Source organism: Acipenser ruthenus, chromosome 5 (genome assembly GCF_902713425.1).
Source record: "Acipenser ruthenus chromosome 5, fAciRut3.2 maternal haplotype, whole genome shotgun sequence".
Lineage (NCBI taxonomy): Eukaryota > Metazoa > Chordata > Actinopteri > Acipenseriformes > Acipenseridae > Acipenser > Acipenser ruthenus.
In genome coordinates, this window is record NC_081193.1 from 13,800,768 (window position 1) to 13,910,977 (window position 110,210).

Sequence of the window (110,210 nt, forward strand, 5' to 3'; positions counted from 1 at the left end):
CTACAGGTTTTCTAACTTGCTTGGAAAGACAGTGTGTTGAACTATAAGGTTGCGCTGTCCTCAGCTAGATCAGCCTATTACTCAGCCCTTATAGAAACAAATAAGCCTTTGTTAAGTACTCGATTACCAGCATGCAGCGATGATTTTATGAATCATTGTAACAGGAAAATTAGTGATGTAAGAAATCAGATTTCAGATAGTGCAACCAGCTTAGAGCATTCATCCTCTAACATTCAAAATATTACTTCCTCAGGTCCTGCTGCCCCAGACTAGTCTTGTGTAGCCTTTTCTCTGATTAACCAGTCAGATTTAACCAACTTGGTTATTAAGACAAAATCTACTACCTGTGTTTCAGATCCTGTTCTCACAAAATGACTTAAAGAAGAATTATCTATGATTGATACTACCATTTTAAGCATTATTAACAATTCCCTCTCGTGGTTTTGTTCCAACTTCGTTTAATGTTGCTGGGGTACAACCCCTGCTAAAAAACCTACTTTAGACCTAAACAATCTCAACAACTATAGCCAATCTCCCCTTCTTATCTAAAGTCTTGGAGAGGTTAGTAGTGAACCAGCTTAACTCATTTCTTGCTGTATATGGTGTTTATGATAAATTTCAGTCAGGTTTTCGCCCAGGTCATAGTACTGAAACTGCCCTTGTAAGATGATGTGCTGCTATCTTCAGATATGGGCCTCCCCTCAGTTCTTATTCTTTTAGATTTAAGTGCAGCATTTGTGTGACAGGCTGACCGGGGTAAGGAGACTCAGAGTCAGGATGTGCAGGGGAAATAAAAGACTTTTAATTAAACAAAATACACAAAACAAAAGGCACGATGGCCAACCAAAAAGACATTAGCCCAGGCACATTCCACACATTCCTCACACAAACTCACTCATTAAACAATACAAAAACCACAAAACCACCACAAAATAGGCTGTACCCCATCACACACCTCCCCTCCTTGTGCGCAGCACAACATGGCCTAAATGGCCACCTCCCCCCTTAAAGTCCCAAAATTGTCTCTTCTGGTGCTGGGGATAGTCCGGCAGCCCCGGGCCATAACAGTGGACCCTCGGGAAGCGACGGCGGCAGCGGACCCTTGGGAGGCGACGGCGGCAGCGGACCCTCGGGAGGCAAACTCGGAAGGGGAGCCCCTGGCCATGAAGGCGGCAGCGGGAGCTCCACTTCTCCCTTGTACTTTGTAACTGGTGACTCCCCAGGCGATGCGGAGCTCCAGGCAACCCCAGGCAAAGCAGGACCCTTAGCGACCCCAGGCGAAGCAGGACCTTCGGCGACCCCAGGCGAAGCAGGACCCTCGGCGACCCTAGTAGAAACAAAAGCGGAGCAACAGGCAACCCCAGGCGATGCGGAGCAGGCAATCCCAGGCGATCCAGACGTGGTATCCCTGAGCGGAGTGGCTGTAGCATCCCTGGGCGGTGCGAGGCAGGCATCCTTGGGCGGTGCGAGGCAGGCATCCTTGGGTGGTGCGAGGCAGGCATCCTTGGGCGTGGCCAACAGTGCAGGAACCTCTGGCCAGGGTGGCAGCGGCCAGAGTTCCTCTTCCCTGTTGGCTACAGGAGGTAGACCCCGCTCCAGCTCCTCTGATGGCGGAGGCGGGAACAGCAGCTCGTCTCCCTCTGGTGGCGGAGGCAGGAACAGCAGCTCGTCTCCCACTGGTGGCGGAGGCGGGAACAGCAGCTCGTCTCCCTCTGGTGGCGGAGGCGGGAACAGCTCCTGTTGCTCTGTTCCTAGCGGTGGTGGAGACAGAGACAGCTCCTGCTGCTCTGCTCCTAGCGGTGGTGGAGACAGAGGCAGCTCCTGCTGCTCTGCTCCTGGCGGTGGTGGAGACAGAGGCAGCTCCTGCTGCTCTGCTCCTGGCAGTGGTGGAGACAGAGGCAGCTCCTGCTGCTCTGCCCCTAGCGGTGGTGGAGACAGAGGCAGCTCCTGCTGCTCTGCCCCTAACGGTGGTGGAGACAGAGGCAACTCCTGCTGCTCTGCTCCTAGCGGTGGTGGTGTCGGAGACAGAGGCAGCTCCTGCTGCTCTGCTCCTGGCGGTGGAGGTGTTGGAGACAGAGGCAGCTCCTGCTGCTCTGCTCCTGGCAGTGGAGGTGGCGGAAAGGCTGCCGACTCCTTCGGCAGTGGTGATGGGGCTGATGCTGGCCACTCAGAGGGAGGCTGTGGCGGTGCTGGCTCCCTCTGTTGTGGCGGCTGGGCTGGTGTGCGCCGTGCTCCCTTCAGCAGCATAAATGGAGGATGCTGGGGGACACCAGCATCCTGCCCTTCTCCACCCCAGAAAAATTCAGGGGGTTGAGCCTGTAACTCCTCCCCTTCTGGTCCTGGAGACGGCAGTAATGGCTCCTCCCCCTCTAGCTCTCGGGACGGCAGCAGCAGGTGAACCAGCAGGCATGCTCCCTCTGCTGGTGGCGGCAATGGAGGAAGATACAGCAGGTAATCTTCCCCTGCTGGTGGAGGTGGCACCGACTCCTCCCTCTCGGGCCGTGGACGCTCCGACTCCTTCCTCTCAGGCCATGGACGCACCGACTCCTCCCTCTCGGGCCATGGACGCACCGACTCCTCCCTCGGGCTGTGGACGCACCGACTCCTCCCTCTCGGGCTGTGGACATTCAGGCTCTTCCCACTCGGGCTGTGGACATTCAGGCTCTTCCCACTCGGGCTGTGGACGTTCGGGCTCCTCCCACTCGGGCTGTGGACGTTCGGGCTCCTCCCACTCGGGCTGTGGACGTTCAGGCTCCTCCCACTCGGGCTGTGGACGTTTGGGCTCCTCATAGTACCGGAAGGGACAGGCAGTAAACTGATGTTGCTGGTTACAGAGGGGGCACAACAGTGGTGACCTACAGCTCCTCGGGTACCTGGCCCTGATGTACTCCTCCTCCTCCCTGTCCCTCGCTTCCCGGTCCTTCTTCCACCTCATCCTCTTTTCCTTTTTTCCCTTTTTTTTTTAAACAAAACAAACAAAAAAATCCTGCACTCCTGCTCCAAGTCTCCAGAGGCGCTATCCCACTTCTCTGACACCAAATGTGACAGGCTGACTGGGGTAAGGAGACTCAGAGTCAGGATGTGCAGGGAAAATAAAAGACTTTTAATTAAACATACAAAACAAAAGGCACGATGGCCAACCAAAAAGACAAACACAAAAACAGGCTTCAAACACAAACTATCCAAAAAGAACCACTCACTCTCTCACACAACTCTTCTCACTCTCACAAACACTCACCAACTAACATACCCAACCACTCCCTTTTATACAGGTGCCTGGGCTAATTGGGCAATTCACATCTCATTAGCCCATGCACATTCCACACATTCCTCACACAAACTCACTCACTAAACAATACAAAAACCACAAAACCACCACAAAATAGGCTGCACCCCATCACAGTTTGACACTTTTGATCATTTGATTCTGATTGAACGTCTTGAGAACCTCATAGGACTGTCTGGAAGTGTTCTGTCTTGGTTTAAATCTCTCAAATAGGTCAAAATATGTTAAAATTGGGGATGACTCCTTCTATCTGAAATCACATGTGGTGTCCCGCTGGGCTCCATTCTAGGACCGATTTTGTTTTCTTTATATATGCTACCCTTGGGCAATATTGTTCGCAGACATGTTGTTAACTTTCACTTCTATGCCGATGACACTCAACTATACCTATCACTGAAACCAGGCCATAAATATTCTGACTACATGCCTCACTGACATTAAGCTATGGATGTCAAAAAACTTCCTATTGTTAAACTCAGATAAAACAGAGGTAATGTTGCTAGGTTAAAAAAAAACAATTAAGTAAGATCAACCTTTGTGCATCTACTGGAAACATCTTTCCCTTTGCTCTGAAGGCTGAAATGAGAAACTTGGGTGTACTTTTTGACCCAGTTCTTTCTTTTGAACCTCATATTAGGAGAGTAACTAAAGTGTCTTTCTTTCATCTGAGAAATATTGCCAAAATGAGACGTTCTCTTTCACTACAAGATGCAGAGACTGATGCATGCCTTTGTAACATCTAGAATTGATTATTGTAATTGTCTATTCTCCGGCATTTCAAGTCAAGTTTTATCCTGTTTGCAACTTGTACAAAATGCTGCTGCCAGGAGTTTAACTAAAACAAGAAAGTATGACCATATTACACCGGTATTGGCAGCCCTACATTGGCTTCGGGCTGATTTGAAGCTTCTGCTCATAACCTACACAGCCTTACATGATCTGGTTCCCTCTTGCCTGAATGGTCTTCTAATTCCACATGTTCCTAGGCAGCCTCTCCGATCCCAGGATGCCGGGCTGCTCACTATTCACAAAATTCTAAAAACTAGTATTGGTGGCAGAGCTTTCAGTTACAGGGCCCCTAAATTATGGAACGATTTGCCCATTTCTGTAAAGGAAGCACCAACAGTTGCAGCTTTTAAAATAAGACTGAAGACACATTTTTATAATCTTTATCTTAAAATAATTGTTTTCTTTTATCGTCTATGGTTTTATTGTTTCACTGATCTTGTTTTTATTTACTTCTGTTTAATCTATTTATTTATGCATTTACTCTCCTGCTCATGTATTTTCATTTACTGTGATTACTGTATTTCCTGCTTGTATTTACTGTTTTAGCCATGTAAAGCACTTTGAGGCTTTTGTGAAAGGCGTTATATTAAATAAAGGATGATTGATTGGTATTTCTGATGATGGCATATGGTATTTGGGTTAGCACCAAAAACCTGATAAAGTTCATGCCATTCATGTTATGATCCAGATTTATTAAAAGGTGGAAAAATCTTTCCTGCAAGGGTTTCTACAATAACTTTTTGATCCTCCCTTTGGACGGAGCTGTGTTCTCCTTTATTACCCCTGCTGATGGCAGCCCCTGGGTAGTGCCATTCTATGAATATCCTACAGTTCATAGAGAAGGGTTGATCTCACCTGCTTGAGTTAAAGCCAGGCTACACTTCCGGTCTTACTCTGGCTTTGGCAATCCAAGCAAGTAAGCTAGTGTATGTGCTGCAAGATGAGTCACTCTTCCTGTAATTTGCTGTATGTGATTTATCATTAATAAATGATTTGCATGTGGTTGTCCTGTATCTGTTTGATTGTATTTTGAAAGCATGCATGGTGTAATGTTACAGTACAGGCATGTGTCCAGCAAAGGTACCTGGTGCTTTTTGGACAACTCACATTTCAACACACATTTCAACACTGTCAGAGCCAATGCTGCATAGTTTCCGAGAACCAACCCCCAAAATGTGTCTTTAGACCTAGTTGTAAAACAAAATGGGTATTGACTTAGATGCCCCGGCACCTTACCCACAGCCTCTTTGGAAACAAGCATGCATTATCAAACCCACTGTACTGTTGAAAATATTTCTCCACTTCAGTGTATACCTACGTGTACATGTGTCTCACTTGATATAAAAATTAAACATGGGGGGAGGTTTCTGTAAAGTGCATCTTCAAGATCTGGCCCTTAGATACTGTGCTTGTCTTGCAGTACATTAATTCACTAAGTTTCACAGCAGCCTAAGCTGTCTCCCTGCTCATTTCCACAGTCTACACATGAAAATGTGTTGTTTTTACTGTACAATAATTGTAAAAAATTGCAGCAGAAAAAAGCGTAAATTAAGTTCATATATTTAATGTTAAGTACACACAATAATCACACAATTGGACAGTACAAGGTAGCTGCCATTAAAAGAAGGATGCAGGGAATGGGGGAAATTTAAAAATGCAGGAAAATAAATAGAATAATCTGCACAAAAAAGGTCAGCTAAATATCCAATTAAAGAACAGTAAGGTAGACTGTTTTACAAAAGATTATATTTACAGTGTAGCAATTCCCCTTGCTCCAAAAATGAATTATGTCAGCCATTAAAAACCTTTTGTTGACTTGGAGCAAGCAGCTCATATAATTTTTGAAAATGCCAGTACATTTTTTGTATTATAAAAAAAAAAAAAAAAAAAAAAAAAAGTTTTTTTTTTCAGTTTGTATTTTAGCTTACACTGACTTTTCAGAGCACAATTCCAAAAGAAAAGCCAGATTTCCTAGTCTTCTGAGTATTCAAACAGCCCTCTTTCTGTCAGCTATGATTAAGTGTCTCTCCCCGAGGTATATTTACATTAAATGTGAGTCAGCAGTTTCTTGATGCACTGTTGCCATGAAAGGAGGAAATCAAGTGCCATGCATTTCTGAAACAGGTTATTAATCACACCCTTTAATTTGGTGTAACCCCCACCCCCGCCCGCCACTGCTAAAGCCTCAGTACTTACTTATGTCCGCAGAAGGTGTGGAAAAGTAAATAGGCTTTTTTGTTTGCCTCATGAATGTAATTCACTGCAAAATGTGGCTGAATTGTATAATTGGTTTCCTGGGTTCTAAGATGTATTAGGCATCACAAAGCAATAGTTATATGTAGTTCATTTGGTGCAGCACAGTGGAAATACTGGACCTAGCTGTGTGAGTTTTATTATGTTATAAACACACGTCAGTGATCTGGGTTTTAATATAATTAAAATAGTCTGGGGCCTCAACTTAAATCCTTAGTGGGAAACAGTCCAGATTGAAAAAATGCCACCTTACAATTCAGCATAATTTGGCACAACTTTCAGTCTAGGCTGGGGAATAGTGCAGGGCGGAATGGCTGTTCAGGTCAGGATTCAGGTGCACTTGCAGAGTTTTGTGGAGAAATCTCCTACAATGTATCTTTCTCTAGCCCTGTCTCTCAATCAGTAAATTAACAAGCTCCAAAACAAACAAATAACATATAATAAATTAGTCTGTAAAAAGAAAATTGCAGATTGTTAGACAAGTATCTAAATAAAAGTCCTCATCTCAGCTGTCTGTTCTAAATGATTATTATTATTTATTTCTTAGCTGACGCCCTTATCCAGGGTGACTTACAATTGTTACAAGACATCACATTATTTTTTACATACAATTCCCCATTTATACAGTTGGGTTTTTACTGGAGCAATCTAGGTAAAGTACCTTGCTCAAGGGTACAGCAGCAGTGTCCCCACCGGGGTTTGAACTGACGACCCTCAAGAGTCCAGAGCCCTAACCACTACTCCACACTGCTGCCCATGGAATCAGACCATTCTAAGCGCAGAATGCTTAGATGAAAGTTAATGTTGGGCAATATAATTATCTGCAGCTGCTCTGACCAAATACTGGGCTCACTCTGCATTGTCAACAGTCAAAAGCTGTCTACATCCTGCTTTCATGGCAGAGTTGGTAGGCAAGTCACAGAAGCCAAATTCAGATGTAAAAGTGTGCAGATAAACCAAATGCTTAGCCAAAAACAAAAGGAAATGCACTCTGAATGATTGCACTGAAGACAATGTAATTATATAGCTTAAGTAATTTATTTTTTAAATTCTATATTTTTAAATTGCATTACATTTCATAGCCGTTGTACACACCCACACACACACAAGCTTTTTCATTTGGTCCACTCATATTCTTTGCCAGATAAAAGTAACATTCAGCTATTATCTAAATTGTAACCAAGTACGATAATCGCAAGGGATCCAGAACTAATTTTCTCATGGTCGTTTTAAATGCACATCAGGTCCCATGGGAAACATACAGCTAACCATTACCCATCCCAAATCACTGCTTTATCTGTGATAATGGCATTATGTCCAGCCGCAGGATGCACTTCATTCCGTTATGTGGGTTTTTACTCCATTTGTTAGTATTGATGTAGCAATTACATAAACCAGCCTCAAAACAATGTATCAATAAACGCTGTGCAAACAGTGCTATTGAAGCATGGAGAAAGCTACAAAGTGCACCAAACCGTTGTTAAGTGTGTAGAATTCCAGGGTTAATATTTTCAACACTGGGACAAACTCTCCATCTTCACTCGGATCACATATAGTGTCACAGCGTGAAGAAACATTCTGAAAGAAAGACATTAAAAATTAAGCAAGTTATTACAAAAATATTTCCCATATAATCAAACTGCAACTCCAAAATACAAAGGGGGGTTGAGCAGTACCTATCAATATACGGATACAGTTCCAACACTAACATTCTCAAACGAGACAATCCAACCGACTAACTTTAAATGTTTTGGGCAGCATTGACAAAAAGGACTGCTATCACAGCTGAATCAAGAAGGTGGTAATGTAAAGAACACACTCACACTTATTTGCGGACCCTCAAGCAGTATAAATATGGAATTTCTAAATGGCCCCAAAAGCACATCTATGTATATGAATGGTGATGAAGGAAACAGATACATCACAATATATAAATTGATATGCCTACTGTACAGAAAACTTTCAGACAGGCTCATCCGTATAGTTGCTAATGAAAGTTCCAACCCCCTGCATTTTGGGACTGTAGTTTGTCAGTTCAGCACCAGTGCATCACCGTCTTTGTTTTCTGTCGCCAAGCCTGTGTTCGGCTTGGTTTAAGCACATGCTTATGTTTCAGATCAGCCATTCACAAAGCTTGTATAAGGGATAGTTGGTTTGCAATGTGTGTGTTTGTGAGAGACCGAGAGAGAGAATCAGACTGGCACTTGGTAAAAAAAGGTAAACATGGGTTCATTTATAAATTTACAGTACGTTTTATGTATAAGAATTCATTATTAATATTAACCAACACACACTATTTTATTAAGAAGGCTTTTACTACAATATGTGATCAGACGTAACTATGATAAACAATCCTACACTACACAGCAGCAACACAAGTTTATATACTGAAACAAACAGACCATTTTGTATGCTTTTAATATTGTTCCCCAACAAATGTGTATGTTGCTCACTATATGTGTTTCAGCTATACATTACCAAAAACTTTGTTTTCCTGCATCCTATAAGCAGCTGTCACAGACGGTTCTGGCATGTCCCTTTTGTGCTGCAAGTCATTAGATCCTTTTGCATGGAAGGCCTCGGTTGCAAGGATGTGCGGTTCTTTGATGGACCCAGATTCAGTTAAAATGTGTTTGCCCACAGACGATGGGAATGAGAATGTAGAGATGGGAGCCCAGCTAACAAGATTTAAGTTTTTGCAGGTATTATTAAAGACCGTCACTGCTACTGGTAACAGGACGATCTTTGGGATTCAAATTGAACAGTTGTGAAACTGCAACAAATATTGTAATGACTGTAATGTGTTTTAAAGACTATAAAACCAGCAGAAAATATTATTAGCAGATCTGTGTAAGGCCTGTTGTGGTGTTCGCAGAGCCACTTCGAGCTGAGCCAGGAGGAGAATTTGAATCTTGCTGGGAACAAGCTGACTTATTAGATATGGATTGGATGCTATAGAATGAAATACATTGCTAATAGTAATGTTGTAGGTTCCTGTATTTTTTATTCTTTTGAATAAGTCTGTGTAAAGTCTGAAAAAGAGAGCTCCTGGTATCAAAAGGTCAGGCCGACCTGCTGAAAGTTCCAAACCTGTTGTAGACAAATTGTTAAAACACATTTGGAGATAATGTTCATTTAATTTAATCAATTTAAGAATTAGTTCAGTTTCTGTTTCCAACTAAACAAAAAGTCTTTAAGACATTATAATATCAATTAAACCAAAGAATATAAATGTTTAGTTTATATAAAGGTTTTACTGCAAATACAAAAACAGAGGAACTGTTAGGTTTGAATATAAGACAATAAAGTGTAAACTGTATTTAATAATTTTAGTACACAGCAGACTTACTAAAAATAATTAAATTAATAGCCTCGCCTCTACCTGCTTGCAGCAGAACGGTGCTAGACCTGGAGTTATTTTTGGCAGTCAAAGCGAGATTTACTTGTCGTCAGCAGTTTTGAATCCAAGGCCTTTCTATAATGCGCAAAATTAACTCTCTTTATTAGATAATAGAAATTAATGAAACCTTGGCAGCTAAAGCAAGCATTTCATTTAAATTAGAAAAGTTGTCTACAGTATCAGTTCTTATCAGGCAGGTAGTGACTTTAATTGGGATAATGTTTGAGAGCCAAAAAATGATTTAATATTGTGAATTTTGAGAAGTGCTTACAGTGGAGTTTCACATTAATTAAAACTCCAGTCTTGGCAATTAAACAGGGTGTCTGAAAACCTGCTTGTGCAGGCACATTTTAGAAACAGAGGTCAGGCTTAGTCCAAGAATGGCACAGTTAAATAAGGCTATTATATTTAACATGTTCATTATAGCTTAAATTTAAATGGAAATAACTGAACTGAACACTGTGTATGCCTAGTACTTTTATACAAGGGCTTATGATAAACCCCTACAGTCTTTGTTCAATAAATTGTTAACACACACACCTGTATATGAAAGTAAACTAATCTGAAAAGGTGAAATATATATGTTATATATAAAACAGCATCTTTTTAATACACACATAGACTTGTATTGTATTGTAGCAAGGATCCTGTGAACTTTGGTTCAACTGAGTTTTTAGAGAAAGGAGGGGTTGAAAAAGAGAACTACGAGATCATGTTCCAATATTTTTGGAAAGAAGTTATATCCAATTAATTTTGAAGGTTATGTAACTCCAATTAGTTTTAAAAAGAGTTCTTGATCCTTCTAGAATATACCATTAACTCAAAAGATAAGAACTGTCAAAGCAGATTGATGATCAGATTTAATTGGGACTCCTGATGTATTCAACAGAGGGAAAATCCTACATAAGCCCAGAGCAAGACCCCATTCGATACCATTGATCTTGATCTTGCAAGCTGACATTGTCCATGCTCTAAGGGTGTCTGAAACTGATTGCTGTTTGATCGAATTCAGAAGTCTCTGCCTTTTGAAGACAGTTCTTATTTTTCATATATCCTACACACTTCCATATACTGGAAGGTAAGCATATATTTGAATCCATATCTCTTATATTGGATGCATTGCTATGAGGTATAGAAATGATGTGTTAGAACATAGCAGTGGGTGTTTTAGCTTTTTGCATGGCTGGCCTAAGGGCTAAGCATATAATTAACCATATCTGTATTACTATATTGAAGTACTAATGCTGTTAAACTTGTAAAAGCACTGGATCCCCCAGATTGCTTATTACTTGGGATTTACAGTGGTCCACGCAACCAAACAATCAATTTTTTAAAGCATTTAATAAACCGAAAAGAGCACTAACTACCTCTGCTCTGTTTCGTTAAAACTTCAAATTAAAGGAGTGTGTGATTTTCTTGATTATTAAAAAAAAAAAAAGTTGTCTGGACATACAGCATGCCCAGTGCACCAACAAAACCACTTACAGGAGTTTAGAACACCTCTGTCCTCCTTAAATGTCTCCCCTGAGTTTAAGAGTGTGCTCAGAGCATACACACATTATTATATATATATATATATATATATATATATATATATATATATATATATATATATATATAAAGAGTACGTGCAATTCTGACACAGCCTACAACAGTTTTACATTGTCATCAGTGGAAAGTTTTTTTTTTAAAACCATAAAAACATTTGCTTCTGTCATCTTGTTCAATGTGCTCTTTTTACCTAAACTACATGATCATTTCAAACAGTTCAAAGGCTAAAAGGTATGAACGAAGGCCAGAAAGACCGCCCCAATTGCTTTTGTAAACCTCCTCTTACCGGAGACTATTTCATTCAGATTATCCAGCTCTTCAATGACTCGCAGTGAAAGCACCTCTTGTAGAATGTCATGCCGCTGCTGCTCCTGCGCTATCCCCATTCTTTCCAGCTTGCTGTCTGTCAGTCTCAGAAGAGCACGGCCTGCGAGTTACATGGTTTTCAAACATTAATTCCCTGAACATGTTGTGATGCTACTTTACTGACACTAACTACAGCGGACACATTGGAAGACCTGATAAAAACGACATTAAAAATAGCTAAAAAAATGTTTTTAGAAACACACACAAAAAATCAACATTGAACCCAACAGAGAATGTTATGAGAGATTACCTGATATAGCATGATTCACAATTGCAAGCAGAAAGGAAGTCTGACAACAAGGGAACTGCAGCCTCGCCCAACTGTGCACCTTTTGCACTGTCCAGAGGGAGACTCTCTTTTTGCAGTCCACACTGGTTACTGTGGGCTGGAGCTTGTTCTTCATGTAAGAAGGATACTTGCATTAGCTTTTTAAATATATACATTCCCCATTGTACAAAAACACACTCGGCACAAACATATCCCATTTTAATGTTTTGAAATTTCCAGTAGAAATAAATCTCTATAAATGACCATTTGTGTTGCAAATGTCTTACAGTTTGTTATTCTGAAACAAAAAGCTGAAGAGAAATACAAACTTCTAATGTATTCGGTATATGGAATTGAACACTACCTTTCACACTTGAGCATAATCACTGCGAAAACAGGTTCGATTTTTGGATGAAAAACGCAGCGATCACCACCCTGTCCTGCTAAATTTGGATATAATCTGAAGGCAATATGGATCGAGTGCCAGCTGCCGTATGGTTATTGCTTAGAAGAAGAAAGATCTACGCAAACGTGTATGTATGTGTATAGCATATCCTACAAATTCTGTTGTATTTATTTACGTAGTTATGAAATTCAAGGTTATCATGTCATATAGCTATAGTTTAAAACAAAATTAGAAGTACAGATAGGACTACCAAACGCAATCATTTCGATGCATTTTGATGTGTTTATTTATTTATTTCTCACAGATACCTTGTTACCGGCGACTCCTTCACAACCATAGCATACAGCTATAGGATGGGTATCTCAAGTGTGTGGAACGTATGTAATGGGCCTCGGTATCTCATGGCATGCACTTTCTAGAAGCTACAACCGGACATTTAACAAAAACCTGTAGTCAAAGACAGTGTGTTTATTTTAACATACCAGTAATGCTTAGTTTCCAATTTCCTCATATTTTCCCATCATTTCCGTTTGTATTCTTTATCGAGATATTTCTTGTGCTGCTTACCATAAAGAACAAGATATTCTGCACTGCTATAATCAGACGTTCCAATATCTTACCTTTGATATTTGACGCGCAAGTCTGAATACAAAAATAGCAGCAAAACCTCAGGCATAAAAAACACAGCGAATAAAACGTTTTAGTGTGAATAGCCCTTAACAGTACAATACGTAAGGGATAAACAACTCAGCGTTCAAGCAGCAAACAAATTCACAGCTTCAAGTGCCGTCAGGCACAAGAACTGTGGATTCGTTGCTGATTTAATATCGAGTTGTTTATGCCGCTTAAAGCATTTTTGCAAATTGATTACTTGTTAGCTAATAAGAGTCAATTATCTCGCATCATATCGGACAATTGATTATTTGCACATGTTTCTAGTTTACATTGGTTGTAGCATGATTTAGTGAGCAAAACTGAAAGCTAGAGAAGTTGGTAGTATGTGTTCGTCCCCCTCTGAATCTGATATACCATTAACGCAGGAAGCATTTTACAGTGGCAGTAGAAGCAGTGAAGATGGGAATTTTAAAAATGTTACTGGTTCTGAAGATGAAAACGATACTAATGATGGAAAAATGAAAGCATTAGCAAAAGTGTTGGAGAAAAGTAGAGGTTATTTCAAAAGAACAGGATGAGGTTTTGTAAACAGGAAGAGGTTTTGTGAACAAGAGGAATTCTTGAATCGATCACTGTGACAGGATAGTGTCACAGCCTGAGATATTACCGACAGGAAAGACCCCCAGAGACAGAAAGCTGCAGTTCAACTAAACAAACAAACACACACACACACACGCACAAGAACAAATCAACTGGCACGAAAATAAAAGATTAAAACAAATAGGGCTGCAACGAAGGGTGCGTTTTGACCTTTGACGGTTCGGAACACATTACTGAACAAGGTTCAAACCTTCGATGGTACTCATTTGCATAATTTACTAGTGACGTCACCTTAAATACTTGTTTATATTTGATTGAAAATCCTATTCTACAGGTAATCCATATAAATGGAATAACACATTCACATGTAGTTTAAAAATACGTTATATAGAACAGTAAGCATGTTTTTATAATTTAAATAAAAATACAAGTTGTTTATTTACACATAATTGATGCTGCTTGTGATATATACAGTAAGACTGCATTGCAGCAGCACCTACTGCAGCGGACTTAGGCAAAACAAAGCTTTATTTAACAGTCACCATTCCAAGCAGGTTATCCGTCACATTTTACTACTACTACTATTACTACTACTACTACTAATAATAATAATATGAACTTAGCTTGTCAAGTGAGCCCAGAGATTGGTTATACCTCCATGATATGAGTAGCTTGCACAGTTTGTATTCAAAATGTTTTTTGGTTGTCTGGCCATTTAACAAAAAAATCCAAAACAGCAGAACAGAGGTTTGGAGACATTTCTTTCAATACAGCTTACGCTATACAATGCTTTGCTGTCGAGATGGTGAATGTTCTACCATAGCACTTCTCTTACACTGTCTTGTACACTAGGTACTCAGTACATATTTTCCTGAAGCAATACAGCCATTAGAGGTACGCACCCACTGCTTTGGATACTGTACCCTGCTCCATGCACGGCAGCGGCGCCATGTAGAGTTGCTATACGTATAACGGTAGCGGATTTTAATAACTTTTGTTTACGTAATATGCATTAGTGTAAGACAGCGTGAGAAGTGATTTTTAAAACCCAGAAAGTAATGACTAAAGCTAAGGTTTACAATTTTAGAAAAGCAAACTATGAAGGTATGAAAAAGAGACTAACAGAAGTAGATTGGAGTAAAATAGAGAAAACATCCACGGAAAAAGGGTGGCTGTTTTTTTAAAAATGTAGTACTAGAGGCGCAAAACAATTACATCCCAAAAGTACACAAATCTAAATCTAAAACAAAAACGGCCAAAATTGTTTAATAGATACTCAGCGAAAAAAGGCACTTTACAGAGCGTTTAAAAGGGACCAAAAACAAAGTACACAGAAAGAATACTTGGAACTGCAAACACAAATCAAAAAGGAAGTTGGAAAGGCCAAGAGTGAGATAGAAATGAACATTGCTAAGGGGGCTAAAACCAATTCCAAAATGTTTTTCCAATATTATAACAGCAAGAGAACATTCAAAGAGGAGGTTAAATGTCTAGGATACAAAATGGCAAAATCATAGACGAAGAAAAAAAAAATAGCAAATATATTAAATGACTACTTTTCACAAGTTTTTACAAAGGAGGATACGGACAACATGTCGACCTGTTCCTATCCAGTTTTAAATAACTTTAGCATAACAGAGGCAGAAGTGTTAAAGGGACTAGGAGCCCTTAAAATAAACAAATCCACTGGGCTGGATGAGATCCTCCCAATAGTACTCAAAGAAATGAACAAAGTTATTTACAAACCGCTAACCAAGATCATGCAACAGTCTCTTGACACAGGGGTTGTACCGACAGACTGGCGAATTGCAAACGTAATACCGATCCACAAAAACCGACAAAACCGAACCGGGTAACTACAGACCAATAAGCCAGACTTCTGTTATATATAAACTTATGGAAACTATAATAAGATCCAAAATGGAAAATTACCGACATGGTAACAGTATCCTGGGAGACAGTCAGCATGGTTTTAGTAAAGGGAGATCGTGTCTAACTAACCTACTTGATTTTTTTGAGGATGCAACATCGACAATGGATAATTGCAAAGCATATGACATGGTTTATTTAGATTTCCAGAAAGCTTTTGACAAAGTCCCGCATAAAAGATTAATTCCAGGGTTCATACACTTTATCAACATCAAAATTCCACACTTTTTCCATACTTTTTCTACACTTCCATTTGTTTTTCCCAGACTTGTGTTTTAGTTAGTTTCTACTAGTTTTTCAATAGTTATCCACATAGGTGGGCAGCTGCAGAGCATTAAAGCTTTTTGATCCAGAGCAGAAGTTGCTCCTGGTTTTCTAAAAGTATTTGTTAGAATCTGGAGGTGCTTATCTAGCAAGAGACAATGCAGGTATGCAAAAGAGAAGTACAATCTAAGAAATGTCCACTATTTGAGAACTACGTTGCAAAATAATATAAAGTTGTATACTGCAAGTATACTTATGCCAAAATAGGATAGTATTATGTGACCAATAGGATACTAAAACCAGACAATTTTGGCATAAGTATACTTGCAGTATATTACTTTTTTGAAAGGGATGAGATTGGATTCTGAGCCAAACTTCTTTATACCATCTGTTAAATGTTGAACATTATAGGAGGCAAAAAAAACCAAAAATGAAATAACAAATGTGCACGCATTATATATTAAAATGTGCAAGTGTCGTATATTAAAAAAAACAAGTCAAATACTAAATACACTACACCCTCGTTATAACAACCCTGTTTGGGTCCAAAGCCTTTTGTTCGCTATAGTAAAAGGACAATCCAAAATGAACAATATAAACTGCTGGAGTAAGTTAAGGAAGTCACCTTGGATAAAGGCATTAGCTAAATTATTAATAATATTAGTACCGTTTTTCTTCTTTGATTTTCTTTATTATTACAGTACTTGTCACTACTACCACTAAATAATAATAATAGCAATGAGATTGTGAATAAGAGTTGAATTACAAGTACAGTACCTATTTGTGGCTGCATCCAGTATTCTGGCTATATCCTATTTGTTTCAGTTTTGTTTCATTTGCAAAAGTTAATTTAAATCTATTTAAATTAAAAAAAACAAAAAAAAACAAACAAACATCAATGTTGCTTTGCAGTGCCGGTTGCATAGAGCTGTACAAGCCAACATCAGCAGCAGTTTGATTTTTTTAAATCAGTATTTAATCGTATAATGAAGGCCATATAGTGAGGATGTAAATAGTACACTCAGCTGACGGTTTGGACCCGAGACTGTTGCTGCACTCAGTATTGTAAGTTACAAGCAAGCACCATACATTTAAAATAAAAATTACCAGTACATTTTATTAATCACATTAAATAAATGAAAAAAGCGACGTTAACATGCTACGTTTGTACAAATCATAGGGGCTACAGAAAGCGTGTTTTTTTTTTTTTTTTTTTTTTTTTTTAAATCTGAGTCGGTGATAATAACTATCGTATTCGATTTTTTTTCCTGGGTTGGGAAATAACGGTAATGATTTAATAAAGGTAAACAACAAGATAACAAAATGTGAATCTCGGTGAGCACAGTACAGGAGCTTGTAATTCCAGTCCGTAACTTCGTTTAAAAAAACACAGCCTTGGCTGTCGTAGAGTCAATTTTACCCTTCGTTTCATTGGAGCAGACATAGTCATGTGACATATACCAGTGCGCTGACTGGATAGGATTGCTTTTGAGTTGTGATGACGTTGTCAGGGGTGTCACACGGGGCAATCCTCGCGGGATTTGGTCGCAATCAATATAGTTGCTACTAGTAAATTGCTTAGACAGTTACCGCTAAAGCTGCTGACCGCTTTAGAGATCAATTATTATTAATAATAAAAGTAATCGCGGAATCATTTTCATTCTCCCGTGATGCTAGTAAAATTCCAGACTTTTTCAAGACTTTCATAACGGAGACATGGTTTGTCAAGCATTTTCAAGCCCTGGAAATCAGTTTTGCATTTTTCCATACTTTTTCCAGACTTCCAAACTAGCGTACAACCCTGTAATTCTCAAACTGAACGGAGTAAGGATTCAAGGAAATGCATTAGGGAGTGGTTAACATGTAGAAAACAGAAAGTACTGATTAGAGGAGAAACCTCAAAATGGAGCGAGGTAACCAGTGGTGTACCACAAGGATAGGTCCTCTGCTATTTCTAATCTACATTAATGATTTAGATTCTGGTATAGTAAGCAAACTTGTTAAATTTGCAGACGACACAAAAATAAGAGAAGTGGCAAACACTGTTGCAGCAGCAAAGGTCATTCAAAATGATCTAGACAGCATTCCGAACTGGGCAGACACATGATAAATGACGTTTAATAGAGAAAAGTGTAAGGTACTGCACGCAGGCAATAAAAATGTGCATTATAAATATCATATGGGAGATACTGAAATTGAAAAAGGAATTATGAAAAAACCTAAAGGCCAACAAGATGCCCGGATATATTGTGAAATATATTTGAATTTAAATCAAGGGAAGTAATGTCAAAACCTTACAATGCATTAGTAAGACCTCATCTAGAACATTGTGTTCCGTTCTGGTCACCTCGTTACAAAAAAAAGGATATTGCTGCTCTAGAAAGAGTGCAAAGAGGAGCGACCAGAATTAACCCGGGTTTAAAAGGCATGTCGTATGCAGACAGGCTAAAAGAATTTAATCTATTCAGTCTTGAACAAAGAAGACTATGCAGTGATCTGATTCAAGCATTCAAAAGATATTGACAATGTCGACCCAGGGGACTTTTTGGACCTGAAAAAAGAAACAAGGACCAGGGGTCACAAATGGAGATTAGATAAAGGGGCATTCAGAACAGAAAATAGGAGGCACTTTTTATACAGAGAATTGTGGGAGTCTGGAACCAACTCCCCAGTTATGTTGTTGAAGCTGACACCCTGGGATCCTTCAAGAAGCTGCTTGATGATATTCTGGGATCAATAAGCTACTAACAACCAAACGAGCAAGATGAGCCAAATGGCCTCCTCTCATTTGTAAACTTTATGTTCTTATTATACAAAGCAAAAGATTGAATTTTGCATGCGAGTGACATTTAATGTGTGATTTACAGTATTCACACATTGTCAAAACAGTTTCTGTAACAGGAGAAAAAAAAAAAACAGTGCATGAATGGCGTCTGATGAACCTTTGAAGGTTTAAAACAATCTTCGAATCCCTGGCTAGCAAACGAACCTTGAGACACTGCCCTAAAAACAAAACAAGGTGGGCATTTGTCTTCACTACAAAGTTTCGAAAAAAGTACAAAAATCGCAGCACAAACATTCACCCACCCCAGAGGTTACTTCTAAAGACCTCAGCAAAAGGGCAACTGGAAGGCATACTTAATATTTCACACTATCTCAGAATTAAGAAAAAAAGACTGCAACTTGCAACATTTGCTCATCGGTGCTTTCCTTTCATGGCAGTACTACAAGTTTATCATATAATTTTAGTCGCAACGTATCTCTTTCAAACCGTATCAGAAAATGAACAGCTGTATTGTACTTTTTCTTCAGCAAACTAAAATAAAATAGCACTCACTAAATTACATTACTCCTCAGCTAACCTAAATAAAATAGCACTCAGTAAGGTACCTTTGTAGTCTCAAACTTGACAGTATACCAAAAACAGATATGTTAAATACTGTATTCAGGCAGAAGTGTGGCGTAGTGGTTAGGGCTCTGGTCTCTTGACTGGAGGGTTGTGTGTTCAATCCCAGGTGGGGGACACTGCTGCTGTACCCTTGAGCAAGGTACTTTACCTAGATTGCTCCAGTAAAAACCCAACTGTATAAATGGGTAATTGTATGTAAAAATAATGCGATATCGTGTAACAATTGTAAGTCACCTTGGATAAGGGTGTCTGCTAAGAACTAAATAATAATAATTCTAGGCTGTAGTGCAACTGGTAATTTACAGTACTATAAACACTCTATGTATTGTTAATCCTTTTCTTTTAGACATGGCATTTGGCTGAAGGAAACACAAACAGGCAGTACAGCTCAAAAGAAAATATCAGATTACATCACTAACAGTGAATCATATCACTAGCAAACAGGTTGATTAATCTATCAACAGAAAATGTCAAGATTAAAACCCCTAATTTTATTTTGATAGATAGATAGATAGATAGATAGATAGATAGATAGATAGATAGATAGATAGACACACACGAAGAGTATGAGAGCTGCTTTGCAATGTGATCTGAATTATTTATTTTTTGGCAGCATTTAGTTTTTTCTGTTAACTTCAGAGCTAGCATGTCTTCTAAAAGGTCAAACTTGAGAGTAATTATTACATTTTTAGCACTGTGACCAGATTCTAAATGTGTTTCCTGACAGCTTTCTTCACAAGAACATTCATGTTAACAACTCAGACACAAATAATTTTACAGAAGGCATCAGACACAGTTGCTGGGTCAGATACTAAGGATTTATATTGTAACTTCATTGCAGGGACTTCACAGATTCTATTGCTTACGGTTTCCCTTTAAGATATACACGTGACATTTTGACATTATGTACAGAGATATGGCTAATGATCGGACGTTCTTGGTTTGCTAGTGAAGCTTACTGACCTGTGACATGTGCTCACTTGTGTGCTGCATCCGTTAAAGAATCACTGTCTTCTTACCTACTGAAAACAAAATTAGAAAGCAGTCAGTAAATAATGTACTGAAACTGCACCTTTTACACTGTGAACATCTGCATTTTATATACAGGTTGGGCAGAATACTAGGGTAACAGCATTCTATATTGTATAACATGATTTTTAAAATGCCTAGAATAGAGAGAGCAATCTCATTGGCTAACAAGTGTTCCAACCTGTGCAAATAGGTCACAATTTTATATAAGTGCAAGAACACTCCAGGGTGTTGAAATATGGTCCAACATCAGCATGCCTAGGCTGTTTAACAGCATGAAACATAGCCAACAACACTCCTAGGCATGCAGACATTGGATTATATTTGAACACACTGTCAGGTGTTATTGTTTTTGTATACAAATGATGGCCATTACACAAGGGATGTAATCCAAGGCTGCTCAGCCATGTGTATTATGCACAGAGTACATACTACACACTAGAAACTACAGTCCTGAGTCATAAACCATAACAATAACTGTACAAGACTGTGACAGTGAGGCACGTGTGTGTGTGTGGAATATTGGGTGGCAGTGTGAAGTGTGTGTTTGTTAGTGTTTTGTCTGTGTTCTTCTATGTGTTTATTTGATTAAACGTGTGCATAAGCGCTTTGAAACCTGCAACTTCTGTGTCCGAGTCTCCCTTCTAGGTCTAAATATCAGTGCCAGTGACGCTGTCCTGTTACACACTCATTTAGAAAGGACATCTGATTTCCAGGAATGCTGTGTCTCCATTTAAAGGGGTTTGGGACATAGTCTGAGGATTTAGAAATAGTGGGGTTGCGGACTAATCTGCTACTCTTTTATAACTTTATGGACAGTTAGTGGCATCAATTCCAAACAGTACTGTCCAACGTAAAAACATTAAGTAGTTCATAATAGCTCTCAGCTGACAACAGTTTAGCAATCGATAGACTGTTTTGTCAGTAAATTTCTCTCGCAAGCCGTCCATTCATGTTTGCCTTTCACTCAGACTGGAAGTGTAGCAAAATGTACAATGAAACCGTACGGAACAGCACTTTAGTGTGACGGAGTGAAAACAAAGGATAAACACACTCCATCACTACGGCCGTACATTATTGTATAACAGAAAGCCATTATCCTAAAGATTGTCTTTAAGATTGGTTGTTTGTGATTAATATTGTAAATGTAAAATAACAAATTGCTATGAAAAGATACAGCAAGAGTTCGTTCTGAGACCACTGCTGTAATGTAACTATTGTTGTTTGGTAATGTATTACTAGTGAGATGCCAACGTTTATTTTAAAGCTCAGACTTTCTTTTACTTAAAGAGAAGTGAAAGTGCTTGTTAATATTTCTAAAATGCGAACATACCATCGCCATCTTGGGGAGCGCGCGCATTGACGCTGGGCTTATAGCCGTGAGCGCGCTTAATAATCGTTCACATGGGGCTCGAGTGACTGAGTAGCTGTGTTAAATAAAGGCTTGTTGTTTTTGTTAAATTATTATGTGTACTGCCAATTTTCACCTGTCACTCAATAAAAGCTCACTTTTGGCATTTTAATCTTGACGTCTGACTGTTTCCTGCCACCTGTAATAGACACTTGACCAAGATACTTTACAAGCACAATAAATAACAGTTCTCATGTGATACAAGCCATGACCTCCAGAAACGATCCTAATTTCAGGTAACAGAAATGAATCAATGATATATAAAATTACTTCAAAATAATACATTTATCATTTTATTATTGTTAATGAAGTGCTCAACCCAACGTACAGGCCGAAACTGTGTCAAGAACTCTGTACTTTGTGCTTACCAGTTAAGCTTCTTTACCATTGTACAACAAGCCTGCAATATTCAGAGGAGCAGTGATAGACCTGAAGTATTGCCTTATGTTTACAGCCTTCTTTACACCACAGGCATCAATCTCAAACCTGCAGCACTCTCAGTGTCTCTCCTTGGACCCCTGAAACACTCCACTATTGTTCGTAAAGTGTGGGCTTTTGTTAAGACAAATACCTGCAACATCTTACTATGACACCATATCACTGTACAGATTTGGTTGACACCATCTGCCTCCAGAACATTTAGAACAGTTGCTGCTGTCTGAAAGTCTCCCATTCGAGTTTCGATCAGGCTCAACATGCCCTTTAGATATTACACTCCAACATGTAATATCTTGGCTACTCTGAAATTGGATTAAAGCACAATCTGTTGGCTGTTTTTTTTTAGTGTTCCATTACTTACTTAGTGTTTATAAAATGGCTATTTACCAACAAAGTACTTAGCTATCACATGCATTTGTTCTTCCCCAAATATGTTGTGACATTTCATGTGGGCAATGAAATTCCCAGACAAAAATAAATAAATAAATTGGGACTTAAGGGATGGATTCACTGGGATTAACAAAGCAATACAAGTAAGTCATCTGTACAATGACAAAAGATGAAAATCTTGCTCCCTAAGTATGCTGGTATGAAGGCCCCATCTGTACAATACTTTTATTTTAAAAAATAGTGTGAAGCAGCATGTATTACAACCCACAAAAAAATCTGACCAAATACAATGTAGAAAAATGTGCAAAAATGCACAAAATCAGACAGGGGGCAAATAATTTTCACGGCCCTGTATGCTACTGCACTCCTAAAAAAAGGTTTCTCTTTCATATATAACAAAAGCAGCATAACAATAAACATTTGTTTACTGCTTTCTAGGATGTTGCTTACAAGTTAAAGCAAGTGGTTTTTCCACAGATTTTAACAACCAAGGTGATTCTCTTTATTGCAGCTTTCTAAGGACGTTCTAAAATTATCCTTGAACACCCCAAGCTCTTACTGAAAAACAAAGTATGAAATAATTGTGTAAAGGATGCTGCTTGATAGCACATGAGCCTGAAGTCCTTTATTCAGTGCTCATATCCGCTAGTACAGTGGTACTCTGGTCCAGTGCAGGTCTTTACTCCAAGCAGGTTCTAATGTAGTTAATTGAAGCTATTAAGAGGCAAGTAACTACATTTTGGACCTTTTTGGAATAAAGATCAGGTCTGGAATGGTTCTCAAGGGTCAGAGTTGAGTACAACTGCGGTAGCATACAGTAGTACAGTACAGAGACAGATGTTTCAGATGTGCAGACACAAGGGTGCCGACTAATTGCTCATCTTTAAAAGCAGGAGTTTCATTATTAACTGAAATTAAGGGGCTATTGGCCAGTTTTCTAAAGGTTTAAAGGTTGTTGTTGTTTTTTAATTTGTATTTTTTTTTTCTCAAAGGTGACGGCTTTCTGGTTAACAGTAATGCCAAATACAATCGTATAGGTGGCTTATAAAAAAAAAAAAAGGTACTATACATTTAGAATGCAATAAAAAAAAAAATAACACGACGTTATCTTTATTACCAGTATTAGAGGAAGTCCGGGTTCTTCCCTTTAAAGCCAACATACAGTAATTATAATAACACAATTGCACCACCTCATGGTAAAATATGCAACGACACTTTTTTTTTTTTTTTTACTACAGAACATTGTAGTTATTTATTCTTTCTTTTTTCTTCAAAGAATGAAATACAATATTGTACAGTTGTTGGACTTTTTGTATTAAGAAACAATTAAATAATATTTAGATACTAGATATATTATTACTACCACTGTTTCGGCTTACACAGCAATGGCTCATCGTAAGGGTAAGGAAAAAAAAAACCGAAGAACAGTTGATCAGCCTAGGACCTCAGTCAGGTTGCTGAGGGCGACAATGTTTTACACATCTACGCTTCCTTCAATGATACCGTCGTCCATGTCACTGACCTGTCTAGCAAAGAAACAATCTGCCGTGTGACTGGCGGTATGAAGGTGAAACCCGACAGAGATGAGTCCTCTCCTTACTCTGCTTTGTTGGCAGCTCAGTCAGGATGTGGCTCAGAGGCGCAAGGAGCTGGGCATTACTGCCCTGCCGATCAAACTGCGCGCGCAACTGGAGGAAACAGAACTCAGCCCCCGAGACCAGCTGGTGCACAGTCTGCACTCAGAGCCCTGGCTCGTTATGACTATAGGACGTATCGAGGATGTCACCCCGATCCCATCAGAAAGCACCCGGAAAAGCTTTCTGCTACTGTCAATAAAAAAAAAAAAATTGGAAAAGTAATAATAATAGTATTATTATTATTTATTTCTTAGCAGACACCCTTATCCAGGCGACTTACAATTGTTACAAGATATCACATTATTTTTACAGACAATTACCCATTGATACAGTTGTGTTTTTACTGGAGCAATCTAGGTACCTTGATCAAGGGTACAGCAGCAGTGTCCCCCACCTGGGATTGAACCCACAACCCTCTGGTCAAGAGTCCAGAGCCCTAACCACTACTCCACACTGCTATTAGTAGTAGTCGTAGTAGTAGTAGTCCTATTTATTGCCCAGAGGGCGGACTACACCGACTACCGACTGCCGAAGAAATTCAGTTTAGCACCTCTATAAAGGAGTGCTAACAAGACTGGGCGATAACTAATAAACAGAAAAACCGGTAAAAGGACTGTAAATTAAATATTTAATACAAAAGGGGAGGTCGTACAGAGCACGCCCCCCAGAGCCCACTGGTCGACAAATGATGGCATGTCGCCAGCGGACTCCGAGTGGGCGTGCTCTAACTTAATCCTTGAATGGATAAGGGCCCTGAACATGGCCCCACAGTCAAAGAGACCCTCCCCGATCATCTTACGCTTCCTGGTCTTGTAGATGGTGAGTCTAGCAAGAGCCAGGAGCAGATTCACGAGGAGGTCTCTTTTCCTGGTGGAGCCACGGACAGGGTGCCCGAATATGAGGAGGGTTGGGGAGAAGTGCAGCCAGAACTGCAGCATGAGGTTCTTTAGCAGCAAAAAGAATGGCTGCAGCCTGACGCACAAAAAATAAATGTGGCTTACCGACTCGGACTGACCGCAGAAAGGGCATGCGGCGTCCGAGTCGGTAAAGTGACGCAGGATCTCTCCTGATGCGAGCGCTCCGTGCAGGACCCTCCACCCCAAGTCCCAGCTCCCCTGGAGACCAGCGGGGAGTACAGGGCCTCCCACTGGGGACCGACGCCCTCCGGTGGTCGGAGGGTCTCCCGCCAAGCAGTGTCTCGGCGGGAGACGAGGGCGAGGAAGTGGAGGGTGTGGAGCGTCATCGCGTACAGGGTCCTCCTCGACGCGGAACGGAGGGGGGGTCGAGGAGAACTGCGAGATCCTGCTCAGGTTGTTCTCGAGGGGAGTAGTAGTAGTCGTAGTAGTCAACACCGGTCTCTCATTTCACAAGTGGTGTTCAATCCTTTACCTGTGTGAGAAAAATACAATCCATCTTCCTTAATTATATCATAATCATCATCATCCAAATGATCTTTTCTAAACAATTATACCTTAATTGTTCTGCAATTGGTGCCCAATCACATTATGCTTCTGAAATCAGCACTGTTATAAAGTGGTACACCGTCACAATGCGGTACGCATACCAGCTCTTGACGTGTAATGTTAGAAAGTGGTACATTGTCACATTGAAAGTGGTACGCTGTGAGATTTTGGTACAGGTGCAATCAATTGCAATGTTATGTGTTACCCTATTGTCAAACAGAGGTACATTTACCATTATATATTATTTTTTTGCAAACAAACTGGAAACAGAATCAATTTCTCTAAAAAGAAAAACTAATTCACGACGAACACAACAAAATGAGAAGTCGACCGTAAAGTTGCACATGTAAAAAAATGTACAAGACCCCAATGTATTGCATATGATAAATATAAATGTACAAGACCCCAATGTATTGCATATGATAAATATAAATTTACAAGACGCAATGTATTGCATATGATAAATATTCACATAATATTTTCTTAATGGTGAAAAAATATGATAAATTCAATTAAAAAAAGATGAAAAAGACAGTAAACAGCATAACGTACCAGGTTTGAATGGGCACTTACTTGCTTTCTAAACGAAAGTTGTTTAGGCATGTGCGAGCATATTTCAATTAATTCCAACCAACAAAAAACAAACATGGGGAGATTGATCAATTTCTAAATATTAAATCATGCAAAATACATTAGTAAATGTCTTAATATATTTACAGGTAGACAAATATATTTGCAGCAGAATAAGAGAATGATAAATTATACTGGCATATCAATACTTTTTTTTAAAAGTAAAACTGTCGTTCTCGTTTGTGTTACTCTTTCCTTTCAGAAAGATGATTAAATTCACCTGTCCAACAATTGCAGTAAAGCAGAATAAAACAGCAGGTGGTAAGTGGGGTTCTAACCAGAAAAAGGCCCTATCTGTCTAGCAAGGGAAGCAACGGGAGGTAAGGCCTGCTCTAAAGTCTTCAAAGTGAAAAAAAACAGCAACCCATTATTATTGAACAGCATACATGATAAGGGGAGAAGTGGGAAAGGTTCTAAAGCCAATAAGTTTTTTTTTGGTTTTTTTACAGATATATGAGCCACAGATAGACAATCCAAATGTTTATACAAGTTAGCAGTAGTTGTTATACCTTATTAACTTGGGATTAGTTATTTAAACAATGTTTCTGTCCACATGTACACTGACTGAAAACAATGCAGCTTAGGGTCAGGCATGAAATATGCACCGTACTTTAATGGTTGCAGCTTATATGGCCTAAGTGATAGGTCATTTATAGTTTTGTTAATGGTAAATTCAGCTGTAGGGCAGTCTTTGTTTCTCCATGGCATATATAAACTGCTTACTGTATATACATTGGTAAATTACTTACCATTGTTGAATGAAATGCACTTGGCAGTAAAGAGGCCTGTAAGTTGTAACTGAGTAAGTCTGAGACATTTGTTTTATTTAGCATTTCACTTAATTTGATTAGTTTAATCCAACATCTCCTAATCAATCTATGAGAAATAAATAGATTTTTGCAATTAACTGCAGAATAACTGTTTGTAAAACAAATTTGACTTAAATCTTTATATGAATAATGCCAGTGCATCTAATCATCTTCTTTTATTGTTTCTGGTACAAAATAGGGCACATTTGTAGGGAAAGTTTGCTGTGAAGCAGGATTTGGGGGAAGGTGCAAACTCTCTTATGAAGCCATCCTTGACCAGCTTTAACCAGACTTCAGTAAATCAGCAGGTTACTGCTGACTGCGTGGTGAGGTGTAGCCTCTTGGAAGATTAGTCTCACAGATTTGAAGAAAGGGACCTAGATCAAAAAAAGGCCAGCCTCATTCCAGACGGTAAATCCCTCTTATGAGGGTTCTATTGCTATTAGAAAATGGATATATTAACAAAAAACAAAAACACAACCAAAAACAAACAAACAAACAAAAAAAAAACACCAATCAGGTAAAAAAAAAAATCTCCAATCCACTTTCTAATGAATTCTTAATTGACATACACAGATAAATTATTCCATGATCATAACCTGGTAGCTCTCATCAGCCATCTGAGCACAATCAGCAATGCACTACCAGACAAACAAACACACACACCCATTAGTGCTTAACTAGTCTAGAAATTGATGATTAAGGGTTACCTATAAAACTTGCTGGATTGTGGCTGTCTGGGACCAGGGTTGGCCACCCCTGATAAATTATTCCATTTCCTAACATGAGTAATTGTGACAATCAAAGAACACATGGGTCATATCATTTATTTATTTTTGCTTTTATTTTTATAAAAGAGGAATTTTTTTGTTGATTTGTCTTGGCAGTGAAATTATGAAAAATTGGCAACCTAAACCTGTGTCCTGGCATCCTGAACACATAGCAATTTACTAGGTTAGGAAACTTTCCATTTGCAATATCATTGCAGTACATACACTGTGACTGTAGTATATTTATTATTATTATTATTATTATTATTATTATTATTATTATTATTATTATTATTATTTATTTCTTAGCAGACAACCTTATCCAGGGCGACTTACAATTGTTACAAGATATCACATTATTTTTACATACAATTACATTATTTTTTTACATACAATTTCCCATTTATACAGTTGGGTTTTTACTGGAGCAACCTAGGTAAAGTACCTTGGTCAAGGGTACAGCAGCAGTGTCCGTTATAGATATGCAGCTGACACGTCAAAAGACCACCAATAATCCTTGAAAAAGTATCCAACAAAAACTGACTGTACCAGTATGCTTAAATGCAATGGATCTAAATTATATATATTTCTTACAGTTTTACATATTTTATTAAATTCTACAGTTTCCAGTCATAACATGGATTTTACACATTGTCATTCCATTGCATTTTCTTATATTATGTTAAAAAGCATCTCCACAATACAGAACACACATGTAATTGTACTTAAACCAACATAAGAGGGCGCTATCGCAAAAAACAAAACAAATTTAGTAAAACACCTACCTGACTAATGTATATATGCCAACAACATTGTAGGGTTGGGAACTGTTGCTTCAGAAATACAATACTTACGACTTATCTAATTAGAATCACTGAAGATCCTTAAGATAAACTGTGCTATTTACGAGCCGAGGAAAACAGACCCCCGAGGATTGGCTTGCCACAACCTCATCATTTGCCGAGTTCCAGTATAAGAATAAAACTTTTTCTACGCTTGTTCACTGCTCTGTCACCGCTAATCTGAATCTTGTCCATGCATATAGTGTTCTTGTTACTCGCTCAAAGGAAATAACTGGGATGAAAAGGACTCGTTCGGCAAGAAAAGGTGTATAAGAACTTTAACATGCAGTGTTAATGCAAAGAATTCAAAGAAGAAAAAATACCGCATTTGATTTTGTAAAGGTAAGTGTCAAAACTTCAAAATCATGTTTTCCAAATTTTGGATTAGTTCCGTATTAATAAAGTATTAGGATGAATGTAGCATTTGGATTCCAGTTAACATGGCGATTAACGTTACTCTAGTTTCAAACTGCGGTCTGAGTTCTTGTTCAGGACGCATTGGTAGAATTGTGACACTTGTTTCAACCACTTCACAGAATAGATGTGTTTAATTTAAAGTTAATTTATCTGATGAAATGTATTCAGTCATAGTGAATTTGATTACACTGACTGACTAAAATTGTATACAGTAATTCTAGACATGTTAGATGATGATAATAATAATAATAATAATAATAATAATAATAATAATAATAATAATAATAATAATAATTCAATGACAGCAGTATCAGGGATCCTAAATATACAAGGACCGCGACGGTATTGGTACTATACTGTATTATTTTATTTATATTGGACTTTGAGTCTCATATCAATGCATGTATTTGCAATATACTGTAGTGCAGTATATTCTGACAAATTATGTATTTTGTTTAATGTATATCAGTGCAGTACCGTATCATTGCAATAGGAACCTGCTCTGTAAAAGTCTGCTCTTATTTTTTTGTAAAATGTACTTTGTATTTTACACTGAGATATATCACAGTAAGTATAATACTGAAAAACCACAGTAAAATGCAGTCTGTTGGACACAACACGTTTTGTAATAGACTACAATAATAAAAACAGTTTTAGAATGTGTACTACATATATAGATTGCCTTCCTCCGCAGGGACTTCTCAGCAAAGTAGTCGGCTATTGATTTTATTGCAGGGTTTGAGATTTGATGTTGTTAAAGAAGCCAACAACAGTCTAGAACACATAAGAATATACATTGAAAGCATTGTCAATGGGGCCCCAAAGTCACCTGTCCACCAGCATGTAGTTGTCTTTGGAGACATTGCCTTTGAGATGCATGGTATAGTGGTACTTAATTTCACAGGTGTAGTCTGAAATACTGTACAGATGCTTAGACTGGTGGGACTGACAATATGTCCTTTTTAAACAGTTTTCTGCTTCTGCCTGTTTTGTGGTCACCTAACTAACACCTAAGGTCTGATATACTATACCAGTTGATCATGTGGCATCCCTTGGTTCAGCTTCTTCACACAATATTGTCACATTTCCTCCTTTCTGCAGTGTGTGCCATGGTGTTCCCTGGGGAGCACAGTTGCTTATGCACCCATTTCACACTTTATTAGATAAAAGGGGCAAAACAAACGGGTTGGCTTCGGCCATTTACACCCTTCTTTTAAAGACCTCTTACAAACCTCTAGCAGTTATTATCATATGGAATAGGGATTTGAATTATGAAGATGGTGAGATTTTCTGGGACAACATAAATCTGGCTTCCAGGAACCCTAATCAAATGATTCACTTCAAATTTTTTCATAGGGTATTTTTAACCCCTCGCAGACGCTTTCAAATGTGACTTATCCCCTGCCCTTTGTGCATGCTCTGCCCCCAGGGTGCTATGGGTACCTTTTTGCATGTGTTTTGGGAGTGTCCAGATGTGGCTCACCTTTGAGATGCTGGCGCTCCCCATTCCCTCCCCTGGCAGCATTGGATCCTCACTTTTCATGATATTATTCATATGGAACTGTCTACTGCTCAGAAATAAAAAATATTGCCACATTTCCATTTATTTTGTTATGTTATTAACATACTTGTTTTTCTTAATACCAGTAATACTGTAACTAGCCACATTATGCTACTTTAGTTTGCTCCAAGTAACCACTCCATATGCTGGTACTAGAGAGGCACTCAAATCTGATAACTCCAAGTACTGACGATTCAGTTTTAGGCTGATCAAAGCTATGCCTGAGAGAACCATTTCAAAGTTTTTTTCTGAATAAAGACTGATCTTTATAAGGGCTTGGGTTCAGATGTGAAACTGACTAATTTCTTACCGGTACTGTATTACCCCATGGTAAATGCTATAAGGCACTGCTAATCTATGGGGACCAAAGCTAAATGGAGAGTGAAGGCCATTTTATTTTAAATAATGGTTTCAAAATAATACAAAAAAAATGTTATAAAAATGAAGGTTATGTTTCATTTTGAATTATTCATTTCGGACCTTAAATATACAGATTAATACTAACAGTTACAACAACACTTAATAGAAGGGAAAATGATTTGAATCTGTTTAAGGTTGATTTGAAAAGCTATTTAAAGTTTGAAACAATGTGTCCATGTGCTTGCTGTTCACACTTACTGTATCTGCGCACCCGATACGCATGCCAGCGTCAGAGACACACTGTCGCTGGAGGTGAAAAGCGCTCAGTGCCTACCTTCGCTGGTGTGTAACACCTGTAACATGTTAAACCAGCGCTCAGTGCCACACCGCCGCGGACCAGCAGCCAATTGCGAGCTAGCAAGCCAATATAGAAAGTGTCACATGACAAGTGTTCGTGTGGTGTTTTAGCTTGTTGAAATCATTTTCTTTAGAAACTTTATTTTTATTTTTGATGGCGCACATTGTAAGTGATATTCTGGAAGACGAGACTCCCATTTCAAAGCGTGTAGAAACAAGCAATCAGCAGCGACAGTGCTTCCCGGCAACTTTTGTCGAAATTCTCTTTTTATATTTATTTTCTGTTAACATTTGTTTATGGATAATCATGTTTGCTTTTAAACCAATTAAATTGTTACAAAAAAAGAGACTATTCTATAGTCCATTCATTTTAATCCAAATTTTGTTATGCTTTGCCGAGGCATTTGTTACAAGAGTTATACAACACACTGTGAATCTAGATTGTGGTGACACCTGAGCTACTGGAGGCTACAGGTGTCTTGGGAATAGCTTGTCCAAATTTGCTGGATCTACGGGCATTTTTAGATGATTTTCCAAAAGTTGAGGGTGTAGGTCGAGATGACCCTGAGGTATTTTGGATATTAGATAGACTAATGGCAGTCCCAGGACAATGAGTACAGTATGTGGTTCAGTGTATGTACTGTAGACTGTTTATAGTCAAAGAAGTAATAGATATACACAGTTTTTAGTTACATTCACAGAGGCATAACAAACTTTCAAAAATGTGTTACACTGTATTTCTTTCTTGTATTTTGTTTTCTAGCAGACGCTAAATGGAGAATAAGGCTATGTACCTGAGCTCTTATGAAGAGCGGGAAAATGTATCTTTTTACGAAGAAGGTTTTGATGGAGTCAACAGTAGAAGCCTGTCCAAGCTAAATCTCTGTGAAGAAAGTAAGTAACCTACAATCATTTTTGTATTTTTATTAACTGAAGCCATTAATCAAGCAAGTCAGTACTTGCTTGAATGCTGCTTGGAAGATATATTTTGACAAACAAAACCATACCATTTAGGCCACTTACTGGAAAAATAATATAACTTGCTACCTAATCTAGTTTCTTTCTAAATGTGTTTCACTGCAGTGATTTTTCAACTGGGGAAATGTGACGCCATCCACAATTGAAAGTACTTTCGTTTTAAACAAATTGTAAATATCATGGAAGATGAGAACGTTGCTGGTATATTTTCTTGGCTATGCTACACTGGCACAGGCGGTTGGAAGATTTGTATTCCAAATAATTTAACAACGCTGGATGCTAGTGTAGGCCGAATGCAATGTTGTTGTTAGCATCACAACATCATTCCATATATTTCAGTTTGTGTTTTACAAAACCTTGCTAACCCCCTGCAAAGGGGATGTAGTAGAGGTGATCGTAGGTACAGACACTCTTTGCATTTTCCATATGTCTGCAGAACCACTTATCCAGTTGGCATAAGTTATTGAGAATGTCAGATTCTGGGCATACATGGGGTGTCTGTCTATCTGTCCATACTTCTGTCCATCTGCATGTCACACTTACATTATTGCAGAGTCAGGAGAACCGTTTCTCATGAAACCTGGTATTAACATTTAGAATTGAGAGTGTCTGAGTCTGAGTATATATGCAGGTGTCATTTAAAAGGTGGCCCTTTTGGGTGAACAGGGGAAGGAGAGAGAGGAGAACTGTGTAAAGCGTGTGTTAGGAAAGAGACTCAGAAAGGGATTAGGAGTTTATCTTGTTTTGTTTGTAAATAAACACACACTACAGTGTTTTCATTTCGGTTTGATTATTACAAGCAATACTTCTTCACTATATATATTTGTAACCGCCCAAAATTGTACTGATAATTTTGATTATAAAACCAGAAATTGTGAGTTATTCATAATCGTCAGCACTAGGTACAGCCAGAATAAATTATATATATATATATATATATATATATATATATATATATGTATTTTTATAACACAAATGTTATGTAATGGTAAAGCAATGCCTGCTTTAATTAACCAATTCAATTGACAGCCACACTTACTACCAACATCCAACAAGCACAGTTCATCAATGTCTTTAATTAGTAGAAACCCTCATCACTCACTGTTCCTGGCTGAGGACAATCTCTTGATGTGTCCAAAGGAAATCCTGTTTATTGAAGCAATTCAGACTTGTTTCTGTAACTTGATAATCCTTCTGTTTGTAATCCACTGCTCAGCCAACAAACAAACCAAAACGCAGATAGGTGTGATCCAATTCCAATAGGCTAAAGAGAGCTTTCTTGATAAAATCCAAGTTCTCAACTGAGAGCTTGAGCTGTTGCAGCATTTAGATTCCAAACCGTTGCTGTATTGTGGAACAGCACAAACACACACCAAGGTATGTTTGTCTGGTAGCGTTCTCCTGATTGGAATGTTGGGTAACAATTTATACTATACCACACCCGTGTATCATTGCATCCTAATGAATGAATCCGACTCAATTAACCTACTTTGTGTGATTTAATGCATGAAATAACTCAGTTTGTTACAATAGATAGATAGATAGATAGATAGATATGTATTGTAACCGGCCGGCACTCACGGTCATTCGTTTTCCCCTTTAAAAGCAGACCCAACATACAGAAATTGAGGTTTTAAAGCGCTTTTGCGCAGTTTTTAATAAACAAAAACAAAACAAAAATAAAAACAAACACCTAGCTCTTACGAGCCCTAACTAAACATGAGCAGGAACCTACTCTATATGAGCCGGGCAGCTAAGCTGTTTACCGGCTGAAAACAAAACACAGTTTTCTTTATCTACACAAAAGGAACACACAGTACCTCTCTGTAACGGCTTGACAGCAGGGTACACCTCCTGCTTCCTTCTACTCAGCCATACAGTGCAGACTGACTGCACCTCTTAAATGCCCTGCACCTGGTTCTAATTTACAATTACTTCCAGGTGCAGGGGATAATTAACAATAAAATAAATTAAACAATTAAACAAAACGTGCATACGCACATGTTTTATGCAGGGAGGATATTAACCCCCTCCCTGCTGTGTTACAATATATATATAGCCTAGAGAAAAGCCCTTGAGAAATCTGTCTGATTGAGCTTTGGATCAATTTCTAAAGGGTTACATATATGCCTTTGTTTGTCCTTTTTATATCAGGTATGTTTTGTGAGACGCTTTTACATTACAGACAAAATCTCCTTACACAGGAAGCCTCCAATCAACTTATCTACATTTATGTTGAACAATTTAAAGTATTTGAACACGTTCAGCATGGCAGGACTCTTAAAAGGTCTGGGTTTTTAAAGATGTAAATCAGAGTTCCCATAGTATCTTGTTGGTTTACACCCCTGCTCTCTGGTCTATTTGGACATCCTCTGTAGTAGACAGGTTCTCAAAAGGACCTCCTGCATCACAGTGCTCCCATAACAACATGGTGGAGCTTAGGCTTAGAGGGAGGACAGTGCCCTCTGCTCAGCCACCAACACCCATTTCTGCAGCACCTGGTTACCATGCAAGTCTCCCATCCAAGTACTTGCCAGGTCTAGTAAGGTTCTAGGGTGGTATGGCACTTGGTACGGATTTGAATTAACAAATATATTTGGTTTACAGTCCTGCGCATTCATTGTAATTACTTTCATTGGCTTTGATGTACTTCAAAAGCTAAATATCTGATAATGAGGTGAAATTGACGAAAAACAGAAATTAGATGCACATTTACTTTCATTTGACCTCAAAGAGCAGGAAAGTGGGGCCAGTCTGTCACTTCAATTTAAAACAAATAATCAATCTCTTCATCAGGCCATAATAACATGCATTAGGACCGACTATAAAGGTTCCTTCTTTCAGCAATGAGAAAGTCTGGTTAGGTGTTTTGAAATGTATTTAGGGAGAGTAGGTTTTTCCCTTTGTCAAATAACTGTTGAAACGTATGAGTGTTGAGTGTTGCATAAAACTAGTAAAGGAACATCTTTATGCTTCACATAAATGTTTTTCAGTGAGTTTTACAAAACCAGGAAACTTTTGGTTTCAGACAGTATGCTCTGCTGATTTTAACTCACTATAGCATGTTTGCACCAGGAAGGCTACTGCTATTAGCAAGCGGAAGATAAATTGTCCAAAATGATGGTGTGACGGGGTACTGCCCCGTCTTTATGATCATGGTTGGGACTGGCAGGGAGGGGGTTAAAATTCCTCCCTGCCAGGAAAACATGTGAGAATGTGGCTGGAGCCCTAATTGACTAATCGGCAATTATTGAATAATTGGGCTCCAGCCACAGGGGATAAAAGCCAGGGGAGAGGCCCTGGTTGGAGAGAGAGTAGGAGAAAGAGAGTTCCAGAAGCAAGAGTGTGTTTGTATGTGGTGTTTTTCTGTTCCAGTGAAGGCAACGCTCAGCCTGGAAACTTTATTTTGTAAGTTTTTGTTTTGTGTTTGTATTTTGTGTTTAAATCTCTTTGTTTGGCCCTTGTGCTGGTTTATTTTGTATTTTTGTTTATTAAAAAACTTTATTTTTGAACTTTATACTGTCTCTGAGTCTCAAACCTCGGTCCATCCTGTCACAGTTGGTGTCAGAAGTGGGATAGCGCCACCTGGAGGCTCAGAGCAGTATTTTTTTATTTTTTTTTTCTTGAATTTTGGGAGTTTTTTTTTTTTTTTTTTGGAAACTTGATTTAAATGGGGAAGAAGAGCAGACAGCGGCAAAGGCAGGAGAAGCAGCAGCCGAAGAAATGTAGGCTGCTGCAACAACAGCCACCCCAGCTGGAGGACCCAGCCAGCCTTTTCCCCTGGTGCTCCTGGTGCGGGAAGGAGGATCATCGGTGGAGGTCCTGTCCAGATGGGCTACCAGCTGACTGGTGTGGGTTCTGTGAGGTGGATGGCCACAACTGGGCAGGATGCCCCCACAATCGGGACCAGGAGCAGCTGCAAACCCCATCCTCGGCAGCCACCCCACCACTTCCTACATCACCGCCTTCACCACCATCCCAGGAAATATGGGACTGTGCTTCCCCCTCTTCCGGGACTGAGACTGAGGGGGGAGGTGGCCATTTAGGCCATGTTGTGCTTGGCACAAGGGGGGGGGATATGTGACGGGGTACTGCCCCGTCTTTATAATCATGGTTGGGACTGGCAGGGAGGGGGTTAAAATTCCTCCCTGCCAGGAAAACATGTGAGAATGTGGCTGGAGCCCTAATTGACTAATCGGCAATTATTGAATAATTGGGCTCCAGCCACAGGGGATAAAAGCCAGGGGAGAGGCCCTGGTTGGAGAGAGAGTAGGAGAAAGAGAGTTCCAGAAGCAAGAGTGTGTTTGTATGTGGTGTTTTTCTGTTCCAGTGAAGGCAACGCCCAGCCTGGAAACTTTATTTTGTAAGTTTTTGTTTTGTGTTTGTATTTTGTGTTTAAATCTCTTTGTTTGGCCCTTGTGCTGGTTTATTTTGTATTTTTGTTTAATAAAAAACTTTATTTTTGAACTTTATACTGTCTCTGAGTCTCAAACCTCGGTCCATCCTGTCACAGATGGCTACTCTGAAAAGTAGTATAAAAAGTACTACAGATACATGCTTAGTAACAATATACTCGTCTCATAATTTTCACTTAATTACATGCAGTAATAAGCTTCTAGGACAACTTCAGTTTCATTAACCTATACGTGAACAAGGACATATTTTTATCTGACAAAGTTTTCTGTTTTCCAGGAACAGGTTTAAAATGAAGTTAAATGTATTCACAACACAAATCAATCTCAACCCAGAACCAGAGGCTGCAACTCTGTGTAGCAATAACATTACTGACTGACAACATTTTGTTTCTTGTAAGCACAGACTAACCCGTCACTGCTTAGCAAAAGATTGCCTTTTTTTTTTCTTGGTACAGAACAGCTGTGTTTTTCTTTTTTCTTTTGAGTGGGGGTTTATTTCTGAGCCCTGTCTGTTTATGGATTTTGTAACTGGTAATGTTGGTGCTTTCTTCCAGCTACAGTATATGTGTTATGGAAATCTGACTCTCCTCTGGCCTGGCTTTGTAGCATCCTTCAAGAGAAAATGAAAACCATGCACCCGAATAGTTAAAAGCATATTGAACAGAGCCTGGTGGACTGCTATTGAATTACTGGTGCTGTTTGACTTGTACTTGTACTTGTACTTGTACTTGTTCCAGAGGGTGTGGATGGACCAGAGTGCTTAAGTGAAATTAAACTAAATAAAGTTAAGACAAAAATCTGCTTCTTTTGAAGGGAAATGTTTATAACTTTTACAGACATGCTATTTAGACAAGAGCTCTTGGAGCTGCAGTTAAAAAAGGGAAAGGCATATTTTTGAAGTTCTGTTCTGATTTTGATTCCTGCAGGCATGAAGGCAGAGATTAGAGGACTGCATTTAAAGTTGTAAATAGTTTCCAAAACAAATCTGTTTTCTCAACAAAAATTTGCATCCAAAGGTACCACTTTTAGGCTAAGATTAAGTGATGCATGACTACACACTCTATATACACATTATCATTTTAGACACACATTAAGCATTTTCCATCTTCCTTTCTCCACTCTAACATTGGACAATAAGGCTATTGTTTTAATGAAGTCTGAATTGCAATGGCCATTTTCTTTATTTTTAAAACATTTTTTTTAGAAAGCTTGGTACACTAGTAGTAAGGGAATGGTAATTCAGGGAGTTAAACTCTAACCCTAGAAATCGTCTCTTTTAAACATTGTTTTGGTAGCTATCCAGTGTTATTATTTTAATAAAATAGTGAGCGTTCCTATCTTAACGGCTTGTGTTTAAATTACAGGATATCATAGATATGTTCAGTTTGATATGTCCCTCCTCATTGGACCAAAACTATTATAGTCAAACTTCATTAGGACTTTTAGAAACTTGTGTGTTACAGGGTTACCTGGTATAGTACAGTATATTCGGATTCTAATTCTAAACCTGAAGCTCATCTTCTATCTTATTAGCTTTGTTATAAATTACTGTGGTCTCCCTTTAACCCTTTGCAGTCCATTTATTAAGTGCGCGTCAGGCGTGTCAGGTCCAATTTATTTTCACACGCGAAGTTAATTTTAGATGCGCTGTTTAAAAGTATTTTTTTTCCAAAGTCAAACGGGTTTAAAAGGCCCTGCATATCAACAAAGCACTCACTAGGCATCTCCAGCCCCGCCCCACCCTTTCGTTCGCTATCGCTTTCACATATGCTAAGAAATAAATAATAAAAATAATAATAGTCGTACATACCGATCAATCATCTCCTGCTCACTCGTTTTATCACCAAACTCCTCAATAATGCGATCCAAGTGATTATTTTATTACAATAACATCTCAAAAAAAGCTCTGCAAATGTCCGTGATCTTCTCTGTGCTCTGATTCAGTAACAGCCAGCTTGTTTCCTTATGATTTAATAAGTGGTAATTGTTAAAAACATGCGTATCATGGACTGAAAAGACTTGGGAAAGACTGTGAACTGAGTCATGGATTTCATGATTTGTGGTCAAAATAATTGTGCCGTCTTGGTGAAAAAGGAATTCTATAAGTTACATTAAAAATGTCTTGTTTATTTCCATCAACAGCAGGTAGAGCTAAAATCAATTTAAATTGGGCTGTCACTCAATTAAAATTTTTGATCGGTGGGCATTAGTTGATTAATCGGTAAACTGATTCACAAAAAGAATAGTGGAACTTAAGTGGAGTTAGAATTAACAGAATAACAGAAACATGCTTTTTAGCATCTCACTGCTTGATGGGGTGTAAATACAGCAGGGTAGGGATGCTTATTTGAGGCACACAGGTGTGCCCGACATGACTCCTGATGGGAAGGGAATATGGCCGACTACCTAACTATTGTTTTGAACCTAGTGACCATTTTAACATGTCTAATGTTAACCTCTTCTAATGCATGTGTGCTTTAAGACTTGGAATCAATACATGTAATATTGTTTAAGTTCAATCATGAGTCATTCTCGTTCTAATTATACTTTATTAATTATTATAGATAATGACAATAATTCATCAATATTATAAATGTAAGAAATGAAAGACACCTTACATATAATTAAAGTCTCTGTAAACCCCCCACCCCCCATTTTTACATGGATGAAATAAACTAAGCTTTGAAACACAGAGGGGTTATTTTTAATATGTAGCCAGACTATGCCAGTTCAGTGCAATAAAAGCACAGAAAAAGATATTAGATATTAGAAAACTATTCAGTACTGCCAGCCAATCAGCTTCCAGTTCTAGTGGCCTTTTAGTAGATAGTATTTATTCATACAGTGTTTTTTCATTTGTTACATTTATAATATTAATTATTTAATCTTGGTTTTAATTGCATATTAAATTTATACAATTACTACATCCATCTAATTTAAAGAGTTTTATTACTGATGCTAGTATTATTATCCTTAACTGTAAATAAAATTGTTTAAAATGTATTTTATTGCTGTATTTATTTAACCAGGAAATGTACCCATTGAGACCATCACCAAAATTTACTAGGAGCAATCATTTAGAAATTACAAATAGAACCAACACAATAAAACGTGCGGTTCAGCTTGATCAGCAGCATAGAGGTCAGGAAACAGAATACCGTAAATAGGATATCTATTTTAAATATGATTGTGGACTGAAATAAATTTAGTTTTTTTAAATACAATTATAAATATGTAGCTACAGTAAGCACTTCTGAAAATCAACTGTTAATTGTGCAGAGAACATACAAAAACTTTGTCATCAGATCCAAAGACTGCAAACTAGCAAGAAAAATTGGTGGGCTTTACATACTACGTGCAAAAGAAAAGAAAAATAGCAACGCAGCCTACTCCTTTAAAAAAAAAAAAAAAAAAACGTTATATTATCATGCTTGATTCATGGGCTTGCAGCGATCCTGAATTTCTGTCTAAACTGGTGGGTTTAATTTGTTATATTGTTGTTGTCTGTAGCAAAAGAGCTGCTAGTGTATTTTGAGAAGTGAAAGCGGGTTCAGCACACAGCAGACTAGATGTACTCGAGTGATACTGTGTGTGATTACTGGAACTCACTTTGACATGTAAGCGTCTTTCTGTCCAGTGTACCGTCAAAATATTTTTAAAAAACCCAACTCTCAATCATTTTTAGTGCTTTGCTCCATTATGCGGTTCAGTTTTTAACTTTCTATTTTACTATTATATATATTATTAGGGATATATTGGAGGTTTGTGAATTAATTTAAAAATAGCAATTATACAAAAACATGACACATACAGGTGATCTTTTACATTTGTAAAACGTCTGCTGCATTTTGGAGTGTAGACTGCAGATGGAACCAGCAGCAGCCCCAGTTCGATACTGGGAACAAGATGATATTGAGTTTCACAGACTGGTTTCATGGTGCAGATGGAAATGGAAATACAAGGACAAGCATAAACATACTGATTGGTAATGAACATTGAGCACAAGTATAGTGTACTTGGTTGGGTTGCAATGTATTATTGTAGCTCAGAGCTTACTTTATGCTACAGTTTCATTGATTAAGTTATATACCTCCATTCCTCACTTTCTCACACATTTTGCGTCAGTTATTATGGATTCTCTTAACTCTTAACGCCAATGCTATAGTTCTGTGTGCTACATTTTATATTTACTGGTCTTTGACTTCTTGTCTAGACCTTGAGCTTTGGGATGCCTCGGCATGGAAGGCGCTATATAAAATATATTTGATCGACTGAGTGATTACAAGTTATCAATAGCATAGTACTGTGTAGCCCATGCAGAATCCAAGTTTAGAACAGTGTCTTATTGAATCCTGCTAAAAATGTCACAGCTTAAATGTCATTTCTTTGTTTTTTATCATTTGCAGGTCCTGCCAACAGGAGGAGAAAGGTGGATAACTGCTGTGCTCATCTCAATTCATTATCATCAATCAAATACGCCATAGTGCTTCTGTATGTTCTTGTGCTCCTCAGTATCGTTGGTCTCTTCGTAGCAGGTAAGCCAAGGTTTTTTTGGTGCTATGCATGCATTCTTTTTAGACAACACTACCAGTCACTGAGGCAGTTGAACACACATTTGAAATTAAATGGACTGGTGAAGTGGGCAGTAAAATTAAGCCCCCGCATTCCAAAGTAAGTGTGACATTAGGGTCATGTGACTTTTTGTTTTAACGGATGATAAAGACCTGACGCTTTGAGATGTTGGTTACCCTGACCCATGATTTTGAGTTTTTAACTTGGCTGAGGATCCCACATGGAGCATTTGTTTGGCCCAAGCATTCCAGTGGGTTGGACAAGGAAAATCAGTAGAGGCCTATAGCAGTCCTTACTCCACTGTCAAGCACCTGTGTGTTATAAGGCAGCTGGCTTGTCGGTGAATTCGGAGGAAAAAGCCAGTAGATCAAATCATGTCGCCTTTTTGCATCCACCATACAAAAGCAATGGATATTAGCAAACTACTGGAACTTGCTAGGAAGTCTGTCTCAAGGGGACCCTGACCAGAGGGTTGCTGATGTTCAATGAGGCAGTGTGATTTTCATCCCTAACCCTGCGGGGGTCCAGAGGCCAGCAGCAATCTTTCTATGTCCCCAGTCTGCAACTTGGTGTGAGCTTGATTCGAACCACATTCACCTTGCAATCCAAGTGGCAGTGCTTTTACTCTGACTAGGGACCACCAGGTTTGCAGTTGCTTTCAAATCTTGCATTGTGGTCTATACTAGTGTTAGCCAAGCATTTCGGGGGGAAGTTTAGATGGTCGAGTTCTGGGTTCCGTTTAAAAAAAAAAAAGAAAATGTATTTCTATTTTAATTAACGCACCGTTAGACAGAGTCCCTTACACCCAAGATTGGCTTTAACCAATTACACAAAATCACCTGTTAATTGATGTGGTGGCTCGCTTTATTAGCTTAATTGGGGAACTTTTAGTTTTTTGTTCTTTAAAGATGTGTACAATGTTGAAGCAAGTTAAGACACAGATTTTACATTTACATGCAAGTTTCACCCATACACTAAACTAACACAAAATAACAGAACAGACAACAGATTGTATGTACATTTTTGGTTAACTATGTCAGCCTTAATTCCCAGCTAAATATCTTGTGGTCTCTCTAATAAATTGCAGAGGATTTCTATGGACATTGTTACATAAGACTCAATGTAAATCTCATAAACTTAAGCACGATTTGCACGGGACTAAAAATCACCACATAAACAGATGGTTTCAGAATTTTACCGACATCAGTGAAATTTAGTCTTGTGCGAACCGCCCATTTCTTTCTATACCAGATAATTTTGTCAGATGTCCTCTGATTTTTTTTACAGGACATCGGGACCTTCTGTAAAATTTCAAGCCTCCTGTGTCTTTTCACTCCTGTGCGAATCGACCATGTCAGTGTTATATTAGAATTGATACAGCATTTCTGGGATATTCACCTCAAAGCAATACCAGCTTTTACCACAAACCATAATATAAATATTAAAATTAGTACGATCTGTCCTGAGATTCTACAGTTCAGTAAAATGCAACTATTGATCATAACCAAACTGGGGATCAGGCGAAAATATACAACATAATAGTCGACTTAAAAAATGGATGTTTTGAACCATGCATTTGAAAATACATATCACTCAACGGACCAAATGGTCATTCTAGCCTTTGGAAAAGAAGGTACACAAAATGACTTATTTACACCTGGTTCACTGTTTACAAATCATGCACAAGCGCTTTCTCTGGCCACAACATCGCATTTCATTTAGAATTTACTGACTTTCCTGGAGAAAAACGAATCCACATCTGGGAGGTTACTAGACGTCCTCTGCTTCTGACAAACTCTGAGGACACCTGGTTTTTAATCCCGTGCGAATCATGCTTTAGATGCCTTGAAACGTGATGCCAGCGTATGACAAACTGTCAGAACGGAAAGTCGTCTTGTTTTGTAATATTATCTGATGATCTCCACAATGTGGTCTGTCTGGACATGTTTTGGCAGATCTTTTTATTATTTAGTAGTACTAGGTTTGGAACAATAATCGATAATATCGATAATCCCGATAAGTTTTTGCAGCGATAAATTTATCACGTTGAAAAATTATCGATAATCATTATTATCGTCTGTGACCCAATGAAGCAGGAAGCTGCTCTGCTTTGAGCGGCACTGAACTGTTTGTGTGAGGCGTAAAACATGATCTGTGTGAGCACTGTGTACATTGGGTAGTTTAGTATTGAGTTTAAACAATGTGCTGAGACTTTTTTTGATAATAATAAGTTGTACACTGGCAAAGCATGACTGGTTTTCTATCATAAAAACATTAATTTGATTAAACTGTCTTGCATACAAGCAGCGATGTGCAAAACTCAGTATGTTCCTATACAATTATATATACAGAGACATACACGCACGCATACATGGTTTTTTTTTTTTTAAAAACCTAGTGTGTATTCTTATACTGACAGGAAAAAATGGTGTTAAATTTGATGGGATTTAAGCTTCCGGGAATGGGAAAGAACAGGACTGCTCTGCCACCAGCAGGCAGGAAGAGGAAGTTTTTTTGCTCTTTAAAGTCGTAAAAGAGCCTATGACATGGAACTTGACTGTTACCATAAACATACAAAATAATATTAACAGGTCTCACTTGAACATACAATCACATTAATTTTACCAAATATGTTTAATTGCGCTAAAATGAATAAAATAATACCAGGAATACACAGAGGGCGATCTCCATTTCCTGGTGTGGGGCCAGGAGACTGTGACCTCAGGCTCCTTGCATCTGCCAGTATGGATGACAGTGACAGTGAAAGTGAGAGTAGCTTAATTTTATCAGTTTCAGACACCTCTTATGAATGTGAATTATGTAATGATGGATCTGATGTAGAGACAGAAAACAGGGATTGTCTCCCGTATCAATTCGAGCCGTATGCCTCCGAATCAGAAGGTTCAAACTCGGAGAGAGACTCCGACAACACCAACGCGGATGGACCATTGGGACAGCAGATAGGAGAAATAGGGAATGGTTAATAAAAACCCTTATGTTTAACATAGATTTATACTTAAAATATTTCATATTACCCGTAATTGTATATTTATGTCAGTCCTTTAGTTAATATTATTGATACTAGCAGAATAACCGAACGCTGTGGATTGCTACTGGCATGTATTTAACATATCTCTCTCTTTATGCATATGTACCGTATATTAAGGATGTGCAAATCATAATGTAGAGATGCCAACGGCTACGATTTGGCCGCAGCAGCTACTATTTTTTGGAGGTATTGCTTCAGCGCTACGTTGAAGGGGTATGAATAATACTATGATTTTTAATAAACAAATACATGATGGATACTCCCTGAACGTTTATGAAATATTATTTCAATACCATGCTTTTTTGTTTATTTTTTTAATGAATTAATGGTTCGTAATACTGTATTTCACTGACAGTTTATTGTGGCATTGACATACTAAAATCTCTGAGCCGGGTTGCTTAGTAACCGATTTAGAAACTGAAACTCCCGCACAGAACTCAAAGCAGTTGTTTTTATATTACCGAATTTATATATTGCATCATTATATTGCACATTGTGCTTATAAAGACCCTGTGCTTGCACTGTATTTTTTTCTGAAAAAACTAAAACTAAAACAAATTACTAGTAGTATACTGGTGGTGTTTGATGCAAAACCCTATAAAACCTAATTTTATACATGAATACGAAAATATCTGTACCTCCAAATAATAGTTGATTTCTATTTATCATGGGATAGGATGGGACAGGATTTTGTTTTTGCCAGGACAGGATGGGACGGAAATTTTTTAAAAAAAAGTTACGGGATGGGAAAAATTTGGATAGGACAGGATGGGACAGGATTGGAAATGATTACTCTTTCATGGGATGGGACATGAACATTTTTGACAGGATGGGATGGGACAGAACTGAAGTTTCATTCCTGTGTCACTCTCTATTCTACAGTATAGAGTCACAAACAACAATATAAAGTTTTATACAAATGTTTATATTGGTTTTACTTTCAAACTATCCAGTATCATAGTTTAACCTTCATAGTGTTGTACATGCATCATTTTTCAATTATAAAAAATACTGTTACCTGAAACAGTTTTCATGCTGTGTTTTGCTGTTCTCTCATTTTCCTATTTCTGAGAGACCCGCCTCCTGCTGAGTTACCTGAGCGAATCCTTTGCATTTTTGATTTACATCCTGGAAATAAAATTCCAGTATCAAAGGACAACTTGAAATAAACACAGACTTGTTTCCAAAAGACTGAAGCAATCGAGATTTACTTGCTCACCGCAACAGAAGTAACCTGCCATTCCAGTACTGCCACCGTGTCAGTGGAGGAGAATGACTAGTAACAATATAAGTTCTTAGAATTGGGTTTGTTATAAACTTTTGCCATTTGTTTTTATGAAGAGTTGTGTTTCCTAGACCTGTGGTCATGACCACAGTTGAGAATAGAAGGGTAAATATAAAAGTCATTTTTATTAAATATCCTCCTGCCTAAAACTAAGAAAAAATAATTCCATATAACTTTTTTGAATGCATTAATTTAAAAAAAACAAAAAGTGATTTATAGATGTTAAATTAAACATTGCCATTGAAAGTGCTGTTGTTCTTTATTTGATTTGTTATACTTGGCTTGTTCATTAAATTTTAAAATAAAATATTACTGACCATTTTCATCATGACACAGCACAAAAGAGTCTGTCTTTAAATCACACAGACCCTTCCTTACAAGACCTGCAACAGTATCAGGTGCTGTTTTTATTTTTTTTATTTTTTTATTTTTAATCGTTCTTTGTTGTCCGGGGAAGTGACAGGGTGTATCCATGCCAGATTAGCGCTACCGCTTCACCGTGACAAGAAAGATGTTTGCATTATGGAATACCTGGTCACTTATAAAACTGACTTTGTGGTTTATGGCTGGACAACATGGAGCACTACTGGGTCCATGTTAAGAAACAATTTAAAGCAATGCAGGGCACAGCAGATGAGATGATACCGTCGTACCTGTACGAATTTATGTGGAGACAAAGGTACGGCAAGAATTGTCCAGATGCTTTTATAAATACTCAGATCAGACAGCTGTGCAGGGGGTGGACTGGCGGCAGCAGGCCGGGCAGGAGATGTAAGCAACTGTGACAGGGAGCGAGAGGATCGGAGCTGCAAATCTCCCTCCCGACCCAAGAGGGCGCTAAACAGAGGTATTTGCACGCCTGTACCGAGACAGGCCAGCTTGGAGAGAGGGGCAGGACAAAATTACTGTGATCAGCTGCATTAGACAACTGGCAGGTCTCCTAGTATATAAGGGCTGTCATTTTGTATGTGCGGGGCCTTTGAGTTAACACTGAACCTTTGTTGCTGAGCCGTGAGTGTGAGTGTGTGTGTGTGTGTGTGTGTGTGTGTGTTTTGTTTGTTTATTGTCAGGACCAGGGTCGGAGTGATCTATCACGCCAAGGAGCTGGCACAATACTGCCAACACTTTCACCTTGGACATCGCACACCGTGCACTACTGGACTGGACACTTCAGCACCTGAGCACCTGCACTTTCCAACACCCCGAAAGTGCACCAAAGAGCTGAGAGGGACTCGCTTTATTGGGACCTGTGATTTATAGTTTTGTTTCTTTGGACTGTGTTCCCCATCAATAAAGTAGGCCCCTCTACCATTGTTGGTATTGAGGTTGTTTGCACCTGTACCCGTGACTCTGTGACGTCTGTTCCACCACCACACCCACCACACCGTCCCACCAACCCAAATGGGAGTACGGACATTGACCAGGGCCAGCGACAACAAAACATCAATTTAACCACCAAAGTCTCTTTAGAGCGACCCAAATCTTTTCAAAAAAGCTGAAAGTTTAAGATATTTTTTTTAAACTATTTATTTTCAGAATGGGATAGGGAAACGCTGTAGTTTAGGTAGAAGCAGCAGAACGATCAGAATGGTGGGTTTTAAATGAATTTGAATACTTACTTTTGCTTTTTTTCACTACTTGAACTTACCATTGTTGTCCAATTCAGACTCATTCAATATCTCATGTACACTTCAGTTTCCCAAAAGGTCAACACTTCATATGTTTTGTCAGTCATGTTTATTGAGATAAATTCCAATATGTCTGCCGTTTTTTTTTTAATTTTTTAAAGGCTAGTGATTTGCCCCTTTTTGAAAACAAGTGCCAACCCATGGTGATATGCTGTCCTATCAACACCCTCATGTGACCTTTTTTTTTTTTTTTTAAATTTAGTTGTCGCCAATTTTTTTTTACCTTGGTTTTCTGCCCAATTATTACCTGTATCCTCGGCTCACCGGTCGCAACCCCCCTGCCGACTCGGGAAACGGAGGCTGGAACACGCGTCCTCCGAAACGTGCTCCTGCCAAGCCGTCATTTTTCGCACTGCAGATCCACAGCAATGCCACCAGACCTATAGTGCCAGAGGACAACACAGATCTGGCGGCTCCACTGCAGAACCACAGGCACCCTATCGGCCACAGGGGTCGCTGATGTGCGGTGAGCCGTGGATTCCCCTGCCGACCTAAGCCCTCCCTACCCGGGCAGCGCTCAGCCAATTGTGCGCCGCCCCCTAGGAACTCTCGGTCACGGTCAGCTGTGACATAGCCTGGATTCGAACCTGCGATCTCCAGGCTATAGGGCACATCCTGCACTCCGCGCGGAGCACCTTTACTGGATGCGCCACTCGGGAGCTCCCATGTGACCTGTTTTGACCAATCAGGATACAGTATTTATAATACCCATTTTATAACTAAAACCAGTTTAACACTACTATTGACTGTCCTGTTATATGCAATGTGTGTACTTATAAAACAATGTGTGTACTTATAAAGTATGACCATGTAAATACTTAGGCTAGCTTTCAATCCAAATGCATTTCTTTTAAATATTGTATTGCTCTTTTATCAAGTAACCTAAGATAAAAATGTAATTTTTAAAACCAAATTTTTACTTTTATTGTTATAGCTGTCATTCAGAAATGTGATTTTCTCTTACATGCTGTAGGATTATGGTGATCTGTAAAGTTGCTTCTTGTACAACCATCCATAGTCTTGATGTTATTTACAAATCAGCCATTCGCTGACGTTTGAAGTCATAGCAACAAAAAGTTGAATTTAGCACTGTGTTTAATGGTTATTGGTTAACAGATGTACATCAAACTGAAGTGCATGGATGTTAATGTTTAATTGGTAGATAAGATTTAGTGTATCTTCTATGCACCAGGACTTTCCCATGCAGGATTATACTGCAGGCATGTTAGGGGCTTGGAATTGTTCATGTTTTGTTTTAATTTGACTGTTTTAATTAAATAATACAGTTAGTGTCCCGCCATGTGGTAAGTGGTGCCAGTCTGACTGAATAAAGTTATAGTTGGCTAATGCGAGCTCCGCATTTTAAAGCTTGACTGCTGCCACAAAATTATTATTATTTTTTTCATCTGGATGTGGTTTGCAGTGTCTCTCATAACCCTGACTCTGCACGAAGATTTTAAGATCAGTCTTTATTGTATGTTAATGTGACTTTCTGTTATATTTGTTTGTTTAAAGGGGTTATAGCAATTGCCTCTTGTCGTCATCACCAGGGCAATTTACTTTGGAGGCACTGTGGCAATTAGGTGATGTTTTGAAGTGCCATTTTGGCTAACTCATTTGCAAAAGAGACTCTTTCTCAAAATGCCCATTGCTTTTATAATGTAATACATATGGCTTTATCTTATTCACACTTACTATAAGCTAGTGGACATCAGCAAGCCGATTTTGTTCTGGTAGCGTTTATTTTGAGATATATGTGGTCTTTAAATCCTCCATTTGGATTGATGGGATATTTAACCATTAAGCAAGTATACACCTTAAAAGATGTGAGCAAAAAAAACAACAGATTTGATTAACAACAATCTTTGGAGGAAACAGAGGTCATAATCATTGTTTGATTGTCATGAATTTAAAACATGTGTTTCGACCTTGAGACAAAAGTGAAAAAGGTTAAACTAATGTGACATACATCGTGATCTTCTTAAAAAAGCTGTCTTCAGTGGATATCTGCTGTATTTTCTTTACTCAACTGGTAAAATGACATACAAATGTCCAAATCTTTCTAAAAACTATCAAAAAAACTAATTCTTAAAAGTTGTGGTACAGTTTCCTGCAAGTCACTGTTGCCACGTGTGACAGGGTGGCTGAGTCGGTGATGTACGGTAGAAGCAGGAAGGTAAAGCACTGACACCAGGCACTGCAGTTTTTAAAGAAAGACGCGGCTGACCGCCGTTTTTATTAACAAATAACAAAAATAAATAAAAGGTTTGAACAAAAAAACACTGTGCTCACAGAGCAAAATAAATAGTTAAACGAAAACAAATCACGAACACTACAACCGGTCAGGCTGGGCAATTGCCTTCACTGACCCTATCCTTGGTTTAGTTTATTTTTTAAATAAATTTCTCTCGCTCTCTCTATGCTCCTCTCATGCACCCACCCCGAGTGCAGCGAGCTGCAGGCTTATATATCGTGGCCGAGGGGTTTAACTGGTTAGTAATTATCCTATTACCCCTCTGCCACAATCTGCACGAGTTTATTAACTACTGTGGATGGGGCTTCCCATCCACGCTAAACAAAACAAATCGGCTACGCCGTCATATTTATAAACAAACCATACGGCGCTTTGCCGACAAATCTAAATAATAAATACATAAACAAACAAACACAAAATAACACGGGTGGAGGGGGACCCCGTTCTGAAAATAAATAAACAAAACAATGTGCAGGGCACCTCGTCCTGTTACACCACGATAATCAACTCCCTTAAAAAACTTTATTATTGACCCATTCTTGTGCTCATTTTATTAAATCACACTATAATGAGAGTAAATTAATTACAGATGGCTGTTTTTGAAATAAATCCTCCCTTTGAGGTGGATGGGACTGTCTGACGCAGGCTTGTTTAAAGAAGGGGTATTGATGGTTTAGAAGAGGGCACAGTCCTCAGTCAGGAACTTATTCCAATGCCAAAGCATGGTGGTCATGCGCTTCATGAAGTGTCAAGATTTGCATGAAGATTCCATATATTTTGAAAAAGAATGACATGTTAGCCCTCATATACTGATTACATTCCAGGATAATTTAAATAACTGAACTGCTGGAAAGGCACATTGTGCAGGTAGTGACTAACAAACCTTGGTCTTCTGGTTCACTGTCTGCTGCGCCAGAAGAGCCCTGACTCCATTTGGAGAACAGACCAACACAAATTCATATTACTCAACTCAACCAACTACTGTGCATTATACCTGCAAATTCCCTTTGCCCTGGAGACCGGTGGTGCACATCACAAAACTTCAGCACGATACCATTCATTAATCTGTCCCTCTCTAAAAGTATTTTTAAAGAATTTCTATTGTACATTAGATCAACTCCCAGAAAGCACACTTAAGTGTAACTCATATATCACCTTGGCTAATTATGTTGCAGGACTTTATACACATTCCCAAGGCCTTGTATTCTAATGTTGGATTTAAACAAACTAAAGTACTACAAAAATTCATAATTAATAATGTAGTTAGTTCCTGAAGAGTTCAGAAGAGAGACAAATAGCAAATGGGTGTTTAGCTTTTTACCTTTCTCTGTATCGGATCTGCCTGCTTTGTTTTAAATATATGATCCCAATCACTGCCTGGAGCTTCGCCAGCTGGATTGACTTCCTTTAAATATGAAACGAGCATAATTATCTTAAGATTACTTTTAAACGTGTGAAACTTCAAACTGCTCTGTACCTTGGCAGTTTGCTGGTTGCCCTCCAGCTGTTTCTCCTTTGATGTGTACTTTGAGGGAACTAAGACTTTCTAAGGACTTTTATCTATAGATAACCTCTCTACTGACACAGGGAAGCGTAATAGTTAAATGTGTTGTTGTTGTCTTTTTATTGTAGAAAATTAATTGAAAAGATATCCAAAGAAAAGAAAGCTGCAAAAGTTTCCTGTGTTCTATTTAAATAAAGGGGGGATTGTGACTAAATGGGATTCTGTTTCATGATTCATTTGTGTACCGTTAATGTGTATTGTAATATTACCTGTGAATGTTAGATTTTGACAGAATTCTCCTGAATAAATGGTTTAAAATAGTTATTATTATTATTATTAATAATAATAATAATAATAATAATAATAATAATGGTTTACTTTGAAACCACTGCACCGTCTTTCCAGCATGTATTTGGTTTTATTGCAGTCTTTGTTCAGCCAGCTGTTTCTAGTCAAATTATGAAGCAAAGCAGAGCTGACTCCAGACAGTCTCACTTATCCTTATTTGAGCAGCTACATCATCCAAGATTTAATTTAAGTAATTTATTAACTTTTTAAAGTACAGCTTTCTAGTACTGTGCCAGGTTTCCAGTTCTATGCTGAATTTTCTATCTGAACAAGCCCAGCTGTTGTCAATTGTCATTTTCTGGTATCTTAGCAAGTGGAATACTCAACCCTAGGCAAGAGAGACCAACGTTCAGATCATCTTAAGTGCAAAAGCTGGACACATGCCATATGTACGCATCCCAATATGATTCAAGCATTTTTTTTTTTTGTTTAAACTTATGGGTGATTTTAATTTTTGTTAAATACATGGCACCTTTTAAGAAAAAATATGTGTACTCCTGTGGGTTTTAACAGGGGCTTTCTATACACTATTTACAGTAAAGTTAAACTGTCATTTTAGAGAACCTATTAGGAGAGAGGTGCAGAGGTCAAATGTTTAGTTTGCCAGCGAATCAGGAGAGTGATATAGGCTGGGGGCTCACAATCGCCAGTCCCATCGGGAGGAGCCATGCCTACTCCAGCGCCACAGTCAATATGCATGTCCATGCCAGGGCCCGAAGGAGAACCGCACCAGTCCCCAGCATCAGAGGGAGAGCTGCACCCGTCGCCAGTGTTGGAGAGAGACAACCTGCTGCACCCACCTCCATCGCCAGAGGGAGACGACCCGCTGCACCCGCCTCCACCTCCAGAGGGAGACGACCCGCTGCACCCACCTCCATCGCCAGAGGGAGACGACCCGCTGCACCCGCCTCCACCTCCAGAGGGAGACGACCCGCTGCACCCGCCTCCACCTCCAGAGGGTGACGAGCCGCTGCACCCGCCTCCACCTCCAGAGGGAGACGATCCGCTGCACCCGCCTCCACCTCCAGAGGGAGACGACCCGCTGCACCCGCCTCCACCTCCAGAGGGAGACGACCCGCTGCACCCGCCTCCACCTCCAGAGGGAGACGACCCGCTGCACCCGCCTCCACCTCCAGATGGAGACGACCCGCTGCACCCGCCTCCACCTCCAGAGGGAGACGACCCGCTGCACCCGCCTCCACCTCCAGAGGGAGGCGACCCGCTGCACCCGCCTCCACCTCCAGAGGGAGGCGACCCGCTGCACCCGCCTCCACCTCCAGAGGGAGACGACCTGCTGCACCCGCCTCCACCTCCAGAGGGAGACGACCTGCTGCACCCGCCTCCACCTCCAGAGCACCTAGGGCTGCCAAGCCTGCACCGCCTGGGGCTGCCAAGCCTGCACCACCTGGGGCTGCCAAGCCTGGACAGATTAGGGCTGGCAAACCGGCAACGCCTAGGGCTGGCAAGCCTTCAACACCTAGGGCTGCCAAGCCTGCATTGCCTGGGGATACCAAGTCTGCAACACCTGGAAATGCCAAGCCTGCAACACCAGGGGATGCCGAGCCTGCAAAACCTGGTGATGCCAAGCCTGCAATGCCCGGGGTTGCCTGTCCTGCACAACCCGGGGATGCCTGTATGACACCGCCCGCGGATGCCTGTTTGACACCGCCCGCGGATGCCTGTCCTGCACTGCCCAGCATTTCCACTGCCAGGAGTTCCTTTGCTGGAGGAGCCAGCCTTTTCGATGTCAGCATTACTGCTGCCAGCATTGCCCCTGCTGGCTACACGTCCAGAGGAGGCTGAGACTTTTGAGCCTTTAAGGGGGAGGTGGCCATTAAGGACATGTGTGCTACGCACAAGGGGCAAGATGTGAGGTGGGGTACACCCCGCCCCTGTGCGTATTTTGTGTTTGTGTTGTACTGCTATTTTTTAAATGGACGGTTTTGTGTTTAAATGTTGTTTTATTGGTACTACTGGTTAAAATCCCCCATACAGCTAAAACTTGTGCGTAACAAACCCTTTGCAAATCCTTTGCAATTATGTAAGTTGATCCTCCACTTATTTATAAGTTTCCTTTTATTGTCTTATTTACTTATTCATTGTGAAATACTTATTTTTGAAATACTCATTAAAGCTCAGTAAATGTATTTGATTTAATACCGTGCTCAAGTGTTTCATTTGGTTGCTGAAGACAGGGTATATTGGTACATCTTGACATTTTCCTAGCTGTTGTGATTCAGTATTCAGTTACCACACGCCAGCCAGGTGGAGGCATCACGCACTTTAAATAGTTAATTAGTCCCTGGTATTCTGGAAGACAAGGCCTGAAGTTATTTTCACCCCTTTGGATCAAGAACTCAGGACTCTCCTCTTGTGGTATGGAAAGTAAACCGTTGTTCAACAGTATCATATTCTGTGCTGTGCAAGGTGGAGAGGGGTGCTACATATGTAAATGACAAATAGGAAAGGATGATGAGTGGATTGTGGCATACAGTATAAAAGGTGTCAGTTCAAATGCACGTTACTCCTGAATGTTGATAGTGAGTGTGCTGCATCAACCAGTCTACATTTTCATGAAGTGCTAAGGGCATGGTAACATCTAAGGTACTCTCCATTCCTAATAAAGTTGCCACAACTTCTATACGCACACATGTTTAAGTGTGTAGGTGTGCCTAATACTGCAGAAGAAATGTAAAACCCAAGGTCATGTCTGCTTTGGGGACATAACAAACCCTTTACAATTATGTAAGTTGATCCCCCTCTGGTGCACTGGATAGATTCCCAGAAGAAAGTGTGCTTTTCCTTCCTTCTCTTGGGGATGCATTCTCTCTGTAAAATGAGCTTAAGTTTGGCAGAATGGAGTTTTTCAAATTTTAGAGAAAAAAAATATCCTTTATAGTAAGGTGAGCTGCTCCCTGTGAACAGGAGTATACGGTAATGGAGGGCTCGTAGGCACTCATGTACCAACTCATGTTAAGCTTTTTTTCATGGAACTTAGTATGTACATTCAAACCACTATAATCTAAACCAACTTTCTTTTGACTTTCTTTTGTATGAGCTTTGATTGGTTTGGTTAGTAAAGGCTACATATTTAAAACCACTCACTCACCCAAATCTGAAACTTTGCATTGATACATGAAGTTATTCTACAGGAATGCAGGTCCCATTTTTCCTTGCTGGTGACAGTCATTTCCAAGATACTGATACGGTAATATACTGGAAAAATGTAGAGTACTTCGTAGTAGGGATTCATTATTTTATTTATTTTTTATTATGATTTATTTTTTAAATGTACTGTGCCCAGCTAAGGAGATCTGAAGGTTCAGTGGGTGTCCTCCAGCTTTCTCTTTTACACACAGGAACTTGAGAGCGGATGTCAGTGAGCTAACGGCCTCTGGAGGACAAAGGCCAGCCCTGCAGGTGTCCGCTCCGAGCTCACTGGGTGTCTGGTCAGCAGGGTTCGCTGTAGTGCCAGGAGAGAAGCAGTCCCTGCTCAACCCACGGAAGCGCCAGAGCCAATGTGGCGCTCCCTTCGGAAGTTTGGGGTGTGATTGTTGTAACTTAGTGGTGAAGGTGAATTCCCAGCCTACGAGTGTTTATTCTTTTTTTTTAACCTTTTATTTTGGCCCTCGTGCCTTGTTTATTTTGTTCCTGTTTATTGTTTTGTTTATTAAATGTGTACTCTAGTGATTAAACTGCAGCTTCCTTGTTTCTGAGTCTCTCTTCTTGCGATAACAGCTTGGGCCATGACGCTATCTTGTCACAAGCATATTAAAAAATGTGACCAATTCGTAAATAAGATGTGTTTTATGTCCTACTGCAACAAAGACCAAATACGTGCATTGTTATTATTTTAGCAAATTATATAAAGAGTACTGTTGGGGCACCACCTGGGTTGACAGGCTGTTTAGAGACAGAAAAGTTAAGCTCTGTCAATTCTTTGTTTATTTTGAGGGCTTTTAATTGCTTCCCATGGAGAAGGTTGTTAGTGTGTTTGCAAATAAACATAAGGAGACCAAAGCTATTCAGCGCAGAGTGTGTTTTCTGTCAGACTGGTAACAATTGTCTCTGACTTTGCCTTTTTGTTTTACATGAGCTCCCACATGTAGGTTACTTTTAATCATTTTACAGATTTGCTTAATAGATTAATAAAAAATCACTATCCTTTTATAATTACTAACACCTTCCTATCTTTGTAACGCATAATTATATATCGGTAGGACCGACGCAGCGTCACCTCGTAGTGGGGGTGGTGGAAAGGCTACCACACGCAGTAATTCTGTGCCGGGACTGGCCAGAGAATAAACAATTACTTAAAAAGGCAGTCCCGACTGTACACGTAAACGTGGCAGACAAACAAAGGGAAACGATTGGTGACTTGTTTTCTTCCCTTTTTCGTCCTAGAAAAACAAAGAAAGAGAGACGGATCGAAAAATGGGAAGGTGCATCAATGAGACGAGACTGGGGTCTGGTGGGAGAACGCTCAGCTGGTATCAAACGCCAATCAAAGGGAGTTGGTACACAGTGTGACCGAGAGGGCAAGGTTACTGGGCCATCCAGGGCAGATGTTACTCCGGCCCCTCTCAATATATCGGACATATGGGGCCGAAGCGCGGATCTAGTGTTGGGTCAAAACAAAAACCCCACACTGGTGCACGCTTGGGGACAGGTCCGGTCTATTGAAGGTAAGGATGTTGAAGGCACTGGACGGCTAGTATTGCAACACTTCATTATCAAAGGGCAATTATTATATTGGGTGAACCCTGCCACGGGCACAGGAAAGCCTGTAACACAATTAATGATTCCCCAGTCTTATTGGTCCGAGGTCAATACCGCAATTTTTACAATATTCTTAAAAAATAAAAATAATTCATAATTATTTCTATTTCATACATTTTATTTTTTAAATCACATTAAAAAAAACTGTACAGCTCTACTATGTGCCTGCATGTAATATTCGCCATGCACACAGTGCTGTGCAGTGATTATGTCATGTCACTATATATACTACACACTGTAAACTTTTGATGTCAGTGTATTTATATGTATATTTGCTGTTTTAAAAAAAAATAATAATCTGTACACGTAATTTATTTTATATTTCCGTGCACATTCCGCGAAATACGATACTTTACCTGTGACAAAGCCGTGAATTTTAAAGACAATTTTCGCGATTTTCACAGGGCTTTAGTCATGAGGCTTGCTCATGATATCCCTTTTTCAGGACACCTCGGAGCTGATAAAACTACGGAATGCATATTGGCCTGATTTTATTGGGTAGGACTTCATAAGGATGTGTTGAAATATGTAGCCACCTGCCCAGACTGCCAGCAAGTAGCGCCGGGTCGAGTGCGAGTAACTTCTTGTCTCAAACATTGCAGCAAGTATATAAAATATAAAAAACACGTCCCATCCGGACATCTGTATATCATCCACAGACGGACGGTTTGGTGGAACGTTTTAATCAGACCCTAAAGCAGATGCTGAGACGATTTGTGAACCAAGAGCTTCTTCCCTACCTCTTTTTTGCAGTGAGAGAGGTGCCGCAGAGTTCGACAGGGTTCTCCTTCAAGCTCTTGTACGGCCGACTGCCTCGCGGCATCCTTGATCTGTTTAGAGAGGGGTGGGAGGAGCACAAAGGCTCGTCCAAAAATGTAGTGCAGTCTGGATATGGTCTCAACACCAGCAACAGCAGCAGTACAACCAAAATGTACGTATTCGGACCTTTCGACCAGGAGAAAAGGTACTGTTGCTTCTTCCCACTTCGGCATACAAACTGTGCTAAATGGCAGGGGCCATATGAGGTGATTTGGGCTATATGGAAAGTGAATTATGAAATTAGACACCCTGATCACTGCAATGAGCGGGACATTTACCATGTCAATTTATTGAAGCCCTGGCAGCCAAGGGAGGCCTTATTTATAGCCCCAGGTGAGGTAGAGGATGATTTTGGGCCCTGTATAGAGGCTCCTAGCACTCAGAGCATTCCAATGGGGGAACAGTTACTTCCTCCTTAGGCAGATCCCCTTAACTCTCAGTTCACAGGACAAAATTGCATTTTCTACCCCTTATGGTCTGTTTCATTTCATAACCATGCCGTTTGGGCTACATGGTGCGCCCGCTGCCTTTCAGAGACTAATGGACCAGGTCTTGTTGGAAATCGGCCATCCAAAAAGTGGGCGAAGTCAGCGCTTTACTGTAGGTGATGTCACAGTTATGGATTGGAGGAGACGTGATTGCACTCGCTACCAAAGGGGGCGTGACTGAAGGTATATCAGGGGATGTGGCCGAGCGATCTGTTCCTTTGTTATGGTTACGGACGGATTCTAAAAACTGTAAACTATCTGTGAGTGTTTTTGTGAGTGTTTTGTTTTGTATTAATAGTGTTTGCTTTGTAATTAGTAGATGGCTGACATGCTCTGTATTCACCACCAGCACGGGGGCACCGCGAGAAAGCACACGGAGCCATGCCTGTATTATTATTATTTCGGGACTGAAACCCTGTATTGTTTTATCTGTGCAATTACACATTGCTGTGCAGTTGCCAGCGTTATTATTTAACAGTGCCAAACCGTGCAACAAAATAAAGAACTGTTTGGACCGTGAACTGTGTTGTTTGAGCACTGCATCACCTCTACAAGCCACTTTGTCACACGGGGTCAGCTTTTTTATACTGAAAATTGAGTTTTATGTTATTAGCCTTGTGCTTTTCTGTTATTTTGTTAGCTCTGTAAATGTATTGCCATGCTGATAGGAATTTGGTATTTATTTAGAAAGGTGTTTTTCTGTCTTTGATTGCTTCCTTGTGTCTGCTAGGAATTCAAATACAGCATGCAGAAGGAATTTCATTCCACGTTTTCACTCAATTAGTGAGCATCTCTTTTTCCTGCCACATTGTCCAGTCTGGTTCTAATGCAAAGGTTTGGTTGCTGTGTAGAATTAAAAGCTCCCTTAGGATTTCCAAACACTCAGACCTAACCATAAGTACAGTATATGCACCAGCACCACATGGACATTTACTGCTGAGATTCGCTCATGTGGGATTAGTACCAATGACACGATGTGATTTACTGTGATGCTTGGATACACTAGGACAGAATCCTAAACAGGAATTTAGGATGAGCTCAGATTAAAGCGAAACCAACTCATTTTAGTATTTTTTTAATTTCACCAGTGAATATTATACTATATAAAAAAGGGGTACAATAACTCAGTCTTTCCTCCACTATTCCAGTACAGTACATCTTATTTTGCCATGAGTGTCTTGTGCACTGTAGACTACAAACTGACAAAAAATGCAGAGATGGATAACTATGTAATATGTTCTTTTTTTGAATAAAGCAAATTAGTTCATGTGTTTACCATGGTATTTTGCAGTTTTCCCATGATTTTCTCATGATTATACAGTGCATTTACCATAGTTTACCCTGGTCTGCCATGTTTATTAATGTGCTTTACCATACCTTGCTGTTCTTTAAAGTGATTACCTACCATCTTTCACTCTGCTTTATTATAACTTGCTATGCTTTTACTATGGCAAACTTTTAAAAGGGTTATGGTATATTTCATTGGTAAGATATATATATATATGAGCCTTACTTACAGTCAAATCATTAAAGTCCCCCTCGGTTTGGGAGATCACACTTTTCAAATTGCTGTCTTTACATCCTGCATGGTGTAACCAATGGTCGTCCACGAAAAACAGATGTTTCAAGATCGAGGTCAGGAAGTCAGAGTATTGTCTTTCCCATATGGATTTAATGTGCTTGTAATACTTTGGCATTCCCGCACTCTTCTATCCCCCTTAGGCTCTTCAGAAAGATTTATCCTCTTTCACTATTAAATAGAATTAGAATCTAGTAAAAGAGGAGAAAAAACATTAAGGGGAATATTACCTACATTTACCTAGTAATGCATACTAACACATTGTACTGTGTGTAAGGTCTGATCTGCTGCTTAATCATTTTCTGCAGAGGAAATGGTTAATGACAGCAGGATTACCCAATGTAAAAGCAGCACAGAGTAATTCCCAATGGAGTGCAATAAAAATAAACAGATTACATTTTTTGTGTGATGCAAATTCACTATTTTTATTGGGTTAAACCTCAACTTAATAGGCCAGAAAGCCATTTAAGCATAAATGTGGGTATTATATGACCAACATAGCAATCAAGATATTGAAGTGGAGATCCTTGTACTCCCTATAACTAATGTGCATATGGCTTTCCATTTATTATAAAAACAAATGAGAGCATGTTTAATGAGAATTAAACATGCATTGCATTAAAAAGGGTACTGACAGCTTTTACAATGATATTACAGAAACAATCTAATTTAACTGACCTAATCCTGGCTATCCAGGTGTTCTGTCTCTGAAGATGGTTAAATGTAATTGTTTATTAAATGTTTCCTTAAGATTCCCATGTAGAACAAAAGACATTTATCAATGTGCTGTGCTAAAGTTGTGCCAATTGGCTAGACTGAAGATTATTGTTTGAACTATGTAGTATTAATATGTGTTTTATACGGTTACTCCACCTCACTCAGCAATGCAACCATCGTTGTTAGTAGTATTATTAATATTGTGATTTAGTCATTTAACAGAAGCTTTTATCCAAAGCAACTTACAGAGACTAGAAAGGGGTGAACTATGCATCACAACTCTTGCTGCAGATTCACTACAAAATACGTCTGGTAAAAGATATATGATTCTAACTTTCAAAGAAAGGTTGTAACTTCTATAATTATAATATACCTTTGCTTTAAAATTATTATTATTTATTTCTTAGTCAACGCTCTTATCCATGGCGACTTACAATTGTAACAAGATACCACATTATTTTTACATACAATTACCCATTTATACAGTTGGGTTTTTACTGGAGCAATCTAGGTAAAGTACCTTGCTCAAAGGTACAGCAGCAGTGTCCCCACCTGGGATTGAACCCACGACCCTCCGGTCAAGAGTCCAGAGCACTAACCACTACTCCACACTGCTGCCCCAAAAATACTTTCCAAAAGCACGATTCAATGCTATGATCTTAAGGACCGAAAGCAATGACTTCATAGATTGAGTTGCACAGAGATTTTGGCTTGCTGCTGAAATTTCAGTGTTTTATCAGGACAGTCTGGAGGTGTGCACTGGTATAACTTGACTACAGTATACAGCTCTGGACAAAAAGGTTTGTATTACCCTATAGAATTAACTAATTGTGCTTCATAAAGTCGAATTAAACCTGCTGAATAATGTGACCTTAACACATTGGATTACATACCCCTTTGTAGTTTTCCATATACAAAAAACTGACAACATTTAAAAATATGACTGACAGGATTGTAAAGGGTTAGAGACTCAGAGACAGTAGCTATGGGTTTAAGAGCTGGGGTGCGCATTTATTAAACAAAATAAATGAAAACACTGCTCACAGAGCAAAATAAAGTTAAACAAAACAAGTCACGAACACAAGAAAATCCCTCACCCAAGTCTTCCACTATCACGGTGAGTTTTAATTTAAATGTAGGAGAGTGTGTGTCTGTGTCTCTCTCGCTCGCTCGCTCTCTCTCTGCTGCAAAAGCCTCTCCCTTTTCCAAACACTCTCCAATGGGGCTTCCAGCTGTGGCTATTCCCAATTAGCACCTATCCCTGCCAACCACCACCACCAATACACAAACCACATATTTACACGCAGGGCTGTGCCCTGCCACAGTGACATATCGAAATCTAACATGAAATACTGAACTACAGTAATCCGTCGCGTATCCGCCTGTCACATATCCGTTTATCTAACCGTTTATCTGCCATGGTCAGTCTCTTCAGCAATGTTACTTTATTACTGAACAGAGAAGATTAGTTCAGAGAATGTAGATTCTACCAACATTTTCGTACACCGTGTTTTATGTGCTCCGTGCACATCCATTACTGGTAGTGTCACGTGAGCTGTTTAGTATGTTGATATGTAAATAAATCCTGTTTGCCTGTGGGGTGTATCAACTTCAACCTCCGTCTCGATCTCCTGCCTGTCACTCAGCAGCGTGACACCACATGACACATGGCTACTCTGTCACAAGCATTTAATACTCTGTCTTTCTAAACAAGGGATTTAGAGAAGCTCCCTAATAAAAGCTGAATCTCAAAACAATAACTGTGTGAATATAGTAATTGTTACAGCTGTGTATAATGGTGTTTAAAATAGGATTCATTCATCCGCCTTTTTACATATCTGCCCTTACTCTGGTCCCACTGCAGTCAAGATACACGTGTCGGATTACTGTACTATTATGGCTTTCTTTGATCACATAATGTTAAATAAAATATCTAAATTATCGATGTTAATAAAATATCTAAATTAGATTACGAAATGTCAAATTTTTAAATGTTGTTTAATCTGTCTATTTGCATTTCACTCCATAATGTAGCTTTTAAAAAAAATAAAATTATGTCTCAATTCTAAAATTCTAGGTGATGCAAAACTTTTGGCCATTCTACTTTGAGCAGAAGGGTGCAGGTTGCAAACATCCAGGTCACCTAAACATATTCTCATTTTGTTACTCCCAAAAAGAGTCTATTGAACATAGTAATTTACAATCACCCTGTGTAGCAGGTGTGCAAGGAGGGTTGCCTAATGTGTGCTGTTTAAATTCTGGCATATTCAACAGTAAAATGTCATGTTCTGTTTTATTGGCTTCTGACTCAGAAAGGAGAAATACTACTGGCACTGACACATTCCAGAAAAAAAAAAAACTCTTGTGTTCTAATGGTTGTGATTCAGATTTCCCCAAATTGTAATTATCTGTAGAAGGTTTTGTTTTTTTACATTTCAAGTATATTCCTTGTTTTACATTTATAAATGGGCATTTTGTTGAAATCCAATAAATAGCGTTGGCATCTTTCACCTCTTTTGATATCCAATTAATGACCCACTTTTGATAACATGTAAGGGACCCATTATTATTATTATTATTTATTTCTTAGCAGACGCCCTTATCCAGGGCGACTTACAATTGTTACAAGATATCACATTATACATAATTTTTACATACAATTACCCATTTATACAGTTGGGTTTTTACTGGAGCAATCTAGGTAAAGTACCTTGCTCAAGGGTACAACAGCAGTGTCCCCCACTGGGGATTGAACCCACAACCCTCCGGTCAAGAGTCCAGAGCCCTAACCACTACTCCACACTGCTGCCCGGTGGTGCTCCCCCTGGTTTGCGGTCCCTACCCAGAAGCGCCGGAGGGACCGACCCATCCTCAAGCCCGCCCGTGACCCATGGACATGAGGCTAGCTGTTTTGCTTCTTATGCCACGTGAGGCCCCAGACGTCACGTCGCAGTCGGCAGACGTCGTTTGGGCTCCCCCTGCCTTTTGCTGTGCTCCCCCTGGTGGCTCAGACATCTCTCCGCCGTGGCCAAGCCTCGAACCTCTGTCTGCTGCTGCTCCTGCCAGATCACCGGCCTGCACACCTGTCACCCCTGTCACTCTCTTGGGGTCCCTCATCGCCGGTTTGTGGTCCCTACCCAGAAGCGCCGGAGGGACCAACCCATCCTCAAGTCCGCCCATGGCCGTCGAATGGCTGGTGTGCTACGCACAAGGGGGAGAAAGTGTGACAAAGCAAGAGCTCTTCATGTAAATAGTTTGGGTGATGTTTGTGTTTTGGTCGTGGTTGGCAGGGACGGGGTTAATTCCTGTCCCTGCCAAAAATGTGAGAATGTGGCTGTTAACTGGGAACAGCCACATACTATAAGAGTTTCCAGCTCCATTAGAGGGGGAGAGCACCAGGGAGCTGATGTAAGAAGAGTTTGGCTGTTTGAAGTAAGGTCATGTGTTTGTAAATGTTGACAGGTAAATGGCTTAGCCGTCCTGTGTGTGAGTCGGGACCGGTTAAAGTGAAGTTAGGCTGTACATTTGAGCTAGGCTTTTGTTTTGTTTGTTTGTTTTGTTTTGTAATAAAAGTGCACGAAAGTGCTTCCTTCTGCAGTTTTGTGTCTGGGTCTATGTTTTAAGGGGCAAACGAACCGACAACGGAGAGGCAACATTACAAAAGGATAAAGCTTGCTTAATTTTTCTTTTGTAATCTGTAAAACAAGAAAATACTTTGGAAGGCTTGGTGGCTGGACATGTATCCTGTAATTCTATCTCCTTCTCACCTGTAAGATACATACATACAGCATAAATTCCTTGTTACCACAAGAGTTTCAGATGATTGGGGTGTGTCATCCTACAGTATGTCTAGACGTTTGCCTAAAAAGACCCATAGAACATGGGAAATAATACTGGTTATAAGGTAGTGCTGTATCTTTTGATTGAATGAACTTTGTAGTTAGTAAAAGCTTAAAGGATACATGAGGACCTTTTTATTTGATTGTGTTGCGTGTTCCCATGTGTTGCTACAACTGTTTATGTAAGGTGTGTGTATTGTGTTCATTTTTTAACATTTTGACCACTTTTTTTAAACTTTTAAATTGCATTCCCTTCCTCAAGATGGCTTCACATGTACCCGCATGGACCTCTCAGAACTATCATTCTCCTGCTCTCTGCTAACTCCATCTCACTTACATATGTGAGTAGGAGGATGATGGGAAATGTAGTTCTGCGAGGTCCATGTGGGTACATGTGAAGCCGTCTTGAGGCAGGGAATGAAATTTAAAAGTTTTTAAAAATGGTCAAAATGTAAAAAAAAAAAATAATAATAAAACAATACACACACCTTATGCAAACAGTTGTAGCAGCACATGGGTACATGTAACACAATAAAATAAAAAGGTCCTCTTGTACCCTTTAAGGATAATAAAAGTGATCTGATTCAGTTGTCATGCAAGCCATGAAATCAACTGTGCTCCAGATGCCTAGCTCTCCTGGTGGCTGTCTAGGAAGATGAAGTGAAACATATGGAACAATGTGGCTTCTGCAGATTTGTATTATAATCTGATGTGTTTGTATACCGTGGTGACCAGCCATCACTTTGTTTCCTGTACATCAATCATATTTTTGTGTGCAGTAGCATGGTTTTGTCGAATGTTCTGATATCTTGTGGTTGTAGGTCTTTAAATATACCCATGACAGCCCACATGTTTTGGTAAACACCATGACAGAAGCAAGTAATAAAAAAGTAAAACTTTCTTCAGAATAATTGCAGTAATTGCATCTGTTTTAAATCTGTCTCTGCTCTGGACTGGCATCCCTTGAAATCCAGCTTAAGACAACCTCTCGCAAATTGTTTGGAAGACATGCTTGTTACGGACGCATCCATCCAAGCGTCTCTGGATTGAATCGTCGACCCAAATGTTGATTAGAGCAAATGTTTCTCAATCACTCCACGCCATCCCTGTCTCAATCAACTGTGAATAAACAGAAATGGCTTGCAGGTTCCTGCTGAAGTGAAACCTTCCCGCAGGCGTGACTGTTTGTTACTTCCTCCGATTTATAAGCGGCCATCATGCATTTTGTCGAGTTAGGGTCGACCTGGGTACGTGGGTTTCACACTATGCAGGACTGGGACCTGGGGAGCCAGAACCTTGGTAGGAGCACCATTGTGAAAGGGGCTTAAGAGACGATCAGGGGGAAAATAAAATAAAAAAATCCACCTATTTTTTCAAAGTGAAATCCCACAATTGTAGGGTTACCAAATCCATGCTGTGTTCTCCTAATTTAATTTTGCACTGTGCATGACTGTTTTTTTGCACAGATGCCAAATTCAGCCTTCAATTCCAGTCTTTGCTCTCAATCTTAATTAATTACTGACAGCATTCCTTGCCTCAGAGGCTGATGTAAACTATTCATATTGTACATGTATGGTTCCGTAGCCCATAGGGTGACATGATTACATTTAGGTACAACCCCAGTGAAAGATTGTGTACAGGGCCTTTGAAAGACGTATCTAGGTCAATCATGAGCGTGTTCTTTGAATCTAGTAATTACAAGTGTTCCACAATAGAACCTTGTGGAATGTATGGAAGCATAATTACATTTTGGACACTGCCATGAAGGCTTTCCGCTTTTATTATTTCCTTCCTTTTGCTCTCCTTTAAACTCTTCAGTGGTTTCAGCGGTGCAGCGGAGGTGTGTGAATTCCAGTAACGAGTTTGGTTCCAATAATTGCTTTATGTGTTTCTATGGGTCCTGCCAGTTTGCATTTTAATATTTTGTGCTATCGGTTTGTTAAACTGCAGTTTATGGAACCCTTCTTTATCTGTGGACATGGAAGACTGACTTTTCTCCAGGAGGAGTCATTGCTGCTGTTGTAACCAATGAGGCAGAGCAGGCTGCTATTTTTCATCCACATGTGCAACCTATTAATCTGTGTTGTGCTTGGACTCTCCACCAATCAGAGGGCAGCTTCAAGGTGCTCTTTGTAGTGGTATTGCTGTTAACAGAAATAAGATGTAGTGTTACTGGACATGCTCTATATGCCAACTAATACAGTATTAGCACCCACCGTTTAACTGCACAATCGTGGTAACTTTGATTAAAGATTGAAACTTCACTTTAACATCATTTGAACAGTTTGTTAAAGGAGCTATAATATGCTGTACTGTGCGCCCTTAACAAGTTGTAATAAGAACAGTTTAAAAAATCTGTAACATTTCTAATATGTTGAAACTTCTCCAAAGGAGCAATACTAAAGAGCCCTCTCTTTCATGCAGGTACAAATTATTATCTTTGGCCTTTATCCTGTACACTGTGCCATTTACCACAGTTTCAGTTTCAGAGACTTAAAAAAACAAACAAAAAAAACAAAGACAATGCATTTGAAATAAACTGCACAACGATAAGGGGTAAAGTGAAAAATGATCCTGAACCCAGTAATTAGGGGTCTCCAATCCTGGTCCTGGACGGTTGGTGTCCCTCCTGGTTTTTGTTCCAACTGTACCCTAAATTACTTTATTGGACCAATTAAGTGCTTATTAGAAGCTTGGTTGGTCCAATTAAGTAATTTAGGGTACAGTTGGAACAAAAACCAGGAGGGACACCAGCCCTCCAGGACCAGGATTGGAGACCCCTTTAGCAAAGGGTTACAAATGGTTTCAACAGTAGTATAATAAGATATTAATATTTATCAATATTTATTTAAAAATCAGGTATGTCATTGTTCTAGGGACTGTTCCAAAAGGGTCCCTGTGGCAGGGCAGTAGCACGGCAGAAGCCCTGCCAGTGTAAAGTGTGTGTGTGGGAATGAAAGTTTGGCAGGGATGGGGTTAAATCTGTCCCTGCCAGCAATCACAAGTGCTAATTGGGGAGGGCCACATGTAAAAAAGGAGCCAGAAATCCTTTGTTTGTTGGAGGAGTTTGGGGATGAGTGTTTGTGCTGTGATTTTTGTCTTGTTTATCAACGTGGTAGTGAAGGCTAATGTCCAGCCTACAAATAGTTAGTCACCTACGAAAACTGGAGGTCTAACGAAACTCAGCAAATAGATGAAAGAAATCTGTACCCTTACAACTCAATACAACCTACAGGTCTGGTCTGCATTGGCATGAGATGTGGGAACACTCACTTTGCACCCCTGCTACACCGTCTGGCAGTATCAAATGCTATTACAGGAACTTTTCACAAGGCCCAGTAAAATAAAAACATGATGACATTGTAACCTAACCATAACCAACATCCTAAAAATGTTTGTAATCTTAATGCCAAATAAAATGACTCAATCTGTAATATAACCAATTATGTTTGTGTCAGCGAGGACCCACAGCTCCCTTGTATTGTGTGCAATACAAATGTTTTTTTTTTTTTTTCTTTATTCATTAAACCATGCAAGGTCATCATCTCAAGTTATAAAAGTATGCAGCTTAAATAGATTTGAAGTTTCATGTGAAGTTACAATTACAGTTGTTATACCTGTTTGAAGTTATATCTTACTAAATTGTCCATTCATCAAACTTTAGGACCTTTTAAACTCTTTTGTTTTAGTTGTAAGTCTCCACAAATATGTATAAAAAATGATGTGCTGAGCAAACCATACCCTCTTCTTCTACATGGTCCAGTAGGGAAATGAATTGCCTCCTACGAAAAAGACGCTGTTTACCTTTGTGGTTTCATCATGAATTCTAGCTGCTATTAAATCATCATCAGGACAAAGCCGTTGGGCCTTGAAAACATAATAGTGATCAGAGTTAATTCTTAACTACAATATGCTGTCACTGAGGGAATTTTCATTTCCACGGAACATTACCCAACAGCATCGACAACACCCAGAAAATATGCTTGGAATTTTTACTTTACATAAACTCAATTGCTTTAATTTACAAAATACAGTATAAAAGGGATACATGTGTTTCATTGTTAGCCTGTTTTACCCACTGATATACCACAAACTGTTACTGAGACATCAAATATCTATGACCGAATGCCATATTTTTGTAAAAGTAACTTGTATCAGGTTTCATTATCTTTGTCAATTTCTTTTCGAACCCTTAACATATGCTGGTTAACTTATTCAGCATTTTGACAGGGAGACCCTGTCTCTGATTCTTGAGTGCATGTACCTTTTTGGAAGGAGCTGGGATGTGCAGCAGGAAACACGTTGCTAAGCAACCAATTGAGCAGTTAGGCACTGAGCTGACCGGGAGGCCCAGATTGGCTGTGGGGCATGCCCGGGGAGGCTGTGCGGAGCTCAAAATGCATCTGTGCCACAGCTCATGGCGACTGCACTGCCATGCTACAAAGACCGGTGCTGTGTTTACATCGAGGTGGAGAGTGTCCACTCCACTGATTTACACAAAACCTTTCCTCTGCAAGACGTTTCTCGTGAAGGCATTTCCCAGCCGAGGCCGTTTGAAGAGGCAGGAGTCGCCATGAGGATGCCGGGACTCCGTGAGCCCAGAAGTAGGTCAGTTTAGGGGATGTTGATCCCAAACAGTGAAGAGAGGGTTTGTGTAGTGTAGTTTTCTGGAGCGGGGTGTTCCTTTGTTGGACTAGCGCTCGCCATTTGTGCGGCAAACTTTTATTTTTAGCTTTGTTTTCTTTATTAAATGTGACACTAGGGCTACCATTGCTGGTACCCTAGTGTCAGCACTTGTGTTTTTTTTTTTTTTTTTTTTTTTTTTTTTTTATAAATTTAGTCGTCGCCAATTATTTTTACCCCAGTTTTCACCCCAATTTAGCATGCCCAATTATTATCTGTATCCCCGGCACACCGCTCGCAACCCCCCCGCCGACTCAGGAAACGGAGGCTGAAACACGCGTCCTCCGAAACGTGCTCCTTCCAAGCCGTCATTTTTCGCACTGCAGATCCACAGCAATGCTACCAGACCTATAGTGCCGGAGGACAACACAGATCTGGCGGCTCCGCTGCAGAGCCACAGGCGCCGTATCGGCCACAGGGGTCGCTGATGCGCGGTGAGCCGTGGATTCCCCTGCCGACCTAAGCCCTCCCTACCCGGGCAGCGCTCAGCCAATTGTGCGCCGCCCCCTAGGAACTCTCGGTCACGGTCAGCTGTGACATAGCCTGGATTTGAACCTGCGATCTCCAGGCTATAGGGCACATCCTGCGAGGAGCGCCTTTACTGGATGCGCCACTCGGGAGCCCCAGCACTTGTGTTGTTTATTAAATCTGCCCATCTGTGTGACGTGTCAACACCCAATGCTCTGCCTCAGTATTATGCAGTGACAACTCACATATATAACTTGCTGACCTGGGGATCTCTGGCACTGCTCTGGCCTGGTTCTCCTCCTACCTCTCCAACCGCACTTACCAGGTAACCTGGCGTGGAGCAACCTCCACACCTCACCCTCTCTTAACAGGAGTCCCCCAAGGGTCAGTCTTGGGTCCTCTCCTGTTCTCTCTCTACACCCGCTCCCTGGGCCCCCTCATCGCATCCTATGGTTTCTCATACCATTTCTATGCTGATGATGCTCAGATTTTCCTCTCCTTCCCCACCTCTGACTCCACCATCTCCTCCCGTATCTCTACCTGTCTGTCTGCTATTTCCTCCTGGATGCACTCTCATCACCTCAAACTCAACCTCTCTAAATCTGACCTCCTTTTCTTTCCCTCCTCCTCCCCCTCCTCTGATCTCTCTATCTCTGTTCCTCTGGAATCTACCACACTCTCTCCCTCTTCCTCAGCTAAGAACCTTGGAGTCACCCTGGACCCCTGCCTCTCTTATTCCCAGCACATCTCCACTCTGACACGCACTTGCCGATTCTTCCTGAGCAACATCCGAAGAATCCGACCCTTCCTCACCAACTATGCTACCCAGCTCCTGGTCCAGGCCCTGGTACTCTCCCGCCTAGACTACTGCAACTCCCTCCTGGCTGGCCTCCCTGCGTCCGCCACCCGTCCGCTCCAGCTCATCCAGAACTCTGCTGCCCGTCTGGTGTTCTCTCTGCCTCGCTTCGCCCACGCTACTCCACTACTCCGCTCGCTCCACTGGCTCCCGATCACCGCTCGCATCCAGTTCAAGACTCTTGTACTAGCCTACAGATGCCTTGACCAGTCTGCACCCAGCTACCTCCAGACCCTCATCTCTCCCTACACCCCCACTCGACCTCTCCGCTCCGCCTGCACTAGAAGACTAGCTCTACCACCGCTACGCTCCCCTGCCTCCAAAGCCCGCTCCTTCTCCACCCTTGCTCCGCAGTGGTGGAATGACCTTCCTACAGATGTCAGGACTGCCCAGTCCCTGACCACATTCCGGCGCCTCCTTAAGACTCACCTCTTCAAAGAGCACCTGTAGAACTCCTCTGTTTGTATCCTGGGACACTATCACCCTTCATGTAAATGTGCTTTATTTTGCTCTTATCAGCCCCTATTTTACTGCATTTAATCCTGTACTTCAGAATACTGTAATCTGCCAAGTTTTTAACCTGTAGTACTTTGTATTTAATCACATCCTGATGTAACTATCACTATTTAATCATATCCTGATGTAACTATCACTATTACCTGCTGTATTATTGAATTGTGGTTTGTCAAACTTGTACTTTACTTGAACAAAAGTTATTGTATTTCTTGCTCTTATTGTATTACTTGTATTGTAACGCTTGAAATGTTTTTGCTTACGATTGTAAGTCGCCCTGGATAAGGGCGTCTGCTAAGAAATAAATAATAATAATAATAATAATAACCTTCCCCTGTTACAAGCATATTCAGTATTTCCTGTTTTCTGCATTGCATGGGTAAAGTAGGTGCACTGTAAATCTGAGTAAATCGATTTTGAAAGAGTGTACCCTTTTTCGGTCTTTTTTAGCATTAAAGACTACATAGCTTCTAGTGATGAGCGATTATCACTTTTACAGGTCGATTTGATTATTGATTCGATATTTGAAAATCATTTTAATTATCGATTATTCTACGAACATCATTCTTAGAGAAAAAAAGCCACAAAAATGTTCCTTATTAAATGTTTTTTTTTTATTTCTAATTAAAAACTACAATAAAACTTCAATAACTTTTTTCAACAGCACTTTCAAACCTACAAAACATATAGTATGCATTATATTGAAGTCATTAATAATAATAATTATAATAATAATAATAATAATAATAATAATAATAATAATAATAATAATAATAATAATAATACATAGCTGGCAGTTTATACAAGAAAGAATGGCAACCTGACACAAAATATTATACAAAATAATGATAATTATCAGTAAAACAATACAATAACTTTGGGTAGCTTACTTATAAATACATACTGTATGTATATCAAAATCTGTGAACCTTCGGTTTCAAAGGTGATTGATCCGACATGGACTGACCCTATATTTATATAATTTAATATGTGCTACTTTTCTCTTGTGGAACCAACGTCATTAATAAGGTTATTGCTAAATGTATAAATAAAATAAAAAGAGTTTGTATTTATGAACTTACAGTATTACACTCGCTCACCTTCTTTCTCTGACAAGTATTTATAAAGGTTCCTTTGGACTACAAATCCCAGAGTGAGAGCATCTTGGACTACAGATCCCAGAGTGAGAGCAGCTTCAGTGGTTGCCTGAACCGCAGGAATCGAAAGTGGCTGGAATGCGGTAGTAGCTTTTATGATGAGTGACCAATTACTCAGATACTGTGTTTTATTTTTTAATAAGTCTGTATTTAAGTGTTTTCATGTGAGCGCTTAGGAGACGCTCGAGTTCGAGTTGTCTACTATTGTTATATGTAACGCAGGTGAGATCAGCCAAAGTATGGGTGCGCTGCATGCACCGCTGTAAAGCAGATTCACCAAACCGTTGTTAAACTCGCTCAACGAACTATTGTTAATTCACCAGTGCGTCACCGCTGAAGCAGCGGATTCACCAGGGTTGAGTCGGTGAGCTGCAGCAAAACCAAAATGGCCGCTCCCACTGTGGAAGTTTGTCTTGTACGGAGGTACTATTGTCAATGTAATTGTAGATTTAGAGACGCCAAATCTTTAGAAAATGGGTATGGAGTTGTGTATTATTAAATATATAGTAGCGCTGATAAACATATTGATAAACAATATCACATTTGCCAACTTATCCAGAGTAGCCGACTGAGCTGGTGACGTACAAGAATTTGATATGAAAGAGAGAACAGATTATTATTATTTTTTTTTTTATCGTGTATGTTTATAAATATTTACAGATGCAGGCTAGCTGTTTTCTACATTTCAATGTAACAACAAGCTAGCTCCTAATTAGTTGGTTAAAGATAACTAAACCTTCGTCCCAATAAGCTTTCAGCTCACACAGGTCAACCACAGCCTTGCATGCCGCAGCAGCAACCTTTCTATTATTATTACCAGCTATGTTGATTCACCAAACTTGTTAAATTTCTCGCAGCAATGAGCACCAAGTGATGTCACTTTCTACTCAGCGATGCAGAGCACTGATGAATTTAACAACGCACCCTATCTTTATAGTAGTAAGAACCGCTCGAAATTATTGCAAACACCTGTGCATGTCTCTTTCATATGGTTTCCCAATACCATACTCACTACACAGTATTTTGTTCTGTGAAACCCAGTAAGCATGTATAAATAGAAGTGCACACAAGGAATGAAAAACCAATTGGCGCAATATTTTACAGTGCTATGCAATGGAAAGATTATATCAGCTTTTAAAAAATCTAGCACGATTTGCAAAGCTTTGGCCACAGGGGTGTCCTTTTTTAAATGAATGACAGAGTACACTGTCAAACATTAAACATGGTTTTGCATTGTGCTTTAAGAATTCAAGATGTTCACCCTTGCTGTGCAGCCAGAAGTTACTTAGAAGTTGGTTGCAGTGGCGTGAGGCAACCATCAGTACAGAATTTCGCTATTTAATAATGTAGGTTTTGTGGGTTTAGTTTGGGATACTTCCAAATGTGGTTTTGGTCTGGCACAGCTAACTTGGGAAACGGACCAAACACTCGTTATTATTTGATCAGCCACACTGGAAATCAAAATTCCAGTTATTTAAGGTCTAGATGTGCTCAGCTAGAGGAATGGAATTTTCAGGTGTGAAGATTGAAACAATGTACAGACCTGTTGAAATACATTATTTCAGGTTAACTGCTATAGCAAATGTGAAGTCTTAACATAGGGAAGATGAGAAGGTAAGAAGACGCACATATTGTCACAGGCAAAACCCAAAACTGGGCAATCCGCAGATTGCCCAGGCAAAGTCCAAAATGAATCACAAAGATCTTTCATTCTGGGTTTTGCCCGGGCAGATCTAGGAGTGCCCAACAATGCCCGTTTAAAGTCCGAAATGAATCTCAAAGATCTTTCATTTTATGTTTTCAAGAGACAGAGCTACGATTGAAGAGCTTGTTTGGCCGGCCTACCTGAGTGGCGTCATCACTCACTCATCTCATTCATTTAAACTACACAGGAAGTCCAGTTTCAGAAAATAGGCATATATTTAAAAATGTATGTACAAATGTGTTTTTATTGACAACATGATTATATTAAATATTTAATGAGATGTATAAGACTATTTTATTTTAAGCAAATTATTAAAATCTAGATATGTACGTACACTCTCAGTCACTCTGCTGAGTACGCTCTTAGATCGCTTGTCATAAACACTGTCAAACGTGAATCAGCTAATCATTCATGTTCTACCCAGTAACTGCATCCATCTCTCTGGTTTGACAGTTCAATACAACTCCTTATTATATGTTATTACGTTATTAATAATACTGTCCTTTTTATATGCAAGTGTCAATGGGGTTTCTCATGTAAATTTTTGTACCGATGTTCCTTGTTACGAAGGTCTGCCTGTCAATCAGAACAGGAATGAAAAAACAGAGGTGATTTGGACTCTGCCCAAGAAGCAGTGGGTAGACCGCGGTTTGCCCGGGTAAAGCCTGAAATAAGTTATTTAAATTTTTATTTTGAGAAATATATATAGTTGTAGTCAAAAGTCTTTCCTAAAATTCTTTGTTTTCGAGAAATTTGTAGAAATTATTCGGGTATGTAAACTTTTTTTGGGTATGTAAACTTTTTTTTCACTGATCACAGCCTTGACACAAAGGTGTGTTTGTAAACTCAATCTCAGAGGGTCAGAGCGCACTCTGACTGTTTGTAAACTCCTGGACCACGCCAACATCATTGCGAGGGCCATTACCGCACCAACCATTACCACGCCGGCCATTACAGCGAAAGCCGATAACAGCGCAACGACATCACTGCACCAAACTACAATTCCCAGAAGACTCTGCGAAGTTCACAAAAGCGTCACTTACCAGGAACTCAGACACAGGATGCAGTAAGAGCGGGATTCACCACAGAGTCAACTCCCCAGCCTCGTAAAAGGACGCAGCTGTCATGCATTCGTATTGGAGAACTATTCATTGTAAATGGCGATGAGTGCAGTTGGTGGCTGCGTTTGTGTTACTCCTAAAAAGTCTGCGTTGCAGTCGGGAGTCTGTGCCTGATGTCATGGCCTGCGTAGACGGAGCTAGGACAGCTTTGGGAGGTTTCCCAGCACAGTTGACTGAGCAAACATGGAGACCGACTTGATTGATTTTCTGATTATAGGTTTTTTTTTCCACTGTTCCCATACAGCTCCATCTTAACTAGACTGGTAAATACGACAAGTAAAACCTCCATGCAATAAAAGCGTGTTTCCACAAAAAAATGTTATGTAGTTGGGCTGCATATCAATTTTTTTTTGTTTTCACTTTTTGCAGAATGATATCCAGCACCTGTTTTGATATATATATTTGTATGTGATTACTCCTCCACATCTGGGATTGGGGACCGATACAAGGACATGACGTGTTTGATTGATTTATTTTTTTTTATGTATATTTTGTACAGATTAAAGCATGATCAGAGTAAGGACGGATATGTAAAAAAAAAAAACGGGAAAATGAATCCTGTTTTAAATAGCATTATACACAGCTGTAACAATTACTATATTCACACCATTATTGTTTTGAGATTCAGCTTTTATTAGGGCGATCACCTAAATCCATTGTTTAGAATGATACAGGGTATTAATGCTTGTGACAGGGTAGTCGTCTGCCGTGTCGGTGTGTGGATTCTCTGCTGAGTGACAGGCAGGAGATCGAGACGGAAATTTACATATCAACACATTGAACAGCTCATGTGACACAACTAGCAATGGTATCACACAGAGTACATAAAACACAGTGTACGAAAACTTTGGTGGGATCTACAGTCTCTGAACTAATCTTCTCTGTTCAATAATAAACAAACTCCAGATACTCGCCCAGCTGTCAGTGGTTTCAACTTGCTTACGCACTCTTTGGTATCCAACCCTGGTTCTGGTTCTCTCTCTCTCACTCACTCTCACTCTTGTCTCTCACTCACACACACACACGTCGGTGAATTTCAGCTTCTTTGGTTTTGCAGCAGCCCTGAGGTGAATAATAGGAACCTTTTTATACCTGACGCCCTGCTGGAACACACCTACCTGCTGATTAGATTCCACACCTGGTAATCACACATAACAGGCAGGCTCTCCCAGGAGCGTCAGGTACTTCATTAATTACAATAAATACACACTATTTACAATATACATTTACACAAAAAACCCTCTTCATGCACAGGGCTCCAGCCCTGCCACAGTGCTGTATACAATTACATTAGTGTCAGGTAATTTACACAGCAGCAAAATGTATAGGTTTACTTAAAAAAATAAAAAAATAAAACACGTGGGTGACGTTGCTGAAGAGCTTGATCATGGTGGATAAACGGTTAGGGTGGATATGTGATGGGTGAATACATGACGAATTACTGTATTTGTATAGACATTTTACAGATTCTCAGATGTAAGACAATCTGTAAAAAGTTTTGGAGGGATATGATCCTCGACAACATGGAGATTGCGAGACCCTACACAGGAATAATTTTGGCTTCAGAGAACTCCATTAAACAGAAAAAGCTGTTCATCTTAGAAAAGCAGAAGATTACAGGATTGTGGTGGGGCCCTATGCTTTTCAATAAACAAGCCATGGTCAACCTCCTAATTCTTATGGACAAATTTTAGGAAATGACCCACTTTCCATGATTACAATACACTGGTTTTGAAAAAATACTAATCATACACACAAAATAAACAAAGTTAAGTCCAATCTTACAATTCATGGTTTGGATTTTCCAGGATTCCATACTGGGTTCACTTCTGTTTCTAATCTACTAAAACAAAGTGTCAAATCATCAGTACATTGCACACACATGCAGGTTGGTAAAAGCATTTATTATAGACCTAGTAAAAAGTAGATGATGTTCTGAACTTTTTTAGTGCTTGTGGAAGGGGCTGGATTGGTGCCATTGGGACTAAAGTCTTGTATCTGTAGAGAAGCAAACATCCAGTATATCTCCATGCCAACCAAATCCTTGGCCACTCTGAGTGACCCCCTGCAATGGTACTTGTGTGTGCCAAGTAATAATTGATTTGATGAACTTAAGTCAATAATAATAATAATAATAATAATAATAATAATAATAATAGAATCAAATATTCTCTTTTCCTTTTAGTGTCAAGATCACAGAGGTCGACAGAGAGCTTGGAAACATTGGTAGAAAATGTGACGCAGTTGAATGGCAGCTTCAGAGACTTGCAACTCTCCTTGTCTCAGCTCTCTTTCAAGAGGGACGTTATGGAGAACATTTGGAAGCTGGAAAATCTCTACCAGAACCATTCAGACACATTGCTGCTGCTAAGACTGGCTGTCCAAAAGCTCGAGCACAGTATCCAGGGCCTGCAGACACAGTCCGACGAGATAACTACGTCCGTGACAGAGTTGGGAGACGTCTATAAGGGGCTGACTGACAGCAGCAATAGAGACACCAGCCAACTCAGTGCTGAGTTGGGTAGAACCAAGATATCTTTGCATAAGCAAGACACATTGCTGAAAGAGACTGCTGGTCTGGTGGGTGGACTGAAGGTCAAGTTGGACGAGGTGTGCGGAACCATGAATGCAGTGAATAGGACATTCACTCAGGACGTCGGTGTCCATCACTTGAAAATCCAGGACCTTCAAATACAGATCACCAATATCACTGAGGATGCCAAATCGGTAAGGGTGACACAGATTAGCATGGAGGAGCAGCTGAGGAACGAGGTAATCATCCTGAATTCTGTCATGGAAGACCTGAGGCTAAAGGATTGGGAGCAGTCTGTAGCACTGAAGAATCTTACATTAATGGAGGGTAAGTGATAACCAACACTTGAAGCTTTAACATGGTTGTAACAAAATAATTCCACAAATCTTGCCTGTGAAGTATTTTCATTTGTGATATAGTTTTCCAATTTGCAGTCTTTAAAGAAATGTTGTAGCATGCATGTATTTGTATTATAAAACATGGTAGTAGACTTCAATTTCCTTGAAGTTATTTTACCTGGAGATTTACATTTTCCCATCCCTCAATACCTCCTGGCATGTCATTAACCAACCAACTGCTTCCCTCTGTTCACTGAGATGATCTGCAGCCAATAACATGCTTTGACTCTTGTGACAAGATGTGAGTGGGGTGAAAGCAATCCAATGTCCAGACAGTACTTCTCAAAAACATCTGTTTATTTAAACAAAATGTAGTCTCCTGGTGAAGGAGGTGGGAGCAGCATGTAGTCTCCTGGCGATGAAGGTGGGAGCAGCATGTACTCTCCCCCTGTTGCAGGGGACTGGTGCGGCTCTCCCTCACTTGCAGGGGACTGGTGCGGCTCTCCCTCACTTGCAGGGGACTGGTGCGGCTCTCCCTCACTTGCAGGGGACTGGTGCGACTCACCCTCACTTGCAGGGGACGGGTGTGGTTCTCCCTCACTGGCAGGGGATGGGTGCGACTCTCCCTCTCGCTCTGGAGACAGCGGTGCTTCTCCCTCTTGTGCTGGAGACCCTGCTACCTGGGCTGCTGTTTTGTTTATCGCTGCCTCCAGGTAGCTGAGAGCCAACTCCACACCTTCCTCCCTCGGGTGGTGGAAGTAGCTCCAGCTCCTCTGGTGGTGGAGGTGGGAGCGGCAAGCCGTCCTCCCACGTTGGTGGAGGCGGAACCAGCAGGTATTCACCCTCTGCTGGTGGAGGTGGCGGAGGCAGAAGCAGCTCCTGTTGCTCTGCTCTGCTCCTGCCGTTGAAGGTGGTGGAGGCAGAGGCAGCTCCTGCTGCTCTGCTCGTGGCGGTGGAGGCAGAGGCAGCTCCTGCTGTTCTCCTCCTGGTGGAGACAGACAGTACTGGAGTTGAAACTGAAACGCAATGGCTGTGCTCAGTAGATTTATTGAAAAATAAAAGGTTTAAACAGAAAACAGGACACGGCACTTGAGGCCAAAATAAATAGACAAACAAAACGGATTAACACTAAACAAACAGAGGACGAACAGACAAACAAACACGGTGAGTCCCAGCAACTTATATTTAATTTACTTTACGTTCTATTTTCTCCTTCTCCACACCCGTTCTCCACTCACCGAACACACAACCCCGAGTGAGTGCTTTGTGCATCTATATATACTGTTGTGCTGGGATTCAATTACTAATTAATTATTCACTTGAATCCCGGCACGTGAACTAATTCTGTGCAACCCCATGCTCACATATTATTACATACTTTAAATGCACGTGAAGTGAAGTGCAATCCCCATGCCTAAATACAATTATACACTTTAAACACTCGTGCTCATTACCTGCATTATATCCCGTGTACCAACTACAATACACCAACATTAACACACACAACATATAACATAAAGCACATAAATACACACAGGGGTGGGGCATATTGCAACACCGCCCCACAATAATACAAACACGGTCACCAGTCCCGAGTGCGTGCAGCAGTGCTCGTGGTGGGTGATACAAGTTTATTTTGTGACAGTGGTGAAATGTTGTTCCGGCTTTGTGCTGGCCCAAGGCGACGGAAACGTGTTAGCTGTCTGGTGATTCACAAGCAAGACAATTACTAACAGACACAAAAACAAACAAAACACTCACGAAACTGCTACGTTCTCTGGGGTCTCTCACATTCCTCCTCGGTTAAAATACAAAACCAACACGAAGGAACAGATTGCGATTCTCCGCCCCCTTTTATGCTGTCACACATGACCCCTTGGTAAACGAGTGCATCAACCTCTCCAATCTGCGGCTGCCACGTTGTTTCCCTTCCGGGTCAATGTGTTCTTGCAATGGCGTCTTGCCTTCATCCAGACTGGCCGACTTCCCTACCCTGGGAAAGAACCGTCAGACTAGCCCGCCCAAAGAACTCTGTTCTCGCTGCTTAACGCCCTCACAGGTCAGGAGGGAGATTTACAACCAAGAATCATTGTATTTCTGTCACAGCGCTATATACATTTTTTTATAGATGCCTGTCACAAAGACGGCCAGAGTGGGTGGCGTCAGACCAGAAGCAGGAAGGAATACAAACACAGAGACTTGGATTTTGGTTAGGCTGAGCGCGTGATCGCGCTCAGCATTTAATAAACAGAAAATAAAAGGTTTGAAACACAAAAACACGGGACACGGCACTATACGCCAAAATAAAGAGACATACAAAACGGACTAACACTAAACAAACGGTGCACGGAGAGACAAACAAACACGGTGAGTACAAACACTTTTAGATTTCACTTTACTTTCCTTTACTTTCCTCCTCCTCACCCGTTCTCCACTCTCGAACACCCAACCACGAGTGACTAAACGTGCATCTATTTATACTGTTTGTGCTGGGATTCAATTACTAATTAATTATTCACTTGAATCCCAGCACGTGAATTCATTACGTGAAACCCCGTGTTCACATATTATATTTTAAATGCACGTGCGTGATGTGCAATCCCGTGCCTAAATACAAATCTACACTTTAAACACACGTGAAACACAGACCCGTTTATATCCCGTGTACCAATGACTATACACCAACATTAACATACGCACGCATACATACATACACATAACACAAATGCACACAGGGGCGGGGCGCTTTGCCACATATACCCCCCCTTGTGCGCAGCACACATGGCCTCAACGGCCACCTCCCCCCTTAAAAACCCAGCAGTCCAGGACAAAGTCTCGGGCTGGGAAGGGAGGCTTCAGTGGGCCCATGGCTGGCCATGCTGTCAGCACCCCTGCCGGTAGTGGCACGGCTGACAGCCTGTTGGTCCCGTCCTGCAGCGAAAAAGCTGCGGGGGCAGGTGGTCCCCCGACCTCCCCCTTCTTCGTAGCCGGCAGCTCCCTCCTGTGGGGCTCCGGCCACAAGAACTCCTGCAGCGAAACTGCTGCTGGGGAAAGTGGTCTCCAGACCTCCTCCCCCTTCTTCGTGGCCGGCAGCTCCCCTTTCTGGGGCTCCGGCCACCGTACTCCCTGCGGAGGTACGGGCAGCAGAGGCAGCTCCTGCTCCTCTGCTCTGGGCGGTGGTGGAGGCAGAGGCAGCTCCAGCTCCTCTGCTCCTGGCGGTGGTGGAGGCAGAGGCAGCTCCAGCTCCTCTGCTCCTGGCGGTGGTGGAGGCAGAGGCAGCTCCTGCTCCTCTGCTCCTGGAGGGGGTGGAGGCAGAGGCAGCTCCTGCTCCTCTGCTCCTGGAAGTGGTGGAGGCAGAGGCAGCTCCTGCTCCTCTGCTCCTGGCGGTGGTGGAGGCAGAGGCAGCTCCTGCTCCTCTGCTCCTAGTGGAGGAAGCGGTGGAGGTGGCGGAGGCAGAGGCAGCTCCTGCTCCTCTGCTCCTGGTGGTGGTGGAGGCAGAGGCAGCTCCTGCTCCTCTGCTCCTAGTGGAGGAAGCGGTGGAGGTGGCGGAGGCAGAGACAGCTCCTCTGCTCCTGGCGGCGCTGGCTCCCTCCGCTGTGGCGGCTGGGCTGGTGCGCGCCGTGCTGCCTTCAGCAGCATGAATAGAGGCTGCTGGGGGACACCAGCCTCCTGCCCCTCTCCCCCCCAAAAATTTCCAGGGGGTTGGGCCTGTAACTCCTCCCCTTCCGGCCCTTGGGGCTGAACCAGCAGGCATTTTCCCTCTGCTGGTGGCTTGGGTCCCAGGGCTGTGGAAGCCCCGACTTGCCTCCCTTTGGGCTGTGGACGCACCGACTCCTCCCTTTTGGGCTGTGGACGCACCGACTCCTCCCTTTTGGGCTGTGGACGCACCGACTCCTCCCTTTTGGGCTGTGGACGCACCGACTCCCCCCTCTTGGGCTGTGGACGTTCGGGCTCCCCCCACTCAGGCGTAGGACGTTCGGGCTCCTCCCACTCAGGCGTAGGACGTTCGGGCTCCTCCCACTCAGGCGTAGGACGTTCGGGCTCCTCCCACTCAGGCGTAGGACGTTCGGGCTCCTCCCACTCAGGCGTAGGACGTTCAGGCTCCTCCCATTTGGGCTGTGGACGCTCAGGCTCCTCCCGCTTGGTCTGTGGACGCTCAGGCTCCTCCCATTTGGGCTGTGGACGCTCAGGCTCCTCCCGCTTGGGCTGTGGACGCTCAGGCTCCTCCCACTTGGGCTGTGGAGGCAAAACCAGCAGGCATTCACCCTCTGCTGGTGGAGATGGGGACAGCAGGTACTCACCCTCTGCTGGTGGTCCTGCTACCTGGGCTGCTGTTCCGTTGATGGTTGCCTCCAGGTAGCTGAGGACAAACTCCACACCTTCCTCCAAGGTGTTTGGGGTGTGTTCCTCCTGAAAGGCCTCCCATCTCTCACTGTCCATCATCCACAGGGCCCGGACGACCATGGGCAGAGACTGGGCCTCCAGCCCAGCATTCTCCAGGAACCAGCCCCGCAGTTTGATGGCGTCTTCTGCCATTGATTTTTTGTTTTGTTTTGTTTTTTTCCCCCAAAACAATATTTGTAATTTTTTTTTTTTTTTTTTTTTTTTTTTTTTTAATCCATACCCCTCCTGGTCTGACGCTTGGAGGCGCGGCTATCCCACGAAGACACCACGTGTCACAAAGACGGCCAGAGTGGGTGGCGTCAGACCAGAAGCAGGAAGGAATACAAACACAGAGACTTGGATTTTGGTTAGGCTGAGCGCGTGATCGCGCTCAGCATTTAATAAACAGAAAATAAAAGGTTTGAAACACAAAAACACGGGACACGGCACTATACGCCAAAATAAAGAGACATACAAAACGGACTAACACTAAACAAACGGTGCACGGAGAGACAAACAAACACGGTGAGTACAAACACTTTTAGATTTCACTTTACTTTCCTTTACTTTACTTTACTTTCCTCCTCCTCACCCGTTCTCCACTCTCGAACACCCAACCACGAGTGACTAAACGTGCATCTATTTATACTGTTTGTGCTGGGATTCAATTACTAATTAATTATTCACTTGAATCCCAGCACGTGAATTCATTACGTGAAACCCCGTGTTCACATATTATATTTTAAATGCACGTGCGTGATGTGCAATCCCGTGCCTAAATACAAATCTACACTTTAAACACACGTGAAACACAGACCCGTTTATATCCCGTGTACCAATGACTATACACCAACATTAACATACGCACGCATACATACATACACATAACACAAATGCACACAGGGGCGGGGCGCTTTGCCACAATGCCTGATGCATGAAAGTGTTTGAATGCATCCACAGCTCGGTCACGTCACATGCTTTGAACTTTTCAGGATCAAGATTCAGTGGACAGTAAAGTTAAGCATGGCTACTACAAGATATTGCTCAACAAAATTGTGTGCAGTTGCAAAGTGTATCCTTCAGATATTGCTCAAATACAGATTGTGCTTTAACAGAGCAATAACAAATGCACAAGTACTTTCAAGTCCTAAACTGTGGTTAAAAGTGACACTAAACAAAAGCAAGAGCACATTCTTCTTTCCCCATGGCCCCCATGGAAGTTGGAAACACAATAACAATAATGAAATACAGAATTTTATACGTTCCTACACCATTCACTGCATTTAGAGGAAACTGGCTGTTATTTATTTTAAAAACATATGGTTATTCTGTCAGTGTGTCATCTGTGGCGTCCTCATTATTTGTGTTTTCTAATTGGGCCTGAACCCACAAATCTGGAATGAAATTTGTTCAGCAATAACTTATTAGCAAAGTACTGCAGGAGGAAAAGAACATTTACTATTTTATAACCTTGTTACTGGCAACCAGGATTTTAGTGGAGCTCATGGTGATCTTACCCACACTTCCCAGCCAGCTGGCTTGCTTGTTATTTAACCCTTTCCTGTTCAGAACCTACTTTAACAAAGCATTTTTACTCACTATGTATCTCATGGGTGATTACCCTGCAATCCACTTTAAAAGAACCCTGTCTGTACAGAACATTTGAACCTGTCCTCAAAGAATTTAAGTAGTTCACAACTGGAAATGTCTACTTCTAAAATTAGAGAATATTTAAAAACTAAATCATCTTCAAAAGGTTACCATTTGTGTGAATTATAGATTACTGCAGTTTATAAAATGCCTAGAATAGAGAGAGCAATCTCATTGGCTAACAAGTGTTCCAACCTGTGCAGATATGTTACCATACCAACACAGCTCGGAACTTTTAAAACCATTCTGCCTGCTTCACTTGACAACCAATTCACTTTGGAACGGGTGGAGTGGCTAGGGTGCGGGGGTGCCATTTTTTAAGCTCAATAACACTCAACAGGGCGTTCAAATATAGTCCAAAATCCACAGGTCTAGGCTGTGGATACATCTCGTGCAGAACAACACCCCAAGGCGTTCAGAAATTGGACCATATCTGAACAGCCCATCATTTGTTATTGCTTTAGTGTATACATGCACTAAAATTAGAATTGCTCGATTGTATTATTCTATAAATATACCACCCTATCTCCTTAATGTGGCTGGTCACTTAGCCTGGCTCCGTTTGATTGACGGGATGGAAACAATTCATTTTAAGAATATTCCTAGCTTAATGTACCTGAACATATTTAGCGACTCATTTGCTTTAAAACCATATCAAGCCTCCGAGCTCTGAAATAGCATCTGTGCCCGTGAACTCTTGTTCAGCCAAAACACAAATCATGTTGAGGAAATTCATCTGGTGTGATTTTGTATCATGGCCGCTGTTAAACCAAGCTGCATTTGAGAATGTTTTATTTTGATTATCCTCTTGACAGTTTAGTCAGAACTGGCATTGGTTTATCAACACCAAAAAATTATAATTGGAAACAAAAGTCTGTATTAATGAAAAAAAGTTAATATTGGTATCATTTTAGTAAATGTAGTTTGGGGAAAAAAAATCTCCTTTGTGCCTCCTGGTTGTAATTACTGTTAATCAGAAAGGGACTGTTGAACTACCAGTACTTATTTGTTTTGTAGGCCATTCCTGGTCGCCAGAATGAACCTCTTTTTTTCATCAGCTTCAAAATCCATGCAAGCACTTGTGTTAGTATTACATAAGGCTCTTGGTCAGTGCAGTGTCAAAAGGATGTGTTAGTGCTTGTAAACACTATGGGGTAGATGTACTAAGATGGGCCAGTCGCAGCGCAAACATTTTAAAGATTGTTTCAATAGTGACTCGAGTTCCAATGTTCCAATGTACTTGTACATCCTCAGACAGACCGGGATACATGAAGATTACGAGGCACGTGTATATGCAACAATTTCGGCTATGTTAATATGTTTATATAGCCACCATGTATGTGTGATATTTAAGTAGGCTATGCAACCGTAAAGGTCCAATAAATTAATGTATAGAGTGAGAGTTGAGGTGCAGTTATAAATACAAGCAATCAAACGACATTAAAAAAGTGACGTTTCGCCAAACAAATGTTAATAGTGAAGTTTTAATTGACTTAGCAAGTGCTTCGCTAACTTTTGATTATATTAATATTACAAAATAAATCAGAGGGATATGAAGTTCAACAAACAAATATTTATTTGATTTGCAGAGTTAAACATCAATGTTCCATTAACAATTACTTTCTCCGCTTTGACTGTCTCGCAAGACGCTGAGAACCGTACTTACCTTTTTTTTTTTCGAGGGTCCTTATATACTATAATTAAGTGTGTGTAAACCTTGTGCAGAATTCCGCGTGATGTGACAACTTGCAAATGAATCACTTAGGTCGCTTTATTTGTGCGTATAATTAGCTTAGTGAATAGAGCTACCGCTGGTTCATTTTTTGCCCTCGGTGTGGCTTCCCCCTGCCACGCGGTAATTCTGCTCATTTACCGCTGTTTTCTTTTGCTGTAAAGCTTACTCCAGCAGACTGCACACCTGAGGCCTGCACACAATGTCACTTTCTGTAGGAGCAAAAATATTTGTATTTTCTCTTCCAGGGCCCCCAGGGCCAAAGGGGGACAGAGGGAATGGTGGACCCCCAGGAAGTGCTGGTGTGCCAGGTTTACCCGGATTGAGAGGTACATTTTCTGTATTAACAAGTACCTTCAAATTCACATGTGGGTTTTTTTTTTGTGTTTTTTTTTTTAATGTCCCTCACTTTTTTGGTGATGTTTGCAATTATTCTGAATTCTTATAGCAAATACTTTTTATTTTTATTTTATTTTATGGTTAAGAACTAGTTGCTAGCAGTAGACATAAGTAATACAGTCTAGATCTGCTAAAGTGTAGCATCTAATTAACACCTACTCTGCCAGCATTACAAAAGAACACTTGATCCACAGTACTGTAGATCAATAGATTGCACTCACACATAAAAAGCCACTTCAGTTGATCTAGCCTATGTTAAATATGTCTATGGCTGGCAACTAGAACTGAAGAACAACATCTAAACTCTGACACCTTGTAACAGACTATTTAAAAAAGTAAATAAAACACACTATTTATATAATATACAATATGAACTACTTATTAAAGAGTTAGGGAACAGTAAACAGTTACTCTTTTACCCTGCTGCATATCAAATACTAGGGCTGAGGGGGTGCTTATAAACCACTGCAGGTGACACGTCCAATGCTGTTATGTTATGGATAAAGGATGCCAGATTTCCATTCTGTTTCTTAATTGTAGTTCAGCCTTAAAAAGTAGTTCAGTGGTTAAAGCAGTTGATTCCAGGTCTTTGCTATACATTCCCAATGTCAACCCAGTTATACAACTAGCATGTTTAATTACCAGTTAGATATAGCCTGGCCTATTTTAATTATTCAGAATATGGAGCTTTATTTATTAAGGTTAGGACAAAATTAACATTGCATGTAAATTCCGTAGTGAACAGTTAGTGGAGTTGTGTAACTATGTGGGACAGTTTAAACATTTTTCATTACTTCAGGGGTCCAGTTTTTGTATAGTAGATTTGCCAACGTAGAGCTGGCCTGTTAGCACAGCCTATATTATTTATTTAGGCAACCCAGATTATTTAGGCAACCAAACACTTTCAGATATTGGCTGCTAATTTAATACCCAGATGTATTGCTAAAAAGGTCTTCAGAATAACGTTTTCAGCATTTGTTATGATCAGGAATGCCTGGAGAAAATGGATTACCAGGTGGGCAAGGCCTGAAGGGAGACCCAGGGCAAGATGGCCTGCCTGGTCCTGTTGGAACAAAGGGATCAAAAGGTGTGTCTGTCTCTGCCATTACTGCCACATGTATTGGTATTCATTGAACACACAGCCAGACAGATCATTGCCTTTCAACCGCTCAGATATCCACCTAACTCACATCCTTCTGTAGTGGCCTGCTGTGTACATACTCTGTGCCCGGGTCTCTTTCAAAGCATTGCCAAAATATGCACAAGAGATTAGGAAATGAGTGGAAGATTTTCACAATTTTCACTTTTTGAATGAAATCTCATCACTCTTGCAATAGAGATTACATTCTTGACACTGTTTTGCATATGTGACAGGGTTGAGGCTGAGTGTGAACCAGTAAGCCTTGTTACCACTATGCAAAATATCAAGGAGTGTCTGCTTTCATGGTTATAGAGCCTTCAACCTCATCTCACCAGAATCCTTAATGGCAGAGCACTGGACAGCACTGCACTGGTAATGAAAAATCAGTCCTGTTTGGCAGTGTGTAATACGGAATCCATAGTCATGGCAATGTGTACTTAATTGGAATTAGGGATAAGACGTGTTTCAAGTTTAGAATAAATGCATATTACTGATTAAAGAGACTGGCCTTTCCACACTACCAAACTGCATTAAAAACGTAGGTAAAACAAATTGTTTTTGAACACAATAGTTTAATTGTACTATGTCATATTCATATCCTAATGATTTTCACCAAAGTCATTAATGTTGGAACTGGTTCCATATTTCCAGTAGAAAAGCTCCCCCATATTGGAGTGTTCCTAAATGCAGAAGCTGTATTTTAAAACTGAACTTTGGGGGTACATTTCTCTGGAACAGACATACTGTATGGTGGAGACACCAGTACATATGTACTGTGTACTGAGAGTCTGGCATTTTGAAATATCTCTGAGCAACAATTTAATTGGTTTATGCTATCCGTTCTGTCTAGATCTTGACATCATCTCTGTCTTTCTCAACATTTTGACATTAGTCGATCATGTCAGTGAAAATAGACTACCATAACGATTGAGCCAATTTAACAGAGGTGCTTATTGAGGGGATTTGATTGAAATCGGTTCAACCTCTATACATCTAATGTTCTTCAGCTCATCCATTTCATTTGGAACTTGGTTCTGTACGTCTCGGCAGTAGCACAAAGTCTTGAGAGTTGAATCATGGAGACCTATTAAAGTGCCAGCCTCTGATCTTAAGGGTTAGTGAATGCTAAATTGTCATAATTGCTACCTGAACTGAACTTTGCATGGACATCTTCTGCAAGAAGTTATTCCACAGGGTGTGAAAGCAGTGCTGGCTGACACCTGCAGAATTTATTTAATGGGTGTAATGGGTGGACTGAGCTCACACTGGAGTTATGCTCTGAGTTACTGTAGGTAAACTATGTAACAGTCCTAGCAGCTGCTCTCTGAATTATTGTATTCACACAGCACAAAGTAAAGCCAATTCTTCAACCTGTATATTGTTTTTATTTTTTTATATATGTTGTATTTCTTTCTAAGGTGAAAGAGGTGAAAAGGGAGAAAAGGGTGACAGAGGAGAGAAGGGAGACAAAGGTAAGATATTAAAACAAATCGATTTTTGCTTAAAACTAAAATGTCCTGCCCTGAATACATTGGTTATGTTGCTTCCCAGGCTATTTCAGTATATCAGCTTATTGGCTAAACAATCAAAACAATCTCTGTATATTTCTATGTAGTTAACAAAATAATCCCAGACATTTTTCACACCACGCACATCCCTTCGTTAATTAGGTCTCAAATTTGTGTTTGGAAAATATTCTAATGTTTTTTTTGTTGTTTTGAAAACATGATAACTGGGTTAACACTAGGCTAAATGAATAACTGTTTACAAGCCTTGCTTTCAGCTTACACTTTCATGGTCATTTCACCTGGAGAGTGACATTGTCCCTACCACTTCAGGGCCTTCTATCCTGTCAGTAACCAACTAACCGCCTCCCCTAATGACTGACCTGCTTTGCAGCCAGTAAGATGCTCTGACCGCAAAGACACTGCTGTGATGAAATGACCCAAGAAGTGCAAGTGCAACAGATTTCCTGGAAGACAAGGCAAGCAAACAGAGACCTTTCTTTCACCTAGTATATTACCATGTAGATGTGATCTTTTAAAATAAAAATACATGTTTGGGATTTCAGATTTACCTTTGATACTGTACATTTGAGACCTATAAAGTGAACGGAAGTGCTCGATTGGCAGGTTTTATGAAACTATTTTGTTAGCTACAAACACTTAAACGTTTCGTAATCAGTACAAAATTATTTTCATAGAATAGGTAAAAAATAATATTTAACTTGTGTTACCACTCAGTTTTTTAAAAAAATTTTTTATTGTGTTTAATACCAGTAAGTAATAAAATAAAATAACATAAAAATGCAGTTTACAAGTCAAATAAATGTCACATTCCTCTTGAAAAAGTATTTGGAAACAGACTAACCAAACTAAAGCAATTGTCCTGGCGACCCCCATGACTAACTATCATTGACCCTAGACACCTGGATACTGTGAATGCTGCTTTCTACCCTTTCCTAAAGTATTGTTTCTGCCTTTAACGTGACTCCTTTGTTTTTGTTTCTAATGACTAAAAAAAAAGAACTTGCTAACTTTTTTTAAAATTTTGTTTTTCAATCAAAGCCTTACCCTGTACTTTGAGGTGAGTTTAGAGAAATAACTTGGATTGACATGTATAATTAAATTCACTAGTGCTACGACGAACACAGGAGTTTCATGTTCGGATATTCGCTCAGAATTTAAATATTTGTTCATTTTTCAAAAAATAATAAAAGCCATTATATTGCTTTGTGACCGAGCAGCTGTTGCAGTAAACAAAAGGCAATGGATGGAATGGTGGAACCATTTCATTAAATAATAAAACGAAACAAAAGGTTTAAACCAACAACAAAACAACACAACAAACAAAAAGGCGCATTGGCCAAACAAATAAAGTTTTAGCAGTTGTTAGGTTTTTTCAATTTGTTTTCTCTCTCCTCGCTCTCTCCGCTCCCTGTACTCTCCTCTGTACACTCTCTCAGAGTGCAGCGAGTTGCAGGCTTTTATATCGTGGCCGAGGGGTTTAACTGGCTAGTAAATTATTCTATTACCCCTCGGCCACAATCTGCATGAGTTTATTAATTACTGCTGTGGATGGGACTACCCATCCACGCTACTAAACAAAACACAACAATCAATACATAAATACAAAACAATACCTACGACACGTCGCCGTCATCTATACATAAATACCGATAATAATAATAATAATAATAATAAAAATAATAATAATAATAATACAAAACAAATACAAAATAACACAGGGGCGGAGGGGGAAACCCCGTTCTAAAAGTAAATAAATACGTACAGGGCTGCTCGTCCTGCTACATATCCCCCCCCCCTTGTGCGCAGCACACATGGCCCAACGGAGGCAGTGACAGCATAGCAGCAGGGGCAGAGGGACGTGGCCCCTGTGTGTGTGCCTTTATTTTACAGCAAGACCTTACAATATGTAACACCTTAAAATAGATAAATATCACATGAATTAAAGAATAAGTTGTGTAGGACTTACTTTACCCCAGTGAATTAACTACAAAACAAAGGATGCCAAATAGCAGTTCATGTTAAACGTTGTTTTGTTAATTCCCGAAATAAATAGTACATAATGTTGACAACGCATTTTATTTATTTTTTTCTCTTTTTTTTCCCATTCCTTGCCATTGCTGTTTCTTCACAGTAAACACTGGCCATCTGTTTTCATAAAGTAATAACATGGGGTTTACTTGTGCCTTTTTGTAGCTGAACAAGCAAACAAAAACTGAAATTTAACTTTAACACTTCAAATAAAACTAACGTGGAAATGGCATTGTAAAGTGAAGGGGAAAAAAACCTCACCATTTTGGTTCTCGTTTATTACATTCCATGTAACAGAAAGTGGCAACAAAATATATATATATATATATAATATATACAGCAGGGCTAGAAGTTAACTTTTTAAGGCAGTAGTGAGGATCTGCTAACTGCCTGGAAAGTAGGTACAAAATGGTCTTATTCGGTAGCAGTTTATTCGACTAATAATTATATATATAAAAATAATTTTAAAAAATAAACACCTACCTAGTTTTAAATAGACCGAATAACCCAAACTATCACATAATAGGCCTATATTTAAATCAGAAAGTATTTATTGAAACCACCTTGTGCTCAGCTGAGTAATGGAACTAATGCAATTCCTTGTTGAAATGTATTTTGTTTTATCCTTAAGTTCTATAATGCAACCATATCTGTCAGCTAAGCATTTGATATGACATCTGTACGGTTAACCAGGTTATGTTTCATCAGTGCAAATTAAGTGGTACGAAATTATCCTCTTATCTGTCTTCACTTGTTGACTGAGATTTCGGTAACTAACAAATCATACACACATATAAAGACAGGGATTTAAAATAATAATAATAAGTAACGTGTGCCACAGTATCATTGAATCCTGCATTGTATGACCTTATAAATTTAAGGTTACAACCACAACCAAGCTGTTTTGAAAATGAAAGCTAATTCCACCACGGTACCGCTACATTTAAAAGATTCACTCAACATGTTATAATTGGTTTGTTCATAAATATGTATGCTCGCACCCTGCCTCAGTCCCGCCTCATCGAGGTAATGAATAGTCACTACACGGAGAACTTGTTCTCTTTTGCTTCTCACCATCAGGTAGGTAGGTAGGTGTAACTAACCTCTCCAATTGCGTAATTGTGTCTTTGTTAAAGACCTCTCACATCGAGTTTTCTGCTAATTCCACAGCAAATATTGCTGGAAGTTGGCTTGCCACTTCCCAGAATCAGTAACTCAGCTTCTGAGGACTGAGCAAATGCTGTGCAATTGCGCTCCGTTTAGATTTCAACAGCCTGCATCGCTCACCATTTGTAGGCTGCTTTCTAACCTACAGCATCTGCTGTTTGTGTTTATTCCTCTGCTCTTTCAGCTAAAAAAAAAAAAAACAATAACAGAGAGTGAAGAGAGTCGCTTCCAACACCGGGGCCCGGCGCTGCTGTACCCGCTATCGAGTCGACGCTGCTGAGCGTACCATTGCCCTCCCACTTGGTGTGTGCGGCCTAAAAAAAAAGAAATCATAAAAAAAAAATATATAATTTTTTTACCCTACCTTCAGCTCTGCTGTGTGTGTGTTGTTTTTTATTAAAAAAAAGTAAGCCTCTCTTTCTTCAATCTCTCTCCTTGTGTACAGGCCTGTAGCCTAGACACTGGCCCTGCAACCTCGGTGCTTTCGCCCCTGGTGCTTGGTGCCTTCAGTGCCCTTGGTACCTTCGGGGCCTCGGTGCTTCGGTGCCCTCCGTGTCTCGGTGCCTCAGAGCATCGGTGCCTCAGTGCTTCGGCCCACCTTGCCCGTAGCTGATGACGGTCTCCCTTGAGGAGCAGTAGGCGAACCAGGCAGGTGAAGGACATTTTGGACCTGAAGAGCCAGATAGCCCAGGTCCTTGAATATCTGGTCAGACAGCAGGCTTTGCCCCCCACGCCTGCCTCAGCTCCGCCCCGGTACCGTCCCCACCTGTACCGGCGGTCAACGACGCCTCGGACTGAGACAAGGCGATGAGTGAAGGGGACCAGGACGCGATTTCTATCATGGCCTCCTGGGATGGGGACCCCCTGGAGGTCCAGGAAGTGACATCAGCTCTGAGACTGATGTAACCCCTCCGTCAAGCTCGTTTCGAGCTCTCGTGGCGCGAGCCTCCAATTTCCTGCAGGTCCCCTGGAAGGCAGCAGACAGGCGCAAGCTTCGACCCCCCAGCCTTTTCCGGTATTCCCGGACTTCCTGGAGGAGGTTCAATCGCCTCAGCGCCGAGCATTAGCATAGTTTCCGCCGGTGGACACCATAGCGGCCCTGGTGCGAGCCCCTCCAGTATGAGGTCTGGCCAAGGATTCTGTATGTCCTAATGGCCAATGCAGGATCACAGAGGCCCACCTTAAGAAGGCTTACACAGCTGAAGCGCAGGTAACGCGCTTGGCCAACATGGCAGGTCTCCTAACGCATCCTGCGGTCAGCGCTCCTTCAGGCTTCCAAGGGCACGCCTTAGGTAGAAGCTTGGCGGGGTTTGTAGTGGTGCATAGACAGCTTTGGCTGTCTCAGGCCAGGGTTCCGGATGCGGACAATTCGGACCTGTTAGACGCGCCTATCTCCTCTGGCCATACTTTTGGGCCAGCGGTAGAGGACATACGGCAGCGCTCCCACAGAGAGTGGGAGGCGTCACGACAGGTGGCTGCAATGCTTCCTTCCCGTGCTCCGGTATGGGACAGATTTAATGGCTGGTGTCCAGCCGTAACCATAGTTACCTGGACAATTTCAATCCCCACTGCGCCGCACGCCGACATTGAGTCGCCTACAGGCTTGTGCGGCAGCCAATACCCAGGGCCGTCCACAAGGACAAGGAAATGCCAGACGTGGGGCCCGAGCACATCAGCGATCTGGGAAGCAGTTTCTGAGGAAACACCCCAAACAGCCTCCCAGAGGCTTCACCGCAGCCTCAGCAGCCCTAACAGGTCCCCGAAGGCTTGCGGCCTCAGACCCCATCCCTTCTCCCAACACCAACTGCAATACTGGCGCAATTGCTCCTCAGACTCTTGGGTGCTCACCACCGTACAAACCGGTTCCACGCGGGACCGCCTCCCTTTCGAGGGATCACGGTTACATCCATGAGCGACCCTCTCCAGGTCTTAGCTCTCAGGCAAGAAGTAGATACATTACTTTGAAAACAAGCCATCAGTCTCATAGAAGGCACCTCTCAGCAAGAGGGGTTCTACTTGAGATACTTTCTGGTGCCAAAGAAGGATGGCGGCCTTTTCCCCATCCTAGACCTGAGACACCTCAATGGGGTCTTGAAGGAGAGGAAGTTCCAGATGGTCACACATCGCCACATCCTCCAGTCAGTCCGTCCGGGCGACTGGTTTACCACTGTGGACTTAAAGGACATGTACTTTCACATCCCTATTCGTCCTGCACACAGGAAATACCTCTGCTTTGCCTTTCAGGGAAGCATTTCCGTGTTTTCCGTGCTGCCATTCAGCCTCTCCTTAGCCCCCCGCACATTTTCAAAGTACGTAGATGCCATCAGGGTGTTGAATTTCCTGGATGACTGGTTGATTTGCTCCCAGTTGCAGGAAAGATCAGTGACCCACACGGCGATTGTGACATAGCATCTGGCAAGAGTGGGCCTAACGATGGCAAAAGCCAATTAACACCGGTGCAAATTACGGTTTACTTGGGTCTCCGGCTGGATTCCCTTATAATGCAAGCCTTCCTGTCGGATGACAGAGTGGCCTACATTCAGAACTGTCTGGCCCTGTTTCAACAGTGATCCACAGTACAGTTGGTGTTGTGTCAGAAACTGTTGGGTCTGATGGCTGCAGCTTCATCAGCCATCCCACTAGGGTTACTCCACATGCGCCCGGCCCAAATGTGGCTCAATGCCTTCTGGCTACATCCCAAACGCGACAGACATCGAGTAATCCACAACATTCAGGTGGTAACGACAGATGCATTCAACTTCAGTCTGGGAAGGGAGTCCGCAGATCCTGGTCGGGCTGCTGGACATCCCTGCACATAAAATGTACTGGAGCTGTGAGCGGTCCATCTTGCTCTCCATCACTTCCTCCCAGTGCTCCAGAGGAGACATGTCCTTGTCACAGACAACATTGCTGTGGTAGCATATGTCAACTGCCAGGGAGGGCTTCGGTCCCTGAGGTTGCACCGCATAGCGTGAGCTGTTGACCTGGGCAAACAGGCGCTGTCCCTCCGGGCTGTTCATTTCCCAGGAGTGGTGAACTGGGCTGCGGACCTTCTCCCCAGGGAGGGTCCTCAGCCTCACCCGTCAGAATGGCAACTCCACCCTCAGGTGGTAGAGCGCATTTGGGAACGGTTCGGGAGGGGCGGAGTCAATCTCTTTGCCACGGCGGAAATGACTCACTGCCCCCTATGGTTCTCCCTCCACTGCTGCGGAGGTCAACTAGGGGTCGATGACCTAGTGCACGAGTGGCCCAGAACGCTTTTCTACGCATTCCCTCCGATACTGTTGCTCCCGGCTTTGCTAAAGAAAGTTCAGAGAGAAGAGGCAACAGTTCTCCTGGTGGCTCCCAAATTGCCCAGGAGAATCTGGTTCACGAACCTTTGCCAGCTACTGCAAGGCCAGCCCTGGGAGATCCTGCTGCCAGACGAGAGGCATTCTCTAGTAGAAGTCTTCACGGGTCCAAATGAATCAACCCGACCCGACCACGAACCGACAATTATTTACCAAACCCGAACCGATATAAAATCGTTGTTATTAGACCCGGATCTGACCCGGCCTGAAAAAACAGTATTAAAGCAGTGTTTTTTTCCAGTCAACCTGGAAATCTGGCTGAACTACAGACAGTGTTTATTCCATCATGAACCTACACAGAGGACTGTAAAATTAAATATATAATGTTTGTGTAAAAGATGATCAGTAAATTATCTGAAAATCAAATGAACTGAAGTACGATCTCATAAATGCGTGATTTTATTACAAACTTAGCACAAGAACAAATGGAACTGAGATGTAAAATTTGTGTTTTGCAAAACTTGTTTTCCTTCTTTGTCCACAATAACAACAAATGATTCTGATGAAGACAGCCTTTTTGTTAGCCATCACCTCCGCTAAGCGGGTTAGTGAGCTACAGGCTCTGTCAGTGCACAGCTCCTGTATGCGTATTTGGGATGATGGAAACAGGGTATCGTTGCACACGAACCCCGCTTTCCTCCCTAAGGTGGTTACGGCTTTCCACTTGAACCAGTCGGTGGAACTAGAAGCTTTCCATCCCCCTCCTTTTGCTTCGGAGGAGGATCGGAGATTGAATTTCCTCTGCCCGGTACGGGCATTGAGAAGCTATGTGGACAAGTCAAGAGCGCTGCGTCAGTCTGACCAGCTCTTTGTCTGTCATGGTGTAAGCACCCTGGGTCAAGCCCTCTCGAAACAGCGGCTGTCCCACTGGATTGTGGACACAGTTACGACTGCATATACTATAAAAAGGTTGTCAGGATGTTAACAATGAAAAGAAAAATTAGAGGTACGTTATTTAAACAGTTTTAGCAACACGTGGGAACAATGTAACATTATATTTTTCAGGAACCCTGCTTACACTTTAAGCAATGAAAGCACAGATTATGTGGGAACTGGACAAAGGGTGTCTGTGCATTTAATTACAACATGAGTTAATGTTTGGTGAGTATAGTGCCTGTTATTCCAAGTTGCTGACCCTTGCCTTGTTATTTTGTACACTTTGTTGTATAAAACTGTCTGCCTCCTTCTTTGTAAACGGGATGTTGCACATCAGGAATTTCTAGCCTTGTAAAATAATAATAAATATAAAAAAATACAAATTACTTTTTCAGGCTACGAATAAAAAGAACCAAGCTCACTTTTTCCTTTCTTTATAGTTCATCATAGGCATTTTTGTAAGAAGGGGATTGGAAACATATACTGCATAAATGTGACAGTTCCAAACATCTGAAAGTTGTTTTAATCTATTAACAGTCAGGAAAGGTTGGTGACGGAATAAGTCAGGTTTGATAATTTATAGGGATTCAGACCAGTCTTTCAAAATTGCTTCCATAAGTCTCAGCTGCAGTCTGATAGATGGAAAGTGTACAGTATATAACGCTATAGAAAACTATAAATACTCTCAGTTGTCTGCTTATTGGTCCCTTGTACCTCACTCACACCTTTTGACATTTGATCAACACACAATTACATTTCTGACAGCCTATAATTCAACATACAAATACTGTTTAGTACTGACAGACAGTCAGATATTTGGCTGTTATGTAGGGGGGCTTGTTTGGCTATTTTTTAAAAAAGAGGGCTGTAGTGTAATGTAAATATGCAGTGTAGACCATTTATTAAAGCTATTTTGTTTTGCTTCTGATGATGGTCATTTTTTTTTTTTTTTTTTATCCAAGACACTATTTACCAGTAATTCTGCTTGTCTAAAAATATATATTTTTTAATATTTTATTTTATTACCCTAAACTTAGCCCCAATCCATAGTAACAGGTATAACACGGAACAGTGCTACCCAGTTTGTTAAGCATGGCCAGAATGTTTTTAATTTTTTCAGATTTTTCCCATAAATACAAAACAAATTAGACATACTGCAACAGTGCTGTAATTGGTTATTTATCAAGTCTGTCAAGTCTGCTTGTTTAGGTAGTTGCAATGATACTGTAGTTTTAATGGTCTGCCTTACTTTTGTTACCGAGCATAATTTAGTTGTCAGGAGCCAGTTGTATAAAGAAAAAATAATAATGGAATCTAATAAAACATGAATTGTATATTACACACACACGCCAGTCACCGCTGTAGATGGCTATATTGCCAACTACCTGTTTATTGGGGAGTTCCAGTTCTGAGCTAATACCTAAAGATAATTTCCTGCATACATTTGCTAACTGGATGTTACATTAAAATTGGGGGCTGTGATGAAGAACGAATCACGTATAAGTACATGCATAAAACCTCACTAAAAGACTTCACAAAGACTGTTTTGGTTTTAAAAAATGCAAACTGTAAGCTGGACTGAAACACGTATTTAAAACTGTTTTCTGTAACAAAAAAAAAACACACATTGTACTTACCTTTGTGTACCAATTGATAGTCAGCTGTCCACTGTTTCGAGTACTAGCTATTGTATACTTCAAAATAAAGGCATAATACAGAGAGCCTAGCTGATAATAGTTAGACTAATGTTCCGGTATTTCTAGTCTAGTCTACCTGTTCTCTGGTTTGGATGTATTCAACAGTACATAGTTAACTTTTGCATTTTTGGGAGCGCCAAGAAAAGCAATATTCTTCATTAAAACAATGCAGTCTGATGATTTCTTCTTGCCTGAGTTTCCCCATCATCTACCTCTGACCTGGCTAACCTTACAGGCACTTTTAAGTTAAATACTTCAAAAGCCATCTACAATGCTACTCTGACTTCCCAAGGTGTGTAAGTATTAAATGTACATTTCTGTGGCTAGTGTAAATGTTTTTAAATGTTTAAGTTATCAGTTCAACTAGATCCCCTTGAGGATAAACACAAAGAGCCCAAATAGATATTATTCCTGGTATTATTTAAACAAATTACATGACATCCCAGAACCAAATCTTTGTAAGATAAACTTGAGCAATACACTTTGCCAACAAGGACAGCTGTTTCAGAGTAACAAACCTATGGAGCAATCCAACACAATAAACAAGAGACACATGTGCGGTGCCTCTTGTGTATTTCGGACGGTTTGTCAACAGTTTATTAAGATGCCGATACTCTTGAACCAGAGTATACTCACAAGGTGGTTGTAGCAGGGCGACTGCCCTGCACGTGTGTAAATTTAGTGTTGGTATAATTTGTATGGGGAAATAGTTTTATTGTGTGTTGTTTTGGAGTTGATTTGTGTGATTGAATTATTGTTTACAGACGGGCGCTCGATTGAGACTTGCTGCCTGCTAGGCTTGGTTGAGGGGAAGGGCAGCAAGTGATTGGCTGTGCTGGACCTCAATCAGCAGGTGGGCGGATCTTGACTGAGTGTCCGTCAGTTTTAAAACATCCGCAGGAGATGGCTCGGGGCGACTGCAAAGCCTTGCCAGAGGGGAGTGGTGTATACTCGGGAGGAGAGGGTCCACTTGGCAGGAACGACAGCTACGCAACGCTGAGACTGCAAGCGGTGCTTGTGAAGGCAATGCCCAGCCAAGGCCTTATGAAGCAGCACGAGTCATTGTATGAATACCGGCTCATGAGTAGTTTAGTTTAGAGGATAGTGATCCCATGTGATGTATAGCGAGGGTTACGTAGTGTAGCCGGTTGCTGAAGTGGAACGCCTCGTTGTATAAGGCTAGCGCTCGCCCTCTGTGGCACCTTTTCTTTGTAATTTTTGTACTATGTTTTATTTTGTATTTTTGTACAGCTTGCTGAATGTGTCCTCTGTGCGTTACCATGGCTGGTAACGTCACATGACCATCTTTATTTACTTTCTGTTTTGTATTAATAAATCCTGTGCGCCTGTGCCGGCGTTTCAACTCCAAGTTACCTTATGTCTTTGTTAGAGACATGTAACTCTACCTATGCATTAAGATCAAATGATGTGCCTACTTTTAAAATCCCTAAATTGAGATCTAATATGGGCCATCGTTCCTTTGTGTATCAGGCATTTCATCTTTGGAACACACTGCCTTCAAACATAAAAATGGCCTCTTCACAATACCTTTTTAGATCACTGATAAATATTGATTTTAAATCTGACCAGGGTTGCAAGTCCTATACATACTGACTATGACCAGGATCATGTAAATTGGAATTGTTTTACTTTTGTATGCTTTTATTTTGTATTACTATTTGTATGATTGTTTTAACTATTTGTGTCCTGTTTGAATGAGTTGTCTCTTTTTGCCATTGATTTTGTGATGTAATTTCTTGCTGCAGATGTAATATGTAATATAGCAGTTAGGCTCTGGGGATGCAATATATACTAATGCATGTGCTACCATCAGCTAGCAGTCATGTGACTTTTACACCGTGAATAAAAAAAAGTGTATTCATTCACAATGGGGTGAAACCATGCACTCTGATTGGCTGTTAGGGTAAATAATAAATTGTAGTTAAGGAACAGTTCGAACTGTGAGTGCTTAAACTGCTCAGCCATCTCTTCAGTTCTCTTCAGCAAAGCAAATTGATCTTTTACAAATACAGTTTGCCAAAGAATCTAAGATGTGATATATTTTAGTTACCTTTGTGCAAATGAGATACATGTTACATCCACGTTTTCAGAAGGCTTTGGTAGTTTACATCATGTTGGTCTTATCAGAGAGGTCATTTAACACAGGCTTGATATGTTTGGGACTGCTAATGCTAATGTAACGGGTGCAGTTTGTTGGTCAGCCACTGTTGTCCATGTCATACTGTCTTTATTTAAAAAAAAAAAAAGTAAATCATTGCAGGAAGTGAACTACTTATTCAAACTAACAATTGTATATAAAGTTTGAGTGGCACCAAAAAGTATTCATCCAATCTCAAGTCACAGCTGAAATTTATATTGACTGTTCCAACAATCATACTGTCCATTGTAGCGTGGCTGATATATTGTATGTTGGTGTCTCTCCTTAACTTTGTCTAAGTATCCTACCGAAACAGAACATTTATTTGTCAAGCTTGAAATTGAAAGGTAAGATAAGTAGACACAAATTCAAAATATTTTCAAGTTTTTGGTATATTTGCTGCTCTTCATCTGGTCATACTGGTTTAGCAGCCCTGGTGCTGGTGGAGGAGCTGGTTAAGCTGGTTCAAGAAAAGAAAACTGAAACATTACAGATCTCTTTACTCCCAGTCAGGAGAGTTGTAAGGGGGAGAGTTCATGTGTTTGTGTTTTATGTGCTTGATATTTACCAGACCAAAGAACAGATCTGGCGTGTTTATTATGTTTATTTTAAGTTTCTGTATCTGTTTCTGAATCTTTAAATCCACATGGCATTGCACAGAAAAGCACAGGGGTCATTTTTAACTGTGATTACAAAGTTTGAGAACATTGAGAACTTGGAATTTATTCAAGCTGTTTCTTGGCCATGTCATGACAATTTAGTAGTGTCCAATTATTTTGTTTAGCTCAGCTCACCGCTACCACCCTGCGACTGGGGAGGGGCGAAGACGAACACACGCTGTTCTCCGAAGTGTGTGCCGTTAGCCACCCAGAGCTGCAGCCCTGTGCAGCTTACAGGCAGGCCCATAGGCACCCGGCCAGACTACAGGGGTCACTGGTGCGCGGTGAGCCGAGGACACCCTGGCCGACCTAGCCCTCCCTCCTCCTGGGCAGCACTCGGCTAAGTGTGCGCCGCCCCCTGGGAGCTCCCGTCCTCAGTCGGCAAAGGAATAGCCTGGACACGTACCGGCGACGTCCAGACTATAGGGCGCATCCTGCACTCCACGCGGAGTGCCTTTACTGGATGCGCCACTCGGAAACCCGCAATGGTCTCTTCTTAATCATGAATTGTCTGGCAAGCATATATTCTGTAATACCTCTGTTCCTTGTTTTATGAAGATAAAAGCTTCTTTTAAATTATATGCCTGAGTTTATAGACCTCACTGTAGGCTAAAGTCAACGTTGACCTGCTGGGAACAAGTCAACATAACATGATATATGTAGCATAGATTCACACAAAAAACAGTCAGTGGTCAGAAATGGCCACTGTCTTTAATCAAACAGGTCAGAAAGCAGTTTCATGCAGTTTCATGTTGTTCTATCTAAACTACAGAGCTATCCAGTGGAGTCACTAGGATGTTGGTGTGCGACTTACTTTCTAGCTAATTAATTTCACCTGAAACTTTTAATTGGTTAAACCTGTACAGCCAGTTACTTTAGGCAGCTATCACCCCATTTCAAAGAATGTGTAAAGGCAAATGATAAAATCATTTTAACAGTATAAATCTAGTAAGAAGCTAATGAGGGTAAATATTTGACTGGTCCTTCCTGCAACTCCCCTTGCTTCAAAAGAATACACCATGAGGTTAAAAGAAGAAACAAAACCCACTGCCAGCAAAAGAACATGTGTATTAAGCTGTGACACTGCAGAATATGATATATTACTAGCTTTATTTGTCAATAAACCATACACCATAATAGGAATTGTTAATATCTTTGCTCTGGGTGAGCATGTGTAATGTACAGAAAAAAAAGCAAATGAAGTTTAAATAATACATCATCATTTTTCCTGTGGTCCATTTTCAAGCTTGAGTCAATTTCCTTAGTGAAATGAAGTACAATAATCAGAAAATGTTGGGCCCCCGAGTGGCTCACCTGGTAAAGGGATGGTCTCAAACAGGGTGAGTCATACAGTTAGAGGAACACGGGTCTGCAGGGAGAGTAGCATTGGCTCTGATAATCTTGTGGGTTAGGGAGTTACAAAACAGGCAGGAACTGTTTATTCTCACCATGCTACAGCAAACCTGATTGGCCTGTCCTCGATAACATCTGTAATAATAAAAAAGAAAATCTACTCACTTTCAAAATCTCAGTTTCAAAAGTAGTATACCCGCTGGCATTTAAACTAAAATCAAATATTCCATTTTCTGAATCTTTACTTCCTTTTTATTGTTTTTTTCTTTCTTATTGTGCTTTTAAATGTCTTCAAAGATACTGTATTGATTGGATTGATCTGGTCTTGCTAAATCACTTCACCCTGACAATCAGCACACAAGGGATTAAACATGGCAATTTTCAGTCAACTCTTTCAAAACCTGATTAAAATCTAACACTGCTGGGCATTTTTTGTTTTCCATACATGTGAGTGACCCATGAACACAGAATGAGAGACTGAGCCAATCTGTAAAACAGCTGGATACAACTGGAGTATAATCAACTTGAGTAAAAAAAAATGTAAAAAATAAAAATAATTGGCATTAAATTGTATTTGATTGTACACAGCAGACAGGCTTTTCATCTTAGAATGCCTAATTGTATGCAACATCAACTTCCAACTGAAGAATTATGCCTACTTGTGGTAGAACATGTGCCCATTCTAAGGGCTATTTCTTGTTTGAAAGGAATAATTGGTACCACAATTTGTTGCAGTTCACTCCTATGTAAGCAGTTTCACAATTTTATACTTTCCAAAGCTCTGTGTCCAATCCTGTATTGATAAGAAGCATTGAGGGGATCTTTCCACTTCCATAAGCAAAACCCCACCGAGAAGACATTCCTTCTCCACGTGTTTGTATCTAACAGGCATTCTGATTTTGAAGCCCAGCACTGTCACAGTCATAACAGGATGCCCAAGGGCTGCATGGCTCAGTGGCATCTGATATCCAGATATCCAGCCATCTATGGCTTCTTGGTTTAAGTCTTGTCGCGGTCTGCAATAACCAAAATATTTTCTAGGACCTGCTTATTTCACCAAAATTGTATGTGAGTCTTGTATTTCTTAGCCTGGTACTTCTTTGCCTGGTGTGTGATGATATTTCTATATATAGACCAGTTGAGTTTTTTTTCTGGAGGGACATGTTGCGGATTACTGTATACATTCATTTAATAAATGGAGTTGAATGTGGAGCAATATTTATTGCATTCCATACAATATTGTCTTTGAGACCACAAAATAAAATAAAAAACATTCCTTTTCCGACAAAGGTTACATTATAATTAACACCTTCAAATGTTTGATCAATTGATTAAAACACCCAAGAGCAAGAGGTGACCCCTTAAGTGGAGAGCAAACCACTGAGAAGGTGGATTTTATTTTCACGACCCCATGGATAACATTGTTTCTGCAGTGTTCCACTCCCATGTGTGTCTCTTGGTTTTATTGAATTCTCTTTTTGTCTTTCTCCTTGTTTACTTTTCAATAATTCCCTAATCCAATTTTAATGGGAAGAAAACATACCACTGAAGAAATGCTTGCAAAAACAAACCAATATTCCATGATTTGTTTGTCATTCATTAGACAGGCTAATACCATCAACACCCCAGGATCTCATTTGTTAACAGATAGTATCATCCGTCTCTGATTTGTGTAGGAGCAGATGAAACCATAGTTCGGCTGGTGAACGGATCTTCACCCTCTGAGGGCCGGGTGGAGGTGCACTACGACAAGCGCTGGGGGACAGTGTGCGATGACGGCTGGGACAAAAAGGATGGGGACGTGGTCTGCAGGATGCTGGGATTCAAAGGAGCCAGGGAGGTTCATAAAACTGCAAGATTTGGGCAAGGTAGGTCGGAAACAGCTGACCCAAGTGTCCTTCTCCTCAACTGACCAGGTGACAAGATCAGCAGGTGAATCTTGATTCCTGCATCACCTCTTTGGTTTGCATCACCAGGTCGGTTTAGGCAGCTACTTTGTAACTTCAGACATTTGCAGGGATCTACGCCACCAGAACGTCACCAATTTTACCAGAAGACAAGTTGGTCCTATTTCCAGACATACTGTACATCACGTCTTCTTTGAAATAGGAAAATGTACAAAGTCATAGCTCAGGTAGTTTTGCTGGGGGCAAAACAAAAGAAAACTAAAAACAGTTCATAATAAAAATAAAAATAAGTGCTGTGCAAAACTGTGAGGGTTAAATTATGATACATACTAGCTTACTGTATACCAGTTTTTTTTTTCATTTACGGACATTACATCAGTTAGTTCAATTACTGAGTTAAATTACATTGTCTTTATCACAGTAATTTCTGTACGTATTCTGAGCCCAAGGGAACACACATTTCCTTCCTGAGCTGTAGTTTGGGTTGTACTTTATCAACTCATTTTAATACACGGAGCAAATACTGTATGTTAACGTCTTGCCAGGATTGCTTTATATTTATGTAATTATTAAAAATGTGGTCATTAAAATGGTTCATTCATTTATTGAGTTATCCTATCATTTGATTTTGAGTTATTTAGTGTTGCCTATTACTCACCTGTGTGGTAATTTATGACATCCAGCAAAGTAATTATTGATTAAACATCTTATAAAGCTAATAGAATATCCACAAGACAGTAAGCGACACAAGCAACATACATAATCAGATGTGATTGATGTTGGAAAAAATCTGTATATTAAAAAGAATACTGGTAATACAATGAAACCCTGTAAATTGAGAGGTAACAGAATTAATACAATCTTCCTGTTTTTTTTTTTTTTTTTTTGTATGTAACATGATAGGGTGGCAGTGGATGCCAGTAAATTAATTCATCTTTATTTTGGTTCAACTATACAAAGTAGCTATGAATAAACAAAAACAGAGATTGTCAGTCCCTATATACTGTAGTAACTATACCTAAAGATATTTTTTGACACAATATTAAGTTGATGCAAAATGTAGCCCTCCACTATTTATTTGCTGTTCTTTACAGTGGTATGTCATCTTAAGCAGTTGGTACCCAATAAAATTGTAAGTAGATCCTCTTTAAAACTAAATAATAAAATAATGACCATGTGTTTCTCACATAACACTGAAATGTTCTGGTTTGTAATAGTGTTAATGACCTACAGAATGTTGGCGACAAATAAAACTCCAAAACTTAATTAAAGTCTTCTCTGTTAATCCTCAGAGCTGAGGAGGGACCTCCCATCTTTGGGTGATAGAATAGTTCAGTCTCCATGGTCATCCAAATCAAATTTTGAGGCTGCCTACCAAATAGTGTGGCTATTTTGTGATGTGTGCAGTATGGTCCACTGAGGACTTATTTAAGAATTAGAACCCTAGGTGAAATGCAAGTAATATGCTACAGATAAAAACATTCAAAAGAAAACAAAACACACACTACTCCTGTGTATTCTTACATGATGCACAGAGAATACAAACAGTACAAAACCAAACCCTCCAGCAATGACAAAAGTTTCTCATCATTTATTTTGGGTTATTTAAAGGTGGAAAAGCCATTATTCCACTGTGGCCATCGAATGGGTTGTGTAATAATGGTTCAGTTCTATCTCGGGCAGAACGGATTGGATAAATACTACTGAGCTAGTGTTGAGATTAGCAGAAAATGCAGTCCCATTTTTTAAAAGCCCATTTCATTGCTATTGTCATGGTCTGGATTTGGATTTTGAATCATCCTACTGCTTCCCTTTCTATTAACTTGCATTAGTGGGTCATAATAAGGTAAAAACCAGCACCCACTAGCATGTGTTGGCTTCAATCAACTTGCCTTTCATGAATAAAAACAAATGAACTTTCTTCTGTTGTGCTGGAAAACTTGGTTCTTAACCTTTTTTTTTTAGTCTGTAAATTTGTCAAAAACAAAAAACAAAAAACAAAAAACCTGTACCTGAACCTTTATTGTGAAGTTATTCTGAGATGTAAAGTAAAATCAGTTACCACGTAAAGGAAATTTTAAATATGCAGGTACTACATAGTTTTAAATCCTCATTCTTGAAAATACACTTGTATCAGCGCTCTTAGCAGCTTAACACCATTGAAATTGACAGCACCCCTCTGTCTGCCTCACCTGGATTTGCACTTGGCTAATATGTGAGACACTGAAATTCACTGTATTTGGTTCAGTGTATTTGTTCGTTTATTATCAAATAATAAAAACCAGGGGCTCCCTCCCGAGTGGCGCATCCAGTAAAAGCACTCGCGCAGAGCGCAGGATGCGCCCCATAGTCTGGACGTCGTTGGTTCGAGTCCAGGCTATTCCTTTACAGACCGAGGACGGGAGCTCCCAGGGGGCGGCGCACAATTGGCCGAGCGCTGCGCAGGGGGAGGGAGGGTTAGGTCGGCCAGGGTGTACTCGACTCACCGCTCACCGCACACCAGAGACCCCTGTAGTCTGGCTGGGCGCCTGCGGGCTTGCCTGTACGCTGTGCAGAGCTGCGTTGTCCTCCGACACCGTTGCTTGGTGAGTCTGCAGTGTGAAAAAAAAAAGCGGTCGGCTGACGGGACACGCTTCGGAGGACAGCGTGTGTTTGTCTTCGCCGCTCCCGAGTCAATGCGGGGGTGGTAGCGGTGAGCTGAGCTAAACAAAAATAATTGGACACAATTAATTTGGGGAGAAAACAACAAAAAAACTAATTGGCGACTACTAAATTTAAAATAATAATAATAATAATAATAATAATAATAATAATAATAATAATAATAATCAAAAAAACTCCCATAAACCAAAATGTTAAATAATTCAGAATTAGAATCTTAAACGTCTGCTTTCTGTGCTGTAGGTCTCAAATCTGCAACACTAAAAGAAGAGAAGCAACATGAATGTTAATCTATCATTTGTTATTTAAAAATCTGTATTAAAAAAAAAGCCTAGGTTTTGGAACCTGGCAGAGCATGCAAGATTCATGACATGTTGGGAGGGGGAAAAATTGTAGGATGCTGTAATATATATTTTTTCAAGATATGTTTTCTTTTGAAGTCTGATTTCATGTGTGATGACCACAGCTTAAAAACATCTTAACTCAAAATACAAAAATCTATGATTTCATTGCACATGGTGTACAGCTCTTTAAAAACAAAGAAAACAGAAAGTATTCAAATTATTTCCATTGGTGCTATAAGTCTACGTTACATGTAATTAATACAGCAGTGGCTTGGTTCCAATCGCCGGTCTCTAATTTCTTGTCCTGGTGGCATTTGGCTAATAATGTTTCCTTTCGCAGGGAGCAAAGCTGTAAAACAATAGCTGAAGACAATGTACATGTCTGTGCTCAGGAACCGGAGTGCTGAGCAGGGTGTTTTACTCTTGGAACTATCAGGACCAAAGCCAGAAGTCTGTATTTTATTAACAGAGAGCATTTACAACCTCCCATAGAGCCAAATATTATCTGTTTCATAGGATACACTGGAAATATGCAGCAAAGCATCCTGTTATGATGTTGCACTGATTGTTCTTGTGACCTTTACAGTAAACAGTACAACAGCGCTGGGTTATAAAGGGTTTTTAGACCCAGTGCAGACCCTGGGCTACATCCCACTGATAACAACTGGGAGTAAAGAGCTTTGAGAATCTGCTCCCCTGTGTGTTATTGCTTTTGTGAGATAACCCTTATAGAAGTTTACTCTTGAGTAACGCAGTAAAAGCAGTGTAAAGTTTAGTAAGACCTAGTAAATATGTGGTAATACACATTAAAGCAGGTTGGGAATGGGACTCAGGTTTACCCCGAGTCTTAGGCCTTGTCTTCATGTGCCACTGGGGCCGAGCTAAAAGCATTTTGAGCCTGTTAGTTCTCCTCAGCAGCATTGACTGAGATCAAAACAGTTTGAATTGGAATAGGGATTGAGAGAAATCTCTTAGGCCTAGTCATGCTGATACACTATAGACTGTACACAAGACAGATATTTTGGAAATTCAATAGGAACCAGATGTGGCAAGTGCAATCCCTATGGGGGCCATTGTATACTGAGCCTGAAGTCTATGTGACTTTGAGTTACCGTGGAGATATGAGAAAATCAAATCCAGAGACCTAATTTACTTCTCTTTTTTTTTTTTAATAAAACAGTTAGTTTATTAGAAGAAAAATACAGTTTTTAAAAAAAGAAAAAATTATGATGTAATTTTTACAGAAACAGCAATAGTATGTAATACTATTATTTGTTCTTCCAGGCTCTGGATTCATTTGGATGGATGACGTTGCCTGCACAGGGACAGAAGAAACGATCCTTCAGTGCAGATTCGCAGGCTGGGGAAAGACTAACTGTGGACATGTGGAGGACGCTGGCGTTACCTGCAACCCATAGCAGGAATGTTGTACAAGAAAGGAAAGAGGAAGCAACTGTCAAAACAAATAATACATGGATATGGGCAATTAGGCATCAACTTCAGCAAGACAAATTGTTTTACTTTATCCATAAACATCCATAATGATGACCACAAACAGTTCCTGCTTTTATGGCATATTGTAGTGGTTTGAGATGGCTTCTGATGGATGCTGTCTGTTATGAATACCCTAATTTAACCAGGAAAAGAAATCCACTAGGTCTGAGCTCTTTTCATACACAAGCCAAAGTATTGGACATTGCAGCACAATACATTCATTAAATAATAATATTATTGTGTATAAAAAAATCTGATAATAGGTTTATATCTATTTTAATATAATAGGTGTCTAATTAGAATGTTTTTAATTTAGGTACCATAATGCAATCTATTTGTTTCCGCAAACATATACGATCCAGATTAAACCATGCATTTACACTAACTGTAGTAAATGTGCAACAGCTGTTTTTCTTTCTCTTCAGATTAATTGATTTGTTTTTTTTATATATTTCTATGAGAGTTTTGTTATGTTATATTGACAATGTGAGAATAATGCAGATGCACAATGCAGATGATTTAATTCACATGTTAACTTTTATATGTACTTTTTTTTTAATGACAAATAAAATATATCTATGTTTATACATGTGCATTGTTCATTGTGAGGATTTCAAAACTATCAACACTGAGCAGATAAGTAACTTCTTAAAGAAAATCACTGAAATCTACAGGCTCTAGACACTATGAACAACATAGCTGACACAAATGCAATTTAGTAAAATAGTTTTAAGTTTTCAAAAAAAGGCAAACTCCAAATCACAACACAGAACAGGTAGTACAGAAAGTGATTTAAGCTGATACACAAATCATATACCGGTACATACATTATATAAGCAAGGCAGTTCATGATAACCAAAATGTATTGTGTGGTGCGAGTATAGGGAAATCAGACACATGGAAGTTATTCAATTAATAACAGAAAGGGTAACACACAGTATGAGGGAAAAATAGACAATTACCTTGTTAATGTACTGCAATTTATATCACATGTATCATTAAAAATACTGCAGGCCCTACTTTGAAGCAAAGAGCAAAGGGAAACGCACATTTCCTCATAGGAATAAAACTGTGTTAGTTGTATAACAGTAGAAACAATCGGAACACTTGATTTATTGTTTTTATTTTTTTATGTATTTATTTATTTAGTGTTGTGTACCATTAATATGAAGTAAGTAAGGTTTGGGGGGGGTCAGTTCCCATGACAGAAAGGGTTACTTTATATTTGGAAAGCTTACATTTAATAAGTAGTACTAATAGTCTATTTTCACATCAGGAATTTGAAGTGAATAATTTCCCAAATGTTCTGCATTCTTCTAAAGGTATTTGAAATTCTGCACACTAAAAGGTTTTGTCACTGAAGAAAGAGATACTAAAAAAAAAGTCAACATTTCTTTGCAACCTGCCATTGGGTTTTGCTGCTTTACACTGAACACAGTGCTGGAACTTCTGACTTGGACATCAGAGCTCCCACACTTCACAAGGCCTGCGTGTGAGGCCAGCACCCGTCAGAGAAAAAGTGCAGGAGCAGAGGGTTGTTATTTGAGCTGCTAGAGCACTACAAGTGATTTTCAATGTGTAGCTTTCATTATTATTATTATTTTCATCATTGAAATAATAAGGGATAGTTAGTTTCAAGACATCTGTCTGATGTGCATGACACCATTAATAATTGCTTTTAGAATCTCACCTTTTAGCCAGATATTTGGTCAAGTCTAGAAAAATATGTTTATCTGATAATTTCCCTTTACGTTTGGGGCTCCCTATGTGATCCATCGATGTCCCCCTGTCACAAAGACGGCCGGAGTGGGTGGCGTCAGACCAGATGCAGGAAATAAATAAACAGAGAGATGGGGTTTTGGTAAAGCTGAGCGCGTGATTGCGCTCAGCATTTAATAATTAAACAGAACAGAACAGAAAATAAAAGGTTTGAAACAACAAAACACAGGACAAGGCACTCGAGCCAAAACAAAAGGACAAACAAAACGTACTAACACACAAACGGTGGATGCACAGACAAACGAACAAACACGGTGAGTGAAAACACTATTTTTACTATTATTATTCTAACAATTACTACCTCCGTCTCCAATCCCGTTCTCCACTCACCGAACACCCAACCCCGAGTGACAGAAACGTGCATCTATATATACTGTTGCGCTGGGATTCAATTACTAATTAATTACTCACTTGAATCCCAGCACGTGAATTCATTACGTGAAACCCCGTGTTCACATATTATATTTTAAATGCACGTGTGTGATGTGCAATCCCGTGCTTAAATACAAATATACAATTTAAACACACGTGAAACACAGACCTGTTTATATCCCGTGTACCAATCTATACACCAACATTAACATACGCACGCATATACAACATATAACACACAAATGCACACAGGGGCGGGGCACATTGCCACATATACCTCCCTTGTGCGCAGCACACATGGCCTCAACGGCCACCTCCCCCCTTAAAAATCCAGCAGTCCAGGCCAAAGTCTCGGGCTGGGAAGGGAGGCTTCCAGGGGCCCACAGGTGGCAATGTTGCCAGTAGCCAGGCTGCTACTGGCCATGCTGTCAGCAGACGTGCTGACAGCTCCCAGACTGACTCCTTCAGCCGGGGCAGTCCTGGCAGCGGAAAGGCTGCTTGGGGGATGGTCTCCTGACCTCCCCTCTTCTTCGTAGCCGGCAGCTCCCTCTTCCGGGGCTCCGGCCACAGTCTCTTCTGCAGCACAAGTGCTG

The 110,210-nt window shown here is 40.4% G+C and overlaps 2 protein-coding genes and 1 pseudogene across 4 annotated transcripts; 2 read left to right on the forward strand and 1 right to left on the reverse strand.

Annotated features, from left to right (window-relative positions):
* Positions 1–7,010: 7,010 nt before the first annotated feature.
* Positions 7,011–24,043, reverse strand: LOC117403395 (sterile alpha motif domain-containing protein 12-like). 2 transcript variants are annotated; one of them, XM_034005513.2, is made up of 5 exons: positions 23,927–24,035; positions 20,100–20,155; positions 11,896–12,043; positions 11,566–11,706; positions 7,011–7,906 (listed from the first exon to the last, which is right to left on the reverse strand). In XM_034005513.2, exons 2-5 carry the CDS (start codon positions 20,127–20,129, stop codon positions 7,887–7,889), a joined length of 339 nt encoding a protein of 112 aa, XP_033861404.1. In that variant the 5' UTR covers positions 20,130–20,155; positions 23,927–24,035; the 3' UTR covers positions 7,011–7,886. The 2 variants fall into 2 exon arrangements, with proteins under 2 accessions (XP_033861404.1, XP_033861403.1); XM_034005512.2 differs by having other exon boundaries at positions 7,012–7,906; positions 20,100–20,158; positions 23,927–24,043.
* Positions 23,790–26,591, forward strand: LOC117403209 (small ribosomal subunit protein uS11-like; annotated as a pseudogene).
* A 1,915-nt stretch (positions 26,592–28,506) lies between these two features.
* Positions 28,507–108,053, forward strand: LOC117402663 (scavenger receptor class A member 5-like). 2 transcript variants are annotated; one of them, XM_034004033.3, is made up of 9 exons: positions 28,507–28,897; positions 32,014–32,144; positions 41,050–41,178; positions 76,253–76,927; positions 84,952–85,032; positions 86,091–86,189; positions 87,662–87,715; positions 102,737–102,928; positions 107,257–108,053. In XM_034004033.3, exons 2-9 carry the CDS (start codon positions 32,024–32,026, stop codon positions 107,388–107,390), a joined length of 1,485 nt encoding a protein of 494 aa, XP_033859924.2. In that variant the 5' UTR covers positions 28,507–28,897; positions 32,014–32,023; the 3' UTR covers positions 107,391–108,053. The 2 variants fall into 2 exon arrangements, with proteins under 2 accessions (XP_033859924.2, XP_033859925.2); XM_034004034.3 differs by having other exon boundaries at positions 32,017–32,144.
* Positions 108,054–110,210: the final 2,157 nt, after the last annotated feature.

Excerpts from the sequence above, each read along its gene's own strand:
- LOC117403395 (XM_034005513.2), bottom strand. The coding sequence starts at position 20,129 with ATGCAGCACACAAGTGAGCACATGTCACAG. Across the intron at positions 12,044-20,099 it reads CAAGTGAGCACATGTCACAG|AACAAGCTCCAGCCCACAGT; the intron begins GTCAGTAAGCTT and ends TCTTACATGAAG. Across the intron at positions 7,907-11,565 it reads TCTGAATGAAATAGTCTCCG|AATGTTTCTTCACGCTGTGA; the intron begins GTAAGAGGAGGT and ends TCTTTCTTTCAG.
- LOC117402663 (XM_034004033.3), top strand. The coding sequence starts at position 32,024 with ATGGAGAATAAGGCTATGTACCTGAGCTCTTATGAAGAGCGGGAAAAT. Across the intron at positions 76,928-84,951 it reads GAATCTTACATTAATGGAGG|GGCCCCCAGGGCCAAAGGGG; the intron begins GTAAGTGATAAC and ends TTTCTCTTCCAG. Across the intron at positions 85,033-86,090 it reads AGGTTTACCCGGATTGAGAG|GAATGCCTGGAGAAAATGGA; the intron begins GTACATTTTCTG and ends TGTTATGATCAG.